We start from the raw sequence: 144179 nt of genomic DNA, 5'->3' as shown, positions 1-144179 counted from the left end.
AATAAGTACAAAATAGTACAAAATAAGTTTTAAAAAAAAAGTTAAAAATAAGTTAGAAAATAAGTTTACAAAAAAACCCACATAAAAAAAAGTAAAATTATCTACGTTTGCGCCAAAATTAAAAGCACAAAACAATAAAACAATAGTCACAAAAATAAGCTACCAGATATAAAAAATAAGTACAAATAAGTACAAAATAAGTACAAAATAAATTAAATAAGTAGAAAAAATCATAATAAGTACAAAAAAGTACAAAATAAGTAAAAAATTAAAAAAAACAAGTTAAAAATAAGTCAGAAAAGAAGTTTAAAAAAATTAAAAAGAAAATTAAAAATAAGTAAAATTCTCTACGTTTGCGCCAAAATTTAAAGCACAAAACAATAGTCACAATAATAAGCTACCAGATATAAAAAATAAGTAAAAATAAGTAAAAAAATAAGTAAAAAATTTAAATAAGTTAAAAAAAATAAAATATGTACCAAAAAAATTTACAAAATAAGGAAAAAAATAAGTAAATTAAAGCCGCAAGCGGCATCCAACAGCCCTCGCGGGCCGCCGGCCTTCCGACTCTGCTCTCTGCATTTTACAGAGATGGCGCTAACGCAATTGTCTAAGAACTAAGACAGCGACACATTGGACATGTTCAATGCTGCGCTTAACCAGTGCAAATGAACACAAATATCGGTCGAATGTGCAGCTCCAGCGCACAGAGACCGTGACACTTGGAATAAAAATATGGATAACTTTTGATGCCCCGCTTGTGTAGATTATTTTCCAAAAATATGAGCTTGATCGAGCTATTGCCCACAGAGGAGTTCATTAAAGTGTGAAGCATAAATGTGAACATTTCAAGGATTTGGCGTTTTTCCCATTTGTGACATATATTTGCGGCTCTACCGCACAGAGACCCTAGTACTTAAAATCAAAATATGGATAACTTTTGATGCCCCGCTTGTGTAGATGATTCTCCCCAAATATGAACTTGATCGGGTAATCGCCCTAGGAGGAGTTTGTTAAAGTGTGAAGTGTAAAAATGTGGTCATTTTAGAGATTTTGCGGTTTCCCCATAGGGATAACATGGGATGTTTCTGTCATCGCTACGGCTACGCTTTACCAAATATGACTTTGGCTCCCATACTTTTAATTTGGGGATGGCAAATGAGAATTGTGTGCAAAATGTCATGTCATTTGGAAAAACTCTTGTTTCTAGGCCACTCTGAAGGCCAAATAGTCCAAATTCTGCGAAAAGTTTGCGGCTCAGCTGCACAGAGACCGTAAATGTTATCCATAAAATTTGAAAAACTTTAGATGCCCCACTTGTATAGAGGAAGTACACCGATTTTGAGATCGGTGGGCCAAACGCACTAGGAGTTTGTTAAAGTGTGAAGCGTAAATGTGAACATTTCAAGGATTTGGCGTTTTTCCCATTTGTGACAGTATATTTGCAGCTCCACGGCACAGAGACCGTACCACTTAAAATCAAAATATGGATAACTTTTGATGCCCCGTTTGTGTAGATGATTTCCCCAAATATGAACTTGATCGGGCAATCGCACTAGGAGGAGTTGGTTAAAGTGTGAAGCGTAAAAATGTGGTCATTTTAGAGATTTCGCTGTTTTCCCATTTGTGACATATATTTGCGGGTCCGCCACACAGAGACCGTAGCACTTAGAATCAAAATATGGATACCTTTTGATGGCCCGCTTGTGTAGATGATTTTCCCCAAATATGAGTTTGATCGGACAATCGCCCTAGGAGGAGTTTGTTAAAGTGTGAAGCGTAAAAATGTGGTGATTTGAGCGATGTTGCGATTTTCCCATAAGGATAACATGGGATGTTTCTGTCATCGCTACGGTTACGCCGTACAAAATATGACTTTGGCTCTCATACTTGTATGATCAGGATGGCAAATTAGAATTTAGTGCAAAATGTCATGTCATTTGGAAAAACTCTATTGTTTATAGGCCACTCTGAAGGCCAAATAGTCAGAATTCTGGGAAACGTTTGCGGCTCCGTCGCACAGAGACCGTAAAAGTTATCCTTAAAATTTGGATAACTTTAGATGCACCACTTGTCTAGAGGACGTACACCGATTTTGAGGTTGGTGGGCAAAACGCACTAGGAGGACTTCGTTAAAGTGTAAAACATAAAAATGTGGTAATTTGAGAGATTTTGTGGTTTTCCCATAGGGATAACATGGGAGGTTTCTGTCATCGCTACGACTACGCCGTAAAAAATTAGGCATTTTTGTGATTGGCTTTTGTGATCGGGACGGCAAAATAGAATTTTGGGTAAAGTTTAGACAATTTTGGTAAAACAAATTTTTGACCTTCAATGTTAATTTAAAGGTCACTCTGTAGGGGGCGCTATCGCGCCCATTTCAATTTTGTCAGCATAAACTGGTCCAAACTAGAAAGTTTAACAACTGATTGAAATTTGGTCCTAATCGGACTCGTTTTGATCAAATGGGAGCAATTTTTAGATCTGCAATATCCCAAAATAAGTTGTCCAACTTTGCGGCTGCGCCGCACACAGACCGTAAAAGGTATCTCAAAAAATTGGATAACTTTAGATGCCCCACTTGTCCAGAGGACGTACGCCAATTTTGAAGTCGGTGGGCAAAACGCCCTAGGAGGAGTTTGTCAAAGTTTGACGTGAACAAAATGGCTAACACAGCGTGTTTTCATTTTCAAAGGAAGATGGCGGCCATAGGGTAAGTCTGGGGGCGTGGCCACAATAATATTTTTTTTTTGTCCTCACGAGAGGAATGCGTGTCCCGAATTTCGTAGCTTTACGCCAAAGTTGACCTCGGGGCGTCTCCCATAGGCGCAATGTATTTAGACTTTTGTCGGTGGCGCTGTCGCGCCATTTTTTAACGAAAAAAAAAATGGCCCAGAAAAAATAAATTTTTTCGCCGATTCTGAATTTTGGGCAAAGTTTGGTGAGTTTTTGAGCATGTTCAGGAGGTCAAATTAGAGTTCAAAGCGATGAAGAACAAGAAAAATTAAAGCCGCAAGCGGCATCCAACGGCCCTCGCGGGCCGCCGGCCTTCCGACTCTGCGCTTTCGACTTGATAAAGATGGCGCCCTTATTGTGTTGAATTAAAAAAAGAACTTGACAGACGGCGACACATTGGACATGGCCAATCCAGTGCAAATCAACACAAATGTCAGTCAAATATGCAGCTCCAGCGCACAGAGACCGTGACACTTGGAATAAAAATATGGATAACTTTTGATGCCGCGCTTGTGTAGATGATATTTCCCAAAGTAAAGCTTGATCGAGCTATTGCCCACGGAGGAGTTTGTTAAAGTGTGAAGCGTAAATGTGAACATTTCAAGGATTTGGCGTTTTTCCCATTTGTGACAGTATATTTGCAGCTCCACGGCACAGAGACCGTAGCACTTAAAATCAAAATATGACTAACTTTTGATGCCCTGTTTGTGTAGATGATTTTCCCCAAATATGAGCTTGATCGGGCAATCGCCCTAGGAGGAGTTTGTTAAAGTTTGAAGCGTAAAAATGTGGTCATTTTAGAGATTTCGCTGTTTTCCCATTTCTGACATATATTTGCGGGTCCGCCACACAGAGACCGTAGCACTTAGAATCAAAATATGAGTAAGTTTTGATGCCCCGCTTGTGTAGATGATATTCTCCAAATATGAACTTGATCGGGCAATCGCCCTAGGAGGAGTTTGTTAAAGTTTGAAGCGTAAAAATGTGGTGATTTGAGCGATTCTACGATTTTCCCATAAGGATAACATGGGATGTTTCTGTCAACGCCGTACAAAATATGACTTTGGCTCTCATACTTGTATGATCAGGATGGCAAATTAGAATTTTGTTCAAAATATCATGTCATTTGGAAAAACTATATTGTTTATAGGCCACTCTGAAGGCCAAATAGTCAGAATTCTGGGAAACGTTTGACCGTAAAAGTTATCCTTAAAATTTGGATAACTTTAGATGCCCCACTTGTCTAGAGGACGTACACCGATTTTGAGGTTTGTGGGCAAAACGCACTAGGAGGAGTTCGTTAAAAGTGTGAAACATAAAAATGTGGATATTTGAGAGATTTTGCGGTTTTCCCATAGGGATAACATGGGAGGTTTATGTCATCGCTACGACTACGCCGTAAAAAATAAGGCATTTGTCTGATTGGCTTTTTTGATCGGGACGCCAAAATAGAATTTTGGGTAAAGTTTAGAACATTTTGGTAAAACTAATTTTTGACCTTCAATGTTAATTTAAAGGTCACTCTGTAGGGGGCGCTATTGCGCCCATTTAAATTTTATCATCATAAACTGGTCCAAACTAGAAAGTTTAACAACTGATTCAAATTTGGTCCTAATCGGACTCGTTTTGATCAAATGGGAGCAATTTTTAGATCTGCTTTATTCCAAAATAAGTTGTCCAACTTTGCGGCTGCGCCGCACACAGACCGTAAAAGGTATCTCAAAAAATTGGATAACTTTAGATGCCCCACTTGTCCAGAGGACGTACGCCGATTTTGAAGTCGGTGGGCAAAACGCCCTAGGAGGAGTTCGTCAAAGTTTGACGTGAACAAAATGGCTAACACAGCGTGTTTTCATTTTCAAAGGAAGATAGCGGCCATAGGGTAAGTCTGGGGGCGTGGCCACAATGATTTATTTTTTTTGTCCTCACGAGAGGAATGCGTGTCCCGAATTTCGTAGCTTTACGACAAAGTTGACCTCAGGGCGTCTCCCATAGGCGCAATGTATTTTGACTTTTGTCGGTGGCGCTGTCGCGCCATTTTTTAACGAAAAAAAAAATGGCCCAGAAAAAACAAAATTTTTCGCCGATTCTGAATTTTGGGCAAAGTTTGGTGAGTTTTTGAGCATGTTCAGGGGGTCAAATTAGAGATCAAAAAGCAGAAGAACAAGAAAAATAATAATAATTAAAGCCGCAAGCGGCATCCAACGGCCCTCGCGGGCCGCCGGCCTTCCGACTCTGCGCTTTTGACTTGATAAAGATGGCGCCCTTATTGTGTTGAATAAAAAAAGAACTTGACAGACGGCGACACATTGGACATGGCCAATCCAGTGCAAATGAACACAAGTGTCAGTCAAATTTGCTGCGCCGCCGCACAGAGACCGTAGCACTTGGAATAAAAATATGGATAACTTTTGATGCCGCGCTTGTGTAGATGATTTTTCCCAAAGTAAAGCTTGATCGAGCTATTGCCCACGGAGGAGTTTGTTAAAGTGTGAAGCGTAAATGTGAACATTTCAAGGATTTGGCGTTTTTCCCATTTGTGACAGTATATTTGCAGCTCCACGGCACAGAGACCGTAGCACTTAAAATCAAAATATGGATAACTTTTGATGCCCCGTTTGTGTAGATGATTTTCCCCAAATATGAGCTTGATCGGGCAATCGGCCTAGGAGGAGTTCGTTAAAGTGTGAAGCGTAAAAATGTGGTGATTTTAGAGATTTCGCTGTTTTCCCATTTCTGACATATATTTGCGGGTCCGCCACACAGAGACCGTAGCACTTAGAATCAAAATATGGGTAAGTTTTGATGCCCCGCTTGTGTAGATGATATTCTCCAAATATGAACTTGATCGGACAATCGCCCTAGGAGGAGTTTGTTAAAGTGTGAAGCGTAAAAATGTGGTGATTTGAGCGATTCTACGATTTTCCCATAAGGATAACATGGGATGTTTCTGTCAACGCTACGGTTACGCCGTACAAAATATGACTTTGGCTCTCATACTTGTATGATCAGGATGGCAAATTAGAATTTCGTTCAAAATATCATGTCATTTGGAAAAACTCTATTGTTTATAGGCCACTCTGAAGGCCAAATAGTCAGAATTCTGGGAAACGTTTGCGGCTCCGTCGCACAAAGACCGTAAAAGTTATCCTTAAAATTTGGATAACTTTAGATACACCACTTGTCTAGAGGACGTACACCGATTTTGAGGTTGGTGGGCAAAACGCACTAGGAGGACTTCGTTAAAGTGTAAAACATAAAAATGTGGTATTTTATCCTCACGAGAGGAATGCGTGTCCCGAATTTCGTAGCTTTACGCCAAAGTTGACCTCGGGGCGTCTCCCATAGGCGCAATGTATTTTGACTTTTGTCGGTGGCGCTGTCGCGCCATTTTTTAACGAAAAAAAAAATGGCCCAGAAAAAATAAAATTTTTCGCCGATTCTGAATTTTGGGCAAAGTTTGGTGAGTTTTTGAGCATGTTCAGGGGGTCAAATTAGAGATCAAAGCGCTGAAGAAGAACAAGAAAAATAATAATAATAATAATAATAATAATATTTTTAGCAAAAACAATATAGCCGTTTTTACTATAACAACAAATGATACATCGTTTGAAAGCTCTAAGCCTTCCCGATGCCGCCATGGGGTGGAATCATCATTACGAGCGCTTACGCGCTCGTCACTCCCTATTCCGTCGGGATGCCCCGCCCACTCCCCATAGACTTCCATTGATTTGAGCAGATACAAGCATGGCCCATGCCTGCGGCATGGATTCTCGCGTACGGGACGATGCCAGGAGGGTTTTTGGAGGAATGCAGCGCTTCGCGCTGCGGTTGTCAACAATTAGTGAATGGGCTACACCCATTCACTAATTGTTGACTATTTCTGTCATAGCAGGAGTAAGTATGCATGATCCATGCCTTCGGCATGGGCTAGTTCACTGTACTTGCCAGGGGCGACGGGGTACCAAACATGCGGGCTGCGCCCGCATGTTTGGTCAGACAGTTGCAACGCTGCCTTCGGCAGCGTTGCGGGAGCAATAGGCCCTCCCCCTGCTGGGGCTCGGGCCTAAATATAGCCGCAAGCGGCAATGATCGGCCCTCGCCACGCCGCCGCCACACCGCCGCCACGCCGCAAGAGGAGGGGGCGCTAACGCGCCCCAATTGTCCTTTTATTACGCCTACTGCTGAATCTGTGACGCTGTCACATCTTCTCCCCTTTGTTTTACCATCAAAAAGCTATTTTATTTTGAATTCTTGGCAAAATGTGCGGCTTTGCCGCACAGACACCGTGACTCTTTGAATGAAAATGTGGATAACTTTTGATGGTCCACCCCTGAAGATGAGTCCCACCAAATTTCAGGTTAATAGGGCAGACGCCCTGGGAGGAGTTTGTGAAAGTCTAAAGTGTAAACATGTTCTGGCGATTTCCCCATTGGAATAACATGAAAGGTTTCGGTCATCGTTGGGCAACGCCATAACAATTATGACATGGGTCTCATTGACTTTTTTGATGGGGATGCTAAAATTGAGTTGTGTGTCAAATTTCATATAATTTCGCAAAACTAAACATTTAACCTCCATATAAAATCTGTAGGGGGCGCTGTGGCGCCAAATGAATTTATTTCACTTCAAGTAGGTTTAGGGCAAAGAGTTTAACAACTGATTCTAATTTGATGCAATTCGGACTTTATCTGCGCAAACGGCAGAAATTTTAAATATGGGAGATTTCTGAAATTTTAGTTACAGTTTGCGGCTTCGCCGCACAGAGACCGTGAGAGGTATCAATGTAATTTGGATAACTTTTGATGTCCCACTCCTCAGTAGCATTTTCACCAAATTTCAGCTTTTTAGGGCCAACGCCCTGGGAGGAGTTCGTAAAAGTACGACGTTTGGAAAAACTCCGAAGTCATGTTTAGCCATTTTTGAAGCAATATGGCCGACATTTGGTTCGGGGGACGGCGTTGCCGTAATAATATTTTTTACTTCTCTTGTCACCATCTACCTCTGCGCCAAATTTCATGATTCTACGATCAGATTTTTTTTGGGTCATTTCCCATCTCTCAATGCATTTTTGGTACATTTGGTGGCGCTGACGCGCCAATTTTTTTTATTTTAGAAAAGGGAAATAGCCAGAATGTAGAGAGGCACGATTTTTAGAGGTGTGCAAATTTTTGTGACTTTTCGTCAATGTTCACTGGGTGAAAAATAGGGGGGTTGGTCCCGAGAAGAAGAAGAAGAAAGAAAGAAAGAAAGAAAGAATAATATTCCGATGCGAAAACAATGTTTCCCATTTTTCAAATATCATATACTATACATTTTCGGAAAGCGCTCGCGCTTTCCTACCTCATGGTGTGGGTCCCTGGTCACTGACGGGTACTTTCGATAATTTTGAGTGGGCTCCGCCCACTTTGTGTTTTTGGCCCTCTATACAGTAATAATGTTCAATTTTTGCATTACATGCTTATATGCACGGAACATGCAAGAGATGGGGAACGTATTCGTGAGCTACTTAGCGCAAATGAGTGCTTTATATGGGGATGACGACCGCTTCGCGGTCGTCATCCCAATGTAAAGTGCTCGTTTAGTGCGAACTTTTGCACGGGCTTCGCCCGTTTACAACGGTAATGTTCCATTTTCCTACAACTAATTAGTATGCACGGGGCGTGCATGAGTGGAGGAGTGCGTTAGTGAGTGTTTGGAAGTGGGCGAGCGCTTCGCGCTCGATTTCGTGCGCACTACGTGTGCACTTTCGCAGCCGTGCTTCGCACGGCCTTACGAGATTAATAGGCCTCTCGCCAGCTTGTGGCGCTCGGGCCTAATAATATTTTTAGCAAAAACAATATAGCCGTTTCCACTATAACAACAAATGATACATCGTTTGAAAGCTCTAAGCCTTCCCGATGCCGCCATGGGGTGGAATCATCATTACGAGCGCTTACGCGCTCGTCACTCCCTATTCCGTCGGGATGCCCCGCCCACTCCCCATAGACTTCCATTGATTTGAGCAGATACAAGCATGGCCCATGCCTGCGGCATGGATTCTCGCGTACGGGACGATGCCAGGAGGGTTTTTGGAGGAATGCAGCGCTTCGCGCTGCTGTTGTCAACAATGACTATTTCATTGTTGTTGACTATTTCTGTCATAGCAGGAGTAAGTATGCATGATGCATGCCTTCGGCATGGGCTAGTTCACTGTACTTGCCAGGGGCGACGGGGTACCAAACATGCGCAGCCCGCATGTTTGGCCAGACAGTTGCAACGCTGCCGAAGGCAGCGTTGCGGGAGCAATAGGCCCTCCGCCCTGCTGGGGCTCGGGCCTAAAAATACATAAAAATAAGTTACAAATTTCAAATAAGTTAAATTCTCTACATTTGCGCCAAAATTAATAGCGCTGACGAGCCTTCTCCCCAGTGTTTTTGTTTTAGAAATGTGCACTCGTCACCTATTTGCACTAACAATAAACATAATAATGCCTCTAATCACTGCATTTGTAATGAAGTGTCTATATTTAAAGACGGCCCTGTTATCCTGGTTTGCGTTGATGAAAAGAGTGATTGCTGCACACAACATCCCGTTTCCAGCCCACGCTCTCTGAAGTATAAATGCACTGTCAGACCAACGGACGCTGCCTCTCGGCTCCTGAAAACCTGTCACTGTCGATATCGTCACGGCGACGCCTCGTCCGTGCAGACAGGTTTAGACCAGGAGGCGGTTGTGCGCGTTGTGTCGTGGTCGTTGCTGTCGTTCGATATTCATGACACTAACGCGGTAATTGAATGACTGTGCACTTCTCTAACTTTTGCTCATTACAAACAGGAAACCATCTCCCGCAATTAAGAAGCTAATTAAGCAAGAGCCGGCTCAGTGTCGCATCTGTTAAGCTTGTTACAGGTTTAGGTCTAGTTTAGTCCTAGTTTAGTCCTGCTTTAGTCCTAGTTTAGTCCTGGTTTAGTCCTGGTTTAGTCCTGATTTAGCCCTGGTTTAGTCCTGTTTAGCCCTGATTTAAACCTGGTTTAGTCCTGGTTTAGTCTTAGTTTAGTCCTGCTTTAGTCCTGGTTTAGTCCTGATTTAGCCCTGGTTTAGTCCTGGTTTAGTCCTGGTTTAGTCTTAGTTTAGTCCTGCTTTAGCCCTGGTTTAGTCCTAGTTTAGTCCTGCTTTAGTCCTGGTTTAGTCCTGATTTAGCCCTGGTTTAGTCCTGGTTTAGTCCTGGTTCAGTCTTAGTTTAGTCCTGCTTCAGCCCTGGTTTAGTCCTGGTTTAGCCCTGGTTCAGTCCTGCTTTAGTCCTGGTTTAGTCCTGGTTTAGTCCTGGTTTAGTCCTGGTTCAGTCCTGCTTTAGTCCTGGTTTAGTCCTGGTTTAGTCCTGGTTTAGTCCTGATTTAGCCCTGGTTTAGTCCTGGTTTAGTCCTGATTTAGCCCTGGTTTAGTCCTAGTTCAGTCCTGCTTTAGTCCTAGTTTAGTCCTGCTTTAGTCCTGGTTTAGTCCTGATTTAGCCCTGGTTTAGTCCTGGTTTAGTCCTGGTTTAGTTCTAGTTTAGTCCTGCTTTAGCCCTGGTTTAGTCCTAGTTTAGTCCTGCTTTAGTCCTGGTTTAGTCCTGATTTAGCCCTGGTTTAGTCCTGGTTTAGCCCTGGTTCAGTCCTGCTTTAGTCCTGGTTTAGTCCTGGTTTAGTCCTGGTTTAGTCCTGGTTCAGTCCTGGTTTAGTCCTGCTTTAGTCCTGGTTCAGTCCTGGTTTAGTCCTGGTTTAGCCCTGGTTCAGTCCTGGTTTAGTCCTGGTTTAGTCCTGGTTTAGTCCTAGTTTAGTCCTGCTTTAGTCCTGGTTCAGTCCTGGTTCAGTCCGGGTTTAGCCCTGCTTTAGCCCTGGTTTAGTCCTGGTTTAGCCCTGGTTTAGTCCTGGTTTAGTCCTGGTTTAGTCCTGGTTTAGTCCTGGTTCAGTCCTGGTTTAGTCCTGCTTTAGTCCTGCTTTAGTCCTGGTTCAGTCCTGGTTTAGTCCTGGTTTAGCCCTGGTTCAGTCCTGGTTTAGTCCTGGTTCAGTCCTGGTTTAGTCCTAGTTTAGTCCTGCTTTAGTCCTGGTTCAGTCCTGGTTCAGTCCGGGTTTAGCCCTGCTTTAGCCCTGGTTTAGTCCTGGTTTAGCCCTGGTTTAGTCCTGGTTTAGTCCTGGTTTAGTCCTGGTTTAGTCCTGGTTCAGTCCTGGTTTAGTCCTGCTTTAGTCCTGCTTTAGTCCTGGTTCAGTCCTGGTTTAGTCCTGGTTTAGCCCTGGTTCAGTCCTGGTTTAGTCCTGGTTCAGTCCTGGTTTAGTCCTAGTTTAGTCCTGCTTTAGTCCTGGTTCAGTCCTGGTTCAGTCCGGGTTTAGCCCTGCTTTAGCCCTGGTTTAGTCCTGGTTTAGTCCTGGTTTAGTCCTAGTTTAGTCCTGCTTTAGTCCTGGTTCAGTCCTGGTTCAGTCCGGGTTTAGCCCTGCTTTAGCCCTGGTTTAGTCCTGGTTTAGCCCTGGTTTAGTCCTGGTTTAGTCCTGGTTTAGTCCTAGTTTAGTCCTGCTTTAGTCCTGGTTTAGTCCTGCTTTATTCCTGCTTTAGTCCTGGTTTAGCCCTGGTTTAGCCCTGTTTTAGTACTGGTTTAGTCCTGGTTCAGAAGCCGATCGGCTGAAATCTTATCTCCCGCTGCTATGAATAAGTGATGAGTTGTTATTTTGCTGCAGCTTCTCGTCGTCATGAAGCGACTCGAACCTGCAGCTGCAGCAGTTCAAGCCTTATAATCTCGCTCCGGCCGTGTCCAGGGAACGTGAAGTCCAGATACAAACAATTACAACGTCTATTAAACCTCGGAAGAGCGGATTTCATTCAGTTTCAGGGTTAAATAATAACCGTGATCCTTAAACTCTTAAACACAAGTACCTCTCACCAAAACGATCGACAAATAGTGATTATCCAGATAAAACCACCTTTTTATGACAACGACATAAACCAAAATGTCATAATAATTCACATAATAAATAATATCCTCCATCTAGAAGCCTTCAATCATCATATTTCAACTTTTATTGTGTCGATAATGCGTTTTAAACGACCACAAACAAAGCTCTAATACATATTGATTCACTTTTCTGCTGATAAGACCCAGGGCTAAGCAATAAATCAAATTATTAGATTAATCATCGCATCGATTTTGCAGTTTTTCACATCAGACACGGAGCGGTCAATCTTTTTTCACACCGCTCCCTTGAGACTATTTTTAAAGAAAGGACGGACTAAAACCTCGCACCGATTCAGCACTTTATGATTTAATAGAGCCTTGAATTCAATCTGTGGAAGAGAGAGTGAGGTGCTTATTATTTTGTCATTCATATTATCGATTCCTTTGCCTTTGGTTGACTTAAATCAGAGCATAATTCTGCATCAATATCACTACATTTGACCTGTGAATCACTTTAAATATCTGTGTGAAATACTTTTACTTTTTACTCTGAAATTACAGAATATGTTTTTCCTTCTTTTTTCTGTATCTGTATTTTTACCCAAGTCACAACGTTGAGTGTTTTGAGCCCTTTACCTCCGTGTGAGTCCTGGTTTAGTCCTGGTTTAGTCCTGGTTTAGTCGTGGTTTAGCCCTGGTTTAGACCTGGTTTAGACCTGGTTTAGACCTGGTTTAGCCCTGGTTTAGCCCTGGTTTAGCCCTGGTTCAGTCCTGGTTCAGTCCTGGTTTAGCCCTGGTTTAGCCCTGGTTTAGCCCTGGTCCAGTCCTGGTTTAGCCCTGGTTTAGTCCTGGTCCAGTCCTGGTTTAGCCCTGGTTTAGTCCTGGTTTAGCCCTGGTTTAGTCCTGGTCCAGTACTGGTTTAGCCCTGGTTCAGTCCTGGTTTAGCCCTGGTTTAGCCCTGGTTTAGCCCTGGTTTAGTCCTGGTCCAGTCCTGGTTTAGTCCTGGTTTAGCCCTGGTTTAGTCCTGGTCCAGTCCTGGTTTAGTCCTGGTTTAGCCCTGGTTTAGTCCTGGTCCAGTCCTGGTTTAGTCCTGGTTTAGCCCTGGTTTAGTCCTGGTTCAGTCCTGGTTTAGCCCTGGTTTAGCCCTGGTTCAGTCCTGGTTTAGTCCTGGTTTAGCCCTGGTTTAGTCCTGGTTCAGTCCTGGTTTAGCCCTGGTTTAGCCCTGGTTTAGCCCTGGTTTAGCCCTGGTTTAGCCCTGGTTCAGTCCTGGTTTAGCCCTGGTTTAGTCCTGGTTCAGTCCTGGTTTAGCCCTGGTTTAGCCCTGGTTCAGTCCTGGTTTAGCCCTGGTTTAGCCCTGGTTTAGCCCTGGTTCAGTCCTGGTTTAGCCCTGGTTTAGCCCTGGTTTAGCCCTGGTTTAGCCCTGGTTCAGTCCTGGTTTAGCCCTGGTTTAGCCCTGGTTTAGCCCTGGTTCAGTCCTGGTTTAGTCCTGGTTTAGCCCTGGTTTAGCCCTGGTTCAGTCCTGGTTTAGCCCTGGTTTAGCCCTGGTTTAGTCCTGGTTCAGTCCTGGTTTAGCCCTGGTTTAGCCCTGGTTCAGTCCTGGTTTAGCCCTGGTTTTGCCCTGGTTTAGCCCTGGTTCAGTCCTGGTTTAGCCCTGGTTTAGTCCTGGTTCAGTCCTGGTTTAGCCCTGGTTTAGCCCTGGTTCAGTCCTGGTTTAGCCCTGGTTTAGTCCTGGTTCAGTCCTGGTTTAGCCCTGGTTTAGCCCTGGTTCAGTCCTGGTTTAGCCCTGGTTTAGCCCTGGTTTAGTCCTGGTTCAGTCCTGGTTTAGCCCTGGTTTAGCCCTGGTTCAGTCCTGGTTTAGCCCTGGTTTTGCCCTGGTTTAGCCCTGGTTCAGTCCTGGTTTAGCCAATTTAGCATAATTCTGCATCAATATCACTACATTTGACCCGTAAATCACTTTAAATATCTGTGTGAAATACTTTTACTTTTTACTCTGAAATTATACTAGGTTTTGCATGTTTTCCTTCTTCTTTCTGTATCTGTATTTTTACCCAAGTCACAACGTTGAGCGATGTGTTTTGAGCCCTTTTCCTCCGTGTGAGTATCCATGGCAACACAGTCTGTCAGACAAACCTTAGATCTGAAGTGAGTGTGGCTGAGCCTGCACCAGAGCGTGATACCAGGACGACTAAGACTATGATGCACATGTTAAAGAGAGAGTAAAACACTTCTATGTACTGTGAACTATAAGAGACTAAAGGCATGCGGGCGCGATACATGTCAGGCATATTCAAATGTTGTGGGTTATGAGTTATGATTTTGAAGCACAGCAGACTCGAAAAGTCAGAAGTGTGAGAAAAAAACCTCCAAGATTTTACTAGTTTATTTTTTTTAAGTCCCTACAGTAAAACCCTTTCACCACCTACAAATTGGGACGACCGTAGAAGTCGGACCAGCCAAAAAACGCATAATAGAGAAGAAAAAACATATATAAGTCGCACTGGAGTATAAGTCGCATTTTTGGGGAAATTTATTTGATAAAATCCAAGACCAAGAACAGACATTTAATCTTGAAATGCAATTTAAAATAATAACAGATGAGAGAACATGGTGAATAGGTGTACGTATGCTAACGCTAACACCTTCAGCTACATGACGTATGCTAACGCTAACACCTTCAGCTACATGAGGCACAGACAGAACTGTGGTAAGTGTCTGGTATGTTAACGTAACATATGAACAGTTATTCAGATAACTATAGCATAAAGAACATGCTAACAAGTTTACCAAAGCATCAGTTTTACCCCAAATCACTAAATCTATTGAATTCTTCTCCCTCTGTGTCACTTCTGAACAACTCCACAAACTCCAGAGGAAGAGGAAGTGCAGATTCTTCTTCTGCGTCGCTTAGAGTCTAGAGCGCCCTCTTGTGGTTGTCAGTGTGAACATAACGAGTAAAATCACATATAAGTCGCCAAACTATGAAAATGCTGCAACTTATAGTCCGGAAAACACGGTAAATTAGGACTAAACCTGGACTAAACAAGGACAAGAACAGGGACTCAATTTAGGACCAAATAACACGTGTGAACTCATGGATTCCTGCTCCAGAACCTCGACTGCACCAAAGTTCACTTAGCGGTAGATTCTCAACTTGACTCCTTTATGTACCTGTCCTTAGACTCTTAGATCTTCTCAGACCCTAAAACGGTCCGGTCTCTGCCCGTGCGACCCTGAAAAAGCGGAGCGAGTGAGCGACTGCAGCCTCGCGTCTCACGAGTGCGTTTGGGACGGCGCTCAAAAATGTTTCAGGAAAATAGATTTAGGGAAAAAAGAGCAGCGAGGATTGTGAAAAAGTCTAATTATAGCATTTGAATAATGAAGCTGCTTTCTCCTCGTTCCCACGTGTTGCCATGGGACTGGTGTTTAAGGATAAAACGAGGCTCCTCGCCGCCTCGCACTCCATACATTTATCATTTTGGCCATTTATCAAGCCACAATCGATCAATGTATGCGAGTAACGACACTAACGAGTATTTTAGTCGTCGACGAGTCAGCGTTATTTAGTCAAACCGTTATTTCTACTGCATTTGAACTTTTGAAATACATTATCAACACGAAGGCTTCTAAGCAGAGAATATTTACAAAAATAAAACAAGTTCATCATGTTTTTGCCATTTTGATTGAACGATGCAGCTTTTTAACATCTGGATCCACTCTTCATTGATTCTAGTTTAGTTCTGCATTGAATCCCATTTAAAAATGATTTATTCCTTGTTTAGTCTGTTTTTAGTCCTGTTTTGGACCTTCTTAAAGTCCCATTTATTGCACATTTTACCCTGGTTTAGTCCTGATCCAGTCCTTGTTTAGTCTGTGTTTTAGTCCTGGTTTGAACCTTCTTTAAGTCCCATTTATTGCACATTTTACCCTGGTTTAGTCCTGATCCAGTCCTTGTTTAGTCTGTGTTTTAGTCCTGGTTTGAACCTTCTTTAAGTCCCATTTAATACATATTTTAACCTGGTTTAGTCCTGATCCAGTCCTTGTTTAGTCTGGTCCTGGTTTAGATCTGCTGTAATCCTTGTTTAGTTCTGGTCCGATCCCGGTTTTGGGTCAGTTTTTAGCCTCTTTCATCTCTTTTTACCTACGTCGCTCCTGAAAAGCACATTTGATCTTTTGTTTACAAATCCGAAGCGTTCTCGTCTCGTCTTTTCAAACGCTTCCCACAGATCGGTGCCACGTCCACCGATCTGTGGGATCTGTGGGAAGCTCGTACGGACAGATCTAAACGCGTTATGTTTCTGAGGGAAGTGAACCGTGAACCAAGAACCAAGAACCAAGAACCAAGAACCAGGGACTCTCTGCACTGCTCCGGTCGTTATACTGCGACTCTCTCCGTAACACATTTGAAAAGATGGTTAATAAAACTCTTCTTAAATGGGACGGACTTGGACCTGGACCTGGGGCTCTTCACGTCACACTCATGCACATACAGAAGACCATACTGGGACTGGAACTAAACCGGCACTAAACCAGGAACTGAACCAGGAACTGAACCAGGATTAGAGGACAGGACGAGGACATGACCCGTCGTAGCACCGACTTGTGAAAGTGTCAAATGTCAGATTTAAAACTATGTCCGTTTGTAGCTGTTTGTAGTTTTTGTGCCTGTCGGCTGCAGTGGACTCAACTTGGACTGGGACTTGAACCTTATTTTAATGACTCAGACCTGGACTAGAACCTTATTTTAATGACTCAGACCTGGACTAGAACCTTATTTTAATGACTCAGACCTGGACTTGAACCTTATTTTAATGACTCAGACCTGGACTGGGACTTGAACCTTATTTTAATGACTCAGACCTGGATTAGAACCGTATTTTAATGACTCAAACTGGACTAGAACCTTATTTTAATGACTCAGACTTGGACAGGGACTTGAACCTTATTTTAAAGACTCAGACCTGGACTTGAACCTTATTTAATGACTCAGACTTGGACAGGGACTTGAACCTTATTTTAAAGACTCAGACCTGGACTTGAACCTTATTTTAAAGACTCAGACCTGGACTTGAACCTTATTTTAATGACTCAAACTGGACTTGGACCTTATTTTAAAGACTCAGACCTGGACTTGAACCTTATTTTAATGACTCAAACTGGACTTGGACCTTATTTTAAAGACTCAGACCTGGACTAGAACCTTATTTTAATGACTCAGACCTGGACTAGAACCTTATTTTAATGACTCAGACCTGGACTAGAACCTTATTTTAATGACTCAGACCTGGACTAGAACCTTATTTTAATGACTCAGACCTGGACTTGAACCTTATTTTAATGACTCAGACCTGGACTGGGACTTGAACCTTATTTTAATGACTCAGACCTGGACTTGAATCTTATTTTAATGACTCAGACCTGGACTGGGACTTGAACCTTATTTTAATGACTCAGACCTGGACTAGAACCTTATTTTAATGACTCAGACCTGGACTTGAACCTTATTTTAATGACTCAGACCTGGACAGGGACTTGAACCTTATTTTAATGACTCAGACCTGGATTAGAACCTTATTTTAATGACTCAGACCTGGACTAGAACCTTATTTTAATGACTCAGAACTGGACTTGAACCTTATTTTAATGACTCAGACCTGGACTAGAACCTTATTTTAATGACTCAGACCTGGACTAGAACCTTATTTTAATGACTCAGACCTGGACTAGAACCTTATTTTAATGACTCAGACTTGGACAGGGACTTGAACCTTATTTTAATGACTCAGACCTGGATTAGAACCGTATTTTAATGACTCAAACTGGACTAGAACCTTATTTTAATGACTCAGACTTGGACAGGGACTTGAACCTTATTTTAAAGACTCAGACCTGGACTTGAACCTTATTTAATGACTCAGACTTGGACAGGGACTTGAACCTTATTTTAAAGACTCAGACCTGGACTTGAACCTTATTTTAATGACTCAAACTGGACTTGGACCTTATTTTAATGACTCAGACCTGGACTAGAACCTTATTTTAAAGACTCAGACCTGGACTTGAACCTTATTTTAATGACTCAGACTTGGACAGGGACTTGAACCTTATTTTAAAGACTCAGACCTGGACTTGAACCTTATTTAATGACTCAGACTTGGACAGGGACTTGAACCTTATTTTAAAGACTCAGACCTGGACTTGAACCTTATTTTAATGACTCAAACTGGACTTGGACCTTATTTTAAAGACTCAGACCTGGACTAGAACCTTATTTTAAAGACTCAGACCTGGACTTGAACCTTATTTTAATGACTCAGACTTGGACAGGGACTTGAACCTTATTTTAAAGACTCAGACCTGGACTTGAACCTTATTTTAATGACTCAAACTGGACTTGGACCTTATTTTAATGACTCAGACCTGGACTTGAACCTTATTTTAATGACTCAAACTGGACTTGGACCTTATTTTAATGACTCAGACCTGGACTTGAACCTTATTTTAATGACTCAGACCTGGACTAGAACCTTATTTTAATGACTCAGACCTGGACTAGAACCTTATTTTAATGACTCAGACCTGGACTTGAACCTTATTTTAATGACTCAGACCTGGACAGGGACTTGAACCTTATTTTAATGACTCAGACCTGGATTAGAACCTTATTTTAATGACTCAGACCTGGACTAGAACCTTATTTTAATGACTCAGACCTGGACTAGAACCTTATTTTAATGACTCAGACTTGGACAGGGACTTGAACCTTATTTTAATGACTCAAACTGGACTTGGACCTTATTTTAATGACTCAGACCTGGATTAGAACCGTATTTTAATGACTCAAACTGGACTAGAACCTTATTTTAATGACTCAGACTTGGACAGGGACTTGAACCTTATTTTAAAGACTCAGACCTGGACTTGAACCTTATTTAATGACTCAGACTTGGACAGGGACTTGAACCTTATTTTAAAGACTCAGACCTGGACTTGAACCTTATTTTAATGACTCAAACTGGACTTGGACCTTATTTTAATGACTCAGACCTGGACTAGAACCTTATTTTAAAGACTCAGACCTGGACTTGAACCTTATTTTAATGACTCAGACTTGGACAGGGACTTGAACCTTATTTTAAAGACTCAGACCTGGACTTGAACCTTATTTAATGACTCAGACTTGGACAGGGACTTGAACCTTATTTTAAAGACTCAGACCTGGACTTGAACCTTATTTTAATGACTCAAACTGGACTTGGACCTTATTTTAAAGACTCAGACCTGGACTAGAACCTTATTTTAAAGACTCAGACCTGGACTTGAACCTTATTTTAATGACTCAGACTTGGACAGGGACTTGAACCTTATTTTAAAGACTCAGACCTGGACTTGAACCTTATTTTAATGACTCAAACTGGACTTGGACCTTATTTTAATGACTCAGACCTGGACTTGAACCTTATTTTAATGACTCAAACTGGACTTGGACCTTATTTTAATGACTCAGACCTGGACTTGAACCTTATTTTAATGACTCAGACCTGGACTAGAACCTTATTTTAATGACTCAGACCTGGACTAGAACCTTATTTTAATGACTCAGACCTGGACTTGAACCTTATTTTAATGACTCAGACCTGGACAGGGACTTGAACCTTATTTTAATGACTCAGACCTGGATTAGAACCTTATTTTAATGACTCAGACCTGGACTAGAACCTTATTTTAATGACTCAGACCTGGACCTGGACTTGAACTTAGAGCTCAGGACTTGGACTTCACTCTGACTAATCTAAAGCGACTCTGACTCGCACAATGAGGACGCGAGCGTGTAAAAAAGAAAATATAGGTTCTTATTTAACTTTGAGACTTGAACAAAGCCTGAGAAAGCTCTGACTCCGCCCCCTTGTGGCTGGAGCAGAAACACAAACATCGACAAACTAAAACTGACACTTCATTTCACAGCGAAACATAAAACACAGAGTCAAGTTTGAGCTCCAAACTACAACAAACAAAGTCTTTATGGAGCACATTTCAGAGCTTTTTCCTCGTTGATTGATGGCGACGCCTTCGTGGAAAAACACACTGCATTGCATCATATTTTGGTTTTGAAACACAGAATATACTTTACATTTCAGTTTGGCACTCAGCAGCTCACGACAGGTGCAGCAGCTCACGACAGGTGCAGCAGCTCACGACAGGTGCAGCGCCTGTCTCGGTGCAGGTTATTAAGAAGGAACAGGAAGTGAAACAAATGCAATATAGAAAGAGCTCGAGTGAGATCCTGGTTTAGTTTAAATTAAACTTCAGCTCGTCCATGACTCTGGGTTTAGTCGTGAATCAGATCAAGTAAAGACGTGTTTTAGACCTGGTTTAGACCTGGTTTAGTCCTGGTTTAGACCTGGTTTAGACCTGGTTTAGTCCTGGTTTAGACCTGGTTTAGACCTGGTTTAGTCCTGGTTTAGACCTGGTTTAGTCCTGGTTTAGACCTGGTTTAGACCTGGTTTAGACCTGGTTTAGACCTGGTTTAGACCTGGTTTAGTCCTGGTTTAGACCTGGTTTAGTCCTGGTTTAGACCTGGTTTGGACCTGGTTTAGTCCTGGTTTAGACCTGGTTTAGTCCAGGTTTAGTCCAGGTTTAGTCTAGGTTTAGACCTGGTTTATACCTGGTTTAGTCATAGTTTAGTCCTGGTTTAGTCCTGTTTTAATCCAGGATTAGACTTGTATATCAGACATAGTTTTATTGGGTTTCCTCTTTTAGCCCTTGTTTTAATTCTAGTTTATGGCACGTTTAGTCCATCTTTATTCCTAGTTCATTCTCACAGATTAGACCTAATATAGACATTATAACTCTGTTTTATCTTGGTTTATGCCTTGTTTAAGTCCTGCTTGACTGAGTCCAGGTTTAATCCCACGTGCGTCTGTAAACGCGACTGTTGCACGCGTCCACCCCGCGTCAGAACCGCGTCCATCCCGCCTCAGAACCGCGTCCATCCCGCGTCTGAACCGCGTCCACCCCGCGTCAGAACCGCGTCCATCCCGCGTCTGAACCGCGTCCACCCCGCGTCAAAACCGCGTCAGACTACATCGGGTCTAAGTGATGTAAAATGCCCCGCGCGGACAACACACAATAGCAGTATAAATAATGCACGCGGCTGTTAGAATGTGACGGCGTCTCTACAACAACCGCCGCCTTTGTCTCTAATTATTCTCTTTTTCACGCGCATAAACGCAACAGGACGCGCGCGCTTTGGCGCAGCGGAGCCGCAGATGTTCAGAGTTGTCCGCGTGTCGTAAGTGCGTCTTGCTTACCGTTCACGTGTCGTAAGTGCGTCTTTACCGTTCACGTGTCGCTGGAGCGGCTCTGACTCTGCACCAAACTCTTGTCTCCCGCTCGTGTCCAAACCGAGGCGCGCGTCCTTCCCTCGCGCTCCTGACGCACGCTCACGCGCCCGCGCCGCGCCGCAGAAAGTGGCCGCTCCGCGTCCTGACCACGTCCTGACCACGTCCTGACCTCTGAAGGGGGGAGACAGTCTGAAGGTAATGTAACACTTGAGTAGTAGTAGGAGGAGGAGGAGGAGAAGAAGGAGAAGTAGAATAAGAAAAAGAAGAAAAAGAAAAAAGAAGAAAAAAAAAGAAAAAGTAAAAGAAAAAGAAGAAGAAAAAAGAAGAAAAAAGAAGAAGAAGAAGAAGAAGAAGAAGAAGAAGAAGAAGAAGAAGAAGAAGAAAAAGAAGAAAAAGAAGAAGAAGAAGAAGAAGAAGAAGAAGTTCCAGTGAAACATGAGTCTTGATTGTGACAAAGTCACATTTTGGAGAGAAAATGGCTAAAACGCGCCTGTTTTAAGATTGACAAAAGCAAAAGCCAAAATGGACAAAGACTATAAATGATTGTCACGTCTTGCAGCTAAATTATCCCTATTTATGACTTAAACTGGATAAAAACAAGACGTTTAATCTTAAGCAAAATCACACTAAAAATGGACTTTCATTTGCTTCTTTCCCCTGTGACTTATTTTTAATGAACTTTGTAGTTTTATAGCTAAATGTGCTCATGACTGAAGAGAAAAATGGACAAAGAGGACTATAAATGATTACAAAAGATGTCATACTTTAGTGCAAAATCCTCCCCATTTATTACTTAAACTGGATAAAACAAGGAAAATCACACTTAAAATAGACCGTTTAGCTTGAATTTGCTTCCCAACTCATTCATTTACGATTATTTTAATTCACTTTTTATAGTTTTATCGCTAAATGTGCAAATAGAAGAGAAAAATGGACAAAAGAGGAGTCATTTAGGCCTCATCATAACTCTTAAAGCGATAAATCAACCTTTTTATTACTGTGTCTGGATAAAAACAATACTTTTAATCTCATAAGTAAAATGACACTTTAAATAAACGTTATAGCTTCACTTTGCACCAACTCTTCCCCAAATCACTCATTTATTCATACATTTTACAAAATATACTTGAGGAACAGGCGGCGGATCTGTCGCACAAACAAACAAACAAACAAACAAACAAACTGACACTTCAGATTTATGGCTTTATTACTCACTGTATTACGTAAACACAGCCGCAGAGAAAGAGCAATTATTTTATTTGTCCGTTTCCTCGATCTGTTGGGAAATTACTTTTATTCCATCCATCCATCTTCAAAGGAGGTGAAACGAGGTGCGGTGCAGAGGGGCCATTACCGCCGGGTCCCCTGAGCTTCACTTGAGGGGCCCCGTGACGACGTGACAACCACATCATAATGTTCTTCAGAGCTATAAATATCAGAGCGATTAAGACGGCTCTGAACTTGTCCTCGCGCTCTTTAAACGGCAAATCCAAATGTTTGCCACGCCTTTGATTTCAGCCGTTTTGACTTGTTTTTAGCTCATATTATCATGCTCTGGTTCCATTCGTCACTTTTGGGGGTGAAAATAAAGGAAAAGTCGTTTGTCACATTGTGTGAGGAAAACGTGAGGGAAATGGTTTGATTTAGGAACAGGAAATGGAGAAGTTTGGGGAAAATGTTTAAGTTTATGGAAACAATTTGTTATTAAACGTGTCAAAAGCAGAAATGGACAAAGTGACATTCAGACTTAACTTGGAAATGAACACATTTGATAAACTTTAGACTAAACGGGACTCGACTGTTGTGTTTTAATTTTATTCGTTTGTCAATTGTACTGTGATTATTTTTCATGATGATGACTGATGATGATGGAGGAGGAAGATGATGACGGATGATGAGGAGGATGATGGAGGATGATGATGGATGATGACTGATGATGATGGAGGAGGATGATGGAGGATGATGATGGATGATGACTGATGATGATGGAGGAGGATGATGGATGATGATGATGGAGGAGGATGATGGAGGATGATGATGGATGATGACTGATGATGATGGAGGAGGATGATGATGATGATGGAGGATGACGGATGAGGATGGAGGATGATGATGATGATGATGGAGGATGATGAATGATGGAGGATGATGAATGATGGAGGATGATGAATGATGGATGGATGATGATGGAGGATGATGATGGAGGATGATGAATGATGGATGGATGATGATGGGACTTGACTGTTGTCTTAATTTTGTCAATTGTACTGTGATTATTTTTCATGATGATGATGATGGAGGATGATGATGATGGAGGAGGATGACGATGGAGGAGGAGGATGATGATGGAGGAGGATGATGGATGATGATGAGGAGGATGACTGATGAGGATGATGGAGGAGGATGATGACTGATGATGAGGAGGAGGATGATGGAGGATGACTGATGATGATGGAGGAGGATGATGGATGATGACTGATGATGATGGAGGAGGATGATGATGGATGATGACTGATGATGATGGAGGAGGATGATGATGGATGATGACTGATGATGATGGAGGAGGATGATGGATGATGATGATGGAGGATGACGGATGATGATGGCGGAGGATGATGGAGGATGATGACGGATGATGACTGATGATGATGGATGATGACTGATGGAGGAGGATGATGACTGATGATGATGGAGGAGGATGATGGATGATGACTGATGATGGAGGATGATGAATGATGGAGGATGATGATGATGATGGAGGATGATAAATGATGGATGGATGATGACGGAGGATGATGGATGATGGAGGATGATGATGGGACTTGACTGTTGTCTTAATTTTATTTGTCAATTGTACTGTGATTATTTTTCATGATGATGGAGGAGGATGATGGAGGAGGAGGATGATGGAGGAGGATGATGGATGATGACTGATGATGATGATGGAAGAGGATGATGGATGATGACTGATGATGAGGAGGATGATGGAGGATGACTGATGATGATGGAGGAGGATGATGGATGATGATGGAGGATGATGATGGATGATGACTGATGATGGAGAAGGATGATGGAGGAGGATGATGATGATGGATGATGACTGATGATGGAGGATGATGGATGATGATGGAGGATGATGATGGATGATGACTGATGATGGAGGAGGATGATGATGATGGATGATGACTGATGATGATGGAGGATGATGGATGATGGAGGATGATGATGGATGATGACTGATGATGGAGAAGGATGATGATGATGGAGGATGATGATGGATGATGACTGATGATGGAGAAGGATGATGGAGGAGGATGATGATGATGGATGATGACTGATGATGGAGGATGATGGACGATGATGATGGATGATGACTGATGATGATGGAGGAGGATGATGATGATGAGGGATGATGATGGAGGATGACAATGGATGATGACTGATGATGATGGAGGAGGATGATGACTGATGATGATGGAGGAGGATGATGATGGATGATGACTGATGATGGAGGAGGATGATGACTGATGATGATGGAGGAGGATGATGATGGAGGAGGATGATGGAGGAAGATGGATGATGACTGATGATGATGGAGGAGGATGATGATGGATATGAGGATGAATGATGATGGATGATGATTGTTCATTTTATGTCTTACTTTCTGGTCCGTTTGCTTTTATATGTATGCCAAATAATAATTAAAACAAAAATATGTCAGCAGCAGTAACTTAAAAAACTAAATAAAAATCAATTTTAATTATTCTTGCAAAGCCCCAAAACACAATAGAAAAATCTGTTAAAATATCATACAGTTCAATGCTCATTTCTCTGATTAAACTCCCACCCTCAGTTTCTACATTTAGAGTCTTTATTGTTCAAAATGTCAGTGACTTGATTTCTCAGAGCGATTCTAACAAGTGCAAATCTAATTACAAGCTCCTTTGAGTAAAAAAACTCAAATAGACCATGATTAATTTCAGTGCAAACATCAAGCTACGACTGCACTTGGCACTTTTACATTTGGCGTTTTTGGAACAATAAGGCCTGTCAAGAGAGTTTAAAAAGGAAAAACATGCAAGATGAGATAATATTGTTTTCACCAGAAAGGTTAGTGCCGCTTTTAGTGTCATAAAATGGTGAAAAAGTGTCTGAACATTATGAAAACGTGTCTGAAAAATAAGAAAAAGTGTCAGAAAATTATGAAAAAGTGTCTGAAAATGATGAAAAAGTCTGAAAATGATAAAAAAGTATCTGAAAACAGTGAAAAATTGTCTGAAAATGAAGAAAAGGTGTCTGAAAACGATGAAAAAGTGTCTGAAAATGATGAAAAAACCCACTCAAAGTCATACATCTTTATTACCAAAAAGCTCTTAGGTTGCAATATCAGTCTTCTACCATTTCAAACTAGTCGCCTTTTAAAAATTTTCACAATTACAGTATCACAGGGTCAAAAGTTTTGACGTTGGGTTTTTTCACGATGACTTCCGCTTTCACTCGCCGCAGATTTTGAAATAGTTTAGCCTTTTCTCAACGTCATTTAAGGCCAAAGCAGGAACAGGAAACTCGCTTTAGACGCGTTCGTGTGGAAATAGATACTTGTGGTTTATACATTTTAGACGACGTAATGCGAGCGCTGCAAAAACTCACCTCTTTGACGCATTAAAATGACTTAAACTCAGCACATTTACACAGAGTTTTATCGCTCTTACTCGACCATAAACGCCAATTCCAAGTCATTTTAACTCGTTTAGAGATTTGTTTGTGCAGAAAAGTGTCAACGTGAAAATTTACATGAAAAGCAGCGCTAACGGTGACAACGCGAAGAATTTTAATCTTCAAATAACTTCTACAAGCGTCGCTACAGTGACATCACCTTTTATTTTAAGCAGTTTCACAAAAAGAAAATGGATGTTTTTGGTCTTTTTGGTGTCGCGAAAAGTCCAGTTGTGACACTACTCAACGTTACAATGTTAAATAATTATTTCTGTTGCATAATTGAAATGTGCCGTTGCTCCACAAACGAACAACATGTTTCTCAACGACGGATACACGGCAAAACAATGGAAAATGGAGGAAATATGAATAATTATGACTAGTTTGCATTTATTTGCTCGTTAAACTCGGACTTTTTACATGTTTTTTAACAGAAGTTGAACAGTGATGTTTAGGACACGTGAATGGTACGATCCTGGAGTAATGTTGAAGTAAAAAGTACCGTATTTTCCACACTATAAGCGAAACGAAACGTGTAGCACACAAAATCGCTTCGAGGTCATTAACCACAACCAGAATTAATCCATATACAAGTCCACTATAATACATATATAAAGGCGCACTGTCGTTTTTGGAGACAATTAAAGGCTTTTAAGTGCGCCTTATAGTGCAGAAAATACGGTATAATCAATTGGAAAATATGAGGGCAGCAAGATGAATCGCAATTGTTTAAACAACCACAAAAGTGCAGTAATTTATGACGCAAAAAAACAAAATATCTGCATAAAACCTGCCTCGTGTAGTTCAGAGCTGTGCAAACCTCTGAAACACACGCGACAGTCGGTACTTTTTGTCCATTTGCGTTAACGTGAACTCAAAACGCAAATCTGATCCGAGCGTAAATGGCAGTTCTTTTCCCCAAAGCGTGCAGCCTTTTGCCGTGTATCATCCAGTGTCGACTCTTCATTGTGAAAATGGAGCGGAAACAACTCCCATTTAACCAATTATATACAAAAGAAAACAGACTCTTTACTTTTTCACCTCCTTCTGTAAAAACACACGAGTTCAAAATACTTAGCAGTTTTGACTAGTTTAACATTCAATCATTCATTATATCTAGATTATTTAACTTTTAATATACATTTTTCTTACGAGCTAATAGGGTGACTTTATTTTTTTGTTATGTCGAGTGCAATTTTCGCTAAAAATAGACAAATTAAATACATTTAGCTGCAAGAAAACCTCCAACAAACCATGATCTAAAGAGAAATGATTCTAAACTAGTCAAAACAACATTCATACTTTGGTAACGCTGCAGTTCAGAGGCGACATATTAAAAGCTAACTTGCAGTAAGAGGTGTACTATGTAGTTACTCCGCTCTTTGTTAGAGGTTATAAACTTTCATTCATACTTTTAGCATCATACGGGGAAAAACAATAACAATTATAACGATTGCCACTTGATTATTGTTTAATTTGTGGTTCCAAACATAAAGTGTAGTGATATGTGAAGTCATTTGAATTCAAACAGTGTGCCTTTTTTCATTTTCTACAGTGTATACGCTCCTGTCTCCTAACTCCGCCTCCCTTCGCTTCAGTGCGTCCAGTGAGTTAATAAGTTATGCGTTATATATGAAGCTCTAGTTCAGGGGTGGGCAATTATTTTCCTCCCAGGGCCATATTCCAATCCAGGCCAGAAGCGGAGGGCCGGCCTGCCATCATTGGTGTGAAAAAAAATAATCCCAAAAATTAAATATCAAATAAAATATCCCTTTTCTGTCAAATATAGGCAATTGAATCTATTATTTAACTCATTTTACGTCATATTTATCAAGGATACAAGTGCAGACAGATGCCTGAGGGCAAAAAAGGAAGAAAAAAAAAATTATATTTTTTTAATATTACTTGGACAAGCTTGGCGGGCCGGATGTGGCCCGCGGGCCGTAGTTTGCCCACCCCTGCTCTAGGGGCTTAAAGTGCCCCCTACAGGTCGGACCACTTATTGACCTAAAGTTATGTTAAAGTTTTATACATTTAAAATTTTGCTTAAAATGATACAAATGTTATCACAGAATAGCACATTTTTTTGGTTTATAATTTCACTTCCTGGTTGTAATTGATGACATCACAGTAGGAAATTACCCAGCAAACACTGGGCCAAAACTCATTAATGTCAAAAAAAAAAATTGACAAATTGAAATATAAAACTGACTTTATTTTGTTGAATTAATATTTAGAGTCAAAAAAGTTTCCCTTGTGTGATGTCACTTCCTGTAATTTTCTACACATTTTTCAACGTTCTCTCCACAAATACCTGCTCGATTGGTGTAAAACTATAATTCATATGTACAACAGGTACAAATACAGTCAAAATTAAGCGATGGTAAAAACCTGTCATACGTCACTTTAAAACACCACTTCAAACGAGCCAAAGTTCACCAGGAACACGACATCATCGCCACCACCGACTTCCTAAACCAGAGTCGAGTCATCATACTTTTGGCAAAAATGAGTAACCATGACGACGACACAACCCCACCCCCCATCCAAATCCAACTGGTGCAGATAATTGTTTTTTGCAGCGCGGTTCGCCAAAACAAAACCTCTTCAAACACGTTTTTTTGATTGTTTCTGTTATGTTCGTGCGCTGTACTGGATTGACCCGTGGTTACGTTTCCAGTAAAGTGTCGCCGGGCAGTGTTGCATGCTGGGACAATAGCTAAAGCTGGCGTGTGAGGCTGTAATTTACCAGCGAGGAGGAGGTTCACAGCAAATCACACGTCTGTCTTTGCCAAGTCTCTTTCACTGGGGGGAAAAAGAGCCACGATTTAAAATGGTTTGAATTCAGAATCATAAGTAATTTCGCGGATTTATTTCAATATATTTCAGGTTCATTTCCAGGATTTTAAACCGCATTTTGACACTTGAAATAAGGTAAACAAAAAGGACAAATTTGACTCAATGGGTTGACTAAATATTGGTTTAAATGTGTAGTTGATGTCCGTTTGTATTTTTGTTTTGTATTTTGCGCTCTGGTTGTGTTCCCTTTGTTTTTGGATTTTTTGAAAAATGTAAAAAAGAAGAAAAATAACAATCAGATAATTTGGGAATATAATAATTTGTGTCAGCTTTATTTATTTTGTTCAACAAGTTGCTGGTTGCGGTCTGTTTGTTTTTTGTGACTTTTATTAAAAATAAAAAAAATAAAAAAAGAAGAAATAAGCTAAACAGACATATAATACTATTTTGTTGGAAATCCATTGAAACCATTAAGGCTGCAAACACTAATCACATAATTTGCCATAAGTTGTATTTATTTTATTGACTGCACCCCGAGAAACAAGCTATAAATATATTTAAAACAATCTTCGGGACCTTAAAAGAAACATTAATAAATCTGATTTCATGTCATTTTCCTTCTTTTTCCTCAATAGTCCCTTTTCTTTTTTACAGCGCCCCGACATCTACACTCTTCAATGCGATCGTTCCTTTTCATCTACCCGCCGAAACCACTCGTGTTTACGTCGCAGAGAAGGCGGAGCTGAGGAGGCGGAGCTGAGGAGGAGGAGGAAAAAAGCAAAGAAATCTTGTACATTCAGTGTTTGGTCGCAAGTCCATCTAGACCAGCTAAAGTCCAGAAAACCTTCAAGCGCTTGCCGTTTTCTCACAGCAGAAACGTATTTTCACGTTGAAATGACTCGATTTAGCAGTTTTGACTCGTCTAAATTGAGTACTTACTGTAAAAACGATGCTTTTACGGCAAAACTCAACGGAATTCGAGTCGTTTCAACCGGCTGGACATTGTTCTTTGCAGTGTTCTCATTGAACCAGGTGCATTTTCATTTTACTTCATCAAAAACATTTAAAAAGATATAGACACGCAACGGGAGGATGAGCCGCCGAAAGCTCCCGCCCGTAGACGTCGCCCGTTAGCAGAGTTCATAGCGTTCGTCGGTCCAAGAACCGTCGACGTCTTCGGTTCGTGTCGGATAAGGCCGTTTTAAAATATAATAAATTAGTGGTGTCCGTTCACTTCCAGCACGAGCACGTTTGCATTTAGTGTTGGGTTTTATCTCCACGTGGTACAAAGTTTATCTCCCAGAAGATTCCAGTTTTGATCCTCGTCACGGTCAAGTTGCCATTTCCAAAAAGTGAACATTTCTTATAAATAGCAAACTTTTGATGTAACGTTTAGTCAAAAATCTGGAAAAATGTCCACGTTTGATCCTTGCCGTTTGTGCGACTTCCTGTTGACAGAACTGAATTCACGCTGCGGCGCAATCCAAAAGCGTTGAGCGTATTTCTCCTCACGAAAACACTTGAAATTTAAGGACGTCCAATCGTTTTCAAACGTGTGCGACTTCATAGCGACAGAATTGACTTCACGTCGCGTTTTTTTCCCGGCACTGTCCGTTCGCTTTGTGGCCGATCTTTCGAGCGACGGATCAGCGCACGCCAACTGTTTCCAGAAGACATCGATCCGTTTTGTGGTTAAAAACGTCCCAGATCGTGCGCAGTTCCGTCGCTTCAGGATAAAACAACTTCAGACTTTTCTCCGAATCGCCTTTTCCCCAAAACGCACGGAAAGTTTGTGCAACTTTTAGCGACGGAACCGACTCGGCGTTGACAGTTTCTCGCGCGGTCCGAACGCGATCAACGTCAAAAGCTCAACAAACGTAACATTTCCGCGTATTTTCTGAAAGTGGTGAGGCGTTTGGAGTGTTAAACGCAGCCGTACTCGTACCACACGGTCTGGGGGTCGTCGTTGGGGTCGGGAGAGGCTGGCGTGCTTTTCGGCTGCTCGACGGAGCCGCATCGCGTCCGCTCGTCCTCCTTCTTCTGCGGCGCCTCACCTCCGCCTTGGTCCTCGTCCGGTCGCGTCGCGGTGACGGCTCTCACGGGCGTAACCATGGCGACCTCTCCCCTGTGACCGCCCGCGCCGCCCCGTGCCGTCGTCGCGGGCGTTGCCGTCGTCGCCGCTCGTCCCCTTTCCAAGTATCTGTCGGTTTGAAGGTTCAGCGACGACGAGTGGTGAATGGGCGTGTGCAGGAAGCTTGACTCCCCGTGATTGGTCGGCCCGGCGAGGCGCGCGGAGAGCGGGCGTTCCCTGGCGGCGCTCGCCCCTCCCCCCGGCCGCCTAACGACCACGTCCGCTTGGCCGGCGGATCCGTCGCTGGGCCGGAAGCCGTCGGGGCCGCTGGAGCGCAGCAGGTCGGCCGACGCCAAGCTGAAGGTCCTGCTCAGCGATTGGCCGTTCCTCTGGGTGACGGTCTGGCTCGAGGTGGGCGATTGGCCGACGGGGTGCCGGGGCAAGGGCTTCACGCTCTGCCCCGGCCTCTGACTGGACGACTGGACAGTGGGGGTGACGTAGCTGGTGGGCGTGGCTTGTTCTCGGCCGGAGGGAGTGGAGTGGGCGGGGCTTCGGGTGAAATAGTCGCTCATCAAGTCCTCGCGGCTTCCGGTCGACACCTGAAATGAAACCAAACATAGTTATAGTCTTTGTTTCCACATTTTCTTCACAGACGATTTAACGTTTAAGTTTGTTAGACTAAATAATATTTATTGCTTCGTAAATGATCTTCCTAAAACAAAATTATACTTTGAGGCAGTCAATGTTAATATATATTTTTTTATATATTGTGAAGAATTATTTATTATTATTATTATTATTATGAATAATGATTTATTATTATTTTTATTGTGAAGAATTATTTATTATTATTGTGAAGAATTATTATGTATTGTAATTTTTTGGGGGAAGTGCAGATTTCTTATAATAGAAATTATACAGATTCTTCAAAAATACCTCAATAAACCTTTTAATGAAATTATTACATTCATGTTAAATATTAGGGACTAAAAATTATTGAGGTATTTTCCGGACTATAAGTCGCACCAGCCAAAAAATGCATAATAGAGAAGAAAAAAACATATTTAAGTGTGAAAATAACAAATAATATGACGTATAAGTCACTCCGGAGTATAAGTATAGGGTTAGGGTCGCATCTCGGCCAAAACTATGTGCGACTTATAGTCCGGAAAATACGGTAAATGTAGTTCCCGTTTGCTTTAATCCCGTCAAACTTCTCCAATGCATTTTTAATCCAGAAACGTGCCACTTTATATTCCATAAATTCACAAGTTTACCAGTTTTTCTTTTAACAAATCCAGCAAACACAAAAATACCTGTTAAACAACACCAGCACCGACACTTTTTTAGAAATATTTTTGTTGTCACGGACCAGGACGTCTTCGCTTATCCATTCAAGGCAAACACTTTGAAGTCGGCGGCGTTACCGGCGTTAAGTCGCCATTCGTTTTAAACATCCCCGGATCACTCTGTCATGCAGGGCGTGAATCGGCTCTTTTATCTTCTGTAATAATAATCTTGCGCATTTTTAACGCGCTTCTCATGAAATGCGGAGGGCGTGGATGGTCCCGTGACAGCAAAAAAACAATCATAATTTTATCTTGATAACACACACAAAAAAGCCTTAATAAAATCTTGAAAAAAGCTAGAAACAGGTATTGTTATTCAGCTCTAGCGAGTAAATACATCTAAAATACACGAGTGGCGCTGGATTTGTCGTTAATGGATCTGCAAAAAACACACAGAGTCGACCTGATTTGTTGCGGGTCACGTCGAGGGCCAACGAGGAACGCTTTGAGGTGCGATGAGTAACGGGGCCTTCGCCGACTCGCGCCAAGAACGAGCGCAAAGTATGAAGTGAAAACCGGGGGAGGTCGGACTCTGTTTCCCGCAATATGACATCATTTATGGATCATTTATCATTTATGGATCGGCAGCAAAACAAGAGAGAGGTTTGAAGCGCTCGGCCCGTCACAGCTGCTACGACGTGTGCTTTGTGGTCCTAAACCTGCTGCCATGGCTCCGTCAGTGAGACCCAGGGCGGCTGTGGCTTCAAAAGTGAGTAGCTGGATTAAAGTGCCTCTGACGTGTTTTTACAATGTTCTAATTTTGACTGTATTTGGTGTGTTTGTATCTGTTGTACGTATACATTATAGTTTAAAACCAATCGAGCAGGTATTTGTGGAGAAAACGTTGAAAAAGATGTAGAAAATGACAGGAAGTGACATCACACTAGGGATGTAACTCATTTCAGTCAAAGTTTATGCAGAATTTACACAAAGAAACAACTTTTTTTGACCCTCTAAACATGAATTCAACAAAATAAAGTTGCTCTCATTTATTTTCATTTGTCAAATTAAAAAAAAGTGACTTAAGATGAGTTTTTGCCCGGTGTTTACTGGGTAACTTCCTAGTGTGATGTCATCAATTACAAACAGGAAGTGAAATTATAAACCTAAAAAATGTGCTATTCTAGGATACATTTTTGATAATTTTTTAGCTAAATTCCAAATACATATTTATCTGAATTGTATTTTAATTCAATGAGTCGTCCGACCTGCAGGGGGCGCTTTAATACCCGATAGTTTTAACTGGTCGATGGTCAGTTTGGGTCGTTTGAATCAAGTGTAAGAGGAAAAAGCGGTGTCGTTGGTGGTGCAGAGGTTCATAAAAGTAATATTTACAGCATTTTTTATTTGTTAAGAAAATACAGAAAAACAATCTGTTGTAGTTTCCACTCCGTTTTTGTTGTTCTATAAAAATAGCAAAAGAACAAATAAAAATAGCAAAAGAAAATGATCAATTGTGTTGAAAACCACGATAGATCAGTACAAGAAAAATAAATGTTTTGTCAAAAGCCCTCAGCGAGAACATTGAATTTTATGCCTTTAAATGATTTTGAGTTTTTAAGTACTTTAAGTTATTATTTCTGTTTATTTTGTGCTGTGTTTAACAAGGCCATGAAGAGGAGAACTTTTCTCATTGGGTTTTCCCTGTGTAAATAAATAAAATGAATGAATAAATATGAGCGTGTTGGCTGAAGATTTGGAAGTGAATCATGAGTTTTACATATAAATTCAGGGTTCAGAATAAGCGGTATTGCATCGCAAAATGCAACACAATTTCTCTCAAATGCGATGCATTCGTCAGAAAAAAGTGCTTTGAATCGCAGCTTTTGCGATACAAAAATGTGTGTTCAATTGTGTAACCAAAGCGTCTAAAAGTACTGATCACTCATCAATCGATCGTCAATAACGTCATGACACATGTAGGACGCTGTGTTGACGTGACGAGTCCCGCTGCTGTCACAGATCAAGTCTGAAAGTGGGAGGAGCCACGTGCAGTTAAGCGTCAGATTCGAACTTCCGAGGTCAATAGTTCCTAAACGCAAAAGTCTTTGCAGATCATTCACATGCCAAAATATTCATATTTACACTGCCAAGTGACACAACCTCGTTTTTTACAATCAGATGCGTATTTTGGGTGCAGCGAATTACATGGATCCGAATGCGCAGCCGGAGCCGAGACGAGTGCTTAGGGACCGTCATCAAATGTGCAGCCGAAGCGGAGACGAGAGTAATAGGGACCGTCATCAAGTAGAAAAACGAAAAATGGAATGGAACGTCAAATAGAGCGGTACAATTTGAATAACACAATAAATACACCATGATGGACGCCACAGCAACATTTATTTTTCCATCAGAAGCTTAATACCTTTTTTTGTGAGTGTAAAGACAATTAATATGTAAACGAGACTGACTTTGTGTTGATTAATTTGTTCAACAATTCATTTTATTTGCAAGTTTTATTTAAAGATTTTTAAAAAAAAAGTGTTTAAAAGTTAATTTGTTAAGAGTTTTCTTTAATAGAATGTTTACAAATACATTTAAATAAATGATAGTGTTATATCAATGGAAAATATTGATTGTTAGTCACTTTCGTGTTTTGCTATGCAAAATGAAATTGCTATACAAATTTAGAAAAATTTACGGATTTTTTAGCAGCACTGCTATACAAGAGAAAATCCTTAATCTGAGCCCTGAGATTATAATACTCTGTGCAGTTGTGGTCTTTTGAGTGCATTTTGTATCAATATGATCAAAGGATGGAATAGTCAGATATGTTGATTTATATTTTTCTTTCTATTCTTTATTAAGAATATAAGAGGTTTTGTCTATAATTGCCCCCCCCTACCTGTCTGACCTCCTCATCCCCCACCGCCCCACCCGAGCTCTCCGATCCTCCTCCTCTCTCACCCTGACTGCACCAACATCCCGACTCAAAACTTTTGGCGACAGAGCATTCTCCCGAACAGCACCCCGACTCTGGAACTCCCTCCCCCAACCTGTCCGCCACTCTCCCTCACTCACAACATTCAAATCCCGCCTAAAAACATACCTCTTCACCCAAGCCTATGACCTCCCCTACCCCCCTCTACCCCATTGCCTACACTTCTACCCCCTGTTACATCCCCATCTTTTTCTCTCTACTTCTTCTGTCTTGTTCATTTTATCTGTATATTAATGTGTATTGTACGTGTTGTCCCCCCTGTCTGTAAATACCCCCCCTTTTTTATATATGTTCAGCGTCTTTGGGTCACTGAAAAGCGCTATATAAATAAAAGTTATTATTATTATTATTATTATTATAAGAGTTTTGTTTATAAGAGCTTTTCTATCAAGAGTGTTTTTTTTTAAAGCTTTCTATAAGTTATAGGTTCTCTTACTTCTGTATCTACTGCGTTGCAACACCAAAATTTCCCCATTGTGTAGAAAAATAAAGGCTTATCTTATGTTGACAGCTTTTGCCACGCCCCCTTTTTTATTCAGTTGTCACGGCGCTGCAGGAGTGTCTTTGAGTGGAACTAGCGCAAATGAAGATAAACGCTACTCCAGGGACGCTCTTGATCAGGGAACAATGTTAGAACCTGGTTAAAAGGTCAAAAAGGTTCCTCTGAGGCCTTTAAAAGCTGCAGTAAAGTGTCATAAATGGTGTTTCGTGTCCTGCAGACTCACCACAGGAGGAGACTGGATGTTGCTCTCGTGTAGAAACTGCTCCAGCGTCACCATCTCGCTCCCGGGCGAGCCGTTGCGGCCCCTGGGCCGGGGGGCCCCTCGCTGCGGCTGGGCTTTCTGTGGCGCGTGCTCGTACGGGAGGGTGGAGCTACGGGACAGAGTCTGCTGCGATTGGGCCGCGCACACGACGTCGTCGCTGGAGAGGCTGGCCGAGCGCCCCTGGCGATCGGACGGGTCTGAACAGGGACAAACGAACACTTTAGTTTGATTTTAAGTAATTATACAAAACGGCTTCAGTTCTTTTGAATACTCGTGGACTTTGAGCGTTCACCATTACAATCTGGAGTAGCATTTTCTACAACTTAAACATAAAAAAACATATATATTGCTAGGACTGAAACTAGCGATTATATTTTCTATCAGTCAAACGATTGTTTCTATTGCACATCGAGACTTTTGAAATACATTATCAACAAAATAAAGGTTAAATCTAGTGACTGAACGCTTCTAAATAGAGAATATTTACAGATAAATTGTGTTAAGGCAGAATTTCAGAAGTGTTTTTCACATTTTGACTAAATAATGCCACTGTATTAGTTATAAAAATGTATTTTAATGTGTTTTGGAGTCTGTGTAGTCCAGACGACGATTACAAAAATCCAAATACGACAATTATTTTTATAGTCAACAATTCACAATTAAATGTTGCTGCTTTTATCTGTGTATTGAGGCGCCAACTCTTTATTTTTCAATTAGAACGTTTAGATATTGAAGTGTATGTCGCCCTCTACTGGCCAGAGTGGGCAGAGAAACATGTTGCTTTGACTTATTGACTGCACAGCTATTAATACATGACACCACCAGTTAGACACGTCGTCATGGAAACGATTTAAGCCTTGAAAAGTGGTACCTCTGCCGTTGACCGGAGAGTTGGAGCTGGACGTGTTGTGGCTGAAATCCGCCGCGCTGCCGTGGAAACCGAACACGGAGTCTGTCGAGGCGTGGCGCGAGTCGTCGTCGTACAGCGGACCTGGAGACGCACGGTGGACGGGTCATTAAGCACATCGAGTTATCAATGCAAAGAGAACACAAAGTAAAAGGTCCCGCATTATACCGTATATTTCGGACTATAAGTCGCACCAGCCAAAAAATGCATAATAGAGAAGAAAAAAACATATGTACTGTATTTTTCATAGTTTTGGCCGGGGTGCGACTTATACATACACTTGTATACTTATACTTCGGAGCGACTTATATGTGATATTTTTTTGTTATTTTCACACTTGCAACAGCATTTCATACTCCAGTGCGACTTATATGTTTTTTTTCTTCTCTATTATGCATTTTTTGGCTGGTGCCACTTATACTCTGGAAAATATGGTAGTAGTTTCTCAAAATACTTTTTCAAGTTGCAAATTTCAAATAATATCACATATAAGTCGCTCCGGAGTATAATAAGTATAAATATAAGTATAAGTAGCAACCTGGCCAAAACTATGAAAAAAGGTGCGACTTATAGTCCAGAAAATACGGTACTTTATCTGGGTTTTTAAAGTGAGAATCAACCAATCGATCGAATTGTAATTGTACAGTGTCTTTCCAACATCCGGAAGCTGCACAAGACGCTTCAAATAGGGGAATAAAAACAGTAGAAAGAGGATAATAAACTGAACTGAGGATTGAATTATGAATTATGTTCTGGTCCAAAAAGCAGATTTAGTCAAACAAATATGGGATTGTTAAAAGTCCATTGGGTGTAGATTGTAACCTCTGAGTCTGCGGGCGGGGCCTTGTCTGGAGCTGTTCAGAGCCACAGAAGGTGAGTGATGGTTGGGAGTGGAGCTCAGGGCTCTGTAGGCTGGACCTGGAACAAAAAACAAAAAGAATCATACATTTATTCAAAAGCAATAAACCGAGGTCTGAGAATCCAAAGGCCAGGGATGAATAACTTGACGGAGAAAGAAATATGAAGGATTTCAAATGGACCCTTCTCAAACAAATGAATATTACAAACTGCTGAAAGATTGACACATTTTCTCACTGATAAAATGTTGTAATTAAAGTCATGAGCCCGTTTTGCGCAGGGATTACGTGGTATTCTCATGATAAAAATCTAAAAGGTTATGAATGCTGAAAACCTCTGAAAAGGAAACACAAATGTTGATCCTTGCACTCGTAATTAGCATTTCAACAGCATCTGCATTAAATATTATGAATGCTGTGATTTAATTTGAAACGCAGCAATTGGTCAGGTCAAAGTTTTGTTCGTTTAGTCCGAGAATTATATATATATTTCTTTCTTTTAAAAAAAATTAAGATTCATAATAAACTCATTATTAACTAAATCGCAGTAAAGTAAGTTAAATTTAGCTAAACATTATTCCAGAATAGCACATGATTTAGGTTTATAATTGATGACATCACACTAGGAAATTACCCATCAAACACTGGGCCAAAAGTCATCTAATGTCACTTTTCTTTATTTGACCAATAAAAATATATGAGAGTGACTTTATTTTGTTGAATTAATGTTTAGAGAGTTAAAAAAGTTGTTTTTTTGTGTAAATTCTGCATAAACTTTGTCTGGAATGAGTGTCCCTGGTGTGATGTCACTTCCTGTCATTTTCTACAGATTTTTCAACATTTTCTCCACAAATATCTGCTCGATCAGTGTAAAACTATAATTTATATGTACAACAGGTATAAATACACGAAATAAAGTCAAAATTAGACAACCGTAAAAAAACTGTCATAGGCACTTTAAATAAGACCCTTTAAAGTTTAAAGGGTCGTTTGCTAACGACTGTCAGAGTTTAAAGTTTAAACTGAACTACTAAAACCAGAATCATGTGACTGTAAAGACGTGTGTGTGGAGGTCTAAACTACAGGACCAACAGGTTTTATACACACAGTAATAAAAACACAGGAAGTGAATATTTATTTGACCGCGGGGGCCCATTCCCAGTCATTCCACACCTTGCCCGTGACCGTCCTCTCCGTTGACGCTCTCGTTGCTGCCCGCTGGAGTGCCACCTCTGGGTCCAGCGCGGCCCCGGTCGCTTATCCCTAAAAAAGAAGGAAAAAAAATCAATCAGAATCCGATCAGATGCCAATCACAAACACCTAATGGCCCTTGTGCAGACGACGCCGCACGGATACGGGAAGCGCGACGCTGACGGTGCAAGGACGAACACACGGGGCACTAGAGTGTGTGTGTGGGGCCCTCAGTGTGTCAGAAAAGCGTGTTTTTAGGTGCAGCGTAACTCACCGGTGCCTCTGATTTATCCAGGCGTTATTATGCTGTGGTGAGATACTTTCACTCAAAAAGCAGTGACAAAAGACGTGTGAAGCTTAAAGTGCCTCTGACAGGTTTGTGCGACTGTCTAACTTTGACTTTATTTGGTGTATTTATATCTGTTGTACATATAAATTGTAGTTTCACGCCAATCGAGCAGGTATTTGTGGATAAAACGTTGAAAAAGCTGTAGAAAATGACAGGAAGTGACATATTTTTGTTTATCAAATAAAAAATAAATTGCAACATTAGTGTTTTTTTTTTTTTACTAGTGTTTGCCAATTTCCTAGTGTGATGTCATCAATTACAAACAGGAAGTGAAATTTTAACCTAAAAAATTTGCTATTATGTGGTTATTTTTTCTTTCTTAAATTTAGCAAATACATAAAATAAGAGCAACTTTATCTTGTTGAATTCATGTTTAGAGAGTCAAAAAAGTTGTTTCTTTGAGTAAATTAAGCAAAAACTTGGACTGGAACGAGTGTCCCTCGTGTGATGTCACTTCCTGTCATTTTCCACAGATTTTTCACAATTTTCTACCGAAATACCTGCTTGATTGGTATAAAACTATAATTCATATGTAGAACGGGTATAAATACATCAAATAAAGTCAGAATTAGAAACATCGTAAAAACTTGTCATGGGCACTTTAAAGGGGCTGTACCTGATTTGTTTTGCTTTGTCTTGGATCAAAATGAGACCGCTGTAAGCCGTCTGCATCTATATATATAACGTGTTTTTACTGAACCCCAAACAGGCAGTAACTCCGGTCCACTACTGTTGTTCAGAAAGTTCTAAAACACGTTCATGAATTCAGTACGGTGGCGTTTAAAATTAAAACATTATATTTTCCACCTTTTTTTAGACGTTAAAAAAAATAAATCAGGTACAGCTCCTTTAAATTCAACCAGGAAGATCACAATCTCCCACCTTTTCAAATTTGCCAATCTCTCTGCCTTTTTTTTTAGCTACACCTTTCCTCCACCATCGCCACGGCAGCAGCAGAACCATCAGCCCCTGTTTAAGCCTCCCCTGGTTGAATTTGCAAACAGTTGGTAACGTTAGCTAAAATGACCAGTGATAAGTTGTAGCGGCGCGACACTTTTTAAGCCACTGCAATAGAGAACGGCATTTATCTCGCTTAAGAGAAAATATATCATGAAAATACAACATTGCAAACAGGGAAAAGGGGTTAGTTATTGGAAGCAGAGCGTAAAACAGACCAGTTTATAGCGGCCAACTGTTTAGACGTCCACTGTCTGCGGACTGCGCAAATGCAATTAATCATGTTTTAATTGAGTTGAGATCCAATCGTTTGAAATTGCGACGCGGTGATGAGCGTGGGGTGTGTAAACTGAGAGGTCTGTGTGGTGCGGAGCAGAGATGGGACTGTTCTCGACACAATTTGACTATTTGTGTGTCAAAATATACACATTAAAAGTGTCAGAAATACAAATTGAATGAGATAATTAATATTTACAGTGCTATTCTTTCTGCTCCTTGTTTTTTTTTGTAATTTTTTGCATGTTTGATCGTGTACGTTTCACTTTACGACAATGTTGTCTCGCATTTGTTACGAAATACTGTATTTTCCGGACTATAAGTCGCACCTTTTTTCATAGTTTTGACCGTGGTGCGACTTATACTTATATTTATACTTATATACTTATATTTATACTTATCGTTACATACTTTTACTCCGGAGCGACTTAGATGTGATATTATTTGCTCTTTTCACACTTGCAACCACATTTCATACTCCAGTGCAACTTATATGTTTTTTTTTCCTCCATTATGCATTTTTTGGCTGGTGCGACTTATACTCCGGAAAATACGGTAAATGCACAAACAGCGATTGAGCGACGCAAGGAAAAATTGGCAACTTTGAATTTGTTTGCGCCGCGTCACCGAGTCCGAATACAGACGGCGCGGCGGAAAGCCAAACGCTTAATCGAATCGGGCGGCAGTGGCGTGGAAACATCAATCTCGAGGTAAACTGCGAAACAATTGACCGCAAATAATCTGGTCGTGTTCAGCCATTTGTCATTTCTGCGACATTAGACACGGGCGAGGAGACGGGACTCGCTCAGGCGTTAGCGGGACGTGCGGCGGGCGGGGAAGAAGCGTTTGCGTCCGTGACAAAGTTAAACACTTACGGGTAAAACGGGCTCGCACTTGGTGTGTTTGTGTGTGAAACGTGGTGGTGATGGTGCTTAAAAGTGTAAAAAACAAAAACATGTTCGAAATGGACTAGAGACGTTGGGCGAAGAAGCTGGGCGAATGACGGATGGTTAGAAGTGATGAAAGTGAAGAGGGGGTATTAAAAAACGTCGCTGGCCGGGGCCGGTTGGCAAGGGTCGTCGGCCGGGATGTCGGTGGACGACCAAAACCGGAGGCGTCTAGAGAGAGAGAGAGAAGATCGAGAGGAAGAGGAGGAGGAGGAGGAGAGCGGGGAGAGGGGGAGGGAGGGCGGGGGAGGAGAAGAAGGGCAAGGGAGGAGCCTGTCCTGGCTTTTACTGCGGAAGAAACGGAAGCGCTTTGGATTGGGCGGGGCTAGCGAGGGGTAAGAGGAAGGGGCGTGAGAGAAGAGAAAGAAAGAAAGTGAAAGAAGGAGAGAGAGAGAGAGAGAGAGAGCAATGGAAGTGATAAAGTAAGGGTAAAGATATAGATAAAAAGAAAGGGGAGTGAGAGAAAGAATGGGAGAAGAAGAGTCGAGAGAGAAATAAAGAGAGAATGGGAGGAAAAGAGAGGGATGGGAAGGAAAGATGGAGGATAAAGGGATGGTGGGAAAGATAGAGGGATCGTGGGAAAGATAGAGGGATGGTGGGAAAGATAGAGGAATGGGAAGGAAAGATAGAAGGATGGGAAGGAAAGATAGAGGGATGGGAAGAGAGGGATGGGAGGGAAAGAGGGATGGGAAGGAAAGAGGAATGGTGAGAAAGATAGAGGGATGGGGAAAGAAAGATAGAAGGATGGGAAGGAAAGATAGAGGGATGGGAAGGAAAGATAGAGGGATGGGAAGGAAAGATAGAGGGATGGGAGGGAAAGAGGGATGGGAAGGAAAGATAGAAGGATGGGAAGGAAATATAGAGGGATGGGAAGAGAGGGATGGGAAGGAAAGATAGAGGGATGGGGGAAGATAGAGGGATGGGAAGGAAAGATAGAGGGATGGGAGGAAAATGGGAAGAAAATGGGAGTGAAATGGGAGGTAAAGATAGAGGGATGGGAGTGAAGGAGAAAGAGAAACAGATGGATCGATACAAAAATTGAGTAGGAAAAGGGTTGAGAGAAATGGAGAGGGAGGGGTGAGAGAGCGAGAATGTAAGAAAGGAAGCGAGAGAAGGAAGGACAGAAAAAGCGCAGTGAAAAAGAGGTAGGAGAAAGCAAGAGAGGGAGGAGAGGGGGTGAAGTGATGAGACAAGAGAAAGAGAGAGAAAAGTGTGACAACATGAGAGCGGGAGAGAGGGAGGGAAAGAGATATACAGTAGATAGAAAGAGGGGGAGAGAGAAGGAAATATGACGGATGAGTGAATGAAAACATGTTTATCATTTAATCACAGAGAATGAAAAAGAGTTCATGCAAAAAAAGACCGACAAATGTCACAAATGATTAATGGAGGAAAAAAAAACAAAGTTTGGGAAAGTCATGCACCAAACCAACACCGGCTCACGGAGAGGAAGAAAGACGCTTCTGCTGTTTTACAGTGTGCTCCTACAGGCGTCACCATGACAACTACACCTGCACCATGACAACTACACCTGTGGACAAACTTTACTTTTTTTTTGTTGACATCTAATCATATTTTTATTATTTGTATATGAACAAACGACAACAACAAAAAACATTAGAAATAAAACCTAAAAAATAGAAAAATGATCCTCGACATTTTGACTGAGCGGCCGAACTAATAAGATGTGTTTCTTTGCTTTTTTCAGCTTGTTTTGCTCAAATTAACGTGTAAAAAGAACGTTAGCTAGCTTGTTTGCTTGCTGCGGCTGTACTTGGCTAGCTTGTTTGCGTGCTGCGGCTGTACTTGGCTAGCTTGTTTGCTTGCTGCGACTGTACTTGGCTAGCTTATTTGCTTGCTGCGGCTGTACTTACCTAGCTTGTTTGCTTGCTGCGGCTGTACTTGGCTAGCTTGTTTGCGTGCTGCGACTGTACTTGGCTAGCTTGTTTGCTTGCTGCGGCTGTACTTGGCTAGCTTGTTTGCTTGCTGGGGCTGTACTTGGGTAGCTTGTTTGCTAACGACAGTCAGAGATTTAGGACACTTCAACTGCTAAAATAATAATTAATCTAGTCAACAAACAGACTCAAAAACATCTTATTAAGGAGAAAACGGTAATGAATCCAACTTATGTGCAATCACAAAGTCTGTATCAGTGGCAAATGCGACGTTAGCAGCAGAGAGTGTTTATCTGCTTTTTCTACAACTGTTTACTTGATCTCTTCTATTAGATGTCAGGTACAAAGTAAATATTTAGCAGAGTTGTAGACTTTTACATTTGTTATTAGGATTCTAGCAGCGCTTTGACATTTTACTTGTTTTGAGCTCTTAGGCCGCAGTTATTTTATTACTTGGTTTATGGATTTTTAAATGAAATATATTGCACAGGCGGACGAAATATAAACATAATTTCAATTTCAAAAGATGTTTTCTTCCGGGTTTGCCCAAAACGCACCACGGGAGGAGATCAGTAGATTTAGCGTGTTTTAGACAGACAGAACTGACGCTTAAGTGTGCACCCTCCCCCACCCACCCAGTCACGGCAAAACGCGCTGAAGAAAATGTGGTAAATGGGTTTAAAATGTGTATTTGCGATATTAATGCGCGCAGCAGCAGGGAGACGGGCAGGCGCGCTCTCGCCGGGGGCCGCGCGCAGGGACGGCGCCGCTCCAGCACAACAACGCTTTCCAAAATAAATGACTCCCGCAGGAGTTTGGCAAGAAATTGCTTCACGTGCTCTTATCTTTTGACTTAATACCGCTTTTTAAATTTAATTTAATGCTATTTTGCGTTTTCAGAGATACTTTGTAAAAAAAAAAAATGATAATAATTTATTTTATTTATGTTGTATAAATCAATAATTTAAGTGCGGCGGATCCGTAAACCAAGTAATAAAATAACTAAGGCCTTACAGGAGAAAGGGTCACCTCACACCATCGACTCTCATTGATAACATTTAGCATATTACAAACGTCTGTCTTGCTGATCAGAATCAGAATAAGGTTTATTGCCATTTGTCAATGAAGAAAATTCACAAACATCGGAACTTGTCCTGGTGATTCGATGCAACACAAACAACAAAGCATTGAACAATTAATACAAAACAATGGACAATGAATAGCTACCAGATATATAAAAAATAGATAAGTTAAGTTAAAAAACAGACTCAAAAACATCTTATTAAGGAGAAAATGGTAATGAATCCGACTTATGTGCGATCACAAAGTCTGTATCAGTGGCAAATGCGACGTTAGCAGCAGAGAGTGTTTATCTGCTTTTCTACAACTGTTTACTTGATCTCTTCTATTAGATGTCAGGTACAAAGTAAATATTTAGCAGAGTTGTAGACTTTTACACTTGTTATCAGGATTCTAGCAGCGCTTTGACATTTTAATTGTTTTGAGCTCTTAGGCCAGAGTTATTTTATTACTTGGTTTATGGATTTTTAAATGAAATATATTGCACAGGCGGACGAAATATAAATACAAATATAATTTCAATTTCGGGACTATTGCAAGCCTTCCACCGGAAAAGCTACATAATGCACCTTTAATACTTATAGGGTAAAAAAATGAATACAAAAATAAATAAAAAATCTACAAATACTATTTTCAATCTAGACTATATTCAACCCCAAAAGAAACACTTTAAAATAAGGCTGCCCCAGTCTGCTGTAACCCGACCCACCATTTTTCAAGTGGGTAGGTAGGTAGGTAAATAAAAAAAAAATTTAACTTTGAAGGCAAAAAAAGATCCGAAGTTAATTGTATGTTTGGTGTAACCCTACCAATTTTTTCCAAGTGGGTAGGTAGGAAGGTAAATTCTTTTTTTTTTTTTACTTTAAAGCATAAAAAATTCCAAATTTGTATATAGAATTTAATGATAATTTGCCTATGAAATTAAGTTAATATTATCATTTATCAAAAGAGATGCTACCGTAAATGTACAAACTATTTTTGTACAGGAAAATTTTTATTTTTTGGCCATTTTCATGTCGTAGAATCATCGAGGTCTTGGTCATCATATATGACAAATTCTGCATATTTCAGCCACTGTCAAATCCCGTTTTTTCTATTCTGCCAGTGACACGCAGTGACCGCCGGGGGTCAGGCTTCAACAGACAATGAGTTGAACGTTCTCCGCTCGTGTTAAGTTTCATATTATTTTAAGCGAGTTCCTGTGACACAAAATTATTCAACACAGCGCTTTTTTGAAAAAAAAAAAAACAGTCGGTGAGTCGGCGAAATATAAGAAAAATAAAAGAATTTGGCATAATTTTGACAAAATGCTGATTTTTTTTTTTCCAGTCGTCTATAATTTTGACGGCTCGGTCGGGTTACAGCAAACAGACATATTATTTTGCTCTGCCTATATATTTGAGTCTAAAAAAGTATGTTCAATCAGTTGGACTGATTTAAAGAGGATTTAAAAAGGAGTTGGACTCCGAAAACACGTTACCCTTTGTGGCTAGGTGTTTTTTTAATTACATTTTTTTATTTAGTTAATTTTATTGTATTTCTGTTTCTGTAATTTCTTTGTGATTTTAATGCATTTTTCCTGCTGTGTGAAGCACTTTGAATTGCCTTGTGTATGAAATGTGCTCTACAAATAAACTTGCCATGCCTAAAAAGACCTATAAGTCAATTGACAATCTGTGTTTTTTGTCTAAATTTTGTGCTTCTAAAACGCAATGTCATAATCAACAGTTTATCCTTTTTGAGCTCATATTGTTGGTACATGACAGAATTTATTTTTAACTTTTTTAAAAACTGCAATCACTGAAAGCAAATGAAAAGACAATTTGCAGCAAAAACAAATCACGATGTTGTCTCGTCTGGATTCCCACGTTCGACAAACCTCAATCTTCACAGAGCCTAAAAATACTACAACAGACGAGGTCAAAGGTTGTGTTTGTAAATCTTAATATACATAAAAAAAATCCTTTCCATAATCTAATGTTTTCTGTTATTTCTTTGTCATTTTCCACAGTACGGCATTAAATGAACCCATCGAAAATATATATGATTATTAGTGTAAATATTGGAAAAACTTCTAATGAACGCGCAACAATCACTTTTCGGCAACCGTAGCGCCAGTGCTTTAAGTTTTATTTTCTATACAATAATAAGGTTGTTTAAGTAAGTGTGATTCTGTGATTTAGTGAAATGTAGATGTGTTTGAAAATGGAGGCTGTTGTTGGTGGAACGGTTTAAAAATATTAGTCATATTCGCGCTGTGAAGGTGGACAAGAGCTGTATAAATAGTGACCATGAAGGACTTTTTCACACATGGGTTTGAAAGTGTGAAAGACCAAAACTTCTTCACATTAGAATCTGCATTTGTGACCGTAAAGCCGTCATTATGTGTTCAACGCTGCCCTCTGGAGACCAACTCTGGTATGTGCATTGTGTACAAAATGTAAGAGATTAATCCTGTTTAGAGCTGGTTTACTCACGTTTTACAGCTGGTTTAGTCACGTTTTACAGCTGGTTTAGTCACGTTTTACAGCTGGTTTAGTCACGTTTTACAGCTGGTTTAGTCACGTTTTACAGCTGGTTTAGTCACGTTTTACAGCTGGTTTACTCACTTTTTAAAGCTGGTTTAGTCACGTTTTAGAGCTGGTTTAGTCACGTTTTAGAGCTGGTTTAGTCACGTTTTAAAGCTGGTTTAGTCACGTTTTAGAGCTGGTTTAGTCACGTTTTAGAGCTGGTTTGTTTAGAAGTGCTCAGCAACAATCGATTGGAATAATCGTGACTAAACTTTGGCTATTAAAATCCTTAAATAATAATAATAATTGTTGGACAATACACAAGCAAAAAGCATTTTATCACAAAAAACATTTCAGATTTTCAGCACTAATACACTTTATTCATAAATATTCAGTATCTCTATGCCTCAGTCAGCATATTGAAACTTTGATTTGGTTAAATGTACTTAAAAACTTTCAATGTGCAATAAAATAATAATTTGGCAAGTTGAAAACACACTTGCTGATCGGTGAAAAACTAAAATAATTGTTAGCCCTATGATTTAGTCCTATTCTAAAGTCCTGCTTTAAACCAAGTTTAGACCGTAATTAGACCTTCTGTAAGGTAAGTTCTATTTTAGATCATAATTAGTCCTAGTTTAGACCGTAATTAGTTCTAGTTCTATGCCGTTTTCAGACCTGGTTTAGTCCTATTTTAGACCATAATTACATAGTTCTAGTTTGGTTCTGTTTTTAAAGACCCGGTTTAGATCCGACTTAAATCTTGATTTGTCTCATTAAAAATTCAGTTTCAGACCTAAAGATAAAGTATAATGAGTCATTTTAATGTTATGACAAGTGTAAGTTCCTCTGCACAGATCTGAGCTCTTACCTCTGCTGATGGGAGTAAGGGCGGGACTTCGAGGCCCGAGGCTCGGGGTGTGGCCGCTGACACCGTTACCGTGGACGCTGTTGCCGAGGACGGCGTCGCTGGCGCTGGAGTTCCTCTGGGGTACGGGCGGGGGCGTGTCCGGGGGCAGCAGAGGCGGCGGGGCGGGCAGAGGGATGTCGGGGGCACTTTTGGCTCGCTCTCGCTCTTTAACGCTCTCCGTCTTCTCCGCTCGCTCGCGGCTCGTGTCCTTTCGAGGTTTGATGAGTTTAGCTAAGGCTTTGGCGCCGGCCCACTGACTCTTTCTATAAAACAAATGTATATAATGTGGTCGAATAATCACAATTCTGGCTTGTTGTAAGATCTGGTGAACTATTCCTTTGTATTATTGTGGTCTATGGTAAATAACCAAGTATAGTACATAATGATATTGATTAACCTCTGAACGTTATTTTTAATGATCAAAAAGCAGACTTACTTTTTGGGCGTGGGGTCGTAGAACTTGTACTGGTCCATGATCTTTTCCTCCAACTTCTCTTTTTGTCGACGGAGAGCGTTCAGCTTATCACTGACACAGAAAGAGACGTTTAATATATACTCATTGGTTTATCGTGATATGTTTAGTATGTGTGTGAAGGACAGTTACATGTAGAGCTTCTGCTCCTGGTGGTACATCTCCTTGCTCTCCATGCTCCTCTCCAGCAGGGTGTGGTTCTGTTGGCTCAGCAGGTTGATCTGACTCAGGAGGTGGTGGTTTTCCTCCTCCAGGTTTCCTTTGAGTCGACTCAGGAGCTACAGACACAAACAAACAAACAAAAAAACAAACAGGACGGTCAAAAGAGGACAACACACACTTCTGACATTCTCCAGCAGTGATTCTTCATGGACTCTAAATAAACCACATGGGAACTAAAGTTTGAAAGTAGTTTGAAAGTATTAAAGCAGATCTAAGTAACTTTTCCTCCATGTTTTTCGATATTTATCATAAAAAGACGCACAAAAACATTTAATATTTAACATTGCCAAATCTGAAATAGAGCCAGGGTTTCTCAGGAGAGTTGTCTTCGACTGGTTTACCGCGGGGAGACAGCAGGGGGCGACGGCAAACATCAGCTCTGAACATACATTTAAATAAAATACAACTACTCAAAAAATTAGTGCCAGGTTAGAAAAGATGGACAGAAAAAAGTAAAAATCACTACTTTTTAGTTAAAACTATCAAAAATGGCCAGCATCTGATGAAATACCATGTGTCTGCGTAGTACATCCTGGACCTACCTCACAGTGGTTGTCCAGTTTGGTCATGGTCAGGTCCAGGCCTTGGTGCTGCTCCATCAGAGAGTCGTAGCGGGACATCCACTGCCCCGCCTCGGACTGCGCCGCGCTCAGTGAAGTCTTCAGCTCCAGGAGCCTCTGCTGCAGACCCTCGCTCTGCTCCGTCTGATGGGAGCGGCTCGTCGTCAGCCTACAGGCCGGGAGTGGAGTTACAGCAAGTAATGAGCAGATCAAAAGGGCCTTCACATGATTTTAGCGAGTACCGTAATTTCCGGACTATAAGCCGCTTTTATCATAGTTTTGGCCGGACTTAAATGTGATATTATTCGTTATTTTCACAATGACAACCACAAGAGGGCGCTCTAGGCTCTAAGCGACGCAGAAGAAGAATCTGCACTTCCTCTACCTCTGGAGTTTGAGGAGTTGTTTAGAAGTGACACAGAGGAAGAAGAATTCAATGGATTTAGTGATTTGGGGTAAAACTGATGCTTTGGTAAACTTGTTAGCATGTTCTTTATGCTATAGTTATCTGAATAACTGTTCATATGTTACGTTAACATACCAGACTCTTACCACAGTTCTGTCTGTGCCTCATGTAGCTGAAGGTGTTAGCGTTAGCATACGTACACCTATTCACCATGTTTTCTCATCTGTCTGTTCTTGGTCTTGGATTCTAGCAAATAAATATCCCCAAAAACGTATACTTATACTCCAGTGCGACTTATACATGTTTTTTTCTTCTCTATTTGCATTTTTTGGCGACTTATACTCCGGAAAATACGGTAATACTTTTCAGAATTAAAAGGTAGTCCCGCCCTTTTTGTCTCCTCTGCACATATGAATTTACGTTATAGGTTCAAACGAAAAATATGAATTAATTTGTAGTTACTTAGTTATACTTATACTAAAATCTTGTCATACAAATCTGTCCTAAATGATTTAACTTTTATGATATTCGAGTTTGAAAATTAGTCCATCAATGAACGAAATAAGAAGCAACGCAGTAAAAACACGTGGCATAATTGAAGTGTATAAAGCAAATACATCGTACAGTAGTGGAAAACACAAATGCAGAGTCATATTCCGAAATAGTGTGTGTCATTTTGACGTTGGCGTAGTTACCGGTCCACTTCGTTCTTGAGCTGCAGATTCTCCTGCTGCAGGAGTCGATTCTTCTGAACTTCCTGTCCGAGTTCCTCCTTCTCCTTCTGGCCCTGGCCCTCCTGCTTTTCCCACGTGTCCTTCTGCTGCAGTATCGCGCAGTATCTGCAACGTGACAGAGCAAACGCGCCGTTCGTCTTTGATATTACACCGGGAACAGGCTGAACATTGAAGAAGTCTCGACACAAACCGCTCGAGGCTTTAACGCCACAATATCCATCTTCTGCGTGGGATCAGTAAATTAGATTAAGCGTACGTCGAGGATCTTCCACTGAGAGTCAATCGTTATCTTATAGTCGGTTTTGGCCTGACAGGAGTGATGTTTTTGAGGGATACAGTGGAAATGGACGAGCAAACTGTTCTAAAAAACGGATTAAAACTCAGGAAACCAAGCGCTCAACCTTGAAATCATAATGTTGTTTTAATGATAACGGTTTCAAATGCACTACATCTGTCGTAAACAAAGCACGCCGTTCCCCTGGCTGTGTCACGCTGTGTTCTTCTTAGCTTATACTTTGTCCTTTTTTAAGTCATATGATCGAACGGCGTCTCGTCAGACACATTTCCACGGTCTATAAATGGCCCCGAGAACAAAGAATAAACTCATATTGTGACGGATTGTTGATGACATTGTCCTGGTCATACGGTGTAGCCCACAGTGTTTTGTGTAAAGGTCATGACTTCAGACAAATGTATAGACCTTTAAAATGCAGCGTCGTCACAATGTTAAAAACTTGATTTTCTGCAGTAGAAATGAGTTTGTTTGCTTTTCTATTACTAAAAAGCGGGGAAATATACTGTTTTCTAGCCTGAAATAGTATTTGAGCTTCACATAAAGTAAAATCTGTAGATAAAATGAAAAAATGATGGTGCATTTTGTGTGTTGTGCAATGCAAAGTGTCATCATAATCTTCTAGTAAATATACGAATAACATAAAATACAATTATAAATGCATTTTAACAGGTCAAAGGTCAAATTTCAGACGAATGTATAGACTTTTTAAAATGCAGCGTCGTCACAATGTTAAAAACGGAGGCTAGATCATTTTTCGCAGTAGAAATACGAGTTTGTTTCCATTCTATTGATAAAAAGCTGGGAAAATATTCTGTTTTCCAGCCTAAAGTAGTATTTGAGCGTCACATAAAAGTATAATCTGCAGATAAAATGAAAAATGATGGTGCATTTTGTGTGTCATCATAATCTTTTAGTAAATAATCAAATAACATAAAGTACAATTATTATTGCGTTTTAACAGGCTAAAACATAACAGTCTGCCTGTTGTAAATGCAATAAGATTATTAATGGAGGTAAATTGAGCACTAAAATGTCCATTGCAAGTTTGGTAACGATAAAAAGGAGCTTGATAATAATATAAAATAAACTAGAATGTGCTACGAAAGGTTAGTGTCGGTATATTTTTGACGATAATACACAACATTTTAACGTGATTATAACGTCAACAAGTCCATTTGTTCCCCCTTCGACCTCAAACCACGCCCCTCGCCCTCGCTCACTTGTTGTGCAGGGCCCGTTGGTCGTTCTCCAGCGCCCTCTGCTTGGCCTTGAGCGCGGCGTGCTGGCCTATCAGCGCCTCGTACTCATGCGCCTGCCGCTCGTGGACGCTCAGCAGCCGCTCGTGGTCGCTCAGCACGCTCTCCCGGCCTCGCCACGCCTCCTCCCGCTGGCGCTGCCACGACTCCGCCTCCGCCTCCAGCGCCGTCACCTGCCCCTGGAGCACGGCGTTCTGGGCCATGAGGGAGGCGCTCTGGGAGGAGAGGGTCGAGTGCTCCACCTGGGACGGGACACGGGCGGGTTTAGGCGGGAGAATATACATGTACGAATATACAAGATACCTCTGGAAATACTCAAATACTATGAAAGGAGATGATGTGTGTGCAAACCTCTGTGCCAGGTCAGGGGCTTTTAGTATAATGGATAGATGATTAGGATGAATAATAAAAGAAAGTAGGAGTGGTTGACTGCCTGACATCATCTTAACACTTAAACCTGGTTATCTATGGACGATCCTGCTAATTAAAGCTTACTGATCGTCGACTTTGTAATCTCGGGTGCAGATTTGAGTCCTCGTGATGCATAATTTATTAACCTCCATAACTGACAGTGAACACGCGCTCTGTCAAAGTACATCGGCTGTGACCCAGGACCACATCTACACGTATCTCATTCACAAACTTGTACAAGCGAAACAACAACAACAACAACACTAGCATGTAGAACTAGCCTCAGCTCATCAGGACAACTACAGTGACTTTCCCACAAGGCACTTATATTTACAGAAATATAAGCGCACAGATAATTACACACGTGTTGGCCGTATCCATGAATGATTGTGTGTTTTTAACCTTTATTTGTACCACAATGGGGAAATTAACAAGTAAATAATAAAAGGAAATGATATAAAAACTCTTGTAGAAAAACCTCTTATACTCTTAATAAAAACAACTCTTAAATGTGCTTTATAAATGGGCTTGACATCTCAAGACGAACGCAGAAGGAGCTCCTCACTTGTGTTGTGATCCTTTAACCCAAAAGGCCTCTGACTTTACTGACTTAATGTGCAATTACTGTCATACTTGTACGCAATAATGTCATATTCATGTGCATATAACTGATGTAAATAAGAGTTTACTTTACCACTATTAGTATTATTTTGTCTTATGTTAGCTCATTTTTATTTTATATTCTTCCCCTCTATTCCTTATTAAGAATATGAGAGGTTCTGTCTATAGGAGTTTTTTCTATTAAGAGTGTTTTTTAAAACTTCCTATAAGTTATCTGTTCTTTTCTTCTGTATCTACTTGCGTTGCAACAACTAAATTTCCCCATTGTGTGGACAAATAAAGGCATATCTTATCTCATCTCTCTTTATCCAAAGTAGTGTATGCAATGCTGTTTTAGTCCAGTAGGGGCAGTTGTATTGCCGTTATACACTGACATTACCAACAGAAGCTTGATTCATCACCTGTAGTTTAGCGGTCTGAGTGTGCAGCCCTGAGTTCTGCTCCTGCAGCGTGCTCGTGTGCCGCTGCAGAGTGGAGATCTGGTTGTTCAGAGAGTTGTTCTGATTCTCCAGCTGTTTGAGCTGGTCCTTCAGCAGACTGCTCTCCGTCTGCAGCGAGGCGTTCTGGAACACAACGGGAAATGAGCGCGGAACGGAAACGGCGCGGACACGTTCACGAAACAACCGTCAACCTACATTCTTCTCCACGTTGATCAGATGATCTTTGATTCTGAGCAGCTCCGCCGTGGCCGAGCCTTGACCCTGGTCGTTTCCCGTGCGCTTCTGGGAATTGTGGTTCTGTTCCTGCTCCTGTTTCAGCGACAATGTCTGCCGAACCTGAAAATACACACATTTCATTCGAGCGTCATTTTCTTCTCATCCCGACCTAACTATCCTTCTGTCACTATAATAATTAATCAATGATAAAGAAATAATGAATATTGTGATCCCTGGCGAGAAAGAGCCTTATACCGTATTTTTCGGACTATAAGTCGCACCTTTTTTCATAGTTTTGGCCGGGGTGCGTCTTAAACTTATATTTATACTTATATACTTATACTCCGGAGCGACTTATATGTGATATTATTTGTTATTTTCACACTTGCAACCGCATTTCAGACTCCAGTGCAACTTATACATGTTTTTTCTTCTCTATTATGATTTTTTTTTGGCTGGTGCGACTTATACTCCAGTGCGACTTATCTATGTTTTTTTCTTCTCTATTATGCATTTTTTGGCCGGTGCGACTTATACTCCAGAAAATACGGTACATATAAACAGTGGCTCTTACGACGTTGAGCTCGGAGCGCAGGGACGAGTTCAGAACGTTGCTCTCCTCCAGCTTCTTTTCCAGGCTGGATATCTTCTCCTCTTTCAGCTTCATGGTTTGTTGGACCGTATCCTCGAGACGGGACTCCAGCAGCCGGTACCTGCTGAGAGTCACGTACCAAAGAACTGGGTCAGAAACAAACGGAAGAAAACACTGACAGATATGATCGCAGTATCGGGAAATGTTGACGTGGTTTTCCGCCGCTGTCTTGCACGTTCCATTTTGTTTTACTGTTTTTTCCACGGACACTGGACGGTTGTTGTACATATATTGCGTGTTATGAATACCTGTCCTCCATCGTGTGCTCCTGCTGCAGTAGCTTTTCCCTGTTCAGTCCGATCTTCTCCAGCTCTTCGTTGAGACGCTCCAACTCCACGTTCTGCTGCTGGAAATTTAGCTTCTCTGACACCAGATCCTGTGTGCGCAAGAATCGAAGAAGCTCCAATAAGGCTCCAAAAGTATAACAAAAATAAAACATTATATCAGACATTGCACCATTTTGCATGAGATGTTGCGTGATTATGTTTCATTCGGAGTGTTTTGACCTGTACACGTTGGTGTGAGCGCCGCCATCTACTGACAACAGAGGGGATTGACATGTGGAGGCAAAAGCTAGCTTACGCTCAACACGCCAATACAAGCGCGCCATCGTAATGAACTCGATTTGACGACAGAAATGCTCAGAGACGATGTGCGCGATCAATGGTAAACGGAGTAAAACATCTCGGCGCTCGGCTTGTGACATCACAAAACGGGGACATTTTGGAACTGACTGTTTTCTGAGGCTCAGCGGGAGAGGAAATGCTGAACAGGATTGGTCAAAGACGCGTGAATTAAGCTAAATACAAGCCCAGGTATATCTTTGATGAGGGAACTATGTCATAAAATATGTAAAAACTCAAGTAAATGTCATTGAGGACTTGTTTTAGGGATAAACTATGGCTAAAATGGGATTTAACCATGCAGGTATTTAAATAAAAGCGAGTTACAGTGCATTTGACCGTCCCCACCTCTCTCAGAGTGGCCAGCGTCCTCTTATCGATGGTCGCCTGCTTCTGTAACTCCTTGTTCTCCCGCTCCGCCTCCTTGGCTTTGACCGACAGCTCCTTCAGCCGGTCCATCTCCTTCTTCAGAGCCGAACCCTCCTTCTGCGTCGTAGCCAAGCGCCTGCTCCTCTCCTCCAGCTCCGCCTCCTTCGCCTCCAGCAGCGTCCTCATTCGCCAGCTCTCCTTCTCCAGGTGCTTCCGGCTCTTCTCCGACTGGTCGAAGTCCTTCTGCAGCTTCCTCCGCTCGTCGTCGGTCTCCTCCCAGTATTTCCTTTGCACCTTGAGCTCCTGCAGCTCTCTCCTCAGCTCCTCCTCCCGGCTCTTCACTTCCTGGCACTCCCTTTCGGTCTCCTCTTTCTCTTCTTTATGCCTCTCCAGATTCTCCTCCAGCCGATGCTTCTCGTGGTTCAGAGCCGCCATGTTCACATCCAGTCTCTCCGCTCGTTTCCTCTCCGCTTGCGCCAAATCGTGGGCTTCCTCCAGCTTCCTCCTCAGCTCCTGTGTCGCTTTCTGGACTTCCTGGTGCTCCTCTTGTAGCGAAGAGAGGCGGGCGGTCGAGGAGCGGAGGTTCTCCATGGAACACCGGAGCTCCAGGTTCTCCTTGGACAGCAGGCCATGCTCGGACTCGTGCTTGCCCAGGCGCTGGAGCTCTCTGTGGGATTCCTCCGCCTCACGCTTCAGTCTGTGGAGCTCCTGTTCCAGAGAAGAGACCTGCTTTTCCAAGGCCTCGGAGCGCTCGCTGCAGGCGCGAAGAGACGTCACCTGAAAAACAAACATAACATTTATATAAAGACATTGGACTAGTGCGCTATGGGCCTGGCATGACATTGGAGTGACAGTCATTCACTGCCTAAATGCATCTTCTTGTTTCAGCCACAAACTATGCAGTAAATATGTGGGTTGAAAAAGTGGGAATAACACTAAAACCCTTGCCTGACCCGCCAGCCCCTCCCACATTCTGTTCAAATGCGGAAGGGTCTGGAACCTGAGTCCGAGCCAATGAAGTCGTCTGATGATAATCGCCTAATCCAATCCCAGGCGGAGGTTTTAACGCGTCACACTAAAGATACGGAAGTAGCTTTTCACCCCCGTTCCAAAACATTCAACCCGGCTCGTGACCCGGCTCGTGACCCGGCTCGTGACCCGGCTCGTGACCCGGCTCGTGACCCGGCTCGTGACCCGGCTCGTGACCCGGCTCGTGACCCGGCTCGTGACCCGGCTCGTGACCCGGCTCGTGACCCGGCTCGTGACCGAGTGTTTACTTCTGCTCTCCCTTTGGTTTGAACAATGAGGAAAGAATCAAATCCTTAAAAACAGAGCAAAAAACTGCATTGAAGCCATTTCTATTGAAAAAGGACGTTTTTGCCACTCTTCCAACTGGATTTGGAAAGAGTTTAATCTATCAACGCGGAACACGCCTTGACATGGGCTACGTAATATCCGGTTAAGCGTGTCGCGGTTTCTTTTGCGTCACTTCTGGGTTTATGTGATTGGTTCCGTCTCTGCTCTCTAAACTCCGCCCTAGAAATTGAAATTCTGCGGTCGAGCCCCAGACCCTCACGGTTTTGTTAAGTAATCGGTCAAAACGTGTTGGGAATGGCCGGTCAGGCAACTAGAACCTTGTATGTAACAAACGACAATGAGCTGTAGATTCTGTCTAAGTGTTGAACATCCACCACAACAAAACTGCAACTAAACCAAGACCACCAGGACTGTCAAAGTGTCTCTCAGAGGAGCAGATTGGTCATGTCTGTGTCTGTCCTGAGGTGCTTTTGAGACCTTTCTGACTTCTATAGTTTGCGTTATCATTGTTCATTGTTTTATGTTGCACCGAATCACCAAAGCAAGTTCCTATGTCTGTGAATTCAGTTCATTGACAATGGCAATAAACCTTTTCTGATTCTTTAGCTCTTTAGCGTGCATGTGCAGTAGTGTTGCATTTTAATGTTTTCAGTGAAGGGCGTATGCAGAGGTTTAGGCCGGAGGTCCCCAAACTGTGGGTGAGGCCCCTTGAATTAAGTCACATACTGTTTAAAAAACAGAGGGCGCTTTATACAGCCTAAATACACATAATTGAATCTAATTTTCTCATAGCTGACGACAGAACATTACAGACACTTATTTGAGTCAACTTAAAGCTCTGGCTGTAGTGTTCCCCGTGACCTCTGACCTCTCTGTGCCACAAACACTATATATTAAATATGTGGGAGAAAAATAAGTTAAAAAAGTCGGAATAACACTAGAAATGTGTATGTAACAAACAACAATAAATTGTAGATTCTGTCTAAGTGTCGAACATCCACCACAACAAAACTGCGACCACCAGGACTGTAAAAGTGTCCTACAGAGGAGCAGTTTGGTCATGTCTGTGTCCGTCCTGAGGTGCTCTTGATTAGAGATGAGACCTTTAGCTCTTTAGCATGCATGTGCAGTAGTGTTGCATTTTAATGTTCACTGTGAAGGGCGTATGCAGAGGTTTAGGCCGGTGGTCCCCAAACTGTGGGTTAGGCCCCTTGAAGTCACATACCATTTAAAAACAGTAGAGGGCGCTTTATTCAGCTTAAATAGAACTTAAATTGCACACTTTTACACATACTTGGATCTAATTCTCTCATAGCTGACGACAGAACATTAGACACTTGTTTGACTCCACTTAAAGCTCTGGCTGTGGTGTTCCCCGTGACCTCTGACCTCTCTGTGCAGTGCGTCCCGGCTCCTCTCCAGCCTCGCGGCCTCCCTCTCCACCTCGTCACAGCGCGACGCCTTGTCCCTCACTCTCGTCACCTCCTCGTTGGCCAGTTTCAGCTGCGTTTCCAGGGCGACGAGCTTGGAGCTGGATTCGGTGATGTTCTGGTGGAGCTGCTGGTTTTGCGTCTCCACCTCTCGGACTCGGGCCTCGCTGTTGGCCTGAGCGCGCTCCTGAAGCGCCGCCATGGCGTCGGAGAGGTGCTTCTTCTCACTCTCCAACTCCAGGATCTGAACGGGGAGAAGATTTAAGACGTACGAAATATGAACTTATTAATATTACATAAATTATCCTGGCGCGAGTAGAGGTGAACGATGTATATAACAATGATGATAATATTGTGAATGTTGTTTGGAGGTATCTAAACTTTGAATATTGAGTAAATATCGTGTATAGTAAACAATTATACAAGAAGTGACAAAAATGAGTAAAAGTAAGTCAGTTTGTAAACTTTCAAATAAGGGTATAAAGTGATATTTTTGGATTTTGATGATTGATTTTACAGACATTTCACATTTGTCTCATAATTGAACCTCAACTACTGCGCTTAAAGACACTTTTCTCTTGGATTGGTGTTGGAGTGTTATTGAGATACTCGAGATATCCATTTCTGTCAATATCGCACACCTAATGTAGAGTAAGGACTTAATACGAGTGATATACACCTATTACATCTAAGTATAACTACATGTAACTACTGTCATTGTACTTTGTAAATAAAGACAGAATTCATGATATTCCAATGAAAGAAAATGTAGAAATCCTGAAAGAAATCTTGTTATAGAAGTGATTATTTGTTTTATAGCAAGAAAATCTTACATTAAACTCGGAACAGTGCAATTAATTAAACTGTCATTTCTTATCATCACATTGGCGGAAGAATATAGATTTTCTTGTATTTATTTAAGTAAATTGTGATCAATTAACAAAGATAAACTATTAAATTAACAAAATAAGGCCAACATAATTTTCCGTGTTTTCAGTCTTTTTTTTGGTACTTTTACTGGCACAAACCTGTCTGTCTTTGTCGGCCTTCAGGATGTGCATTTCTCGCTCTAAGGTTTGTTTCTCTTTCAGGATTTCCTCTCCCAGCGACTCCATGTCCTGATTGGTCAGTCTCTCCTGGTCCAGCAAACCCTGAAGACGCTCCAGCTGCAGGAAAAAAACAAAAAAACAGAAACAAAAATGTAAACACAAAAAAGAAAGTGTGAATCTTTTGACAACATCACATAATTTTTGGAGCAATATCATTAGAATTTCAGTGACGGCTAAACCTACCGTAATTTACACACTATAAGGTGCACTGGATTATAAAGTGCACTGGATTATAAAGCGAACTATCAATGAATGGTCTATTTTTGATAATTTTTCACATATAAGACGCACCGGACTATAACGTGTACCACACAAAATAGCTTCGAGGTCAGTAAGAACAACCAGATTTAAATCATATATAAGGCGCTCTGGATTATAAAGCGCGCTGTCGTTTTTGGAGAAAATTGAAGGCTTTTAAGTGCGCCTTATAGTCCGGAAAATTCAGAAATTGAATCTACCGTATTTTCCGGACTATAAGGCGCATCGGAGTATAAGTCGCACCAGCCAAAAAATGCATAATAGAGAAGAAAAAAACATATAAGTTGCAATGGAGTATGAAATGTGGTTGCAAGTGTGAAAATAACAAATAATATCACATATACTATAAGTCGCACCCCGGCCAAAAATATGAAAAAATGTGCGACTTATAGTCCGGAAAATACGGTATATGTAAATGACTACTGCTCGCAACGTTCCTTTGCACAAAACTGTTACATCAACTCAAATGAAAAAAACACAACAGATAATGGTAAACAACCAGAAAGAAATGACAGTATTGCAACATCCGGTGAGTAACTGTCAAATAAACCGTTTTACATTTGGTCTTTTACTCGTGCGTGACAAAAGCACCTTGTTGCCCAGGCTTTGGTTTTCCCGGTCCAGTTCCTGTGCGTGGAGCTGCTTCTCCTGCAGGCCGTGGTTGTCCTCCTTCAGCCGCTCGATGGACGCCTGGAGCTCGCGGTTCTCCTTCTCCAGCTTCAGGACGCGGCTGGAGACGCATTCGTTCAGCTCGTGGACCAGCGACTTACGGCCTGGAAACGGATCACATCGAAAGCAGAATTAAACCGATCAATCTGTGGTAGTAGTGGGGTGCACGGTGGAGTCTGCATGTTCTCCCCGTGTTACCGTGGGTTCTCTCCGGGTTCTCCGGCTTCCTCCCACCGTCCAAAGACATGCATGTGTTAGGCAAAAATTGGTGACTAGTGCCTAGTGAATGAATGTGAGCGTGAACTGTCTGTAATGTCTATGTCTCTGTGTTGGCCCTGCGACAAGTTGGCCACTGTCCAGGGTGTACCCCGCCTAAGGCCCGAAGTCACTGGGATAGGCTCCAGTCACCCGCGACCCCGAAAGGGAACAAGCGGTAGAAAATGGATGGATGGAATCTGTGGTAATAATAATAATAATAATAATAATAATAACTTTTATTTATATAGCGCTTTTCAGTGACCCAAAGACGCTGAACATAATAAAAAAGGGGGGGGGGTATTTACAGACAGGGGGGGACAACACGTACAATACACATTAATATACAGATAAAATGAACAAGACAGAAGAAGTAGAGAGAAAAAGATGGGGATGTAACAGGGGGTAGAAGTGTAGGCAATAGGGTAGAGGAGGCTAGGGGTAGAGGAGGTCATAGGCTTGGGTGAAGAGGTATGTTTTTAGGCGGGATTTGAATGTTGTGAGTGAGGGAGAGTGGCGGACAGGTTGGGGGAGGGAGTTCCAGAGTCGGGGTGCTGTTCGGGAGAATGCTCTGTCGCCAAAAGTTTTGAGTCGGGATGTTGGTGCAGTCAGGGTGAGAGAGGAGGAGGATCGGAGAGCTCGGGAGGGGCGGTGGGGGATGAGGAGGTCAGACAGGTAGGGGGGGGCAAGGTGGTGAAGAGCTTTGAAGGTGAGGAGGAGTATTTTAAAGTTTATGCGCTGCTTGATGGGGAGCCAATGGAGAGAGCGGAGAACGGGAGTGATGTGATCACGGGACCGGGTGTGGGTGAGGAGGCGGGCAGCGGAGTTTTGGACCATTTGGAGTCTGTGGAGGGAATGGGAGGAGATGCCAGTGAGGAGGGAGTTGCAGTAGTCAAGGCGGGAGGAGATGAAGGCATGGATGAGGGATTCAGCAGCGGGGAGGGTGAGGCAGTGTCGGATTTTGGCGATGCGGCGGAGGTGGAAGTATGAGGTCTTGACAATGTGGCTGACATGGGGAGTGAAGGAGAGGGTGGGGTCCATGATGACACCGAGATTGCGTACCAGGGTAGAGGGGGTGATGGTCGAGGTGTCGATGCTGAGTGAAAAGGGACCAGTTTTATTGAGAGTGGATTTGGTGCCAATGAGGAGGAGCTCTGTTTTGTCACTGTTCAGTTTGAGGAAGTTGAGAGTGAGCCATGATTTTATTGTAGAGATGCAGGTTTCGATGTGGCTGAGGGGAGGGTTTTGGGTGGATTTGGTGGTGAGGTATATCTGGGTGTCGTCAGCGTAGCAGTGAAAGTCCAGGTTGAGTTGGCGGAGGATGTGACCAAGGGGGAAGATGTAGCAGATGAAGAGGAGGGGGCCGAGGACTGAGCCCTGGGGGACCCCTGCGTTACTGGGGAGAGGGTGGATGAGTGACCGGAGAGGGAAATGAACTCTTGCCTGTTGGTGAGGTAGGATGTGAGCCAGTCAAGTGCAGAGCCCTCAACACCCAGTTGGCGCAGCCTTTGTAGGAGGATGGAATGGTTTATAGTGTCAAAGGCTGCGCTGAGGTCTAGTAGTAACAGGATGTTGAGGGCCCCGGAGTCTGCAGAGGTGAGGAGATCGTTGAGTACTTTGACCAGGGCTGTTTCAGTGCTGTGAAGTGGGCGGAAGCCAGATTGGAGGGGTTCATAGAGGTTGTTTGACTGGAGGTGGGTGTGAAGTTGGGCGGCGACGATGCGTTCCAGCGTTTTTGAGAGGAACGGCAGGTTGGAGATGGGGCGGTAGTTGGAGAGGTTGGCGGAGTCTAGGGTGGGTTTTTTGAGGATGGGGGTGATGGAGGCCAGTTTGTAGATGGAAGGAACATGGCCGAGGGATAAAGACTGGTTGAAGAGGGTGGTGAGATGGGGGATGAGAGCAGGGAGGCAGGCCTTGGTTAGATTCGTTGGGAGGGGGTCGAGAGAGCAGGTGGTGGTTTTGGAAGCGGTGATGAGGTCTATGATATGAGAGGAGTTAACAGAGGAGAAGGTGGTGAGGGGAGGGAAGGGTGGGTGGTCAGGGAGAGGAGGGGGGGCAGGGGTGGGGGTGGTGATGGAGTTAATGGAGACGGCAGTCATGGAGCTGTTGATTTTGGAAATTTTGTCATTGAAGGCAAGGAGGAAAGAGTTGCAGAGGTCAGGGGAGGAGGGTGGAGTGATGTCCGGTGGCTGGAGCAGCTTGTTGACGGTGGAGAACAGGGTGCGAGGGCTCAAGGTGGGAGCTGTTGATGAGGGTGGAGAGGTGGGCAGATTTGGCGGCTTGGAGAGCGTCAAGGTAGGAGGAGATGTGTAATTTGAAAGCTTCGGCGTGGACGGTGAGGCGGGTTCTTTTGAGGAGTCGTTCGAGTTGGCGGCCAGTCTGCTTCATGGTGCGGAGTTCAGGGGTGTACCAGGGGGCGGGGTTGATGTATGAGACGGAGGAGGTTTTCCAGGGGGCTAGGGAGTCAAGGGAGTCGGAGAGGGTGGTGTTGAGCATGACAGCATAGTCGTCGGGGGAAGAGGGGGGGGAGTCAGGGGGGAAAGCAGAGGATATGAGCTGGGAGAGCGTGAGGGGGTTGACTGACTTGATATTGCGGTAGGTGATGGTGCGTTTTTTGGGGTTGTGGGGCAAGGGTAGGGGGGCGGAGAAAAGGATGCAGAGATGATCAGAGAGTGGTAGTTAGAATGTCCTAAACGCACCGAAATCAATTAAAATCTATGTATTTATTAGTCTTTGTTTCACCCGTCTATTCAGTCTATAGAGTTCATACAGAAACACAAAAAAAAACTTAAAATACTGTGAAATGTTTGTGGCCTAAACGTCGCAAAAATGCTGAACGTGTCTTTTACGCCTCTTGCTCTTCCGTGGTTTTATCTTTTCGTTAGATTTTGCATATTAATACAAATATATGTCTCGAGTCCTTAATCATGAATGTTGCATCTCGTTTCTGTGGTTACGGTTGGCGCATTTCAGGATTAGCGCGAACTGTACGTCGTTTGCTGCCAAGTTAACAGTCAATAAATCAGATCTTATCCGTCCGAGTTCAACTTAATTAAGAATATTATCATTTAAATATATTTGGAAATTTAAAAAAAACATGGAATAAGATATTTTGTCTTGTTTTGAGTGCTGACATTTAGTTGTAGGTTTTTTTTTCAACATTAGCACTTAATTCACCAGCACATTACAAAAGATTACACAAAAAATGACATTGTAACACTTTATAGGCACTGGAATAAAACGCAGTTAAGATAAATATATGTAGAATTTTGCCAAAATTCATTAGAAAAAAATTATCACAGAATTTTTTGGGGTTTATAATTTCACTTCCTGTTTGTAATTATTGACATCAAACAAGGAAATTACCCAGCAAACACTGGGCAAAAATAATCAAACAATCCGACTATTCAAAATAAATGAGAGCGACTTTATCTTGTTGAATTATTGTTGTCAAAAAGTTGTTGTTTTGTGTAAATTCTGCATAATCTTTGACTGGAATGAGCGTCCCTAGCGTCATTTTCTACAGATTTTTCAACATTTTCTCAACAAATACTTGCTCGATTCGTATAAAACTATCATTTCTATGTACAACAAGTACAAATACACCAAATAAAGTCAAAATCACGCACTTCTCTGCATCCAAATATTACTTTCAGCAGTGTAGTGAGGATGCAGTGTGTATCGTGACATCAACGATAACATGGAAACAAAGACACAGAAAAGCGCCGTACTCTCTGTGTTGTTGTTGTCGTTGTTCTTGGAGAGCTGCTCGAGCTCCCAGCCGAGGTGAGCCGACTCGTTCATGCTCTGCTTCTGTCCGATCTCCAGCAGCATGTTCTCCTCCACCAGCTCCTCCAGGCGCCGGCGCTCGCTTTCACGCTCCTGAGAATGTGAACCACGACGAGAGAAAGAAGTGCGGTCGTTTTAGACATCCTGCAAGCTTTCTCAGATGTGTTTGAACAACTTTACCACAATAATTCACATCTTATCATGTAAACGGTGGAAACTTTGAGTCTACTTTGGTCTTAAAAAGCAAAACAAGTCCACGGAAAAGCACAGGAACGGCCCGTGTCGGATGTTAAAGTGTCAAATAAAGAGCTTTAATGTGATCGTACCATTTCCAGGTCGTTGAGCTTGGCCCTCAGCAGCAGGTTGTCCTTCTCCAGCGTGTGCAGCTTGTCGCAGCGCCCCCTGGAGGCCGACAGCTGTTCTTCCAGGAGCACTTTGGTTTCCATCAGCGTCAGGTTGTCGTCGCGGAGCTCCTGCAGGGAAACACACACAGACGATAGTTTTAAAAAAAGCAACTATGAAAGGTGACAAGAGAATAACATACAAACATGTACAATTCATGGGTTTCAACTTCCTGTTTGTATGCGAGAACTTTTTTTAACATGGTATAACAAAACAAAGATCATGTATTAATTTAATTATTTATGAAGTATTGATCGCTCTCACGTTTTGATGCAATTTAAACTTTCAATATTAATCAGAACCTAAAAGATATATACCGTATTTTCCGTCCTATAAGTCGCACTTTTTTTCCATAGTTTTATCCTTATATTTATACTTGTATACTTTATATACTTACTCTGGAGCGACTTATATGTGACATTATTTGTTATTTTCACACTGGCAATCACATTTCATACTCCAGTGCAACTTACATGTGTTTTTTTCTTTTTCATTTTTCATTTTTTGGCTGGTGCGACTTATACTCTGGTGCGACTTATAGTCCAGAAAATACGGTATACTCTTAATAACATTTAACACACAACAACTCTGCTTTTACTGTGTGATTGTCGCTAAAAAAAGACTAAAGCTGATGACGAACAATAAAAAATAACTGAATCTCGTCTACATTACATCAACTCCACGACCCTAAAAGCAGATATATTTAAGTACAAACATCACCTTTGAAACTGAAAGACGACGTTTCCCAGTTTCGGAATGATGTGAATGTTTTTTGTTTATTTTGACACGTCTTTCTCACGTACCTCGACTCTGGTCTTGTAGAAGTGCACGTCGTTGAGTTTCTCTTTGCAGCGCGTCAGTTCGGCCTCCAGACGGTCCACTCGAGACGCCCGCTCCCTCAGAGAGTCCACCTCGTCCCGGTACGCGCGGGCCGAGCGCGCCTCGCACGACAACGACTGGTGCTGAAGAGAGGAGCCACAGCGCGGGTTAGACTCAAAGCGCCCCCTACAGGTCTGACCACTCATTGAACTACAATGGCGTAAGGCCGCAGTTATTTTATTACTTGGTTTACGGATTTTTAAATTAAATATATTGCACAGGCGGGCGAAATATAAATATCATTTCAATTTCAAAAGATGTTTTCTTCCGGGTTTGCCCAAAACGCACCACGGGAGGAGAGGAGGGGGGAGAGGCGGCGCGCAGGAGCCAATGGTAGGAGCGTGTAGTAGATTTAGCGTGTTTCAGACAGACAGAATTGATGCTTAAGTGTGCACCCTCCCCCACCTACCCAGTCACGGCAAAACGCGCTGAATAAAATGTGGTAATGTGGTGTATTTATGATATAAATGCGCGCAGCAGCAGGGAAACGGGCAGGCGCGCTCTCGCCGGGGCCGCGCACTGGACGGCGCCGCTCCGTAACAACAACGCTTTCCAAAATAAATGACTCCCGCAGGAGTTTGGAGAGAAATTGCTTCACGCGCTCTTGTCTTTTGACTTAATACCGCTTTTTACATTTAATTTAATGCTATTTTGCGTTTTCGGCGGTAGTTTGTAAAAAAAAAATATATAATAATTTATTTTATTTATATTGTAGAAATCAATAATCTAAGTGCGGTGGATCCGTAAACCAAGTAATACAATAACTAAGGCCTAAAGGTAAATATATTTTGACTTTGTCCCGCTTTAAAATAATTGCATTTTGATCATCGTAATTGTAAACTGCACCATACAGAGGCTAAAGACCAGTTATAACAAAGATTAGTAACAGTAAAGCAAAATGTCAAAAGCGAGTAGAAAGTTTCAGATTTTCTTCAATAATAGACCTAAATATTGTCTGTCTAGGAATGTTCAGTCACCATATTCTACCTTTATTTGGTTAAGTATATATGTATGTTCTCAATGTTCAATAGAAATAATTGTTTGACCCGTAAAATAACCATTAACTGCGGCGTCTTCACACTGACCTCTTGTTTTATTCTTTGCAGCTCCTGATCCAGCCGCTCCGCTTCGTGTTTTGAGTCCATCAGCTGCTCCGTCTTTTCCTCCCTGCGCCAAAAACAAAACACCCAGACAAGTTTAATTATACAAATTACCACCTATGATTACAGCGCTGCGCGTCCTGGTAACGTCTAAACCGCTGACATTCAGGCATTTCACCGGAACACAGGAGAGTTTTACCGCAGAACAGGTAAATTATACCCACTGCGACGTGTAAAGAGTTTGTGCTTTTAAATGGGGCAGAACATATATGATTACGCTGAAGATATTGCTCGTCTCACAATGGTTTTCTGTGCGTTCGAGTGTCTTCGTACGCGAGGGCAATTTGCAAATATAAGAGCTGCAGCAAGTTGTAAAAGAACTGAGAGAAGTACCGTATTTTCAGGATTATAAGTCGCACCTTTTTTCATCGTTTTGACCGGGGATGCGACTTATACTCCGGAGCGACTTATATGTGATATTATTCATTATTTTCACACTGACAACCACAAGAGGGCGCTCTAGGCTCTAAGCGACGCAGAAGAAGAATCTGCACTTCCTCTTCCTCTGGAGTTTGTGGAGTTGTTTAGAAGTGACACAGAGGAAGAAGAATTCAATGGATTTAGTGATTTGGGGTAAAACTAATGCTTTGGTAAACTTGTTAGCATGTTCTTTATGCTATAGTTATCTGAATAACTGTTAATATGTTACTTCACATACCAGACACGCTCCAGTACAGATGTGTGCTTATAAACTCATTGCAGTGCATAATTAGGAGGTTCGGAGTACGTGCAAAAGAGAGGAACAATTTTGGACAACTGCAAACAGTTTAAAATGTGTTTTAAGACTGTAAATATTAGACACAGAGCATGTTTTAAAATAGATGGAAGTGAAATTTTAACAATATCTAATGCCTTTTTGCTTTATGTTTTGCTGTACATTTCATATGATACATTTTACAGAGTGAGAACCAGATGAAAAATGTGTAAATGTAAATGCTGTGCCACATCTCGCCTACAGGGGGCACTGGTCTAACTCACAGTTCTTGTCTGTATCTCCTCAGCTTGGACTTGGTGTCGGCCAGATCCACCGAGAGATGGTGCCTCTCCTCCTTCGTGAGTCCGGGCGCGCTCGAGGGGCCGTTCTGGAGCGCGGCATCTTTGGGGTGGGGCCCTCGCGTGGGACTGCTCGTGCCCAGGGCCCTGCAGTGGTCCTGGGGCTGCTGGCTGCTCAGGTAGTCCCTCTCCTGGGTCAGGTCCACGATCACCTGGAGGCAGCGAGGTTCAGTCAAAAAAGCACGTTTTGCGAGTTATATCAGGAACTCCAAATCAAATCAACTTTATAATCATGCCATATACAGTAAATAAACACTATAACATGTGCTGTATAAATACCACTGTGCTCTAAAGACATAAAAAAATAAAAGCAAAAGATTACTTGTCCAATAACAATAAAATGAGTAAGAATCAAAGCTAATCTAAACCTTAAACCCATATAATATCAATACAAAGCTAAAATTAATAATAATTAAAAAAACACAAGTCAAATTCAAAGAAGAACTGAACCAGGACTAAACATGGACAAAACACGGACTAAACACGACCCAAACACGGACTAACATAGGACTAACCCAGGACTAACCCAGGACTAACCCAGGACTAACCCAGGACTAACCCAGGACTAACCCAGGACTAACCCAGGACTAACCCAGGACTTGCGCAGGACTAAACTAGGACTAAACCAGGACTAACCCAGGACTAACCCAGGTTTAAACTAGGACTAAAGAAGGTTTAAAGCAGGACTAACCCAGGGCTAAACCAGGACTAACCCAGGGCTAAACCAGGACTAACCCAGGTTTAAACTAGGACTAAAGCAGGACTAACCCAGGGCTAAACCAGGACTAACGCAGGACTAAACTAGGACTAAACCAGAACTAAACCAGGACTAAACCAGGTTTAAAGCAGGACTAACCCAGGGCTAAACCAGGACTAACGCAGGACTAAACTAGGACTAAACCAGGACTAAACCAGGTTTAAACTAGGACTAAACCAGGTTTAAAGCAGGACTAACCCAGGGCTAAACCAGGACAAAACCCGGACTAAACTAGGACCAGGACTAATCAGTGCAGTAGACCAGAATGTATGCACTGGCTTTGGTATTCTCAGACCTCGGTGGCCTTGTCTCTCTGGTCGATGAGTTGCCGTAGCGACGTTGCCATGTTGCGGGACATCGGTTCGAGCTCCTCATGGACGAGCTCCGGTTCTGCCTCCAGCCACGACAGGTCCAGGACGTTCAGCTGGTTGTGCGTCACCTGGAACAGACAGATCATATTAGTAAACACAGATCTAATTACGCAAGTCATTATTCTGGAACGCGATATTTGGATCTTAAACGGGCCGCAACAGACTTTTTTCATGTAATAAAGTGAACTGTGTCTTGCCCCAGGACAGATATATTGTAAACGCAGCTTTCAGGGTCAAACTTAGACCACAGTGTGCTGTCTGCATCTAGTTATAAAGCAGTATATAGCAGTGGTTAGCATTAGCAAGAAGGAAAAACTTCACACTGGCCTCTGAAAGTTGGGGAAAGCACTTATAAAGTCATCATAGTGAATACCGTATTTTCCGGACTATAAGTCGCACATTATTTTTTCATAGTTTTGACCGAGGTGCGTTTTATACTCCGGAAGGACTTATACTGTGACATTATTCGTTATTTTCACACTGGCAACCACAAGAGGGCGCTCTAGGCTGTAAGCGACGCAGAAGAAGATTCTGCACTTCCTCTTCCTCTGGAGTTTGTGGAGTTGTTTAGAAGTGACACAGAGGAAGAAGAATTCAATGGATTTAGTGATTTGGGGTAAAACTGATGCTTTGGTAAACTTGTTAGCATGTTCTTTATGCTATAGTTATCTGAATAACTGTTAATATCTGTTCTTGGTCTGGGATTTTTTTTTAATCCCACAAACAGACTTATACTCCAGTGTGACTTATATGAGGGTTTTTGTCTTCTTTATTATGCATTTTTTGCCACATCTTTCTGTCAGGAAAGTGAGGAATAGGTTTGATGCACTGCAAACCATTTAAAATGAACTAGTCTTTTGTACACTTTGTATTTTTAAACCAGTGAAAATCAGGGACAACGCTTTTATTAGTATTTAAAAAAAAAAAATCTTACTTTACTTTTTCATAGTATTCAAAAAACAGATATGAGGGAATAACTAACTAACTAAGATCACAAGACGCAAAGTAGTCGCGTTTGCATCCACGGTGAAGTATTTTGCAAATATAATGCGTCAATATCGTCTCAAAATGGAGGTTAGAGTTCATGTTTGGCACTTGTTATCGCTCAACCTTTGTGTCAGTTACATCAAAGCCACAACATATAAGAACTGTACCACAAAATCATACTTTACCAAGGTGAAATACACTGGGATAATCAACAAACAAGTCTAAAAACCTGCCTTTTACACACTTTACACATCTCATACAAACACCTCACAAAGAACACTGCAGTGAGGTCAGGTTTTAGTCTAAAAATAGCCTGTATAATGGTGACTTTTCTTCCCTGGCGTCAGATGATGTGCGAGATCATCGTGGCTCCGCCGTAAACAAGCGTAAAAACCAACGTGATCGTGTCTTTCCCCTCAGACCGGTGCGTCTATATATAGCAAGTCAAACCGTCGAGCACTTCTAACATTATGCAAGGGATTTTTGTGTGTTTTATTTCCTTTCCAGTTGCTTTGTGCGGTTTGGTCGGTGTCATTTTATTAGATTATCTGCGGAATATTTTAGGAAGAATTCAGTCGGGCACATTTTATGACTAATTCTTTTATTAGATTTAAAAATATTGTTATGAATTGCAGCAGAAAGAACACTTTGGAGTGAGTTCGTTTGAGGTTTGGGAGCGAATTGTGACTTCAATCTGCAGTTAACAGTTAATTTACGCGGTTTACGAGTAGTTTTCTGTACAAATGTGTTATAAACTCGTCTTTACTCGACCACAGGCCCAGTTACATTTGAATTACCTTTAGAAGAAATTGTACTTTTCAGAGTAGCTTTCGGACTCAACTACTCAGTTGTTGTTGTTTTTTTTTAATTGGAAGTAACTGTACACTAACTTGAGCAAAGGTTATTGTGGTTATTTTCCCCACTGTAAATACATTAAATCATTCAAACATTGGCACTTCTTACCGTACTTAATTAAAACATTATGGGGAAAACCGGAATCGAGCACGTTTTGTGACGTTTCGTTTGGCTGATTACAAAACTCACAAATCTGATTTTAAACACATTTCAAGTCTAAAATCAGTTCTCATGTACCGTATTTTCTGAACTATAAGTCGCACCTTTTTTCATAGTTTTGGCCGGGGTGCGACTTATACTTATATTTATACTTATATACTTATACTCCGAGCGACTTATATGTGATATTATTTGTTATTTTCATACTCCAGTGCGACTTATATATGTTTTTTTCTTCTCTATTATGCATTTTTTGGCTGGTGCGACTTATACTCCGCAAAATACAGTAGTAGTTTCTCAAAATACTTTTTCACTCTTCCTTTGGGCCACATCGTTTTATTTCTATCCGAGCAATATTATTTTAAAGTACTTCTTACTGGAGTACGAAAATGTGTACGGACGTGATACGATAAAGAAGATTGCTGGATAAATGAAGCTACGAAACGTTTTCATAGAATGTTTTCAATTGGTTTCTTTTAAATCAGTTCAAATAGTTCCCGAGATGGACAATTAGTACAGATCTCGTTAAGTCCATAGAGCGCAGAGACCAGAAGTCTGCCTGCCGTCATTGGTTTACAGTACAGACAGTGGAGCCATTCAGCGTGGACAGAGCCGAGCCTGTGCGGGACGTTTCTGCGAAAAAGACACATCTGAACATCTGAATATGAGAATGGATTTGAGTGGTTTACATTATTAGATTAGATTAACATGACGTTTGAAATGTCTCGTTATTTTCAAGCCGACGCAGTGCAATTTCACCATTTGAAGTGCAATTGTTCTAATTAACAGGAAAAAAATTATGAATCTAAAATGTCTTGCATAAAAAAACAGGTAAATCCATTAGAAAAATTACCACAATTTAAAGTGCCGTATGACAGGTTTTTACTATTGTCTAATTTTGACTTTGTTTAATGTATATGTACCCGTTGTACAGAAAAATTATAGTTTTACACCAATCGAGTAAGTATTTGTGGAGAAAAAGTTGAAAAAGCTGTAGAAAATGACAGGAAGTGACATCACACCAGGGACACTCATTCTAGTCAAAGTTTATGCAGAATTTACACAAAATAAACTACTTTTTTGACTCTCTAAACATTAATTTAACATAATAAAGTCGCTCTCATATATTTTCATTTGTCAATTAAAAAAAGGTGACATTAGATCAGTTTTTCCCCAGTGTTTGCTGGGTAATTTTATTGTGTGATGTCATCGATTACAAACAGGAAGTTATATTAACAACCTAAAAAAAATGTGCTTTTCTGTGATAACATTTTTATATTTTTTAGCAAAATACAAAATATATTTATCTAAACTGCGTTTCAGTTCAATGAGCCGTCCGACCTGTAGGGGGCGCTTTAAGTTCTGATCAGAATTCAAAACGTGTGTAAGATCCGCAGCACAATGATCTGCACGTTTGACTGGTGCGTCTGTATCCGGGCAGAATAAGGCCTGTGTGTGTTCTTACGTCTTTATCTGAATAGAGATGGTAGTATTATGCGCAAGAAAGTTATGAATACATGAAGAAACAATGGAGTTATTCTCAATCTACTGACCTCCTGAATGTGCAGCACGATGGCCGCCTGGGTCTCGATGTCCAGCAGTTTAATCTTCTCGATCATCTCTTCTTTACGCACACACTGGACACAAACACACAATCACAATTTAAACTCCTCCTCCTCCCTCCTCCTCCCTCCTCCTCCTCCCTCCTCCTCCAAATATTATTATAATCATTATTAATAAAATAGCACATATATTCAATTATCTTTAAACTAAACATACATCTTAAATAGAGCATCTTGTTTATTTGCTTTGGATCAAAAATCAATAATTAAGAAAGATGAAGATGTCAAATTTTATAAAATTTTAAGCATCATTTTTAGGAGCAGTAATTCTTCTCATAAATCAATTAAGTCTTACTTTTAAAATCAAGAATAATGAAAAACAGCTCGACTGCTAAACAGTTTACTCCACGCTGTTTTACGGCTGGATCACTGTTTACTTCAATCCCAAAATAACTTGTTTTTGTTTGACGTCAGCCTCATTTTCATGTGGTTTAATCTTTGATCGCTCCTGTGGTCTTCCTGCTTCCGGAACCAGACGAGCCGGTTCAGGTGCAGACAAAAGACAAAAGACGGGAGCGAGGAGAGAGGACAAAGGAAAAAGAGGAAGAAACAGCTCCAGGGATCAGAAGGCGACTAAAGCAGCCGTAAATAAAAGGGCTGTGACCAGACAGTTCTGATATAAAGAGAGGTTCAATGCACTTTTCCCTGCATGATTTTTGTTTCATTTGTATGTTTTGTGTGCATTTTGTTGTGTATTTATTTAAATGTATATATAAATAGATAGAAATGACACAATGAAGTATTTTTGTTGTTTTAGTAGCGTAAATGCTAAGGTAGCGTAAGTCAACATGGACTGCTGGGCTTTTTACAATTTCACAGTGTAAATCCCCACGTTATTACACACGTCCACGTTATAACACTCAATATGCGATACAACACTTAGTTACACACATATAACACTTAATTACACACATCTTAATTACAAATTGAGCCCAAGATGGCGCCGCTGAAGGCTGACTCAGCATTTCAGTTCCCTGCACAACTGTAAATGTGTGTATATAGTAAGCCTATTTTTTCATATATCACACTTAATCACACATATATCACATATCACACTTCATTTTTATTATTTAAATCATTTGACTAAACCTGGAATTGCTCCCCTTTCTCTGTCTGTCATTTTTACAAAAACATTAGCACTGATAATCTACATCAATATTAGATGTAAAAACCTAAATAAAACAGGGTTAAAGCTGTTCTCTTTCCAAATGAGTTCAGTCTTCTTGTGGAAGAGTCTTAACTACAGCACTTCAAATACACAATAGGACAGAATTGTTCTTTCTGTGCACGTGTGTATAATCTCATGGTAATTGCAGTTAAATTAAAGGTAGATGTAAACATGACCTAGTGCGGCCTCTGCAGCTCGAGAATTCTGCAGGTTCTGAGCTGCAGGTTCAGGCTCTGACACCTTCAGGTTCAGTGGTGGCTGTAGTTCACGTTTAATCCCGTCAGATGAAGGCTACGTGCAGTGCCTTCCCTTTAAGTAAAAGGGCTGCTGGTGTTATTGTGGTCCCGCCCTCATCAAATGAAGTCCCGCCCACGCGCTTATCAGTGCGCTTTGTTCAGACTTTGCTCAGACTTTGCTCAGACGTGCAGAGAAACGCACGTGCTACAGTCACTTCCTGTATAAGACACAGGGAGCTACTCTCATCATCATTCATTCCCACACAGCAAAAGGGTCTCTGGTTCAACCCTCTGTGGAGTGAGGAGTGTGTGACGTGTGCATGTTCTTCCTGTGTCTGTGCGAAGTGTGCATGTTCTGCCTGTGTCTGTGTGACGTGTGCATGTTCTCCCTGTGTCTGTGTGACGTGTGCATGTTCACCCTGTGTCTGTGTGACGTGTGCGTGTTCTCCCTGTGTCTGTGTGATGTGTGCATGTTCTCCCCGTGTCTGTGTGACGTGTGCGTGTTCTCCCCGTGTCTGTGTGACGTGTGCATGTTCTCCCTGTGTCTGTGTGACGTGTGCATGTTCACCCTGTGTCTGTGTGACGTGTGCGTGTTCTCCCCGTGTCTGTGTGACGTGTGCATGTTCTCCCTGTGTCTTGTGTGACGTGTGCATGTTCTTCCTGTGTCTGTGTGACGTGTGCATGTTCTCCCCGTGTCTTGTGTGACGTGTGCATGTTCTCCCTGTGTCTGTGTGACGTGTGCATGTTCACCCTGTGTCTGTGTGACGTGTGCGTGTTCTCCCCGTGTCTGTGTGACGTGTGCATGTTCTCCCTGTGTCTTGTGTGACGTGTGCATGTTCTTCCTGTGTCTGTGTGACGTGTGCATGTTCTCCCTGTGTCTGTGCGAAGTGTGCATGTTCTGCCTGTGTAATGTGTGCATGTTCACCCTGTGTCTGTGTGACGTGTGCGTGTTCTCCCCGTGTCTGTGTGACGTGTGCATGTTCTCCCTGTGTCTGTGTGACGTGTGCATGTTCTTCCTGTGTCTGTGACGTGTGCATGTTCTCCCTGTGTCTGTGTGCCGTGTGCGTGTTCTCCCCGTGTCTGTGTGACGTGTGCATGTTCACCCTGTGTCTGTGTGACGTGTGCGTGTTCTCCCCGTGTCTGTGTGATGTGTGCATGTTCTCCCTGTGTCTTGTGTGACGTGTGCATGTTCTTCCTGTGTCTGTGTGACGTGTGCATGTTCTCCCCGTGTCTTGTGTGACGTGTGCATGTTCTTCCTGTGTCTGTGTGACGTGTGCATGTTCTCCCTGTGTCTGTGTGACGTGTGCATGTTCTCCCTGTGTCTTGTGTGACGTGTGCATGTTCTTCCTGTGTCTGTGTGACGTGTGCATGTTCTCTGTGTCTGTGTGACGTGTGCATGTTCTCTGTGTCTGTGTGACGTGTGCATGTTCTCCCTGTGTCTGTGTGACGTGTGCATGTTCTCTGTGTCTGTGACGTGTGCATGTTCTCTGTGTCTGTGACGTGTGCATGTTCTCCCTGTGTCTGTGTGACGTGTGCGTGTTCTCCCTGTGTCTGTGTGACGTGTGCGTGTTCTCCCTGTGTCTGTGTGACGTGTGCGTGTTCTCCCCTTGTCTGTGTGACGTGTGCATGTTCTCCCTGTGTCTTGTGTGACGTGTGCATGTTCTTCCTGTGTCTGTGTGACGTGTGCATGTTCTCCCCGTGTCTTGTGTGACGTGTGCATGTTCTCCCTGTGTCTGTGTGACGTGTGCATGTTCACCCTGTGTCTGTGTGACGTGTGCGTGTTCTCCCCGTGTCTGTGTGACGTGTGCATGTTCTCCCTGTGTCTTGTGTGACGTGTGCATGTTCTTCCTGTGTCTGTGTGACGTATGCGTGTTCTCCCTGTGTCTGTGACGTGTGCATGTTCTCTCTGTGTCTGTGTGACGTATGCGTGTTCTCCCTGTGTCTGTGTGACGTGTGCATGTTCTCCCTGTGTCTGTGTGACGTATGCGTGTTCTCCCTGTGTCTGTGTGACGTGTGCATGTTCTCCCTGTGTCTGTGTGATGTGTGCGTGTTCTCCCTGTGTCTGTGACGTGTGCATGTTCTCCCTGTGTTGACCACTTTGAAGGGCAGGTCAGGTGAAGGGGGCACATTTCTCTCCGGGGACAGTAAAGTGTGCACATGCTGCGTGTGACTCACCTGAACGGCACAGCCCAGCACCAGTAACAGAAGCCTCTTCAGCTCCTCCATACTTTTAGCTGTGGGGGACAAAACACTCGCTTTATCAGGTCAATTTGTCAAAATACTCTCACAATCGCTAAGCAACTGGGTTTACAAAGAGTTGATCCAGATGGAGTGTCAAAGCTCACGGCGTGAACACTCCTGTTACAGTCACTGCACCAGAGTCAAAGAATATGGACAGAATCATAGATTATAAACGGTCCTGACGGTGGAAAATGTTAAAAAATAATAAAAAAAAATGACACTAAATATTTCATTGAAAAATATATTTTAACCCAGGGTTTAAGTCCAGGTTTAAGTCCAGGTTTATGTCCAGGGTTTATGTCCAGGGTTTATGTCCAGGGTTTAAGTCCAGGGTTTATGTCCAGGGTTTAAGTCCAGGGTTTAAGTCCAGGGTTTAAGTCCAGGGTTTAAGTCCAGGGTTTAAGTCCAGGTTTAAGTCCAGGGTTTAAGTCCAGGGTTTAAGTCCAGGGTTTATGTCCAGGGTTTATGTCCAGGGTTTATGTCCAGGGTTTATGTCCAGGGTTTATGTCCAGGGTTTATGTCCAGGGTTTATGTCCAGGGTTTAAGTCCAGGTTTATGTCCAGGGTTTATGTCCAGGTTTATGTCCAGGGTTTAAGTCCAGGGTTTAAGTCCATGTTTAAGTCCATGTTTAAGTCCATGTTTAAGTCCAGGTTTAAGTCCAGGTTTAAGTCCAGGGTTTAAGTCCAGGTTTAAGTCCAGGTTTAAGTCCAGGGTTTAAGTCCAGGGTTTATGTCCAGGGTTTATGTCCAGGGTTTATGTCCAGGGTTTATGTCCAGGGTTTATGTCCAGGGTTTAAGTCCAGGGTTTATGTCCAGGGTTTATGTCCAGGGTTTAAGTCCAGGGTTTAAGTCCAGGTTTAAGTCCAGGTTCAAGTTCAGGTTAAACACTGGTTTGCTGATCATTAAGTGCCATTTTAGCCCCAGGTCCAGTCGAGTCCTGATTTAGTCCTGGATGAGTTCATGAAGCAGAGTTTAGTTCAGTCGGCAGAACGTCCACACAAAGCTACACAAAGGGTGTTTATTAAATTGATGGATGGATCTGCAAACGGCTGATTAGAACACAAAATAACACTTGTTTTTCGTTTGCAACAATAGCAGCGTTGAACTTCACTGTGAGGCATATGACAAGCTGCTGCTGGAGGATGTAGTAATACAACCTTAATGATTATGTTCAGCTATTTCTTTCAAATGGCCCCAAGAACAGAACACTTAACAATACACCTCCTGTGTGGAACATTCAAAACACAGAACATACGTTTAGCCTTCTATTATTACATGCCATGCACTTTTACTTGGTCCTGTTTCGGTCCAGTTTCGGTCCAGTTTCAGTCCAGTTTTAGTCCAGTTTTAGTCCAGTTTTAGTCCAGTTTTAGTCCAGTTTTAGTCCAGTTTTAGTCCAGTTTTAGTCCAGTTTTAGTCCAGTTTTAGTCCAGTTTTAGTCCAGTTTTAGTCCAGTTTTAGTCCAGTTTTAGTCCTGCTTCAGTCCTGCTTCAGTCCTGCTTGGTCCAAAGACAATGACTTCAGTCTTGTGTGAGTTCAGCTGGAGAAAGTAGTTTTGCATCCACTAGATTAGAACTATTGACACTATCATTATAAGGCTATTCAAAAGTCATTATGTTAAGGAAAAAGGCAACTAATAAAAGAGAACATTATGGCACAAGTGGATACTGTATTCAGTGATAGGCTGGAGAGCATGAATGATCTAAAATGTATATTATGCAATTTGACGTTGTGTACCTGATATTGGATCCTTGGCGATGCAGAGGATGTTGGGAAGAGGCATCACAATCAACTGCTGCAACGTGTCCTGCAAAAGAACATCACTTCTTTTAGATCACAGTTTCAATCAAACAAAACTAGTTTAAGTTTAAGGTTTTCAAGAGTGAGAATTTGTGAAATTGTGAATATAGTTTCTATGCCAAAAGCAGCGGGCACAACGTGTAGCATAAACCCAGTCACTGTCTGTAATCCACAATCAAGAATACAGCAGTTATTTAGATGGATTGAAAACTTTTAAATAGCAAATACTGAAAGTAAAACGTAATTGAAAGCCAGGTTTATTTGTTCAGTCACGATGTTTCTACCACATTTTGGGGTATTCTGGCGTGCGACTTATACTCCAGAGCGACTTATGTGATATTATTCAATATTTTCACACTGACAACCACAAGAGGGCGCTCTAGGCTCTAAGCGACGCAGAAGAAGAATCTGCACTTCCTCTTCCTCTGGAGTTTGTGGAGTTGTTTAGACGTGACACAGAGGAAGAAGAATTCAATGGATTTAGTGATTTGGGGTAAAACTGATGCGTTGGTAAACTTGTTAGCATGTTCTTTATGCTATAGTTATCTGAATAACTGTTCATATGTTACGTTAACATACCAGACACTTACCACAGTTCTGTCTGTGTGTCATGTAGCTGAAGGTGTTAGCGTTAGCATACGTCATGTAGCTGAAGGTGTTAGCGTTAGCATACGTACACCTATTCACCATGTTCTAAATGTCTGTTCTTGATCTTGGATTTTATCAAATACATTTCCCAGAAAATGCGACTTATACTCCAGTGCGACTTGTATGTTTTACTTCTTCTCTATTATGCATTTTTTGGCTTAATAGACTGCGACTTATACTCCGGAAAATACGGTACTGGTAAAACTGAAAGTGTAATCCCTCAGTCGTCCAATAGGGGCCAGTGCAAAAGAAACATATTCCCACTGAATCCTGTTGTTCCGTTGAATGAATGAAACCTACTATTGGTCACGTGACTCTTAACCAGAGCACGACCTTCAGTTGGACTCATTATCCTACCGCTTTGAATATCTCCACAACAAACTGGAGTAAACGCGAGTCATCTTTAACACACTTTTGAGCACCGGTCGCTTGTTAACCGTTATGTGGGGTATTCTGTGCACTTTCCGGACACATACGCTCTCGTCTGTCCCCATTAACTAAAAACATGTTGAGAGGAACCTCAATCAAAGTCCACAAAGCTGCCCCGGACCAGCGCCCCGCCCTGTGAGCCCGGGCGCTGGGCCAACAGGAAACAGCCTGCTGCAGACACGGGGAGGAGTGCGACGGCTTCAGGAAAGAAACGGCCGAGCGCTTTTTCCAGGCCAGAATATCCTCCCTCGGGCCACGACACACCTGACTGTCAAGAGCCGGTGACTGGCAGACTAATCCAGGCCTAAATGTGGCCTGAACAGAGGCTAAAACAGCTTTGTACCGATGAATCATGAAAGAAAATACAAAGAATCTTCACCCTCAGGCCACGACACACGACTTTGATGATCTGAAGTGCTAAACTGGGACTGAACCAGGACTGAATTGGGACTAGGTGTCGGCAATAATGACAAAAAATGAATATCTCGATGCGTTTCGGATGAGCTTGATAAGATATTCGGACAATATTTGAACAATGCATGAGGAATTTGCTGAAATGTGTCATGTCTGGAGTTCAAACATTGCACAAATTGTAAATGGAGCATAAAGTGAACCAGAAAGGGCAGAAATAACACTGGCAGATCACAACAGTTCCTCTCCATTGGGACATAACACTCCCCTGACTAAACCAGGTCTAAACCAGGTCTAAACCAGGTCTAAACCAGGTCTAAACCAGGTCTAAACCAGGTCCAAACCAGGTCTAAACCAGGTCTAAACCAGGTCTAAACCAGGTCCAAACCAGGTCCAAACCAGGTCCAAACCAGGTCCAAACCAGGTCCAAACCAGGTCCAAACCAGGTCCAAACCAGGACTAAACCAGGACTAAACCAGGTCCAGTCAAAAAGAGAGAAACTCAAGAGCACTTTCAAACATCACATTTTGAACCATTCATAATTTAACTTAATTTATGGTTTGTTTTGACTGGACTACACCAAATGAGTTAACCCAGTCGTGAATTAGATCTCAACAGAGACTAAACTAGTTATATACTGACATAAAACAGGTCTAAACAAGAAATAAACTAACTACTGGTATATCTAAACCACAATTTAACAAGAAAGTTAAAACCGCTTCTAAGGCAGGTCTGAATTGGGACTAGATTGAGGGTAAAGTCCACACCCGCAGTATCCTCTCGACCGACTGCACCGACCGCCCGGATAAAAACACGATTACTGCTGCGATGATGGACTTATAGCGATTTGAATCGGCCACAGGAAAAATGACAGCACAATCAGACCACAAAGGAGCAGAGGAAAGAGAGTAGACGTGTTGTATGACCTCCTGCTGAGGTGAAAAAAGTACAAAAAAAACATGTTCTAACGTTGCAAATGATTGGGAAACTTGACTTTGTTGTGACTCATGAACATTGAACCACAAATGAAATGTTCCCCCGCACATGAAAAACAGATTCAGGTCACAAAAATGAGAGCGTGACTTCAGAACGCTGAGAGGAAAAGGCTTCATTTGTCTGCAGCTTTGTCCCGAGGCTCAAGAATGTGGTGTATTTACAAAAATATTAGAAAAGCAACGTGGATTTGAACGAGGGCCAAACCATTCAGGAACAATATGGCTGCGATGTCGATATTTATCTTGATATGTTTGACGTTTAGTTTTAGTTCATGGCACGCCTCAACTTTTTCCAAGAGAGTAAATGGATCGTGAATGTCCGCTTCAGACAGTCTCGTCTCGGTCATCATACGTCGTCTTTTAGAACGAAATCGCCTGCTTAAAGTCTTCGCCGAAGTCTCCTGGACACAAACAACCCCCGCGGAGCTTTATGAGCCGCGTAACGAGCCATTGTGTCATGACGTCCTCTCGTTTTACAAAAGGCCAACAAAACGAGCCGGCGGTTTCCAACGGGTCGAGCTCGGGAGAAGATACGATTTCACCGCCGCCGTAAAGAGGACGGTAACGCGAGACCCGAGTTCAGCCACGCACAAACACAAAACGACTGAATAAAACATGCGAGCGGAGGAGCAGATGTCCGTAGGAGGAAAAACGTACATGTTTTAGGGTGAGACCTGGTTTAGACTTGGGTAAGGTCGGGTTTATGAGCATCGGCACAAGCTAAAATAAGTGACAAGGCAAGTGCAAAGACGCTTGGTGGATGATTAAAGCTCATTTTAGTTCATTTTGGCGATACATTTCAAGGTAAACGGTCATTTTCACATGTATAACAGTCACAATAATTACTATATTATGTGCACGTTTTATTTGCATTAACAGAAGATTTTTCTCTCTATAATTGCCTATAACTAAGCCTTTTGCAAACAGCGCCCACTGTTGACCTCCGGGTGCCGTCCCTGCCTCTTCTCGTGTTCCGTGTAGTACCAACAGGTCAATAAAGTCCGCATCAATGCCGTGTTTTGCATTTGCACACGAGAGGAGCGAGCGGGGGGACGCTAATGAGTCTTTGCACGCGCTGCAATTGTCCCCACGTGTCCGCGAGCAACGCGCACCTTGGACAAATAAGAAAAGGTGAAACAAAAGCCGACCCACCCGCAAGCGGCACTGCAGGGCCCTGGCAGTACCAACTCCAGAGGGACAAGACCGTGTGCGAACAATAATACGATTAATTTATTCATTTGTTTCTTGTGATATTTTCTGTAACAATACATCGCAATTAGGGATGTCACAATATCAAATTTTGGTGTTATTGTGAAAAAACAACAACGATTTAACGATTATTGAGACTGCGAAACCTGTGAAATCTTAAATTTTCTTTAATTCTCGTGGTCTGACGGGACCAAATTTAACTTGCTGACAAAATAAAGTTAAATGTGACAAAAAATAGCAAGATACAAAAGTCAATTACATTAAGGTCTATATTTTGGATGATAGATTGAACAAAAAAAAGACTTAATTTTGCCTCTAAAACTGGTCACGATAATTTTTATTTTTATTTTTATGAATATATTGTGACCTGAATAATCACAATTATCGATCAGCCTCTTGACATCCCCAATCGCAATTCAAAACCTCATCATTGTGACGGGCCTACCTTAACTTTAACACTTCAAACGTCCAGAATAAAAGGCCATATTTTGGTCCAGAAACATTAAACTATGACATATACTGTATTTTCAAGACTATAAGTTGCACCTTTTTTCATAGTTTGGCCGTCTTATACTTCGGAGCGACTTATGTGATATTATTCGTTATTTTCAAACTAGCAACCGCATTTCACATGTTGATTATTTTCACACTGACGACCACAAGAGGGCGCTCTAGGCTCTAAGCGACGCAGAAGAAGAATCTGCACTTCCTCTACCTCTGGAGTTTGTGGAGTTGTTTAGAAGTGACACAGAGGAAGAATTCAGTGGATTTAGTGATTTGGGGTAAAACTGATGCTTTGGTAAACTTGTTAGCATGTTCTTTATGCTATAGTTATCTGAATAACTGTTCATATGTTACGTTAACATACCAGACACTTACCACAGTTCTGTCTGTGCCTCATGTAGCTGAAGGTGTTAGCATCTTGTTCTCGGATTTTATCAAATACATTTCCCAAAAAATTGCAACTTATACTTCAGTTTGACTTACATGTGTTTTTTTCTTCTCCATTATGCATTTTTTGGCTGGTGCGACTTATACTCCGTAAAATACGGTCACCCTGGTCATGCTGACTATATTCATACGACTGCCGTGTCGAAGCACTTTTACACCAGCACATAAAGCTCGATACAGCTTGTGTTCTGTGGATCTGTGTCGTTTCTCCCGCGGCGACGCTCTGAATTTAAACCGACAGCGATCCAATACAGCGCTGACCCATTTAAAAACACGCACGTGGCCCACAGAAGGCACGGGTCCATGGCCCACTAACACACTGGGCTCCACGTCTAATCCCGGATCAATATGGCAAAGAGCGAGATCAAAGTTTAACCGCACCAGGTCTTTTCGTGGCGGCGCCCGGCTGCACCTCGTTAAAGACGTGATCATGACATCGTCCTTTTGGCGGTATTTAGTGTAAACAATAACACGTTATTGTAGAGTCTGTTTGTCGTAAAGCGCGGTATTGATTTCAAACGACTGAATAATAGATAAAGGTCGATTGACTTTCTGTTCGAAACGGAAGAGCTGGGAAGCCCCGCCTTTTTTTTCAACGACTGCGTGACATTTTTTAGCTCTACACTCATGACTCGGAGTGCGGATTAAACTAGTAATCACACGTACAGCGGGAACGTAGTCATATTATGATTAAAAGCTGATAAAAGTTGCGTAAAGTTTCCCCTTTAAAAACAGCACTAAACGAGAACAATTTACAGTACAGCCGCAATATTACAAAATGTTTTATCCTAGCCACAGTATATGCAAGTCTAATATAGCATTGTCACTGTACTAAAATGTAAAACTCAACTCCATTAACAAGGGAAAAAGCGCAATACTGACTTTGATACCGCAAAACGTGCTTTTTTCAGACAACAGAAGGGAATTTTCGACAATTTTCCATTAATATTACCGCCCATTTTTATAGCTTAGATTATTTTATTTGTCATTTTCACATTTCACACAGCCACTACAATTCAGTGCGACATTCAACGTTGTAAAAGTGACATCCAAGTCCAATCAGAGCCTCTGATTTAACCGGCACATCTGCGCTTTTGTTTCCCTGACAATTAAAAAAAAAAGTAAATCAATGTCAAAACTTTCATTCCACACAACTCTAGTGGACTAATCAGTGCAAAGGGAGCAGCGGGTCAAACGTGTAGGAGGGAGTCACTGTAACATGGCGGACGTCTATGTTTTTTCATTTATTTATTTCCACGTTTTGATGCATAAATCCGCCGGGGAAATTGTTTTGTTCGCCGCCGTCGTGAGACCTCAAAAACAGCGTGCTCATTCCTTCATTCACAGTTACGCTTCTTCTCCTTTTTCAAGTCTTTGTTTTGTGTTGACACGGGAATGTTGGCACTTTCTTTGAACTCGGTGCCGTCAAACTAATCTCGAGGGCCGCGTCTGAACTCTGAACTCTTGACATCATAAAGTGGAATAAACTTCCCAAAAAAGGAAGGTCAATGTCACGGCTGCAACACTGAGATCATATGACACTAGAGCCGTGTTTGCAAACATATATAAAACAATACTTTGTCCTTTAGCAATATGAAATCTGAAATCTATATCAGAGAGAGTGGAATTTATTTTTGTATTTGAAAACCAGCAAAAGAAGTGTTTCACAGTTAATGTTTCAGCGTTCACTCAAATGTTTATCTTCTTAGGAATGAGTCAAATCTAGCAATTTGTTCAAAAATCCCATTTAGATATGAGATCAGAGAACAGCTGGATTACAACCTAAAGTAAAACACTTTAGAAACTACGGCTGCAATAGATTATAAACTTCTGCTTAAGGTCAATACAACAGGTTTGAGTACACAATTATATTCACAAACACTTTGCCTAGTTTACCAGCTTGATCATTTTTGTAAAGTTTATAATTGTACTTCCTGGTTGGAAGCAAATATGACACAGGTAGAGGTAATTCCACAATTGTTGCTTAGCAACCACACAATAACACAATCACACTTAGCCTTACAGTTACACAATACCAGTAGTTATGATTTGACAGACAACTATACCAATGTGTTTTCAATGGTACGTCGCACATTGATGACATCACAGAAGCAGTTGTAGAACTCAGCTCTACTTCCTGTCATTTAAAACTCTTTATTTTTTAAATTGAATGGAAGTAAAACCATGATAAATATTTACCACAGGTTCTGTCTCACCAAACTGCAACTGTAAATGTCTTTATGTTAACTGTATTATACACATCAAATGTGTTCAATATGAACAGTTAATAAATAATTCAATTAAAATATGCATAAGCAAGTGCAAAATCTATACTGCAAAAACCTCAATATTTATGAAAAGGTGTTGTTTATATTTTAGTTCAGTCATAATTGAGGGAACTGTTGGTTTTCAAGCCCCTGTTAAGTTTTGACCAAGTTAAAGTTATAAGTTAAAGAATTTAGTGATTACTGCACGTTTCTCCACAAGTGTTCAAACATAACATGATCATAGACACATCATATTTTCCACACGGCTTCGTTCCCTCGCACCAAACGGCCCCGTGGCGTCGCACCAAGCGGCCCCGTGGCGTCGCACCCACACAAACATGGCAGCGCTCGCCCCGCTCGGGCAGCAGCTCAGTGGGGCGTGCGCTGGTGGGGCAGGACCGGACGATACATGCTCAAAAACATCTCACGGACCCAAGGCTTTGTCCGGCTGTTCCCACGGAAACCAAGGAGGGCCACGAAAACTGGGAAAACGGGAACGAGACCAGAAACGGCTAAAGACGGACTGCTAAAGTTACATCGAGACAATAAAAGTGCCTCTGCGTTTCACAGGAGCCAGAACACAAACGGGAAGGTCTTTACTTTAAAATACTAGAAACAGACAAGGGAAGATGCACAAAAGAGAAAAATAACACTCCTTTAGTGCGGAGTAAAAGGTTTGTGCAGTACGTTTTAGTCTGATGTGGATAAACGTATTAACTACAAAGTCACAGTGACATTTTTAAAAGTAAGAATATTCTAAAAGGGAACAGGAAATAACTTTATCTTTCAATCTATTCAAACTAATATTTGCCATGAGTGAAGAGCATGTTTCACAAAGACTCATTTCTTATTCTGTTGCACCATGACAGAGAAACTACTGTCCGGGTTAGTCACAGGGTTCAGAGTTCACTGTGTTACTGTGTCACTTACTAAAAGTAGAATCAATAGTATTTGAACTTTAAGCCGCTACAGATTTAGAAAAAACAAAATGTTTCGACTCTCATCCAAGAGTCATTGTCAATTTGCGAATTTAGACTGGGAACTCAGATATTTATATTTCATATTTTTAGTTTTTTCTAAAACTGAGTCCAGATGACTTCAACTGAATCTTTTTCTACAATGGAACTCTCCTGGACGAATGAGGGATTACACCGACAGATTTAAGCCGCTACTTTTTTCCCACTGTAGAAGAAGACGTCAGTGGAAGCACTGTCCAGGGGACACGACGTGTTTTCTATATTTTAAGCTTCAAAACGCTGTGTGTTTTATTACAGACTCACCCTAACCGTCAGTCTCATATTCACAGAGAAATGAGTCTAATGAAGAAGTGAATCTAGACGCAGCGAAACGCAAAGACACACGTGGAGCGTGGACATGTGATATACAACGGTCTGCAGTTTAGAACCTTGCCCAGACCTGACCCATGAGTCACAAGACAAGTATCACTACCATGGACCATATTTCTGTGTAAATATCTCATGTTACAACGTCACACTCACTGGATAAGTACGAGCTCAGGAGCAGATGAACCAGATGTAAAGACACAGACACACGTGAGTAATCTACCGAGCTAAAATGTACAATACAGACAAAACAATCACTCAAGTAACAGTATATTTCACAAATTTATTTTAAACTGCATTTCGAGATTAAATGTCTGTTCTTGGTCTTGGATTTTATCAAATAAATTTCCAAAAATGCAACTTATACTCCAGAACGACTTATTTGTTTTATTTCTCCCCTAGTCTGCATTTTTTGGCAGGTGCGATTTATACTCCGGAAAATACGGTAACATTCAATCTATTTATCTTAGTTTTACAGAGGTTAAGGTTATGGTACACACTATTGTCCCTGTAGACGAATGTGTCCAGTGAATTTGACCCGTACACTTCAGTGCCGCTGGGGCGTCGGCGACACATCTCCATCTTTGTACTAGACTTGGGTCGGGAGTTGCATGTTTTGTGTTGGGAAACGGGAGCGTCCGGAGGAAACCCGCCCGGACACAGCGAGAAACACGCAAACTCCAAACAGAAAGGTCTGGACCGGGAGAACGACTCGACCATCGCATCACAATGTAAGCTGCAGAACAATTCAACTCTTCTATAATCACTAGTGTGCAAACTACAACTCCAAACATCTGATCATTGTGGTTCTGGACCACCGGACACTCCAAAGAAATGCACATTTCCATCGCAAACATATCAAGAGTGTTTGATGCCAACGTGTACAAGACTAAAACGGGTGATTACAGACAAACTGCCCAACCATTTAATCATGTTTTATTATAAAACCACTGACAAAAAAACAAGGCGGCATAATTATAAGATCTCGTTGGTATGAGAACAATACATTGTGTGATTCTGAAGGGGAAAATACTTCGGTGTATTCTCTTTATGAAGTCGTCATCATGTTTAAAAAAAGAAAAGACACATTATGGGTTTTTTCTGGTGTAACATCTACAACCCGCAATATTCTTTTAAATATAAATTGAAGAACAGTGCAGTATATTCGAGTAACGTATTTTCCAGACTATAAGTTGCACCTTTTTTCATAGTTTTGGCCGGGGTGCTACTTATACTTATACTTATGTTATTTTCACACTTGCAACTGCATTTCATACTCCAGTGCGACTTATATATGTTTTTTTCTTCTCTATTATGCATTTTTTGGCTGGTGCGACTTATACTGCAGAAAATACGGTACCTGTGATGCATTGCCATTACTGCAGGTGGATAACAATGACCAATACCTGCACGAATCGATCAAAACAGAACAGAAAACGTTATACGATTTGTCAAACTACGCCTGCTTCAATCTGGCTGAATTACATCAAAATAAAAAAAAACTTTGACAGCTTTGGTAAACAATAACTCGACCATCCAACCAACTGCAGAACTTTATTTCTAAACTGAAAGATATTTACTTTGTCATCCAGTCGGAAAAACCCAGCTCGGAGGCTAAAGCGTTATCCAGTACACGGGAGGGCTCAGGTTACCACGGGGAACAGAAGGGAGATGACGGTCCCTCCCTCCTCTCTCTCTCTCACACACACGCACACGCACACGCACACACACACACACGCACTCACAGTTGTTTGGTGTGTAGCGGGGGGGATAAACAGGGTTGCTCTTGGGGTATAGGGTCTCTTGGGACGAGTGCATCTAATTAGGAGAAAGCCAACGCCCCGAGACTCATCGCGGGACAGCTGGACGCACAGGGGGAACGAGAGGTTCGCCGAATCACATTATGGACGGACAGAAATCTGATTATTGTCCCGTTTCTGGAGGAGAGTTAAAGGGTGAACTGACGTGGCGAAGATGGAAATGAAAGCGAAACATGTCAAAGATGGAAATAATTGTTTTGAAGTCCACTGAACTTTGACTTCCAAGCACGACTGTTTCTTTTGTGCACGGAAACACAAATATTTGATCTAATTATAGAGTTATTTGGTTATTCTAGGCATCTGATTCTTCTACACTGGCAGCACTGATAAACTCTGTGATGTGTAGCTTAGTGTTTTAATACAGTTTTTATTCAACAAGCACAGATATCCAAATGTTAGAAAGTCAATACCTTGATTTTTATGTTTTATGCTTTTTAAGGGCTTTTCCGTTTAAGCACCCTCTGCGCAACTATTAGCATTTTACAATCTCATCTATACATGTTCTCTACAATCACATTTCTGAGAAGATGATTCCTCATTTAATTCATATTTTCACACTTGCAACCGCATTTCATACTCCAGTGCGACTTATATATGTTTTTTTCTTCTCTATTATGCCTTTCTTTGGCTGGTGCGACTTATACTCCAGTGAGACTTATAGTATTTTAAATCAAAAAGGGCATGCATTAAAGAAAAACAATTGAAATATAGGACAAAAATAAGCTTACTAAGTACACAAAATGCAGTTAGGATAAATACATTTTGAATTATGCTAAAAATTATACAAATCTAATTGCAGAATAGCACATCCTTATGTTTATAATTTCACTTCCCGTTTGTAATCGATGACATCACACTAAGAAATTACCCAGGAACCTCATCTAATGTCACCATTTTTTAAATTTGGCAAACGAAAATATATGAAAGCAACTTTATCTTGTTGAATTCATGTTTAGAGAGTAAAAAAAGTCATTTCTTTGTGTGGAATGAGAAATGTCCCTAGTGTGATGTCACTTCCTGTCATTTTCAACAGATTTTTCAAAGTTTTCTCCACAAATATCTGCTCGATCGGTGTAAAACTATAATTTATATGTACAACAGGTATAAACACACCAAATAAAGTCAGAATTAGAACATCGTAAAAACCTGTGATGGGCACTTTAAAACAAAAACTTTTCCCGTAACTTCCTTTTCCTTCATTTTACAAGTGCAGGCCAAAGTACACGAGCGTACTATAAACGTGTGCGGGTGAAGTCGGTGTTTTTAATGTCACAGATTAACCATCACGGACAGATTAACCCCACCGTGCCCAGAGTGACCCACTTCCGAGCGTGTGCCCATTAACACACGTCTACTGGGTTTACTGTGTTTACTGGTTTACCGTGTCTGGGACGAGACAAAGATTCTTATATAATGTCCAAGTATTCACTCACTGCCTTCTATTATCGAGTAAATATGACATAAGTGATTTAGAGTTGTCGGAAATAGGTGTGGGTAATGAGCAAAATGGACAAAACTATAAATGTGCTTTGGATTCTCCCTTTTAGTGTCAGAAACGTGATGAAATGTGTCCTTAAATGTCGTGTTCAGGTTCAAATATTGCACCGAAATGGAACAATTAAAGAGCGTATGACGGAGTAGACCTCCGCATGGGGCTAAAATGAAGTGAGGGGTGGGAATTGTCACTTGTTGATGACATCACAGAGGGATTCCGGAGATTTTCCACTTTTGTTTTTCAGTTTTCAGTCACAAACTGCAACTTGACTGATGTAAAACTGTGATAAATATTTAACAAAAGGACTATTCTGCCAAATTTAGTAATAATTAGAAACACGTGAGCACCTGTTATAGGCACTTTAAAAGGGGGCGTATTAGGTTGAAAATTTACGATGAAAATAATATAAAATAATTATCTATGCTATGATCAGTTTACACCCTTGTTTGGAAGATTATACGGTTCCTTTCATTTTCTTTCAACTTCTTTTACAGTTTTTTATCTGCACTTTTCTCATTATATAGACTATTTACTCAATAATCAAATTAAGCATGAATTAATCTGATATCAATTCAATTATCTAGTGGAGATATCGCCCACCACATATATTAAATTATGATTTTGACACAAATTTGATACAGATTTAGAAACGGAAAACAAAATAATCATTCAAAAACTTTCAAAATGCAATTTCAGAAGTTAATTGAGGCTGAAGGTGCTCATTTGTTATTGAGGGAACACGTTTATAAGACAAAATAAAAAGAAAGCACTCTTCATGTAGCAGCAAAATAAAATAAAAGCTTTAAAAACGTTTATTGATGCGATACGTTTCAGTGTCGATACTTGAGATTAATATCAAGTTTCGATGCTAGTTTTAGTATCAGTTAATTTACTTAATAATGATCTTAGTTAGTTGTAAAACCATTTCAAACGTACACTTTGAAGTTCAATGGTAAATAATACTAAGCATGGATGTATGGGATTCCTCTATTTAGTTTCGATTACACAAAGCAGCGCATTAATCAGTCTCATTACTGCTGGAATCGCCTAATGCAATAAGACCAGGGCCAGAACTGTGCGACGCTCGGTGCCAGGGCGGACTTAACACACAATCTGGCCCCGTTCACAGGCCAAATATTAAATGACAACAACTGCATGCAACAGGCCACACGGCGACATAACTGAGCGGGGCGGAGCAGGGGCAAGAGCAGGGGCAAGAGCAGGGGCAAGAGCAGGGGCAAGAGCAGGGGCAAGAGCAGGGGCAAGAGCAGGGGCAAGAGCAGGGGCAAGAGCAGGGGCAAAACCAGGGGTAAGACCAGGGCAAGACCAGGGGCAAGACCAGGGGTAAGACCAGGGCAAGACCAGGGGCAAGACCAGGGACAGACTAGGGCAAAACAAGGGCTGAACCAGGGCAAATCTGGGGCAAAATCTGGGGCAAAACCAGGGGCAAAACCAGGGGCAAAACCAGGGGCAAAACCAGGGGCAAAACCAGGGGCAAAACCAGGGGCAAAACCAGGGGCCAAACCAGGGGCCAAACCAGGGCCAAACCAGGGGCCACCAGTATACCCCTCGTATCCTGGCGAGAACTCAAAAAAGGCCGTGGCTGCAGAGTCGCGGCGCGGTCAAATAACCCAGCAGTTTCAGGAGCCGCGGCACTGCCATATAGCCTCATGGCTAACACTAACTCTAACCCTAACCTTAACCCTAACCTTAACCCTAACCTTAACCCTAACCTTAACCCTAACCTTAACCCTAACCTTAACACTAACCTTAACCCTAACCTTAACCCTAACCCTAACCCGGCGCGGTCAAATAGCCCAGCAGTTTCGGCCGCGCGCCGCGGCTCTGTAGACACTCCCCCCAAAAAATCAACAGCTTCTGAGCTTCTTATGTGCAGTTTTTGAGCCAGATATTAGATTAGAGCGACATAAGCGAGATAAGCTATGACATTAGACATGGTCGCATTACATAAAAGGGTATTTATATGTGTTCCTGTTTAATTCAATTATGTTCATATACATTGCTTTTATTTAAATTAAAATTAGGCCTGGACCATTGATTAAATTTAATTTTCTTATAATAAAATAAATAAATAAATAAATAAACGTTTGACCTATTTAGAATGGCTTTTTTTTGTCAATAAGATCTGCTTTTAATACACTTTATGATAAAAATAAAATAAATAAAATATAAGCGCGATATTTTTTGTCAATAAGATCTGCTTTTAATACACTTTTTGAATACACTTTCTAAAATAAATAAAAAATAAATAAATAAATAAAGTAAATAAAAATAGAACTCTTTTTGTTTTTCACCAGTCACAATTATTTTTCTAAACACAATATGTTGCGTTCATTTGCAGAAAGACCATATCATAGGAGGGTTGAAGGTTCGAAGTGTGTCATTGTGCCTTTAGGCGAGACACTTTAACGCTGATAATTGATAATTTGATAATCGCCTTAAAAAACAAAAGTTATTCCCATCTTTTTTGTCAATGTCTGTTCTACTGCACATTTCCATCTGTGGTTTTCAATATCAATCCAGAGTTATCAAGCGACCTCATCACTGATCGCTTCCACACGCCGTCATCTATATCGCATTAGACACAGGAGCGCGTACTGTACATCGTTGTATTTACAGTTATGGATGAGAAGGAGGACTTGTCAGAAGATTCACACATGACCCTGTAAACCACAACGCACACTGTGCATCCACCTTCAGGCCAGCGACATCAGCTGAGCATAAAGCCACCACTGTCTGCAAGCGAGCGTCGAGACGGAAAGGACCGGAGACGCGGAGAAACGCCGGTCAAAAACGGACTCGAAGGCGGAGTCGAAACGTGTCGGGCCGCAATTGACCAAAGCAATTAAAAACGTGGCCTTTTCATCGATTAGTTGATTAAAAAAGGGAGCAAAGAGATGTGCTAGAAGAGCTCTTTTTCCATACATCCGACCCGAAACGCACACAAAAGACAGCAAAAATGTGTAAGTTCACGACATATTTCGACTAAGTAAATAGAAAAGCGCCAAGATGTTGCGCATTTAGATGTAAAGTTGAACTAAACTCCGGCTAAACTAAACTCCGGCTAAACTCCGGCTAAACTCCGGCTAAACTCCGGCTAAACTCCGGCTAAACTAAATTCCGGCTAACCTCCAGCTAAACTAAAATCCGGCTAAACTAAAATCCGGCTAAACTAAACTCCGGCTAAACTAAACTCCGGCTAAACTAAACTCCGGCTAAACTAAACTCCGGCTAAACTAAACTCCGGCTAAACTAAACTCCGGCTAAACTAAACTCCGGCTAAACTAAACTCCGGCTAAACTCCGGCTAAACTCCGGCTAAACTCCGGCTAAGCTCCGGCTAAGCTCCGGCTAAACTCCGGCTAAACTCCGGCTAAACTCCGGCTAAACTCCGGCTAAACTCCGGCTAAACTCCGGCTAAACTAAACTCCGGCTAACCTCCGGCTAAACTAAAATTCGGCTAAACTCTGGCTAAACTAAACTCCGGCTAAACTAAACTCCGGCTAGACTCCGGCTAGACTCCGGCTAGACTCCGGCTAAACTCCGGCTAAACTAAACTCCGGCTAAACTCCGGCTAAACTAAACTCCGGCTAACCTCCGGCTAAACTAAACTCCGGCTAAATTCCGGCTTGGCTAAACTCCGGCTAAACTCCGGCTAAACTCCGGCTAAACTCCGGCTAAACTCCGGCTAAACTCCGGCTAAACTCCGGCTCACTGTGCCGTTCTGTTGATGTTTTACTTGGTAAATCAGATACTGTAGTTTGTAGTGGTTTTACCTGGTAGTAGGTCCTGATGTGGCGCACGAGCACGGTGAGGTTGTGGAGCCGCAGGGCCACGTCGTTGTTCACGTTTTTGCTCAGCCTCTGGTGGGTGGGGCTTGGGTCGCTGGAGACGCACAAAGAAACAAAAACACATAATTTGAGTTTATTTATTTTGAAAACACCTATTAGGAGGAAGCAGATCATACTACATAATACTACACAATAATACATACTAATCATAATTCATAGATTAATTCAAAGTAATAAAGCAATTTTGACAGAAAGGCCCGGAAAACTATATTGTGAATGTTGAATAAAAATGTTAAAAAATCAATATTAATAATAAAATAAATGCTGCAAAAGGAGCTCATTCAAAATTAACTTGACACATTTAAAAAACGTGTTTTATCACATTTGTATTGGCTTGATTGTCTTTATTATTTTTATTATTATTATTATTATTATTATCGTCTGAAAAAATATAGAGATACAGTATACATTTTTGTCAATTTAGCACACCACTACAAACCATTTGAACAGTTTTATTATTCCATTTGTTATTTAATCCCAACAGTGTAAAAGCATTAGTGAAAATATCTGAAAAATGAGAGTGATGATGTTAAATAACATGTTGAAAGGCATTTAATTGGATGAGAACTATAAAAAGAAAACACTGTCATGTTTCAACAAGAGTGAGGAAAGGATCCAAGTGGAGCTAATAATAATAAGAAGAATAATACATCTTAGTTGACACTGAATACATGTCAGAAATGTGCAGAAATGCCTCTAGTGTGAAAGTTGTGGTTTAATCCACGTTCATGTATTCATCTGACGGGCTCCACATCGACCAGCACAAATCGTGTCTCTGTTCAGGGGCCACTATTGTGAGTCTGAAGGGTTTAAGAGGAGAGGGCTGGCTCCATGTTTGGCCTGTGTCAGACTCATTAGCATTTAAACAGACGGGTGGGGGGTCTGGAGGGGTCTGGAGGGGAGCGGGGGGGGAGAGGGGGCCGTCTGACCCACTGTGAGGCTGTCAATGACGTCAGATCAGTGTCACCAGCCAATTCACTCCAACTGGAGAGAGAAGAACAGCAGGGACTTTCCAATGCACCCCTCAACAACCCTTCAAACCACACTCACCCCTCAACAACCACACTCACCCCTCAACAACCACACTCACCCCTCAACAACCACACTCACCCCTCAACAACCACACTCACCCCTCAACAACCACACTCACCCCTCAACAACCACACTCACCCCTCAACAACCACACTCACCCCTCAACAGCCACACTACCACTGTCACTACCACTACAGTAATACTATTATTACCACTGCTGTTGTTCCTACCACTACACTGCTGCCGTTACTTGTTACTACCTCTGTTACTACCACTACTCTAATGCTGTTACTACCACTGTTACTACCACTTCTCTAATGCTGTTACTACCACTGTTACTACCACTTCTCTAATGCCGTTACTACCACTGTTACTACTACTTCTCTAATGCCGTTACTACCACTGTTACTACCACTTCTTTAATGCCGTTACTACCACTGTTACTACCCCTTCTGTTCAACCTCTACATGTTGCCGTTGGGTCAGTTGATACGCAGTGAAAATGTGTCCCATCATAATTATGCAGACGACACTCAGATCTACGTTTCACTGTCGGCAGGTGACTATGGACCAGTAGATTCACTCTGTCACTGCATCCAACAGATCAGTGTGTGGATGCAAAACAACTTTCTCCAGCTGAACTCAGACAAGACTGAAATAATCGTTTTTGGCCCACAGAAACAAAGAGAAAGTGTTAGCGGTCACCTCCAGAGTCTCGCTCTAAAACCTACAAACCAAATTAGAAATCTGGGGGTAATAATGGACTCAGACTTGAAATTTAATAGCCACATCAAATCAATAACATCAGCAGCTTTTTACCATCTAAAAAACATTGCCAAAATTAAAAATATAGTGTCAAAACCAGATTTAGAGAGACTTATCCATGCGTTTGTCTCCAGTAGATTAGACTACTGTAACGGCCTGCTCACTGGTCTCTCCAAACGAGCTGTAAAACAGCTGCAGTACATCCAGAACGCTGCTGCTCGGGTCCTGACTAGAACCAGGAAGTATGATCACATTAGTCCTGTTCTCAGGTCTCTGCACTGGCTCCCTGTGGCTCAGAGAATAGACTTTAAAGCAGCTCTGCTTGTGTACAAGTCTCTCCATGGCCTAGCACCAAAGTACATCTTGGACATGTTAGTGCCATATGAACCATCTCGGACTCTGAGGACCTCAGGGACCGGCCTCCTGCTGGTGCCCAGAGTCAGGACAAAACATGGGGAATCTGCGTTTCAGTTTTATGCCGCTAAAATCTGGAACAGTCTTCATGAAGATGTGAGACAGGTTCTACTCTGACAATGTTCAAATCTAAGCTAAAAACAGTTTTGTTTAGCTGCGCATATGACTGAAAGGATTTTTTCTTTGCACTCTTCTCTTTTGTTTGCGATTTTATTAGTTTAGAAAATCAGTTGGATTGATAATTTTTAATTTAGTTAATTTTATTGTATTTCTGTTTCTGTCATTTCTTTGTGATTTGAATGCATTTTTCCTGCTGTAAAGCACTTTGAATTGCCTTGTGTATGAAATGTGCTCTACAAATAAACTTGCCTTGCCTTGCCTTGCCACTTCTCTAATGCCGTTACTACCACTGTTACTACCACTTCTCTAATGCTGTTACTACTGCTGCACTGCTACTGTTACTTGTTACTACCGCTACACTAGTGCCGTTACTTGTTCCTACCGCTACACTAGTGTCGTTACTTGTTACTACCGCTACACTAGTGTCGTTACTTGTTACTACCACTACACTAGTTTCGTTACTTGTTACTACCGCTACACTAGTGTCGTTACTTGTTACTACCACTACACTAGTGTCGTTACTTGTTACTACCGCTACACTAGTGTCGTTACTTGTTACTACCACTACACTAGTGTCGTTACTTGTTACTACCGCTACACTAGTGTCGTTACTTGTTACTACCACTACACTAGTGTCGTTACTTGTTACTACCGCTACACTGCTGCCGTTACTTGTTACTACCGCTACACTAGTGTCGTTACTTGTTACTACCACTACACTAGTGTTGTTACTTGTTACTACCGCTACACTAGTGTCGTTACTTGTTACTACCGCTACACTAGTGTCGTTACTTGTTACTACCACTACACTAGTGTCGTTACTTGTTACTACCGCTACACTAGTGTCGTTACTTGTTACTACCGCTACACTAGTGTCGTTACTTGTTACTACCGCTACACTGCTGCCGTTACTTGTTACTACCGCTACACTAGTTTCGTTACTTGTTACTACCGCTACACTAGTGTCGTTACTTGTTACTACCGCTACACTAGTGTCGTTACTTGTTACTACCGCTACACTAGTGTCGTTACTTGTTACTACCGCTACACTAGTGTCGTTACTTGTTACTACCGCTACACTAGTGTCGTTACTTGTTACTACCGCTACACTAGTGTCGTTACTTGTTACTACCGCTACACTAGTGCATAATCCTCATGCCCCTCCTCCTTTAACCCACTTTCCATTGACCCCCTGAGCTCCTAATCACGCCCCAGTCACAACAGCCCACATATGAATGAAAACAGAACAATAGCCCAAGATTAGAATTGTTTCAGTCAAGAAACATATGAGCGTTTGGTCTGGAGCAGGAAGGGTTAAAGAGGAAGAGACATAAACAGCAACAAGTAGAAGGAGTTAGAGGCCGATCAATATGTTTTACAGCCGATATTTATGACCGATGAGTTTGGCTCAATGCAAAGAGTTAGGGTTTAGTTATTTTGATATAAATAATCATATCTGTTTATTTCTGCATACATCAGGAAGAGACTTTTAAAGGACTAATGTGTGGATCTGGTTTCATTCAGATCTAAAGCGGTGTTTTCAATTGATCCACCACATCACCCAATGCCTAGTAACACAATTATCCTGGCAATAATAAATAATAATAATTATGATGACAATAATATCACGACATTTATTAAAATTGCTGCCCTTAGATGTGGGCAATATATCAAAATGTGGATAATATTGCGAGAGTAAAGTAAAAAAGTGTAGTAAAAAAGAATAATATATCGTTATCTGTAATAATATATATTTTTGGCAGTATCTGCCATTCCTAATGGAAATATAGACATAAAGTACTTAAGTAAAAAAGACAATAATAATTCAAATGAAGTTCCATGTACATGTACCACTACAGTAGAAATGTAAATGTGATCAGAGAAAACAACAATAATCTAGGAGGGAACATGTGGTGTTTTTTTCAGCACAATCTGGTGCTAAAAATGGAGATTATCTTTACTGGTAATTATCAAAATAATACAAAATGTCGCAAGATTGATTATCGTCTACATTTATTAATCACAATGAACATTATTATACATGTATTGTCCCATCCCTACTGGTTACCAAAGGTTTTTATCCAATTTTGGCTGTAACTAAGAATTATTTTAGCAGTCAACAAGTTAAAGGATTATTTCTATTATTTCATCTACAATCAAATAAAAAGTTGAAATATTCAAACAGAGAATATAATTGAATTTGAATTAAGTGCACGATCCTGTTGGTTCACCCAGGCTTTACCTTTGCACCTCCCGCTTTATTGCTCGTATAATTTTAAATAAACTGGTCCATTATATTTAAATTGTCCTCTGCGTTTGTCATTTGTAAAAAGAAAAAAAGAAAAGAAAGAAAAGCCTGAGCCAAATTTAAATCCAAAACCAACTTTACAACTTAGCACGTGCCGTAAACCCATTCATTTACTCTACGTTCTGGCTGCTCCTGCGCCGCACATCTGCCCCTGACGTCTTTAACCTGAAAGCGGCTCAGTTAGGATGTGGTCGCGCGCAAAGACAAGACAGGAAGCGCACGATTAACCCTTTTCACCGCTCGAATACTCGTCCCAGGTTCTAAGCGCTTGCAAACTGCATCTGCTCGCCCGCGCTACTCACATTTGAGTCATGATTTTGTGCAGGAAAACGCCGTCGACGAGCTCCATGAACATCCCGACGCGGTCCTCGGACGCAGCCTCTTCGCTGGACGTCAGAGGGCCGAGAGTCCGCACCTGAAGAAAGACAAAAAGTCAAGAACGTAAACAGAGAAAGGACAATGCGTCGCCCGATTTAAAATATTTCAATATTAAATCGATAGGAAAATAGGACTATAAGTCGCACCTTTTTTCATAGTTTTAGTGCGTCTTATACTTGTATACTTATACTCCAGAGCGACCTAAATGTGATATTATTTGTTATTTTCACATTTGCAACCGCATTTCATACTCCAGTACAACTTTTTTTTTCTTCTCTATTATGCATTTTTGGCTGGTGCGGCTTATACTCCAGAAAATACGGTAGTAGATGGTAAAAATTGCATTGTTTTACCTCACCAACTCCAACTGTCCGTCCTATATATCCAGATAATTCTAAAACTATTTAAAAAAAGATCCAGTTTTGCCATATTTCTTCTTTAAATGAGTAGCTAGTTTTATACAAGTTTAATCCAAGGACACTTTACAATCCGATGCGGAGTGAATGTTTATTGCGTCGTGTATAAATTTACCGTATTTTCCAGACTATAAGTTGCAACCGAGTATAAGTCGCACCAGCCAAAAAATTCATAATAGAGAAGAAAAAAACATGTATAAGTTGCACTGGAGTATGAAATGCGGTTGGCAAGTGTGAAAATAATATCACATATAAGTCGCGCCGGAGTATAAGTATATAAGTATAAATATAAGTATAAGTCGCACCCCGGCCAAAACTATGAAAATAGGACAACTTATAGTCCGGAAAATACATAAGCCTAAAAAAATTCTGTCTCGTTTTGGTCTCGTCTTTGTTTAGTTTTGAGTTTGACGCAGTCCAATTAGTTAAAAAATGTCATTTCGTACGAATCTACCGTCGTGAAATAGTTATCGAACATGTTTTTCCATCCAAACGATCAAACTTCTGCTCCCGAACACGACATTATAACGCGACGGCGGCTTTAAGAGCGTAGTAACGGCTCGCCCGTCGTGCTACTGCATTTTGATCTTCTGCCCACTTGTTTTGGCAGATTGAGGGCTTTCCCTGGAGGCAAAGCTTCCCTCTTTCATTTGCCCAAACCAAACGTGTCCTTAAATCCAGTCTGGGGTCTTGTGGGGAGTGAAAAAATACAGCTAGACCAACACGGACTTGGACGGACAAAGCCAAATATAAGAGTTTTTATATAGATATTCTTACCGACAGCCCAGTGTAGAAGTAATAGTAGTAGTAGCTGTAAGTAGGGATGTCAAAAGTATCAAAAACCAGACACCCGTTGATACTTAAACGAGTATCAAAACTAGATAATCGTTTGAGCAAGTGCCGATACCGAAAGAAACACTTTAAAACAGGACTAAATCGTGCCTTTTGTCGAACGACCGTGAGCTTTATCAGAACTAAAGACGACCGCGATGTTTAATCGCGATGTTTAATAATAAAGAAACTGCTATCGCGCTGCGTTTGTCTGAAACTTTGACCTAAAATGAATGTTTGAATGATTGCCGTGGCATCAGAATCCTTATCGAGAACGGGGTCTATTCCTCAGTATCGGAATAAAGTTTGATATTGTAGTATCGCGGCAGCACTAATCATCGTTCAGTTTATAGTCAATATTTGTTAAGTCATTCAGGCACTACTTAAACAGTGTTGTAATGACCGAAAGGGTTTAGGGTTGATTTTGCCAATTAATCAGTCTTGTGATTATTCTTTCGAGTCGATATATAGTTGTGTAGAAAGTTTAACACCTGTAAATATCAAATTTGACAAGTATGAAGCTAAGATGCTACAGCTTGAGGTTGCCCTGACAGAGTATGTCACGATTCGATTTTAAAAAAAAATCACAAAAGTACCGTATTTTCCGGACATCCCCTTTAACCGTGAGCCTCTAGCGCTGCGTGATACGTCCCCTTTAACCGTGAGCCTCTAGCGCTGCGTGATACGTCCCCTTTAACCGTGAGCCTCTAGCGCTGCGTGATACGTCCCCTTTAACCGTGAGCCTCTAGCGCTGCGTGATAAGTCCCCTTTAACCGTGAGCCTCTAGCGCTGCGTGATAAGTCCCCTTTAACCGTGAGCCTCTAGCGCTGCGTGATAAGTCCCCTTTAACCGTGAGCCTCTAGCGCTGCGTGATACGTCCCCTTTAACCGTGAGCCTCTAGCGCTGCGTGATACGTCCCCTTTAACCGTGAGCCTCTAGCGCTGCGTGATACGTCCCCTTTAACCGTGAGCCTCTAGCGCTGCGTGATACGTCCCCTTTAACCATGAGCCTCTAGCGCTGCGTGATACGTCCCCTTAAAGTATAAGTCACACCCCGGCCAAAACTATGAAAAAAGGTGTGACTTATACTTTAAGGGGACGTATCACGCAGCGCTAGAGGCTCATGGTTATAAATTTACTATACTTATACATTTATACTTGTATACTTATACTCCAGAGCGACTTATATGTGATATTGTTTGTTATTTTCACACTTGCAACTGCATTTCATTCTCCAGTGCAACTTATATATGTTTTTTTCTTCTCTATTATGCATTTTTGGCTGGTGCGACTTATACTCCAGTGCGACTTATAGTCCAGAATATACGGTACACATTTCCTGTGTCGTTTTGACGTAATTCCTGCTTCGTACGAGTCATAAAACATGTTTGCATATTTGGAGTAACGTTCGTAGTCCAGATAACGGTGACTCGATCCCTAAACTGGTACTTTTACCTTGCCTCCGGCGTGTACGTGATCTGCAGCGTCACTTGTGACTCGTTTGTCGATATGTTAATTATGTTTACCAAAGCTCAACAGGGACAGGAAACGAGGTCAGGTAAAAGCAGGAAGTTCACGACCTGCCCGATGCCCTTTGTGACTAGTAAAGAGCCGTGGATTCTATTAAAAACACGCTCCAACACCAACGTTTATGATGCAAAACGCAGAGAAGAGGCTGTTCCTTTGGTGCGGTGATTCAAACGCCTCTGGGAACGACTGCGGCTCGTTTTAGGTGGATTTTGTTTCCGATTAATCGCTCGCCAGTTACTGAGGTCACAGCTCCAGGCTTAAATCAGCTGGAATTACAAGTCAACGCCAAGAATGCAGGCCAGCATATTACAATTTATTAGTGTTTCCCATTGATGCAGGAAACTATGGTGGCAGTGCACAGTCCAAAAATAACCTGAACTACACATTGCAAGTACAAAATTAGACTTTGTTGCACTCTGCCTTAACACAATGCTATAAAAACTGACTAAACTGGTCTAAAATGACAGCCTAAAGACTAAAATATAAGCTGCAAGTCACATTTCAACACCAAAAAACGCATAAAATCATTAAATAATTCAAATAAAATCATTTGAGTCAACTTGTTATCACCTAAATCTGCAGGAATCACTTCTTCCCATAGAATAAATGTACAAAATCCGTTTAAAAATGGGCAAAAACAGAGCGCAAACCTGTTGGGCAAGTGCCTGCAAGACAAGTGGGCAAAGAGTTCATTCAAGCGTGATCAACAGTGCAAAGTGGGGAGTCGCTTTTCAGTCTATTCAGGACAAACCACCGCGTTATGACACCGCAATGACACCGAAAACACGTCAAAATTATAAAAATGCACATTATTTACTGTCTACAGTGGGATATTATGCGTTAACGAGCTTTAAGTCAATCTTTGTTTGAATGCACGCGCACTTTTGATCCCGTTTCAGAACAGACCACAACTTGTTTTGCAACTTAAAACACGAAATACACATTAGAGAGTAAGATATATTGTGATATACGTGTGAATAAACGTGTAAATAAACTTACCCAAACCACGAGCGGCGACTCCATGAACGTGGCCAACATTTCGGACAGCGTAACGTCCATGGCTGCGCGGCATCAAAGACGGGAAAGTGAGCATAAATCCCCCCCGCGCACAAATCAATCACGTCGGTCGGTCAGTCGGTAACAGCCCCCCGGAACAGCTCGTGGTGGGACAGAACAAAGCCGCGCGGAGGACGCATCGGTCTCTCTCCCCCCCGCGCGTGTCCACGACGTCCCCCTGTGCGCAGCCCGCGACTATTGTGTCGGGTTTTTCGTCCGGTTTCCCCGCACAAAACGCCGACTTTTTGATGAAAACGCGCTCCAAAAGACGGTTTGACGCACGTCCGCGCCGCGTGACGTGCCGCGCGGCGTCTCTTTTGTCGGAAAAGTCCGGTTTGCGCGTCCGTTTCCACGAGCAGAAGGTTTAACAACACTTGAGCCCAAACTTCGCCGGGGACAGTTGCTCCGCGTTGTCAAGGATACGCAGCTCGCATCGTAAAGCGCGGAGACGGACGTAAAAAAAAAAGACAACAACAAGTGTTTTCCGATCAATTCCGTGGGAAGTTTTGAATGGAGGGCGTGAAAACGGACGCCATGACTTGGGGGAACGTTTCACGCGGTCCGCGGTAACGTCTCCGTGCTTCTTCTGCCTCTCCGCTGCGCGTTTCTCTCCATCAACCTGACGCCGACGGGGCCGGGGGAGTTTGATTGACAGCCGCGGAGAACCAATCCGCTACGGCGCGACGCGAAAACTTCCGCTTCGGTCGCCTCCCGACAGCCAATCGGGAGCAAGGGAGCTTCCGCGAGGCTGACGTCACCTTCGGACGAAGCGAATCGACCGAAGAGTCGAAGCGAAACAAGAAACCGCTGCGGTAGAGTCAGTGTTTATGAATAAAACACTAAATTAAAGATAGTTTTGTATGAAAGCAACGGTAGTGGACTTGAAAGATATTTATGTATTTTATTTCATCACAGAATTTACGTAATTTTTGTATTTTGTGCATTTTAATTGTAAATGTTATCGAAAGCCAAACATGTACGTTACACAGTCATCTTGCTTTTGTTGTGACTCTTTGGTGTTTGAACAGGTTGTAAACGAGTTGAGATCAAAGGAGCGCAAATGAACAGGTTGAACAATTACGTCCAAATAAAACGCGCAAAGACTCGTCTGAACTTTTAATGAATGATTTTTGCGGTTTGGCTCTGAAGCTCCTTTTAGTAAAAATGCATAAAACGTTATTTGCAGCGGCGGTGGGAAAAACGGGTTTGGAAGTGAAAGCGTGAAGAAGTTCTGGAACCGTCTGCATCAATGAAATGATTAAAGTACTTTAAATGCCATCTACGACTTCCTATGGTTTATTTTTAATTTTACACGAACAACTTACAAACGCAACACAAAGAACTGGACAACAACGCCACCGTATGGACATTCTCTGAAGTTGCATTAAACCTTTAAAATAGCTGTAAAAAGGAATATCTTGACTTTGTACCAAGTTAAAACTATTACTAATTAGAAAAAAAATATTTGGTCAGATATAATTTTTATTCAACACATTTTACGTTGTTGCATTTCTTTATTATACACATTTCATTTTTGTATTTCTTTACTCTATCATATTATTTTGCATTTCTTTATCATTATTTTATTATGATTACTTTGCATTTCTTTACTTTTTTTGCATTTCTTTACTTCATCATTATTATTTTGCATTTCTTTACTTCATCATTTTGTTATTTTACATTTCTTTTACTTTATCATTATATAATTTTTTTTGCATTTTACTTTATCATTATATTTAATTTAGCTTTTTTTTTACTTTATTATATTATTATTCATCATTTAAAGGAAGATTATTATTTCAAAATTAATAAAGTAAATATAAACAAAATATATTGAATTATATTATTAAAAAAGTCAGTTATTAAATCCCAACAGGTCAAACTCGTCAAATCATGACACAAACACCCCTTTATTGAATTATTTGTTGTTCCGTTTTGCAATGTGGCAGCTCCTGGATCAACAAACACAAAACAACCCGACAACCGTCTACGAATCATCTATTTTTTTTTATTTATTGTGAATATTCATACAAAAAGTTGATTCTCTGGAGAACAAGTGACAGGAGAAAGTGGTTTCAATTACATTTACATTCAATAGATAATTCCACCAAACCTTTTCCCCCCCGAACCCACCGTCCCCGTAGCAACGCGGAGGGGGAGTAACCAGGGAGCAAAAAACAGCCGTTCTGCTCTCATAATAATCTATATTTCATTGTACAAATATATATAATGCTCTACACAGTGATACAACAGTGTGGTCAGGCCTACAGTAATAATACTTCATCGTCTTCATGAACAGGCACGCGCGCATTCAATTTCTACACTCGCAAAGTCACACGCACTAAAACAACAATAACATGATAACGTCAGCGCGTTTTAGCTGAGAAATGACCAAACTATAAAACCTACTTTTATCGGCCGTTTCCGGGGCCCGCGATTTGATTAAAGACGAGAATCGAACGTCGTCAGCGTCGTTTCAGAGAGCTCCTGTATCATGCGCCACTCGGGTGTTTTTAATGCAGTTTTTACGTGATTTATGAAGTGAAATGTGTATATTTTCCTAACTGGATATGAAAGTATATTAGTTTGGTATTTCCCCGACTTTAAATCGCACCTTTTTTCATAGTTTTGGCCGGGGTGCGACTTATACTTATATACTTATACTCCGGAGTGACTTATGTGAGATATTATTTGTTATTTTCACAATTGCAACCGCATTTCATACTCCTGTGCAACTTAAATATGTTTTTTTCTTCTCTATTATGCATTTTTTGGCTGGTGCGACTTATACTCTGGTGCCACTTATACTCCGGAAAATACGGTAAACAACAATACAAGAATCGAATGCATTTCTACGTTTGTTCTAACCGATTCTACCGACCGAGTCTTTTGTTTTTTGACACCGTAACTTGCATAATTACCACCTTTTCGATGTCGTGTTCGCTATTCCGATTGCGACTGGTCATCACTAATTAAAACAGCGAATGAAAACAAACGATTGGGCGTAATACGGGAGCTCGAGACGACTGCGCGTGGCGTTTTTGCAGGTCTGACTGTCGCGAGTCGAGATGAAGGACGTGCAAACCTACTAGTGTCGTTTTCTCTTCATATTTAAAGGAATAAAGTCAAATATGTCACATTTTAGTCCGTTTCACACCCATTTCAGACTCGCAGCCGCGTTTGTACGAGTTTAACAAGATTTTTATCATTTTTATCTTCAATTTGAACGACTGAAATGTTCTTAGGATAAAAAAAAAAAAAGCGTTGTAAAAAGAACTGAATAATTAGTCAGAAAAGGTGGCGTCGAGTCATAAATAAAACTGCAAATAAAACTAATATTGTAGTGTTTTTTTTAATAAATCGTCTGATGAAACTCTTAACCGCCCCCTCGCTCGTCTCCATGGAGATGTTGTTGCTACGGCATTAAACGTAACGAGGCCAAGTGAACAGAACAGTCAGAATTCATGTTTTTCAATACAGATATACATATATTTTAGCAATAGACACCTGTAATCATGCACAATATGGCATTAAACACGTTTATCTTGCATTTATTACATTAAGAATAAACATCTCCATGGAGACGAGAAGCGGGCGGACCCTCGAACAGAAGCGTTACGCAGTGAAAGCTTTAAAGTAGCGCTAAATCCACTAAAATGTTACTTTTATGTGTGAATACGGAGAAATAAATTATGTAAAACAGTACTTCAGTAATGTTTTTTCAATCGCAAATTTTGGTCGCATTTTATAATAAATACAGCGTAATTAGCCTTAATAAAGCATGAACAAAAGATGAATTAAATAAGAATGATCCAGGCTGTGAGTTAACGTGTTAAGCGTTTAATTAAGTCGTTACAAAGCCTGAATCAGTCTCAATAAACTCTTTGTTCATTATGAATTATAAAAAAGGTGTCGTTTTTATAGAGTTGTACCCAAATATCTCCGGGAGAGAAATCCTGCCAAAATGTACTTCACGGCCTTCTCTCTCCAGGAGCGTCCAAACTTTTATCGTCGTCGTGTCACAAATCGAAGCGTCGATCGATAAACTGTTGGCGATCGATGCCGTAAATCGTTCCGATCGTGCGTTTAATCGCTTCATACAGGTTTGCGCGCTAAATGTCTGTCCGTCTCACACAAAAAACAAAAGAATACAAGTACAATTATGGCAAAAAGTACTTTGTAAATGTGGCCAAACATTAGGGAGAGACTAATTCATAACGAGAAAGAGCAGAGACAATTAAAAAACACGTATAAAAGAGATGAAAAAGACTAATCACTGTGGTGCTTTTTAGTAAAGATTGTGAGTGTTTTTGTTTGTGGTGAAAGTCGTTATGTGTCGTTTGTGCAGCAGCAGGAAAACAGGTCCAGTTTGTGCTCCAGAAATGTGAAATTCAGACTCTTTACTCCCTCTACAGGCTGAAAGTTGCAACACGGTCTGGAGCAGTGACTCTCAAACTCCCCCCGGTGGTTCACATGGTGCTCTGCAGGTCTTTGGGTCAATAGAACATGTGGATTTTATTCTCGATCTTCCCGACCTGGTTTAGCCCTGGTTTGGACCTGGTTTAGCCCTGGTTTGGACCTGGTTTAGCCCTGGTTTGGACCTGGTTTAGACCTGGTTTGGACCGGGTGTTTGAGAACCACTGGTCTAGCACACGCTTCACGCTGCAAAAATAAATACTCGCACAACTTCAAAAACAGCTTTGATTCAGAATATTCATCTTCTTTTGGGTGGATTTTGGCGGTTTAGACGTTTGCTGCCTTCGTGTGCTGTGGAAACTTATTGTTACGTTTCTTTCAAGTGAAACATGTTAAAAACACACTTTATCACTTGAATATCCTACAGATCGCTCAGAGGAAAAAAATCACAATAATTCAATATTTAATTTAAAAACGTGGAAATAGGTGTATGCCATATATTTACCTTTAGTATTTTTATTGCATCGTCATAGTGAGAGATCAACTCTGGCATCAAGAGTTTACGAAAAACTTCATGTACATTTTATCACTTGGCGACTGGTTTTTACAGTAATTCCCACGAGCGCGCGAAGGCAGCGTTTTGTTTCACGCATTTCTGAAGTTTTGTACCGTGCGTCGTTTTGAATTTGAGTCCAAATATCGGTCAGTAGAGGACACAAAGTCAAAAAGTAATACACGGGGCAGATAAATTAGCTGGAAATATAATAAAATAAAACGTCCAAAAATTTAGACCTACAAAAGCGAAAATAAATTGTGAAAACTACTCAAATCAAGTGAAATATTTCTGAATTTGACCGATTAAACTCGCATAGATGTTTTGTTTTTGCAGTGCAGCGCTTTAGCCTGTGGCATTTCTGAAGTCTTAGCCGTAGCTTTAGCCATAGCTTTAGCCGTAGTCTGAGCTGTAGCCTGAGCTTTAGCCTGAGCCTTAGCTTTAGCCTTAGTCTTTGCCTTAACCTGAGCCTTAACTTTAGCCCGAGCCTTAACTTTAGCCCTAGCCTTAGCTTTAGCCCTAGCCTTAGCGTAGCCAGGAGCAGGGCACCCACTGCGGCTCCGTGTCCAGTTTGTTGATGAGCCTCAGCAGCTCGTTGTAGGATTTGTCCTGCTCCGTGTTCACGATGATGGCGTCAAACAGGTGTCCACAGCTCTGCTCCATCTCACGGGCTTTTTCTATGATGTCCCTCAACTCCTCGGGCTGCAGAGACCACCACACACACAATGAGAGTGAATATGGAGAGAGGGCAGAGACCACCACACACACAATGAGAGTGAATATGGGGAGAGGGCAGTCAAATTATACATTATATCTGTTCTCATCGTTTCCTACTTAACCGTTTCCTACTAAACCGTTTCCTACTAAACCGTTTCCTACTAAACCGTTTCCTAGTTAACTGTTTCATGCTAAACCGTTTCCTACTATAATGTTTCCTACTATGTTTCTTGCTAAACTGCACACACACAGAGGCAGATACCTTGGGGTTCTTGTTCTCTTTCGCCAGCAGGGCGCGCAGTCGCTCCTGTGAGGGCGGAGCGATGAAGATGATGTAAGGCTTTAAATCTGAACTCCTCAGCACCTTCAGAGCCTGAGGACACACGATCAGACGCGGTTAGAAACACGTGAAACATCCTCAAAACGGTTGTCGAGGGCGACGTCCCCGACCTGTGTGTGCAGACAGAGCACGCAGATCTTTCCGGTGTTGATGACCTGCCGCACCGAGTCTGTGCTGGTCCCGTAATGGTTCTTCTCAAACTCCCCAGACTCTATCAACTTCCCTGAACACAAAGGCGTGTAAAGTGAAGGAGAGAGCATTATTTAGAGTCCAACTGGCATGAGCAATGGCATGAGCAATGGCATGAGCAATGGCATGAGCAATGGCATGAACAATGGCATGAACAATGGCATGAACAATGGCATGAACAATGGCATGAGCAATGGCATGAGCAATGGCATGAACAATGGCATGAGCAATGGCATGAGCAATGACATGAACAATGGCATGAACAATGGCATGAGCAATGGCATGAGCAATGGCATGAGCAATGGCATGAGCAATGGCATGAGCAATGGCATGAGCAATGGCATGAACAATGGCATGAGCAATGGCATGAGCAATGGCATGAGCAATGGCATGAGCAATGGCATGAGCAATGGCATGAGCAATGGCATGAACGGACTTGGACGCACGGTTTTGACTTCAACGCGCGTACGATCTGTGATGACCAATAACAAACCTCTTCATGTGCCATTATCGACAAATCACGGACAAAATAAAAGACTGACAGTGTAATAAACGATGTAGGATGTTATTAGTGAGTTTAGCAAGAGGAAGTGTCGTTTAAATGGTAAGAAAATGCTACAAAAAGCGGATTAAAAAGAAAAATGAGGCTATAAAAAGGTGATATTTCTGCACTTTAGTGATTAAGTCCACAGACATTTCACCAATACATTTAAAGACACATTTATAGACACGTTATCGGGACGCTCCAGACAAATGTCCAGATGTTATTTTTGGTCAATAATCGCCCCAAACCCCAGAGTTTACAGAGCAGAGTCTGGATTCACTGTGCCGTGTCTGGATAAATCATGTTTCAGTCATTTTTGCCAAAGAAAATACAGACGATAATATAGAAACAAATAGATGCCACTGCTGACTTAATAACCCATAAAACGGGACTATTTTCTCAATAAAAACAATTCAAAATGTACAATATCATAAAAAAGACATGAGCTGCAGTAAATAAATGGCTTAGATTAAACACTTTAGTTGTTATCTATTCAACCACCTAGCTCAAATCTTATTGTAATAGAGACAAATAACAAAAGCGTCCCCCACTTACACAAAGAAAAGTTTCCCACGATAATTATTGACCCCATAAATCAGACGTGTCCAAAGTTTTTTCACTGAGGGCCGCATTTTGAAATAGATACAGCGCGGAGGGCCACAGATGATATGTGAATCAGAAGTGAATCATTGGAAATGTTTTGATGACCCTCCACACTTCTCCTTTAATAAGGCTTGGAACATTAATATCAGGTCTGTAGCTCATCAAAATGTGTGTTATTTAGGTTATTATAGCAGAATCTTTACAATTTTACAGTAAAAAGTACTATTTTTTGTTGTTTGGGCCAATTTAGCAAGAAGCCTGAGGGCCAACAAAAACAGTTTGGACCCCCCTGCCATAACTGATTGTTCCAGCGACACTTTATTAATATAATAGTGATCATGGTGACAGGCCTGGCTTCAGCTCGATTGGGGAATAGTTTTGGATCACGTTCTCACCGGCCGATAGTTCTGCCTCGAACGTTTGCCTGGACACAAAATGATAGTCCCGCCCACTCAGCTCTCCGTCGCGGCGGCTCCTCGTCGTGTCTGCGAGGAAAACAAAGACGCGTCACGTCAAAAACCGTGTAGAGTGACAAGTACAAACAAATAGCACGTAATCGTTCGATCAGACTTGCGTATCGGGTTCGATTCCCACCCGTGTTGTGATTTTGGTGAGTTAGGAAAGGGTTAAAGCGCCCCCTACAGGTCGGACGACTCGTTGAACTTAAATGCAGTAAAGACTTATAAGACATTTTTCAAATGTTGCTAAAAATGATACACATTTTATCACAGAATAGCACATTTTTCAGGTTTATAATTTCACTTCCTGGTTGTGATTGATGACATCACACTGGGAAATTATCCAGCAAACACTGGGCCAAAACTAATTTAATGTCACTTTTTTATTTGACAAATCTAAAATATATGAGACAGGCTTTATTTTGTTGAATTTATGCTTGTAATGTAAAAAAAAAGTGTTTTTTTTGTGTAAATTCTGCATAAACTTTAACTGGATTGAGTGTCCCTGGTGTGATGTCACTTTCTGCAATTTTCTACTTATTCTTTAATGTTTTCTACACACACACCTGCTCGATAGGTGTAAAACTATAATTTATATGTACAACAGGTTCAAATACACCAAATAAAGTCCAAATTAGACAGTCGAAAAAACCTGTCATGGGCACTTTAATCCTGTCGTCCGCTCACAGACAGAGGAAGTAAACGTACTGCAGCTGTATTCTAACAGACAGTTTATCCTTCTGTCATTTCTCATTTTACGTAAATCAATTCAGGAATGACTCAAAATCCATGTTTTACAACACATTCAGACACCTTTACTTGTGATCATTTGTTTAGTAGTAAAATAGAGAAGAGTAGAGCTGTGAGTGAGGGAGGAGAGAGTAAGCACGAGCACATTATAGTCAAATAAATGACCCATTCAAATAAAAATGCAAAGTAAAATGCAAAAGTCTGATGGTGATGTATATCCAACAGCCATATAGTGCCATATATCATGAACAGACACGCTCATATTAGACACAATTATGTTTTTCAATTATTACCGTATTTTCCAGACTTTGCACCTTTTTTCATAGTTTTGGCCGGGGTGCTACTTATACTTATACTCTGGAGCGACTTATATGTGATATTATTTGTTATTTTCACACTTGCAACTGCATTTCATACTCCAGTGCAACTTATATATGTTTTTTCCTTCTCTATTATGCATTTTTTGGCTGGTGCGACTTATACTCCGGTGTGACTTAAAGTCCGGAAAATACGATAATCATTCAGTCCTTCTCCTGACTTAATTGCATATAGACTACATTCATATTAACTGTAATTTATTGAGTTTTGTGTAGTAAATTAACAGAAAAATGAAGCCGTTTGCTCTTCTGAGGCCCAGCGCAATCGTAATTTGACGTCAAAAAGCATCTAAATGAGGATGAAATGGTGACAAAATGGCATCAAATCTCTCACGTGGCACGGCCCCGGCGAATCTGTCCGGATGGTTGTGGAGCAGCCTCTGCCTCAGCTCGCTCTGGCCACAGCTCGCCGGCCCGATCAGAGCGATGGGACGCTTCCTGTTCGCCGGCTGGTGGTACAGCGCCATCTCCTCGTACGTCAGGATCTCGTCGTTATCCGGGTCTGGGACGGTCACAAGGGGGCGTTAGTTTAGCGGGCGTAAGCCTTTTTTTGTTTTGTTTTTTAAATCGTTGTTTGATCATTTTCAGGTATTACAACACAAAAACAAAGAGAACAGGACAGAAAGAGCAAAAAAAGCCATCCGATTTGTTTTAGAAGCTGTTCACGTTGCAAATGAAAAAAATCCTAAAATCACCACATTTCTATTAATTGAACTAAAAAATACCACATTTTGTTGGGAAATTGTCACTTTCCTACAAATAGAATAAAAATAATAAAAATAAAAAATATCATTAGTTTCGTTTTATTTAATTGAACTAAAAAAGACCAGATTTACTGTGGAATTTATCACTTTTCTATAAATTAAATAAAATGAATAAATAAAAATCTTCCAAAAATTACGATGATCATTTTCGTTTCTTTTAATTGAACTAAAAATACTACATTTTGTTGGGAAATTGTCACTTTTCCACAAATTGAATAAAAAAAATAAATTTAAAAAATCTTCTAAAAATAATACAATCATAATTTTTTTAGTCTTTACGATAATATTGTGTTGTAAAAATGGTGACAGCCCGAGCGATGAGCCACTAGAAAGCCACAGTTTCTCAACCAACCAACAACCAATCAGCTCTTCTCTGTAATTCTCTTTGACCTGGTGCAAATGATTTAATTTCTGACTGAAATAAATTAAAATGCCCAACTTTGAAAACTCATCAAATGTCATTATTTTTGTCATCATTGCACAATTTCGACTGCAACAGGAACTAAACAAAATACGATAAGGAAACATTTACCATCGTTCCTGTGCATGTTGTGCGGCATTTTCTTCCTCTTCTTCTTCTGTTTTGCGCACCACAATTTCCCTAAAAAAACAACAACAAAACAACGATAAAACAGATTGTACGAGACGTTGCATCATGAAGTATTAGAATAACTTGGTACACACCTGGTTTCTCGGGCTCTTTGTCTTCTTCTATCGTTTGTTTCATGGCTTCTCTTTGCTGCTGGAAACTCTTCCCTGTCAAGCGAAAACATGCACAGTTTACTAAGATGTGACTGAACCAGGAACAAACCGGGAACAAACCAGGAACAAAACCAGGAACAAAACCAGGAACAAACCAGGAAAAAACTAGGAGCAAACCGGGAACGAAGCAGGAACTAACCAAGAGCAACCAGGAACAAACTAGGAACAAACAGGAATGAACCAGGGAACAAACCAGGCGCAAACCAGGAGGAACCAGGAACAAACAAGAACAAACCAGGAACAAACTAGGAATAAACCAGGAACAAACCAGGAACGAACCAGGAATAAACCAGGAACAAACCAGGAACGAACCAGGAACAAACCAGGAACAAACTAGGAATAAACCAGGAATAAACCAGGAATAAACCAGGAACAAACTAGGAACAAACTAGGAGCCAACCAGGAACAAACCATGAATAAACCAGGAACAAACTAGGAACAAACTAGGAGCCAACCAGGAACAAACCATGAATAAACCAGGAACAAACTAGGAACAAACTAGGAACAAACCAGGAATAAACCAGGAACAAACCAGGAATAAACCAGGAACAAACCAGGAATAAACCAGGAACAAACTAGGAACAAACTAGGAATAAACCAGGAACAAACCAGGAATAAACCAGGAACAAACTAGGAACAAACTAGGAATAAACCAGGAACAAACCAGGAGCCAACCAGGAACAAACCAGGAACAAACTAGGAACAAACTAGGAATAAACCAGGAACAAACCAGGAGCCAACCAGGGCAAATGTGAACCAGATTGTTAATCATTCATATTCCTCATTGCGCGTTCCCTCTGCGATAACCTGAACACATTTGAACCTCTGTGTTTTCACTCCACCGCTTGTACCTGGCACGAGTCCGGCCAGGGGCTGGTTGTCCTCGTCCCCGTCCCGGTACGCCTGCCACCAGTTGGGGTCGGCCTGGCTGATGATGTGGAGGATGTCGCCCTTCTGGAAGGACAGGCCCAGCTCCCTGCAGGGAACGTACGGGTCGTCCGAGGGGTCGTAGTCGAAAAAGGCCTTCACGTGGACCTGAGGGTGGGAAGAGGTGTGGGAGGCGGGGTTAAACGCACATCTGGAACACGGGGAGTCAGCCACAAGATGACATGGATTTAACGCCGACATCGTTCCTACAGGAGGTCGTTTAGGTCGGTGAACGAGCCAAAGACATTTAGGTGAAGATCATTTATTGTGATATTCTGGCTCTTTCCTTTGAGTATTTCCTGTGTAACTTTGATGTAATATTGTATACATCAAACACAAATTGGAAAAATCTTTAGGTATCTGTGCTTTACTTAAAGTGCCCCCTACAGGCTGGACGACTCATTGAACTAAAATGCAGTTGAGATAAATATATTTAAAATTTAGCTACAAAATATAAAAATGTCATCACAGAATAGCATATTTAAATTTTTTAGGTTTATAATTTCACTTCCTGTTTGTAATTGACGACGTCAAACTTGGATATTAGCAGCAAACACTGGGCAAAAACACATCTAATGTCACTATTTTTGTTATTTGACCAATACAAATATATGAGCGCGACTTTATTTGGTTCAGTTATTGTTTAGAATGCCAGAAAAAGTTGTTTATTTGTGTAAATTCTGTATAAACGTCGACAGAAATGAGTGTCCCTGGTGTGATGTCACTTCCTGTCATTTTCTCCACAAAGACCTGCTCAATTAATGTAAAACTATACTTTATATGTACAACAACTATGAATACACTAAATAAAGTCAAAATTAGTATATAATGTCAGAGGCACTTTAAGTACGTTTTACCTTTAACTTTTACTTCATTACAGTTGAGAGCAGGATTGTGTACTTTGTAATCCAGAACAGTTTTGAACCGGACTGAAAGGGGAGGGTTTATTTGACCGTCGTCATGGTGAGAAGTCCCTGCTTTGCTCAAACATACATCTCTCAAACAATACTAGAAAAAATAAAAAATCTATCTAGTTGCTTTTGTTCACCCAAAATCAACACAATTCTCAAATATTCTCAAAATCTGATTAAACACTTAATTTTTAAACTGTGCATTTCAACACTTTTATTCAAGTAGTTTTTTAGCTCCTGTATCTGTACAAAAGCAGCCTATAAGTAAAGATAGTCTAGTATAGTAATAGCTAGTTCCAGTATGTTTTAAACTAAAAACTAAAATTACAAGCTTATTAAAACACGTTAGAGTTAATGTATGCACCAGTCTGTACATTTAAATCAGCAGAGGGCGCTAGAACACTGCTTGTATTGTGTAAAGTGTAGATAAAATAATAATGGTGTAAAACAGACATAATGTGCAAGTGTTTTTAAATCTGAAGAGGGGGATGGAAGTGTAAGATTATAACTGAGATAAATAACTCATAATGATGTCACCCCTAAACCTGGATAAATGATAGTGACATTGCACAAGAGCGACATTTATAGACATTATTTTGTCGTGGGAAAAGGAGTAAATATGTGTATAAGCAAGTATATAAGTATAAATATAAGCCGCACCCCGGCCAAAACTATGAAAAAAGGGTTAGACTTATAGTCCGGAAAATACGGTATACTGTCTTTGAATGAGGATAATGTGCGATAATGAAACGGAGAGAAACACTATTTTAACGCCCGGGTCAGTCAGAACAAAGGTGAAAGCGTGGATTCAGAGTGGGCGGTTCCTCGTTCGTAAGCGTGCATTCAGAGTGGGCGGTTCCTCCTTTGTAAGAGTAAAGTGCGACTTGATTTACTCACCACGGACTCTTTAACGGGAGGAGGTTTGGTCTGAGCGCTGGGAATGAGCACAAAGGTCAGGAGGCCGTGCATGTCAGCCTGAAACAGAGAGAGAGCGTCACTCACGCCGTGTGTAGAGCTCCAGGGGAAGTGTGCGGAAAGGAGGAGGAGCTTGTGACAAGTGTTTACGTTCTGCGCTGATGAGAGCGGGCGACGTGCTGGAGAGTTACGGCGTGTGTGAAATGACAGTATAACATGGAAATGAGTCAGAAGTTGTGCAGAAATTTATTCAAAAATTATCTTGGTTTGGTGTCGGCAATGGTCTTGTCTTGGAACAGGACTAAACCAGGACTAAACCAGGGCTAAACCAGGGCTAAACCAGGGCTAAACCAGGACAAAACCAGGACTAAACTAGGACTAAACCAGGACTAAACCAGGTCAAACCAGGTCAAACCCAGGACAAAAACAGGTCCAAACCAGGACTAAAACAGGTCTAAAACAGGTCTAAAACAAGACTAAAACAGGTCTAAACCAGGCTGAATTGTGTCTCGTCGTACAATAAACTAGTGCAAAATATAACTTCTTCTGTTGACTCTTTTAACACGCTTTAAGCTTTTAGAGTTGAAACAGAGACACTTTTGCGCGTCTTAAAAACAGTTTAATCCAAAATGTGTGTTTTGTTTTCTCAATTGTGATCAGTTTTCAGTTCTATTTAAACCTGTATAATTTGCATATTGTGACTCACGAGGATGTCAAAGACTTGGTTGACGTCTTTGCCTCTGATTTCGACGCCGTTGATTTCTAAGATTTCGTCTCCCTCAGACAAGAGTCCGCTCTTCTCAGCCGCTCCTCCACGAACGATCCGACTGATCACAACACTGTCCATCTCGTTACGGACCGTGGCTCCCTGCAAGACAAATACATGCAATAAGAACAAAGACGGACTCTCAAAGATGCACAGTGCCCTCGACTAATACCAGCAGCTCGGGCAAATATGGGCAAACCTGAAACAGTATTTTTTATAGTTTTAAATTACAAAATCATCTTCTAATATTGGGAAAAATAATAAACCGATCACAATTTTATATAACATAGGCCTGAATTTGTCCTTCTGGTTTCAGGCCAGTTGTAGTCCACTTGTAGTCCAGTTTCGGCCCAGTTTCAGTCCAGTTTCAGTCCAGTTTTAACCGTGTTCTAGTCCAGTTTCAGTCCAGTTTTAACCGTGTTCTAGTCCAGTTTTAACCGTGTTCTAGTCCAGTTTCAGTCCAGTTTTAACCGTGTTCTAGTCCAGTTTCAGTCCAGTTTTAACCGTGTTCTAGTCCAGTTTTAACCGTGTTCTAGTCCAGTTTCAGTCCAGTTTTAACCGTGTTCTAGTCCAGTTTCAGTCCAGTTTTAACCGTGTTCTAGTCCAGTTTTAACCGTGTTCTAGTCCAGTTTCAGTCCAGTTTCAGTCCAGTTTTAACCGTGTTCTAGTCCCGTTTCAGTCCCGTTTCAGTCCCGTTTCAGTCCCGTTTCAGTCCCGTTTCAGTCCCGTTTCAGTCCCGCTTTCGTCCTGCTTTCGTCCTGCTTAAGTACCGGTTTAGCACTGGTCTAGTATTTCAAACTAGTCGCTTTAGACTAAACTAGTCGTCTCCAAAACAACAACACAAAGTCCTGACCTCATAATAAAGGTTCCATCACAAATGACCACATTTAGCAGCGTTTTGCTCACCAGGGGAATGTCCTGGGCCTTCTTGATGCGGACGAGCTTCACCGTTTCTCCTCCCCACTGAGCCACAGTCTCTCCCTGAGTCGGCGCCGCTTCGGGCTGCATCTCCGTCTCTGCTACGGCGTCGTGGGCCAAGAGTAACGACTGCAAGAGCAAAGGAGGAATGGATTTTATGTCTGGGTTACAAATGTGCTCCAAAAGTCTGGAAGCAGTCACAGTTTCATTTTAAGATTCTTCCATACCATATGAGATCAGCCATAATAAATCCTAGCCTCTGTGGAGGGCTGCGATTATTTTGGTATTCGTTTAATCTGGCAATTATTCTTTTGATTAATTGACTAGTTGTTTGGATCGCAAAAGGCCAGAGAAGAGATTTTTAATAAGTTTGACCAAGATGAAGCTAAAGAGAAAAGTTAGAAAGCATCTTCATGGAGTTTATCTACTAAACTAAATGTTAATGTTACATATTTCCTGTCATTTCTGTGTAGTTACTTTATTACCGTATTTTCCGGATTATAAGTCGCACATTTTATTACATAGTTTTGGCCGGGGTGCGACTTATACTCCGGAGCGACTTATGTGTGATGCTATTTGTTATTTTCACACTGGCAACTGCATTTCACTTGTTGATTATTTTCACACTGACAACCACAAGAGGGCGCTCTAGGCGCTAAGCGACGCAGAAGAAGAATCTGCACTTCCTCTTCCTCTGGAGTTTGTGGTGTTGTTTAGAAGTGACACAGAGGAAGAAGAATTCAATGGATTTAGTGATTTGGGGTAAAACTGATGCTTTGCTAAACTTGTTAGCATGTTCTTTATGCTATAGTTATCTGAATAACTGTTCATATGTTACGTTAACATACCAGACACTTACCACAGTTCCGTCTGTGACTCATGTAGCTGAAGGTGTTCGCTTTAGCATACGTCATGTAGCTGAAGGTGTTAGCGTTAGCATACGTCATGTAGCTGAAGGTGTTAGCGTTAGCATACGTACACCTATTCACCATGTTCTCTCTGTTATTATTTTAAACTGCATTTCAAGATGAAATGTCAGTGTGACTTATACACGCTTTTTTCTTCTCCAATATGCATTTTTGGGCGACTTGTACTCCGGAGCGACTTATAACCCGGAAAATACGGTATTTAAACCTCTTCTCACAGCACATTTTCTTTTTTTGAATCCGTATATAGTTCAGAAAATAATTACTAAACTATTTCAATAAGAAGTCATTTCCTTTTGGAGTAAAAACCTTTTAAATTATACTTCTACTGTAATCTATGTTTACTTAAAATGAATAATACACAATAACAAACTGATTATATCCACACAGCATGAACATAACCTTTACCTGGAGGTGTGCGTCTGACAGGAGGGTGCCCAGTTCAAGTCCTTCTTTGTTCGAACTCGTCTGAATGAGATTTCTGACCTAAAAACCGGCAGACGAAATGTGAGCGACGCGGCACTTTATGGTTCAAACCTTTACCAGTTTTACGAAGAAGAAGAAGAAGAAGAAGAATGCGGCTCGCTCACCTCCATGGCCAGAGGAAGCGCCTGGTGTGTGTGCGGATACGGAGGGGAGGGTTTGTGCATGCTGCTCGCCACCGCATTGTGGATCTTCAGAGCGGACTGGAAATCAGACTGGAGAGAGGATATGCATCGTTAAGTTTGATTTTACAAGAGCGACGACAACAAAATATTACACAAACAACTGTTATATTGGGCCAGTATTTGCAGTTTTTGACAGACAATGAAGTGTAATGACGACGGCTGCAGCCTTTGCTCTATTCAACCAGAAGAATGGCACTTTTTCAACTTGAACAAAGCCCCAAAAAACATGATGTAGTAATAATAATAATATTAATAATTTAAAAATAATAATAGATTAATAAATACTAATAAAAAAAATATAAATTGTAATAATAATAATAATAATAATAATAATGAGGAACTGAGCAAGAAAAAAAATACTTTATCACTTGAATACAAGCCCTAAACATCATCTAATAATAATAATAATAAAAATATCAATAATTAAAAATAATAATAATAATGTTGAGGAACTGAGCAAGAATAATTTTACTTTTTCAACTTGAAAAAAGCCCTAAAAAAACATTATGTAATAAAAATTATAATTTAAAATAATATTAATAATACTTTTTTTTTTTTTTTTATAATGAGGAACTGAGCCAAATAATGTTACTTTTTCAACTTGAACAAAGCCCTAAAAAACATCCTATAATAAGGATGGGGGGGGGCCTTATTTTTGTCCACAGTTGTGATGTTTTTACTCATCCAAACAGGATCTATTTGTGGTCACAAAATGCTTGACTGAAAGTTTGGACTACTTGAATTTAGAGGCTGGAACGACTCTTTGGCCAGAGCCTCCTGGGATCCTCCGCGTTATCTGTTCTTAATACTGAGCACGTTTTTCTGCCAATAAAAACGGCAACTCTAGCCAATTTAAATACACGAGCGGTTGAATCAGCATCGTGAAGCTAAATCTTGCGCGCTAAAGAGTGAGATCACCTTTACCCCAATTTTTCTACAAAGACATCATTCCTGAGCTAAATCACAAATGGGTGATAAACAAGATTATTCCATTCATTAGAGTAATATCTGTTCGTCCAGTCGTTCCATTGGTAATAATTTGTTACTGGCTTCGCAAAGATTAAGTCACACAAACTTATTCTGGTCGTTTTAGCGTTCAAATTGCCTCCAATTACACAGCTTACTTACAAACTAATCTGCCTTTTTTTCAGCTTGTTACAGGCGGCTTCCTTCTTCAGTGCCCCAGCAGATGCAGTACTGCGCCCTCTGCTGGTGTCTTTGATAGCTTTTTAGTCAGGGAAATGCATTGATTCACAAAGCAAGAATTGGCTGCTTAACGGTGGCTTTTATCATATTCGTACTTACCGTTTTTCGGGCTATTTAAGTTATAGCTACACTTTCTGGGACTCATCTCTGTCATTAAAGTTTTCATCCTGTGCAGAGCCTCCACAGTCCGCGTTAAGTCGCTCTACGTTTTAGCGGTAGCATTTAGCGTCGATATTTGCGTGCGTTCCCCCACAACCGAGAGGAAAAAATGCAAATTGCACCACAAAAATGTAGATTTAATATATTCTCCCACGTATATAAATCATAATCCATCCCTCCAGCAATATAACACGACTCAGCCCTAGTTTGGAGGCATTTTCAGGACGGGTTGCGTTATATAAAAGTCAAGTCTCGCGTCCGTTGCTTCGGCGTTACCTTGTTCAACAGCGCGAGGACCAGCTCAATGTCATTCTGACTCTGTTGATCGGACAAACAGCCTCGGACCTGCTTCAGCGAAAACAGCAGCTCCTCCAACTCTGCACAAACACAACGCGACACACACGTTAGGCTACGACGTCACACGCACAGCGCCCCCTGGTGTAAGGGCGACGACCCTGCGAGTCGGCGTCGTCCCTCACTCGTCCAGGAGTCTTTCCCAATCTGCGGATCTAGTTTGAAGTGTCTTTGCTTTTGCGTTAGTCTCAGTTTAGTCCACGATTCAAGTGTACGAGCTCTGCAGAGGGTACCGTATTTTCTGGACTATAAGTCGCACCTTTTTCTTAGTTTTAGCCGGGGTGCGACTTATACTCCTGAGCGACTTATGTGTCATATTATTCGTTATTTTCACACTGTCAACCACAAGAGGGCGCTCTAGGCTCTAAGCGACGCAGAAGAAGAATCTGCACTTCCTCTACCGCTGGAGTTTGTGGAGTTGTTTAGAAGTGACACAGAGGAAGAAGAATTCAATGGATTTAGTGATTTGGGGTAAAACTGATGCTTTGGTAAACTTGTTAGCATGTTCTTTATGCTATAGTTATCTGAATAACTGTTAATATGTTACGTTAACATACCAGACACTTACCACAGTTCTGTCTGTGCCTCATGTCGCTAAAGGTGTTAGCGTTAGCATACGTACACCTATTCACCATGTTCTCTCATCTGTTATTATTTTAAATTGCATTTCAAGAGGAAATGTCTGTTCTTGTTCTTGGATTTGATCAAATAAATGTCCCCCAAAAAGTGCCACTTATAGTCCGGAAAATACGGTATATCAGTAAAGAAGTGTATATCGGGGATGCCGATAAAGAGTACATGCGTGTGAAACCTCCTCGGCTAAATCTCTGCGGCGGTTTCTCATTAACTCGTGGTACCGCGGCTCCGTGGAGTGTTTCTGTTTGTCGTTTTGAGTCGTCGCCTCCTCCAGTTTTTTAATGAAGTCTCCTGAAGTGGCCCTCGTGTCCGGCTCTCCCGCTCGCCCTCCCTCCCTCAGGAATGTCCTCCCTGATGCCACATTCCTCTCCTTCTCTCCTCCTTCATCCAGTCCCAGAATCCTTCCTTCTGAGTGTTCACGATAATCAAAAGGTCTTGACTTTACTTAACCATGCCAAAGCGTTTTCATTTTTATTTTGTCGAGTTACTACGCTACAGCAAACTCGGTGATGCGGCCGTGTCGTGAAAGCGAAAAGATCGATTGCAAAAGTGCAGAAATATCACTTTTATTCCCCTTTTCCTTCTTCTTTGTGGCGGTTGGTATATAAGTGTTACATTACCGCCGCCTCAAAGTATGTGTTTTACGCTGTACACGAGAGGTTTCAGTCTCTGTTTTAGCTCATTTTTAATCCTTTTAATTATAGACGATACTTTTTACATTTTTCAGCTCTTCAAAACAGCAGCTGTGTTGTTATAACTGTTTTCGATATCTGGACCAGAAACAGAATGGTTGTTGAGAGGGATTTGAACCAGTTATCTTTTGTTTATGTGGCAACATTTCAAACCCCGGCACAATTTACATTGCATTTCTACTTAAAATATTTAAAAAATGAAAGACAGCTTTGAGTTGAACACATTTTACAGAATTATTCTCGTGTAAACTGGACTTTTACAACTTAAATCATAAGTAGCGGTGGACATTTCTGTGAATGTTGTTTTGAGGAAGTTGAATATCACGAGTAGATCTTTTATAGTGAAAAAAGTTGTGTTAAAAAGTTATGTTAAAAAAGTTATGTTAAACTTAAAATGGTATAAGGTGATATTTCTGCATTTGTATGATTTGTTTGTCAGATATTTCACATTTCTCAAATCATTAAATCTCAACTAATACTTTTTTAACGTTTGAAATCCATTTTTATCCCAAAAATAAATAAAATCTCGAGATATACTTTTTTTTTCCCCACTCAACCCTAAGCAAAAGTATAAAAATGAAATAAAATGTAGAGATAAAATGTTATGTAAAAGCTCTTCTACTGCTGTTCATTATTATGCAGTACAATTTGGTTCAGAACGATTAAACCCAAAAGTTCGCCACAACAAATACCGAGGACATTTTCCAAAATTAAAACAACCCTAACGATTCAAACATCATATTTCTCATTTCCGTCTGACCGATCTGCTCGTCCGGTCTTACAGCGCGTCCCACTCCCTTGTCGGTAGTATCGTGTCCACAGTAACGGTCGGCGTGTCTTACCCAGCAGCGCGTGGGCCGGGCTAAAGGGCGGCGGCTGAGGCGAGAGCGAGTCCTGGAGGAAGGACGGGTTGTCGATGCCGATCTGAGGATTCTGGGCCAGTTTGCGGAGTCTGAGCGACGCATTCAGGTCCAGCTGCCGGCCCTCCTCCTCCCGCCGCCGCCGGAGGTCCTCCTGCGTCACACAAGCACCGTTAGCTCACAGTTATTTAGGGCCAAGCTGAGGAAATATACATTCGGTGGATCGTGTTTGGCGCCAATAAAAAGGTCTAGTTTCTTTACAAATGTTAATAAATTCAATCTGTAAGTAATTTATGAATTCACAGCTGAAACAGATGAAATGTCAGGCCCAAAACAACCAAAGAAGTGTGTGAAACAACTCTATAAACTACTGGTTAACAAATTTATTTTAAGTTATGATAAAAAATAAGCATCGCTGACCAAAACCAAATATTCCTTTATTTGAATTTGAAAAATTTACTTAAAAATAACAGCCATAACAGCCATAAATGTTTCAGATTTATCAGAATAATTGTGACTAGTCGACTAATAAAATAACTAATAATATTTTGATAATTTCAATCATGAACTGGACAGTACGGATTTTTTTTTAAATAAAAGCAATGCCAAAAGACAATTTATGTCAAAGACAACAGCATTATTATCCAATTTAGCAATAAAACACAAAATATTCTCTAGTTAGAAGCCTTCAGTCACCTTTTCTTTTCTTTTTTTCAGTTTTTTTAATTAAAGAAAAACACAGAACAGAAAAAATAATGGAAAAAAATAAGGCATCCAGATTAAAAAAATAAATTAAAAAACCTTTAAACTTCATATGGTTAAAAACGTATTCATAAAATCTTTATGCACAATAGAAACAATTGTTTGTCAAGTACCGTATTTTCCGGAGTATAAGTCGCACCAGCCAAAAAATGCATAATAGAGAAGAAAAAAATATATAAGTTGCACTGGAGTATGAAATGCGGTTGCAAGTGTGAAAATAACAAATAATATCACATATAAGTCACTCTGGAGTATAAGTATAAGTATATAAGTATATACGTATAAATATAAGTTTAAGTCGCACCTTTTTCCATAGTTTTGGCCGGGATGCGACTTAAAACTTATATTTATACGTATATACTTATATACTTATACTTATACTCCAGAGTGACTTATATGTATATAGTCCGGAAAATACGGTAAGGTAAACTCAGGGCCGGCCCAAGCCTTCAGGGGGCCCTAAGCGAAAAACATTTTTGGGGGCCCCTCACCACGTAATCAGAATCAGTTTTATTGCCATTGTCAGTAAACAATTCACATATGGGAACTTTCAACGCAAACAAAGCGCACCAAAACTCCAGGGCATCTGTTTGCCAGTTAGTTTATTCTCAACACCTCACAAGCTCAAATATTGATAACTTAAATCCCACAATGCAACTTGGTATTCCGCTGACATCACCTCTACTCCCTGTACAAATAACACACGTCCCAGATATGTTTTTGGGTGTATTTGTGGGCGTTAAGGGTCGACAGCCACATTAGCACATTAGTTTAAATTAATGAACAGGGGGGTCTGGGGGCCCTCCCCCAGAGATTTTCAGACCTTTTTTGGGTCTTCTGCTGCATTTTAATGTGGTCCAGCCGGCTAAAGTAAGAGTCAAATGTTGAGGTTGTAATGCTATAAAATGATGATGTGATGAAACTGTGCCAGGAGAAAATGACTAAAGCCAGTTATTAATACAATAGTGTACTTAATTACTCAATACAATATTGGCTATGAAAAATAATTATGATCAAATTGATTCATTTTAACTGAAAATGTAAAAGTAATAGTTATCCTTACTAATTTATCTTTTACAGCTCCCAACTGTTCCTTCTTGCTAAAGTGACAAAACAAGTTATATTAAATTAAACAAATGGCATAAGCATTGCTTGATTAACAATTAACACTGATAAAACAGTGCAAACATGTTATTCCCAGAGAATGAACAGAACTAGAAGTGAAGGTCCAAACCTCGCTATAGTGAAGAGACTGCGTTTCTGCAGCTTTGCCACTTTTGTATAAAAATATATAGTATTATTCTATAAACAGACGTAATCATAATATGTCTGGTTATTTTTCACTATCAATTTATTATAATTTATAACAAATAGTCTAATGATGCTTTTTAAATAAATTGAAATGTTTTATTGCTCTATTAAAAGTGAATTACAATATAAATGTTTGTTCTGATCAGAACATCACACACTGGACTCCTGCATGAAACAATGCTGCGATGTGATTGGCTGATGGACCTTACACGCACAAACCTTCACGTTCCTCTCATTCCACGTTAAGAAGTAAAACAGACATCACGAGTCACGATTGATCTCACACATGGTGATGTGAGAGAGAGACGCAAACTCAAACCAGCTCATCTCTGACTGAGGCTGCACAGGGGCCCGGGACAGGGGCCCGGGATAGGGGCCGCACACTGTTCACTCCAAAGTCTCGAGACGGAACTTAGTGACCCGGGGCATAGACGCCCCTCCCCGGCCTCACCTGCAGCTCACACTACCGGGCTGGTGTAAATGTTAAGCTTATTATCTTTCATTCAGACATATTATTGTGCGCGGGGCAGAGCTCTCGTCGCCTCCAGTCTGAGTGAACTAACGTGACAGAATCGTGTTGTTTCAAACAGCAGCATTAACCGTCTCTTTGTAAGAGAAGTTCAATACCTGGAGAGTGTTGTTGAGTTTGCAGTTTCTTCTTTCGTTTTTCGGCATCGGGGGGATATATTCCTCTGGACATGAGGACCACGCAGGGACCACGTTGTGTTGTGTTTATGTTTTGCTCTCGTTCTGCTCGCGCATAATGCAGTTGCCCAATCAGCGCAGGTTTGGTGTCTTGGTTGCCAGATTGTCATTACAAATAAATGCGGTTTGTGCGTTATATGTTACCGCTGTGTGCGCTGCCGCGCCAGCAGCGCTACTACACTAGTGGCGCACGCTGCGCTTGCACTTCGCATAAGACGGGTTGCCAGATTGGGGGCCCTATTAACGCCTCGGGGCCCTACGCGGCTGCTTAGTTCGCTTATAGGCTGGGCCGGCCCTGGGTAAACTCCCCATCGGTTTACACGGGCAGGGCAGTTGTTGAGGAGTGGTGACATATCGCTAAGCTCTACAAACATAAAAAGACAACACTATCGTCGCGGTCGGTCCCGTCTGTACCTGGTGCTGCCGTATCCTCTCCAGCTGGGCGGACCGTCTCAGCGGCAGAGTGCGGCTGCCGAGCTCGCCGGGGCAGTCCACGGCCATCTCCCTGTGCCCGGCCCTCAGCTCCTCGTCGCCTCCCTCGCCCGAGACGTGGCCGTTCAGGTGGGAGGTGGTCATCCCGCCCTCTTCCCCGGGCGAGCGAGCGCGTGGGCGTTGTTGGGGCGGAGTCTGAAACTGTGGGAGCGGTTTAGGGGCGGGGCAGTCCTTTCAGCCGCGAGGCCATCGTAGCTTCACCTGCAACAGAAGCAAACGTTTTAGTGTCAAGCAAGACGATGGGAAATATATCGGGGGATTTCAAACTGTCAATGATCAGCTGGGGTCTTTTGAGGGAGAAGTTCTGACCTACTGTTTGTGTCCTTTAAGTTTTTTTAATAGACAACATTAAAGGACACAATGAGCTTTTTTAAAGTGCCTGTGACGGGATTTTACTATTTTCAAATTTTGACTGTATTTGGTGTATTTATACCTGTTGTACATATAAATGATAGTTTTACACCAATCTAGCAGGTATTTGTGGAGAAAACGTTGAAAAAGCTGTAGAAAATGACAGGAAGTGACATCACACCAGGGACACTCATTCCAGTCAAAGTTTAAGCATAATTAACACAAAGACACAATTTTTGACTCTCTAAACATTAATTCAACAAAATAAAGTCGCTCTCATATATTTTTCGTTGTCAAAAAAAAAAGTGACAGATGAGATTTTCCCAGTGTTTGCTGGGTAATTTCCTAGTGTGATGTCATCATTACGTCATAAGGCGCTGGTACAGCTGGCAGCCCGGTGTAAACGCTCTCTCTTCTTTCTCACACTTATTGTGCTTTATCTCCTATATTTTGTAAATATAGTTAGTATATTTTTTCTATTTTACTGTACGATAGGGACACGCGCTGGAATAGTTTTTTAATTCAACTGTTTTTGACTTTTTTCGGCTGGATTTGAGCGTTTTTCGTTGCGTTCGTTGTGTTGTTGTGACGTGAGCTAGCTCCGAGTGAGCCCACCAGCCCCTCCCCGCGCCCTCCGGCCGCGCTAAAGTACGGCGTGTCGTCGGTACACGTTTATATACACGTTTATATGAAAGAGGAACTTCATGAACGATCGGGACACGCACTGGAATCGCTTTAAATTAACTTGTTTTGACTTTATTCGGCTGGGTTGAGTGTTTTCGTCGTGTCGTTGCGATGTGTCTTGGCTCTGAGTCCCCCGGCTCCGGCCCCGCCCCCCGGCTCCGGCCCCGCCCCCCGGCTCCGGCCCCGCCCCCCGGCTCCGGCCCCGCCCCCCGGCCGGCGCCGTACCGCGTTTCCACAAAGGAGGAACTCATGAAACTGCGGAGAACAGTCGTCTTACCCGGAGATCGTCACGTTATCCCGTCGCAATACTGACCTAACCTAATACTGATGTGCAGTTCTGTCGTGTGTGCAATTGCTGTTGGAATTCATGTGCAATTCATGTGCAATTACTGTGAAATTCATGTGCAATTCATGTGCTGTCGAGACACATATTCATGTGCAATTACTGTCGTGATCACATGACATGGTATTTGTGTGTTTATTTGTCTATGGGAGTTTTTGTTTATTTATAGGAGATCTTCTACTGAAAGTGTTTTTCAGACTTCCTATAAGTGATCTGTTCTTCTGTATCTACCTCTGTATCTACCTGCGTTGCACCAATGAAATTTCCCCATGTGGGACAATAAAGGAATATCTTATCTTATCTTATCTTATCAATTACAAACAGGAAGTGAAATTACAATATGTATAAACCAATGTATAAACCTAAAAAATGTTATATATTTTTTTAGCAACATTCTAAATATATTCATCTTAACTGCATTTTAGTACAATAAGTCGTCCGACCTGTAGGGGGCGCTTTAACATGCTCTTTTGTACATTTACTTTTGCATCTCATGATTAGAACTTAAAATAATGCAAACATTGAAAATATTGACCAAGTTATATTTCATAAACTAAACTTCAACAAAAACCACACATTACTTTAAACTTGTTAAGCGTTCCCTCATGGTGTTAGCACGCCATCTACTGACAACAGAGGGAATTATCGCGGGGAAAAAAACTGAAACCTAACAGCAGTTATGGATCTGGCGCTGCAGTTATGGATCTGGCGCTGCAGTCATGGATCTGGCGCTGCAGTCATGGATCTGGCGCTGCAGTCATGGATCTGGCGCTGCAGTCATGGATCTGGCGCTGCAGCTATGGATCTGGCGCTGCAGTTAAGGATCTGGCGCTGCAGTTATGGATCTGGCGCTGCAGTTATGGATCTGGCGCTGCAGTCATGGATCTGGCGCTGCAGTCATGGATCTGGCGCTGCAGTCATGGATCTGGCGCAGCAGTTATGGATCTGGCGCTGCAGTTATGGATCTGGCGCTGCAGTTATGGATCTGGCGCTGCAGCTATGGATCTGGCGCTGCAGCTATGGATCTGGCGCTGCAGTTAAGGATCTGGCGCTGCAGTTATGGATCTGGCGCTGCAGTTATGGATCTGGCGCTGCAGTTATGGATCTGGCGCTGCAGCTATGGATCTGGCGCTGCAGTTATGGATTATGGATCTGGCGCTGCAGTTATGGATCTGGCGCAGCAGTTATGGATCTGGCGCTGCAGTTATGGATCTGGCGCAGCAGTTATGGATTATGGATCTGGCGCTGCAGTTATGGATTATGGATCTGGCGCAGCAGTTATGGATCTGGCGCAGCAGTTATGGATCTGGCGCTGCAGTTATGGATCTGGCGCAGCAGTTATGGATCTGGCGCTGCAGTTATGGATCTGGCGCTGCAGTTATGGATCTGGCGCAGCAGTTATGGATTATGGATCTGGCGCTGCAGTTATGGATTATGGATCTGGCGCAGCAGTTATGGATCTGGCGCAGCAGTTATGGATCTGGCGCTGCAGTTATGGATCTGGCGCAGCAGTTATGGATCTGGCGCTGCAGTTATGGATCTGGCGCTGCAGTCATGGATCTGGCGCTGCAGTCATGGATCTGGCGCTGCAGTCATGGATCTGGCGCTGCAGCTATGGATCTGGCGCTGCAGTTAAGGATCTGGCGCTGCAGTTATGGATCTGGCGCTGCAGTTATGGATCTGGCGCTGCAGTCATGGATCTGGCGCTGCAGTCATGGATCTGGCGCTGCAGTCATGGATCTGGCGCAGCAGTTATGGATCTGGCGCTGCAGTTATGGATCTGGCGCTGCAGTTATGGATCTGGCGCTGCAGCTATGGATCTGGCGCTGCAGCTATGGATCTGGCGCTGCAGTTAAGGATCTGGCGCTGCAGTTATGGATCTGGCGCTGCAGTTATGGATCTGGCGCTGCAGTTATGGATCTGGCGCTGCAGCTATGGATCTGGCGCTGCAGTTATGGATTATGGATCTGGCGCTGCAGTTATGGATCTGGCGCAGCAGTTATGGATCTGGCGCTGCAGTTATGGATCTGGCGCAGCAGTTATGGATTATGGATCTGGCGCTGCAGTTATGGATTATGGATCTGGCGCAGCAGTTATGGATCTGGCGCAGCAGTTATGGATCTGGCGCTGCAGTTATGGATCTGGCGCAGCAGTTATGGATCTGGCGCTGCAGTTATGGATCTGGCGCTGCAGTTATGGATCTGGCGCAGCAGTTATGGATTATGGATCTGGCGCTGCAGTTATGGATTATGGATCTGGCGCAGCAGTTATGGATCTGGCGCAGCAGTCATGGATCTGGCGCTGCAGTCATGGATCTGGCGCTGCAGTCATGGATCTGGCGCAGCAGTCATGGATCTGGCGCAGCAGTCATGGATCTGGCGCAGCAGTCATGGATCTGGCGCAGCAGTTATGGATCTGGCGCAGCAGTTATGGATCTGGCGCAGCAGTTATGGATCTGGCGCTGCAGTTATGGATCTGGCGCTGCAGTTATGGATCTGGCGCTGCAGCTATGGATCTGGCGCTGCAGTTATGGATCTGGCGCAGCAGTTATGGATCTGGCGCTGCAGTTATGGATCTGGCGCTGCAGTTATGGATCTGGCGCTGCAGTTATGGATTATGGATCTGGCGCTGCAGTTATGGATTATGGATCTGGCGCAGCAGTTATGGATCTGTCGCTGCAGTTAGGGATCTGGCGCTGCAGTTATGGATCTGGCGCTGCAGTTATGGATCTGGCGCTGCAGTTATGGATCTGGCGCAGCAGTTATGGATCTGGCGCAGCAGTTATGGATCTGGCGCAGCAGTTATGGATCTGGCGCAGCAGTTATGGATCTGGCGCAGCAGTTATGGATCTGGCGCAGGCGCTGCAGTCATGGATCTGGCGCTGCAGTCATGGATCTGGCGCTGCAGTCATGGATCTGGCGCAGCAGTTATGGATCTGGCGCAGCAGTTATGGATCTGGCGCAGCAGTTATGGATCTGGCGCAGCAGTTATGGATCTGGCGCTGCAGTTATGGATCTGGCGCTGCAGTTATGGATCTGGCGCTGCAGTTATGGATCTGGCGCTGCAGTTATGGATCTGGCGCTGCAGTTATGGATCTGGCGCTGCAGTTATGGATCTGGCGCTGCAGTTATGGATCTGGCGCTGCAGTTATGGATCTGGCGCTGCAGTTATGGATCTGGCGCAGCAGTTATGGATCTGGCGCAGCAGTTATGGATCTGGCGCTGCAGTTATGGATCTGGCGCTGCAGTTATGGATTATGGATCTGGCGCTGCAGTTATGGATCTGGCGCAGCAGTTATGGATCTGTCGCAGCAGTTAGGGATCTGGCGCTGCAGTTATGGATCTGGCGCTGCAGTTATGGATCTGGCGCTGCAGTTATGGATCTGGCGCTGCAGTTATGGATCTGGCGCAGCAGTTATGGATCTGGCGCAGCAGTTATGGATCTGGCGGAGCAGTTATGGATCTGGCGCTGCAGTTATGGATCTGGCGCTGCAGTTATGGATCTGGCGCTGCAGTTATGGATCTGGCGCTGCAGTTATGGATCTGACGCAGCGGTTATGGATCTGACGCAGCGGTTATGGATCTGGCGCAGCGGTTATGGATCTGGCGCAGCGGTTATGGATCTGGCGCTGCAGTTATGGATCTGGCGCTGCGGTTATGGATCTGGCGCAGCGGTTATGGATCTGGCGCAGCGGTTATGGATCTGGCGCAGCGGTTATGGATCTGGCGCAGCGGTTATGGATCTGGCGCAGCGGTTATGGATCTGGCGCAGCGGTTATGGATCTGGCGCTGCAGTTATGGATCTGGCGCTGCAGTTATGGATCTGGCGCTGCGGTTATGGATCTGGCGCTGCGGTTATGGATCTGGCGCTGCGGTTATGGATCTGGCGCTGCAGTTATGGATCTGGCGCTGCAGTTATGGATCTGGCGCTGCAGTTATGGATCTGGCGCAGCAGTTATGGATTATGGATCTGGCGCTGCAGTTATGGATTATGGATCTGGCGCTGCAGTTATGGATCTGGCGCTGCAGTTATGGATTATGGATCTGGCGCTGCAGTTATGGATCTGGCGCAGCAGTTATGGATCTGTCGCAGCAGTTAGGGATCTGGCGCTGCAGTTAGGGATCTGGCGCTGCAGTTATGGATCTGGCGCTGCAGTTATGGATCTGGCGCTGCAGTTATGGATCTGGCGCTGCAGTTATGGATCTGGCGCAGCAGTTATGGATCTGGCGCAGCAGTTATGGATCTGGCGCAGCAGTTATGGATCTGGCGGAGCAGTTATGGATCTGGCGCTGCAGTTATGGATCTGGCGCTGCAGTTATGGATCTGGCGCTGCAGTTATGGATCTGGCGCTGCGGTTATGGATCTGGCGCTGCGGTTATGGATCTGGCGCAGCGGTTATGGATCTGGCGCAGCGGTTATGGATCTGGCGCAGCGGTTATGGATCTGGCGCTGCGGTTATGGATCTGGCGCAGCGGTTATGGATCTGGCGCAGCGGTTATGGATCTGGCGCAGCGGTTATGGATCTGGCGCAGCGGTTATGGATCTGGCGCTGCAGTTATGGATCTGGCGCTGCGGTTATGGATCTGGCGCTGCGGTTATGGATCTGGCGCTGCGGTTATGGATCTGGCGCTGCGGTTATGGATCTGGCGCTGCAGTTATGGATCTGGCGCTGCAGTTATGGATCTGGCGCTGCAGTTATGGATCTGGCGCTGCAGTTATGGATCTGGCGCTGCAGTTATGGATCTCGTGCTGCAGTTATCGATCTCGCACAAGAATAGTTTCACTTTTACAAGTTTGAATAGGTAAAAACAGTGATAAGATTCAGTGCTTAAGTGAGTAAAATAGCCTAAATAATGTATACTATAGAGACCTTAACATCGTAAAGTAGTTCCTGCCTGGTTTCGTTTGTTTACCTCTGCTAATGTGTGAACAGAGAGAAGTTTTGATCAGCTGGTGTTCGAACAATGGGGGAAAACACAGGGTTATTTAGGGTTTTTCAGGTCAAGCGGCTCATTAAACAGCACAGGGTCTGTAACGCGCTGCTCTGCTCCGCGAGATCAGAGACTCGTCATCACGGAAGCCCCCCGCTTACTATGCGTTACCATGACAACGGTCCTGTCAGCAGCCCCCAAAACACACAGATAAATGAGTAAAAACAAAGGATTAAAGAGGCTGATGACAAGGGGAGTGGAGCAGGAATGCACTATGAATCAAAACGGAACTGCATGATATTCTAGCGTGTATCAAAATATTACGATTTAACCTTGTACTTCAGATATCTATAAACATGTTGTGAAATACATGTTCTACTTTACTCAGCAACTCATAGTTAACAATAAGGCTTCCACTTTTAACAAATACTTTAGTAGTCGACTCGTCAAACAATTATTTAGATTTTACATTAAGAATATTTAAATACTTTATCAAGCTAAGATTGAGATGTGGTGACTAAAGACTTATAGACAGTAATAAATAACGATGAATAAAATGAATTAAATTATATTCTTCATAAATTCTTTTGATTTATAATGCTACCGTCTTCGTTTTAAAAAGATCATTACAATAATCGAAATACAATATTGTGGTTTTAAATGTTTACACTTTTTTTTATCGTGTTGTTTTTTCCTGTCGACTCGTCACAATCAGCCAATTAATTGCCCAAGTGAACCAAACCTATTGATTCCTTTATTTTCTAAAAAGCCTATTACACATAAATGACAACATAACAGACCAAACACCAGCTGATAAACTAATCACTACGGCAACGTCACTGAAACAGAAAGAAGGATTTCACTGTTTTCTTCTTGGTTCATTCTTACACTTTGAGGGCAAATGTAAAGAACAATTAGCACATTAATCAACAGCACAACATATGGCAGAGATTAATCATAGAGAAGTCCAAACCAAAATGGCAAAGTTTATTAACCCTGTCGTTTAGTCTTCTATAAACAAATGTATGAAAGTATTGCATCAGTTTATTAGATAATATGGTCAATCTTTTCTCAACTTATCACAGAATCCTTCGACTAACGCACTGATCACAAGAGGTTTTAGATATTCCTCAAACATCCTTCAGCCCTGACACAGATTTAACATCTCTTGAAGGAAGCAGGTGGAGGAAGAGAGTAAAAATAAAAAGGTTTTATCTCTTTTATCTCTCTGTGACACAAAAACAACAGCAACAGCCCGACGTTTGATACCGTTATCTTCTCCCGCGGCGCTCGCACACACGGGGGCAGCGGCGTGGCAGGGGTCCCGGGACGGACGGAGGAATAACGGGCCCTGGGAACCAAATTCCTCAAATGGGGGGGATGGGAACGTGATGATTGCAACACCGCTGCCATTATCTCTGTGTATGTTTAACCAAGTTATCTCGAAACATTGGGGGAAGGGGGGTATTTTAGAGCCACCGAAACGTATCACTGCGTAAATAAAAGTAAAGGGCTTTAGTTTGCATTATACTTACAAGTTACCATATTTTCTGGACTATAAGTCGCACCAGAGTATAAGTCGCACCAGCCAAAAAATGCATAATAGAGAAGAAAAAGACATATATAAGTGGCACTGGAGTATGAAATGCTGTTGCAAGTGTGAAAATAGCAAATAATATCACATATAAGTCGCTCCGGAATATAAGTATATATGTATAAGTCGAAAAGAAAGATAATTGCCCACCCCTGGTATACAGGATGAACGGTGAAAATATCAAACAACATAATGTCATTCTCGATACATATTGACCAGTATGTTTTTTGTTGTCTTTTTTATGGACAATGGCGATTGATTAGAATCCGGAGACACTATTTTTGGCCGATAAGTTCTGCTGATATTTTTGAGCCGATATGTAGGGCTGATTTAGATTTATTTCCCCCAATTATATAATTGGAATTTACTACAAACTGGAGTAGAGCGGTGTGGTCAATATCCAGTTCAAATAAAGCTTTTTAGCCAGCTGTTCGGTGCAAACAAAATATCGTCCTCTGCTGGAGATTGAATGCCGATCTCTAAATTACACACATTTTTAACACATAATAAAAACAATCAAAAAATCTAAATCAACTTCAGCAGGTGAATTACTGACGTCCTGACGCACCGGAGACAGCGCGAGTGAAGAACATCTTGAACTCTTTTCTCACCGTGGGCACAGGTTTACCACAGGGCTGTGTACTTTCACCACTGCTCTTCTCACTGTACACAAACTGCTGCACCTCCAGCCACGACTCCGTAAAGCTGATAAAAGTTTACGGACGACACCACCCTCATCGGGCTCATCTCGTGCGGGGGTGAGTCCGCCTACAGGAGGGAGGCGGGAACAACCTAGCGCTCAACGCCCAGAAGACAGCGGAGATGATCGTGGACTTCAGGAAATACCCTTCACAACTCATTAACTTTAACCACTTAAATTACTGTTAGCATTGTGTTGCTATTATGCTACCCCTCTTAATATCAGATGAGGGCATCAGACATCCAACAAAGCTATAAGAGGAAACAGCAAGGGCATAAATAGTATATGTTTTGTATTATGTCAAGTTATATAACGTATTATATCAATGGTAATGAGGAAAGTAATTTTAATTCAACAAATATTAGCCCAATGAAGAATGGTATTTTTTAATAACCGCTTTATTAGAAATACAGTACGTTTAAGACTTAGCAAAAAGGACGGGGGCCACATACCTCCGGAGAAATGTCTCCTCCAGGGGACAGTGGCATAATAAGAAAACAATCCTCCGGAAACCACTGCAGACGACTCTTACCTTCACATGAAGCTGAACAGACTGAGCACAAAGAAGATGGAGGTTGCGTGGATTTCCAACGTGACATTTGACTATTCGCAGTAGCACTCAAAAGGTGATACAGGGGTCTTCAGGTTGTACCAAAGGTTCTATATTCATGGGCTTCAGCTTCCATGGGTTTCAGAATGATGAGAAAGTAGGACTGTTGCCATAGAGGTTAACAGTTCATTAAAAAGCATAGTATTTATTGAATGGGAAAAAGTACTCAAAAATGTTGCATATGCTGAAACAGGAACTGAAATTTATTAACAGGTGATATTCCGAGGACCTTTGCCCATACAAATGATAAAAGATTTTATTTTGAATTGTTAAATGCTATGGCAACAGTGCTAGGTTTTTATCACTCTGAAACCCATGGATAGAACTCTAGACATAGGGTAGTCCTCGTTTAGTCCTGGTCTAGTCCTGGTCTAGTCCTGGTCTAGTCCTGGTCTAGTCCTGGTCTAGTCCTGGTCTAGCCCTGGTCTAGCCCTGGTCTAGCCCTGGTCTAGCCCTGGTCTAGCCCTGGTCTAGCCCTGGTCTAGTCCTGGTCTAGTCCTGGTCTAGTCTAGGGTTTTTTCTCTAGAGAGTTTTTGCAAGTTTGGACTAGGTGAGTCCAGGCCCGAGTCCAGGCCCGAGTCCAGGCCCGAGTCCCAGGTCCAGTCCCAGGTCCAGTCCCAGGTCCAGTCCCAGGTCCAGTCCCAGGTCTAGTCCCAGGTCCAGTCTCAGGTCCAGTCCCATGTCCAGTCCCATGTCCAGTCCCATGTCCAGTCCCATGTCCAGTCCCAGGTCCAGTCCCAGGTCCAGTCCCAGGTGCAGTACCAGTCACAGGTCCAGTCCCAGTCACGGGTCCAGTTCTAGGTCTAGGTCTAGTCCCAGGTCCAGTCCCGGGTCCAGTCCCGGGTCCAGTCCCGGGTCCAGTCCCGGGTCCAGTCCCAGTCACAGGTCCAGTCCTAGGTCTAGGTCTTGTCCCAGGTCCAGTCCTAGGTCTAGGTCTTGTCCCGGGTCCAGTCCCGGGTCCAGTCCCGGGTCCAGTCCCAGGTCCAGTCCCAGGTCCAGTCCCAGGTCCAGTCCCAGGTCCAGTCCCAGGTCCAGTCCCAGGTCCAGTCCCAGTCACAGGTCCAGTCACAGGTCCAGTCCCAGTCACAGGTCCAGTCCTAGGTCTAGGTCTTGTCCCAGGTCCAGCCCCAGGTCCAGTCCCAGGTCCAGTCCCAGGTCCAGTCCCGGGTACAGTCATGGGTACAGTCATGGGTACAGTCCCAGGTCCAGTCCCAGTCCCAGTCCCAGTCCCAGGTCCAGTCCCAGTCACAGGTCCAGTCCCAGTCACAGGTCCAGTCCCAGTCACAGGTCCAGTCCCAGTCACAGGTCTAGTCCCGGGTCTAGTCCCGGGTCTAGTCCAGGTCTTATTACAGTCATTGACCTTGCTTAGTTTTTGTAGTCAAGACCACATTTTGTCATTTACTCTGAATCATGGCTCCACAACGTAAAACAACAAACTTGGAGTATCTTGTGTCGTATCATAAATGGCGCCATAAACAAAGACCATAAGAGCCAGAGAAGAGTCTGAAGTGCGTGTACTTCAACTGGGAACGGGAGCGGCGGGATTAAGAGTGGTTTCCTCCTGCGGCAACACGACGCCGAGCTGCCCGAGCGTCGCTACGAGAAACGCATTACGGCCGCGGGACACGGGCCGAAGCCATTAAGAGTCTTATTCAAAAGCCCAGAGCGAACGGGGCCCGGGCCGCGCCGCATTAGCCCCATGCGAGAAATGTCCGCGCTTAAAATAGATCCGGGGCCACTGCAGTGAGTGAAAACACGCAAACCGCAGAGTGGAAGGAGATGCACAAAAGGCCAAAGTGACACGGACGGGGATAAAAACAAACTAGATTCTTCTGTTTTAATCGCAATTTGAACAAAATAGAGATAAAATAGTGAATATTTGAGAATGTCCTTTATAGTACAAAAATGCAAAAAAATTAAAATGTAACAAGCTATTTGCAAACTTTTAAATACCGTATTTTCTGGATTATAAGTCACACCTTTTGGCCGGGGTGCTACTTATACTTATATACTTATACTCCGGAGCGACTTATATGTGATATTATTTGTTATTTTCACACTTGCATCCTAATTTCATACTCCAGTGCAACTTATATATGTTTTTTTCTTCTCTATTATGCATTTTTTGGCTGGTGCGACTTATACTAGGGTTTGACTTATAGTCCGGAAAATACGGTAAGCGTTTAAGGTAATATTTGATGATAGGTGATACTTTTACCTGGTTTTTAATATTTTAAATACCATGTTGTACCATGGCTTTTATGTTTTAATTTATTTTGACATGCACCGTTTTATATTTGTATAAACTGTATTGTTTTCTTAAAAGTGTTTTTAACATTGTAAAGCACTTTGAAATGCGCTTTGTACGAATTTTGCTCATTAAATATATTTTATTGATCGATATTTCTGCATTTTATGATTCATATTACAGACATTTCACATTTGCCTGATAATTGTGAAATGTAAATTGTGTGTATACATTCAGTCAAAGTATTTAGTATACATTTATTTTTATTCTATTTATTAGTTTTTATTTTAATTATTTCATTAATCCAAATTTTAATTCATGCCTTATTATCATCAATAATTATTTTTTGCTAATAAATTTGTTATATTGTTCTTTCAATTTCATGTTGACTAAACCTCAACAGAACATTTAAAGATTCTGTTGAATTGACATAATATCGTCTGAGAAGAAGAAAAAAAGGAAAAATTTGGTAAATAATTAGGCCACAGTTATTTTATTACTTGGTTTACGGATTTTTAAATTAAATTTATTGAACTGGCGGATGAAATATAAATATAATTTCAATTTCAGAAGATTTTTTGTTCATAAAACACAATTTCAACAAATAAATGGATAACTTTTCACTGTCTAGTAGATACAAAAATGTAATAATTATCATAGAAAAATATTAAACTAAATAAACAACCTTGGAATATGGACAAAACAAAGATATTTGTGTATGTAAATCATTTGTGGCTCATATGACCACTAAAGCCTGTGTGACTGACGCATTTAAACCATAATATAATAGATCCATGATTTAAACCCCAACGCGGATGTGTCCGGGTTTTCCCAAAACACCCCACGAGGAGAGGGGGCGGGAGACGCAGCGCGCAGGTGAGTGTAACAATAGATTTGGCGTGTTTTATACAGGTAGAACTGACGCTTCTAAGTGTGCACCTTTAGTCACGGCAAACGCGCTGGAGAAACAGTGGTAAACTGTTTTAAAATGTGTATTTGCGATTAAAGGATTTGGCGTGGCGCGCAGCAGACAGGGAAACGGGCGCGTCACATGCTCTCCCCGGCACAGCGCACTTAGGGGCGGACCCGCTCCATCACAACAATGCTTTACAAAATAAATGACTCCCGCAGGATTTTGGCGAAAAATTGCGTCACGCGCTCTTATCTTTTGATTTAATGCCTCTTTTTACATTTCATTTAATGCTATTTTGCGTTTATCGGCAGTAATGTATAATTTCTTTTTTTATATATTAAAAAAAAAATCATAGTAGAGATCAATAATCTAAGTGCGGTGGAGCCATAAACCAAGTAATAAAATAACCGTGGCTTTACTAGTCGCGATAAAAAAGAGCTGTAGTTATTCACGTTCATAATGTAGAGAACTAGGGTCGGTCGGGAATCTTTTTAAATCCACAAACATATGTAAAGTAATGGTAAGGTTCACAAATTAACCTTTCACTTTCATCAACAAAATTTAAAAATAAATATTTATCTGGAAGACAGGACAAAAATATGAACAATGTTTTTTTTCCCCTCCCTCACATTGATCGATCACCATTTAATTTGCTTAATTTTTCGTATCAAAAATTTCCAGACTTTTAATCATTTTAATTTAAACAAAACGATGACAAAAATCTAAACTCTGCTTCAAAACACATACCTTTTTAGATCGAGGATTGGCTCTGAACCTCTTGATTAAACGGATTCAAGACGATCAATGACAAATAGAAATTGACTGAATCTAAAAATTAAATTATTATTATTAAAATTTGCACTAAACTGAACAAAATGCATTTATTATTAATCATGTAAAAATGTGAGTCTTAACCTATCCCTAATCAGTACTTAAAAGCAATCAAAATAACGGTCCAAAAAAAGGAAAATGCCATGTTATTATTCTTATTAAATAACACTTTTTACAACATTGTCCAGCCCAACACTTCGCAGCCACGCCTCGTTTGGAGAAGAGCGTTCCCATGACCCCACGCAGATGTTTCCACTTGAATCACTAAAGATAAAGATCCATTTCCAGAACTCCCCTTTTAAAATGTCAAGTCACACAAATTCAAAACATTCAACGTTTTTAAAAACGTAATGATGTGATGTAGAAAAATTGTCCACAGTTTGAGTTTTTAATACAGAACAGTTTAGACAGAAAAAATCGGAGTTGTGAAAAAACATCACTATTTAACGATTATTCACGATTATCATTGACCAAACAACGGTTAAATATTTCATTTTCGTTCATAGTTTAAGATATTATTTATTATTCCTCAAGTTTGTGACCGGCTTTAACAAACTGAACTTTGAGGGGAAAAAAAGAAGGTTAAATTTGACAAAAACAGCAAGATTAACTAAAGTTCTTTACATTTAGGTATATTTTTTGGGCTGTATATTGAACAAAAAATACCTACTTTTGCTTCTAAAATAGTCAATATTATATTTTTTTTGGTGGAATAATCTTGACATTCCTACAATCTTTGATATTTTCTTATTTTCACAGTACTGGAGAAAAAGAAGCGGCGCATCTTCTGTTGGCGTGTAAGAGGATTTGTTACGTTTATTGTCGTCCGATTACAACGAGCGTCTCCAGGTAACCAGGTTATGTCTGGAATGATGAGACCAAATGATATTATACAAGGCGTAACTCACTTACAACCTCCTGCTCTGTCTATTAACAACGAGACAAATGCAATGAAGAATAGCATGGATGTTTTATTGATCAAATGCATAAAAATGTAGTTTAAAAAGGGCAATTGAGTACGGGTCAATAATCAAAAGTCAAAAAGATGCAAAAATTATATATTTTTTTTTTGTTTTTTAATGAAACTTGTAGTGCCAAACTAATATTTCTGCCATGTTGTGGTCCATCACTCACTATTTGAGGTAAACTTGAACTTCATCTAAACATTCATAGACTTAATTTAGCATTTTTCTGATTGAGAAGAAAAAGTATCGGATTATCAATATTGGGGCAATTAAAAAATAACCTAGGCTCACTTTAAATGTAGCATACATCACTTTTATATCAATTTTTCCACATTTTGTTATGTTACAGCCTTGGATTAAATGCATTATTTGCCTCAAAATTCTACAAAAAATACCTGATAAAGACAACATGAAAGAAGATTGTTTGGATTGTTGGCAAATTTACTAAAAAATAAATAAATAAAAATAAAAGTTTTCCAGATGCACTGTACAAGGTTCGTTTCCAATTCTTCTTGATTTTTGCTTTAGCCAATCTAGATGTATAGAACTGCAGTTAAAGCGGAACCAAGTCACATTTTCATCTTTCTGAACATCTTTGAAAGTCTCTGTGATAGTTAAATGATGGTTAAATATGTATTTTCGCTGTGTTTCTGTGTGGAAAACCAGCCTTGCGTCATTTGCCGACACCAAGACAACTCCCCTGAGAAACCCTCAACCTATTTTTTATTATTATTTTTTTTTTTTTTAAATAAAGAGGCAATGTTAAATGTTTTTGTATACGTTTATACTGTCATATTACAAAAAAAAGAAAGACGAAGACAAAAATTGGGTCCATTATCTGACCATGTGTTTTCACAAGGAAGCTGCAGCTCTATCGCCAGTTATCGCCAGTTACTTAGTTCTGCTTGAAAACAAACCATGTACAGTAACTACAGTTTGACTAATGAAGTATATTTTAACCAAACATTATCCTCAACATTAAAAGAAAAGCGCAAAAACCGTCTGGACAAAATGATGGGAAATCCTGCCGCTTGTTTGATGCATGTGAACAGAAAAGAACTATGACACATTCTCCGCACAGGGCGCTCATTAAAACACACTAATCATGTGGAAAGGACCAGGACAATGACCCACTTACACTTTCATCCAAACAGTGAGTCTCCATGACGATGTCCGAGGTACAGGACGGCTTTTTTTAGTGCCAACTCCAGAGCACTGAGGAGTTGATATGGATTAACTGTGTCGACATGTAAAGCCAACCATTTCCTGCTAATCATACGACACTAGTACAATTGGGGCGGGGCTAATTCATCGAAAGTCATGTGTAGCGATGTCACGATTATTAGGTTAATCGATAATTATTCAGGTCATAATATGAATGTGAGAATAATAATTGTGACCATTTTAGAAGCAAAACAAAGCTCTTTTTAGTTCAATCCATAGCCCAAAAAATAGACCCAAACGTAAATAACTGTTTTATCTGGCTGTTTTTTTTGTCAAGTTTGACTTTTTTGTCTTTCAGAAAGTTCAGTTTCGTAAAGTCGGTCACAAACTTGAGGAACAGTGACACGTCAGACCAACGGGAATGAAAGAAAATGAAAAATCCCTCTGTTCTTTGGTCACAGTCTCAAAAATCGTGAATTATCGTTAAATCGTGATGTTTCTCACAATAATCGTAACACTAGCGTTTGATATCGTTACATCCCTGGTCATGTGTAAATGTCAATGATATGTTTTTTTTTTTTTTTTTTTTTTTTTTAATGAAGACTTTGGAGGAACAAATTTGATATGTTTTTGTATTAAATGGCATGAAATCATTACAAAAAGTCATTATTTGTTTGTTTTTGAAATTATTAAAATAAAAAACAGCCCAGCCATGTCTACAAAAAAAAAAAACTGCTCTATCTATTGCAATGATTTGAGTCTCATTTAGTGCAGCTCCTTCAACTACTGGTCATGGTCTTCTGGTCAGGTGGTCGTGGTCTTCTGGTCAGGTGGTCGTGGTCTTCTGGTCAGGTGGTCGGCTCAAACAAAGTACTATCCTGTGCTGGAGTTTAAACGTCGATACATCGGTCTGTCACTAATGGCCAAAGGGGCTGTACGTGATTATTTTTCATGTATCTGCGTGTTGTCTGCATCTAATTATAACGCGTTTTATTCTCCGCAAAGTAGGAGGTACACTGTTAGCATGCTAGTTGTCGTTAGCTTCACTCTAGTAGCGGCTAGTACACTCTGCGCTGGGCTTTAAAAGTTGTGAAAAGCGCGTATGAAAATGTGGTTGCTTGGAATACCTTTGGACCCCTGCAGTTCTGTTTTTTACACATTTCAAGAACGTAAAAATCCAGTTCAGTGCACTCAACTGCAAACACGCACGCGCACTCACTCACTCCCGTCCTGCTGTGAGTTCAAGGCCACGATGAGTCATAAAAATCTGACTACTGTTTTGAAAATACTCATCACTCCTGAGCTCAAAAGAACGAATGAACAACACATAGAGCTTCTGTAGTAGGTCAATATTCACCTATATTCACCTACAATCACCTACATTCACTTCACCTACATTCACTTCACCTACATTCACTTCACCTATAATCACCTACATTCACTTCACCTATAATCACCTACATTCACTTCACCTATAATCACCTACATTCACTTCACCTATAATCACCTACATTCACTTCACCTATAATCACCTACATTCACTTCACCTATAATCACCTACATTCACTTCACCTATAATCACCTACATCCACTTCACCTACATCCACTTCACCTATAATCACCTACATTCACTTCACCTACATTCACCTACAGCCACTTCACCTACATTCCCCTACAGCCACTTCACCTACATTCCCCTACAGCCACTTCACCTATAATTACCTACATTCACTTCACCTACATTCACCTACATTCACTTCACCTACATTCACTTCACCTATAATCACCTACATTCACCTACATTCACTTCACCTACAATCACCTACATTCACTTCACCTACAATCACCTACATTCACTTCACCTATAATCACCTACATTCACTTCACCTATAATCACCTACATTCACTTCACCTATAATCACCTACATTCACTTCACCTATAATCACCTACATTCACTTCACCTACAATCACCTACATTCACTTCACCTACAATCACCTACATTCACTTCACCTACATTCACCTACATTCACTTTTAATCCTGACATTTTCCCTGAGCCGTCTCACACTCACTGACTCGGGTACAAGGCAAATAACTCTGTGTTCACAGTTTTATCTCGACAATTATTACTATTATTTTATCTTCTTGTGATAATGTTGTTGTCCAAAACAATTCAAATGTATTAAAACTGACCAAATACAATGACAGTTTCTAGTACTCCTGTATGGGACACGCTACCTTTAATAGTCACAAATATATTTTCTCTCTTCATGATAAATACTACATTATAAATGAAGTATTCAAGGTTTCTGTGACGGTTACGGCCCTAACAAACACTTATCATTGATCATTATTTGACATTTAAAATTATTATTGTCAATCTGTTAGGCAAAAAAAGAAGCTGAATTAGGTTTTGCCCACTATCCACGTCATCTCACACGGGAAAACACATCACAAAAAGAACAGATTATATACACGTTTGTAAAGAAAGTCGAGTCGTTGACAGCGTGATCTTCTCCAGGCGTCGCGCAGGTTTCTCCTCCCATTCTTCTGGTTCTCGTCAATTGACAGTTTGATTTGCGCCGCCAGAAGAAGCCGACGTCACTCGCACCGACATTGTTTGTCCGTGTCGTTTAAATGGAAAGAATAAAAATAACACGGACTGAGAAACGTCGCCGAGTCAACGAGCGACGCACTAAACTCTATAAATCTGAGGTAAATGAAGTTATATCTTTTGTTCTGAATTTCAAGAAAATTATTTGAGAGACGTCTTCCGCGTTCGAGAGACATGTGACGCAAATTAGCGGCGGTGGTTGGACCGGTTCATGCTCGGAGCTTTTTTTTTTTTAACGCCCCCTAATGGTCCGATTCCAGACCCTTCTGCATTTAAACAGAATATAGGAGGGACTTCAATCGGGCGTGACCTTACAGCGCCCAGAATGCTTTGCGCTTTGACGTCACGTTCAGCATCTCTCCCTCGATCGGACAGAGACGCTCCGGAAAGAACACGGGACGGTCACAATGGACAAGAACAAAGCGCTAAACGAGAGCGAGCGTCTGAAAGAGCGGCGCTTATCATCGTCCGCACACGCCTCGTACCGCTCCGTAACCGCGCGGACCCAGACAAAACCGCCGGTCCTGTGCGCGGGAGATTAGCGCCCGGGTGGTACTGGACTAATGAGGCTGCATATAGACGTTTACAGAAATCTGATCGTTTTTGGCCTTTTTTTCTTTTCTTTTCGGTTTGCGAGAGAAGTCGGCGCGGGGATGCGAGTCGGGTCGTAAATCGGCTTGAGTTATTGCGCACAGGTGGATGGTTCGCTCTGATGAGGATTTCAAGGCACGAAATAGTAGAAAACGGACACGAGAGGGGATTTCCTTTCAGAAGAAGTGGGTTTGTGTGCGGCACGACGTGGTAAAGCTGCAGAATTAAGCAGTGCGTGGATTCTGGAGGCCACAATCATTACTCTATTATGGGTACTTTTACTTTACTAGTGGGGAAGTTGTCTTTGTCTTCCTTACGATAAGATTTGATGTATGGACCGTTGGAAACTTTACACAGGCTTTTAGATAGAGACCGTGTT

General features: G+C 41.7%; 2 protein-coding genes across 3 annotated transcripts; both read right to left on the bottom strand.

Annotated features, from left to right (window-relative positions):
* Window positions 1-30256: 30256 nt before the first annotated feature.
* ccdc88c (coiled-coil domain containing 88C) lies at window positions 30257-101627 on the bottom strand. Of its 2 annotated transcripts, XM_072458149.1 has the most exons (31): window positions 101524-101627; window positions 97673-97785; window positions 92658-92766; window positions 77231-77300; window positions 75429-75487; window positions 71781-71864; window positions 68151-68294; window positions 67024-67250; window positions 65971-66052; window positions 64810-64968; window positions 63931-64077; window positions 63547-63697; window positions 59483-59664; window positions 58553-58690; window positions 57484-57768; window positions 54757-55554; window positions 54034-54161; window positions 53708-53849; window positions 53113-53253; window positions 52879-53040; window positions 51410-51687; window positions 49856-49999; window positions 48737-48923; window positions 48105-48250; window positions 47937-48026; window positions 47462-47763; window positions 38559-38648; window positions 37351-37446; window positions 36493-36612; window positions 35583-35818; window positions 30257-31166 (listed from the first exon to the last, which is right to left on the bottom strand). In XM_072458149.1, exons 1-31 carry the CDS (start codon window positions 101581-101583, stop codon window positions 30420-30422), a joined length of 5817 nt encoding a protein of 1938 aa, XP_072314250.1. In that variant the 5' UTR covers window positions 101584-101627; the 3' UTR covers window positions 30257-30419. The 2 variants fall into 2 exon arrangements, with proteins under 2 accessions (XP_072314250.1, XP_072314251.1); XM_072458150.1 differs by lacking the exons at window positions 30257-31166; window positions 35583-35818; window positions 36493-36612; window positions 37351-37446; window positions 38559-38648 and adding an exon at window positions 41114-41430.
* Window positions 101628-106796: 5169 nt separating this feature from the next.
* pals1a (protein associated with LIN7 1, MAGUK p55 family member a) lies at window positions 106797-125462 on the bottom strand. The gene is made up of 16 exons (XM_072457767.1): window positions 125184-125462; window positions 121974-122145; window positions 119726-119826; window positions 118007-118114; window positions 117825-117902; window positions 116479-116619; window positions 115513-115674; window positions 114789-114866; window positions 112905-113088; window positions 111976-112047; window positions 111824-111892; window positions 110862-111029; window positions 109338-109427; window positions 107717-107829; window positions 107529-107639; window positions 106797-107251 (listed from the first exon to the last, which is right to left on the bottom strand). The coding sequence occupies exons 1-16, from the start codon at window positions 125343-125345 to the stop codon at window positions 107075-107077; spliced, it is 1986 nt and encodes a 661-aa protein (XP_072313868.1). The 5' UTR covers window positions 125346-125462; the 3' UTR covers window positions 106797-107074.
* Window positions 125463-144179: the final 18717 nt, after the last annotated feature.

Source organism: Eucyclogobius newberryi, unplaced genomic scaffold (assembly GCF_026437365.1).
Source record: "Eucyclogobius newberryi isolate DKJ021-1_F unplaced genomic scaffold, fEucNew1.0.hap1 SCAF_21, whole genome shotgun sequence".
Classification (NCBI taxonomy): domain Eukaryota; kingdom Metazoa; phylum Chordata; class Actinopteri; order Gobiiformes; family Gobiidae; genus Eucyclogobius; species Eucyclogobius newberryi.
Note: the sequence above shows the minus strand (reverse complement) of the source record. Positions and strands in the feature narration are given on the sequence as shown.

What these genes read in the sequence shown, in the direction of transcription:
- pals1a (XM_072457767.1), bottom strand. Translation starts at nt 125,345, where the DNA reads ATGACCACCTCCCACCTGAACGGCCACGTCTCGGGCGAGGGAGGCGAC. An exon ending in CGCTTCCTCTGGCCATGGAG is followed by an intron (nt 117,903 to 118,006) that starts GTGAGCGAGCCG and finishes GCCGGTTTTTAG; the next exon opens with GTCAGAAATCTCATTCAGAC. An exon ending in CGAGGCAGAACTATCGGCCG is followed by an intron (nt 107,830 to 109,337) that starts GTGAGAACGTGA and finishes CTTTGTGTTCAG; the next exon opens with GGAAGTTGATAGAGTCTGGG.
- ccdc88c (XM_072458149.1), bottom strand. Translation starts at nt 101,583, where the DNA reads ATGGACGTTACGCTGTCCGAAATGTTGGCCACGTTCATGGAGTCGCCG. An exon ending in TGCTGGGCTGTGCCGTTCAG is followed by an intron (nt 71,865 to 75,428) that starts GTGAGTCACACG and finishes GTTTGTGTCCAG; the next exon opens with TGTGTGCGTAAAGAAGAGAT. An exon ending in CTCTCCGGTCAACGGCAGAG is followed by an intron (nt 35,819 to 36,492) that starts GTACCACTTTTC and finishes GTCCCTGTTCAG; the next exon opens with ACCCGTCCGATCGCCAGGGG.